This window comes from Myxocyprinus asiaticus, chromosome 35 (assembly GCF_019703515.2).
Source record: "Myxocyprinus asiaticus isolate MX2 ecotype Aquarium Trade chromosome 35, UBuf_Myxa_2, whole genome shotgun sequence".
NCBI classification, from domain to species: Eukaryota; Metazoa; Chordata; class Actinopteri; order Cypriniformes; family Catostomidae; genus Myxocyprinus; species Myxocyprinus asiaticus.
The window spans coordinates 11767772-11881964 of record NC_059378.1 but is presented as its reverse complement, the minus strand read 5'-3'; the positions used below and the strand labels follow the sequence as shown (position 1 = coordinate 11881964).

Below are 114193 nucleotides of genomic sequence, written 5' to 3'. Positions count from 1 at the left end.
TGAGGAGCACCAGTGCTGATAGTGAGGGTCGCGGATGTGAGTTTCCCCAATCTCACTAGCTGCTGCCTATCTGTCAGAAAGCTGGTGATCCATCGACAGATTGGGGTGGGCATGGAGAGCTGGGTCAGTTTGGTTGAGAGAAGATCAGGCATGATGGTATTGAAGGCTGAACTGAAGTCCACAAATAGGATCCTTGCGTAAGTCCCAGGTCTGTTGAGGTGTTGCAGGATATAATGCAGTCCCATATTGACAGCATCATCCACAGACCTGTTTGCTCGGTAAGAAAACTGAAGGGGGTCCAGCAGGGGTCCAGTGATGTCCTTCAGGTAGGCCAAAACCAGTCTCTCAAATGACTTCATGACCACAGACTTGAGAGTGACAGGTCTGTAGTCATTAAGTCCTGTAATTTTGGGTTTTTTGGGGACCAGAATGATGGTGGAATGTTTGAAGCAGAAGGTAACTTTACACTGCTCCAATGATCTATTGAAGATATGTGTGAAGATGGGGGCCAGTTGGTCAGCGTAGACTTTCAGATGCAGGTGAAACACCGTCTGGGCCTGAAGCTTTCCTAGTCTTTCATTTCCAAAAGACCCGGCACACATCCTCCTCACAGATCATAAGTGCAGATTGAGTAGCAGGAGGGGGGAGGAGGGGGGTTCCAGGAGATGTTGGTGTGTGTGGGGGAGGGGTGTGAGACTGGGCTTTTCAAACCTGCAGTAAAAAATATTTAGTTCATCAGCCATTAGTTGACTGTCTACAGAGTGAGGGGGAGGTGTCTTGTACTTGGTGATGCTTTTCAGGCCTTTCCACACAGATTCAGGATTGTTGGCTGAAAACTGTTTTTTCAGCTTTTCAGAGCAGCTTCTATTAGCCACTCTGATTTCTGTGTTACTGGCTTGGTTGTACAATATTTTATCCCCACTTCTGTAAGCATCCTCTTTGGCAAGACAAAGCTGTCTGAGTTTTCCTGTAAACCATGGTTTATCATTATTGAATGATAAAAATGTCCTAGTAGGGATGTACATACTGTATCCTCACAGAAACTGATTTATGATGTCACAGTATCTGTGAGCTCGTCCAAGTCTGTGGCTGCAGCTTCAAAAACACTCCACTCAGTGCAGTCAAAGCAGGCTTGTAGTTCCAGCTCTGCTTCATTAGTCCATCTCTTTACAGTCCTTACTACTGGCTTAGCTGATTTAAGTTTCTGCTTGTAGGTCGGGAGAAGATGAACCAGACAGTGATCATAGAGTCCTAAATGCAAGTAAGATGAGTAAAGAGCTCTGTTGGATAATTATTTGCACATATATTTTGTTACAAGTAGGTCTATATTCCAGACTCCCGAACACAGCTTCTCTTTTTATAATGTCTGGATAATATAACACAAGGTACAGTGATATAAATACTATTTACTCTCTCGCACAGAAAACACTGCTCCTGAACTCCCTGAAATGCCTGGTTTGCAGTCCAGCAATTACTTCCGTGACATAGCTACATCACTATGTAACACATTTGCATAATGCCCACCTCGGGAATGCGCAGCTCAGGAAGCCTCGGGAGCTGAAACTCGGTAATGGTAAGGGGCGTTACATTTTCGACAAGCTCTAAGCAATTGACCAATCACAACAGACTGGGCCAGCTGACCAATCAGAGCAGACTAGGCTTTTCGGAAAGGAGGGCTGTAAAGAGACAGGAGCTACAACGGAGTGTTTCAGACAAAGAGGTGCTGCAGCAATGTACAGTATGATAAAAATATTTGTTTTTTGAACATTAAAGCATGTAAACCCATTCTAGTAGACCCCCAAAATAAAATTATGGACCTGTAAATGAGCATAATTTGGGCTCTTTAAAAATAATATTTAAAAAAACACTTTTCTTTATTTAAATTATTGCAATGCTTAAATATATTGTCCTTGCTATAAAAATAGCAATAGTGTGGTTCTGCATTTCATTTGTCTAAAACATTGCATATAACAAATCTTTTTATGGGATATTTTATTATGAGCTTAGTTCAAACAAATTTCAAAAACAGACCGGGTTTGTGTTTTCAATACAAAGGGTTCATGAACTGAAACTATTTATATTTAAGTATAAAATTTTAAGTATTTTCAGTGGTGTGTGCATCAGCTGCATGTCCAATGCCTGTGTTTGCTAGTTGATTAGTGCCACCAACTTGCTGAATTGAGCAACTGCAACAACTGACAAAATAATAGCAACGTTGCATTTTCGTTTCGGCACCCATATTAACAGATGACACCATTTACACTGCAAACATGAGTCGTGAGTGGATAGTTTCGGTGTTGAGCCTATTTTTTTATATATGGCTCATGCTGAGCTCAGCGGATCTGGGTGCAATACAACACTAAAATAATCAGGAGATTATAGGAAAACACAAAAGCAAATCAAAATTATTCAAACCAAACCTATATTACACTACAATTGATATGTCTGCATGCAAGTAAACTCAATAAAATAAATGAATAAAGGAAAGAATTAATAAACTAAACCATAGGTGTACAGTAGACACAACATTAACCAATCACAACCAAGTGTGCTGATAAAGATGAAGTGCACGTGACTGCCGATGTTGTTCTTGAAGCAGCAATAACCTCAGCTTATTATGACCTTATTAAAGAAAAATTTGGCATATGACACCATAAATAATTGTAATTTCTGCACAGAGGCGCTGCTGTTTCTCGCGGAAGAGACGCGGCCAATGTGAACGTCCAAAATGCGACCGCCCCGACAAAAAGCTCTTTTCTCATTGGTCAGTCATTTTTCATCACAGTCCGAAGACCACTTTTCATAAAAAAAAAACCTTTGGAAAGTCAGCAGAAAAGTTTTGGACCGCTGCGAATAGTGCCATCGGAATCAATTGTTACTGTTCAAAAGCTCATTCGGAACGATTAATCGCACTGAAAAAAACAGAACAGGCCTTTACTGAACAGGTCTTTACTGTGCTGAGATTTTTTTCTTTCTTTTTTTATATAAACAAGGGACAGTTGAAATATTAAAAAAGAAAAAAAAAATCCTTGGTTACAGTAAGACACAAAGGAAGTGAATAGTGCCAGTCCATAAACATCAAACACTGTTTCAAAAGTAAAGTCACAAGACATAAATATTATACATGTTAACATGATTTTAGTGTGATAAAATCAGGGATTTACCAACGTTACAGCATTTACCAGATATGTAAGCGCAGCGTAGCTCTAGCGGGAAGACTCACAACTGTAAATCATAGCACCATTAGCTAGGTCAGTGTTTTCCAAGCCTGTTCCTGGAGGCCTCCGAACGCTTCACATTTTGTATATCTCCCTTTTCTGACACACCCAATTCAGGTCTTGGAGTCACCACTAACGAGCTGATGAGTTGAGTCTGGTGTGTTTGATTAGGGAGATACCCAAAATGCGTAATGCTGGGGGCCTCCAGGAACAGGGTTTGGAACCACTGAGCTAGGTTACCCCTAAGCCTGCTCACAATTTATCAGTGTGCCAACATGGCAGAATCATTCTATAGCTCACTACTGCTGACCTTGAGTCAGATTAGCTCCCCGATGAGCTAACATCCAGCTCTGGACATGTATTAGTCACTGCTCCTTACCTTTTACCCAGGATAAGCAGCTCCTTGCCATAACACACTTCTGCAATTTCCGGATTGTCAGTGGGAGCGTCCCTCTTGGAATGATAATAGACCTGTTAACGGCATCTCTGTCAACTCCGATCTCTCCAGGCCACAGGTGATAGTGATGTCCAGTTCGTGAACGAATCGTTCTTTTGAACCAGTTCTTTTTAGTGAACGAGTTGAACTAGTTCACCAAATCAGACTGAATCGTTTGAAACAGTTCACGTCTCGAGTCAACACTGGTCCACAAGTTAATCTGTCTCTCGGATGTGCCTGACACTCTGAATCAAAATGAGCCGATAACCGGGAGTAATATGATCCTAGAACTGGTGATATCTGCTTTTGCTAACTCTTCTTTGCAATTAACCACTCCAACAAGTTCACAAATTGGACTGAACGCTCGGGACGCAACAGCTCTCATGTCAACAGCACACTGAAATGAGAATCGCCTCTTTCGGAGGTGTCCGACATCCCGAGAACCGATGAGCTGCTGGCATTGGGCATGTGTGTGATTCAAGGGGCAAAATGTATGTTTCAGGTGTATTTTGCTGAACAACAGAGACTGTAACAAATAAAACATATTGTAAATATGTTTATGACTTGATTGTATTACCGTTTTATCAACGTATGAAGATGATCCAGTCTCTCGAGTCAAAAGTACACTGATCCGAGGACAGCAGCTCTTGATTCAACAGTACACTGATCCAATCGCAGCAGTTCTCGAGTCAACAGTACACTGATCCGAGGACAGCAGTTCTTGATTCAACAGTACACTGATCTAATCACAGCAGTTCTCGAGTCAACAGTACACTGATCCGAGTACAGCAGCTCTTGATTCAACAGTACACTGATCCGAGGACAACAGCTCTCGAGTCAACAGTACACTGATCCGAGGACAACAGCTCTTGATTCAACAGTACACTGATCCGAGGACAGCAGCTCTCGAGTCAACAGTACACTGATTTGAGGATAACAGCTCTTGATTCAACAGTACACTGATTTGAGGATAACAGCTCTTGATTCAACAGTACACTGATCCGAGGACAGCAGCGCTTGATTCAACAGTACACTGATCCGATCACAGCAGTTCTCGAGTCACCAGTACACTGAACTGAGAATCGCCTGTTTCGGACATAATACTGAGAACTGCTGATCAGTGAGCAGCTAATGAGCATGCGTGAACCGAGGACTTGAATGAGGGGGTGAAACTTTTCAGTGGAGAGATGTAAACAAATTTTATTGAGTATTGTGCATGCAGATTATATCTGAAGTGGTGATGAGCTGGATCATGGATTCTGTATAAAAGGTGAGTTGATTAAGACTAGTTTAATCACTTTATGCTTTAAACATGTGTAGAACATCCACGTTTGTATATCAGTGTCAGTATTGGGTGCTTTAGGTGCAAAACTTTAATGTAGGATATATTGTAAGATCACTGAATGAAACACTGATGACAATAAACACCCTTATTATAAATTAAATAAAATGTTAAAATCAGCAATATGCCCTTACATAGGCTATGGCTTTATTGAATGTGTTTGTGCATGTATTCTATGACGCCGGCATTATATATATATATATATATATATATATATATATATATATATATATATATATATATATATATATGTGTGTGTGTGTGTGTGTGTGTGTGTATGTGTGTGTGTGTGTGTGTGTGTGTGTGTGTGTGTGTGAGACGTCATTATGTGATGATGTAAATGAACTGGTGAATCGGTTTTATAGGAATAATTGAATCTGTATAAAAAGTACTGAACGTGTACTCCCAAAAACAAGTCTTGTGCTATATGAAGAATAATATTCGGAGTGTTTTATAGTTGGTTTCATGTCTCTAGGTCAAACGGTCATTGAGTTATATTACAAACATTTACACTATAATTATATGAAAACATATAGAATGTAAATTCCACATACAGAGCCTTGTGTCATGAAAGGGATATTTTTAAGAAAATGTCATATTTGTTGCGATGTCATAATATCAAAAGGTTAAATTGTTTAATTGATTTATAGGGCTAATAAATTTGATATGGAAAAAAAAACCTATTCATGCATTTCCAAGTTTGTTTGGCTTGAAAATGTTGAAAATGGGTAGTGTCGTGAATGTCAAACGAATGTCAAATATAAAACTAACTTTACCGCACTGAAGTAGGCTCCACCATTACATACCTTATTTCATCAGATAATTTCATTACCAGTGTAATGCATTTTGCTGCCTTATATGATCAAATCATACAGGGGTGTGATTCCTATTTCACAGTATATTTACGTTTCATTACTCATTCAGGCATCATTACAGTGCAGAAATTTGTATTATGTCTCTCTGTAGGCCTAAATCATTTATTCTTTTATCACTGTTCGGACCATGTTTCAATCAATGGGGAATTTCAAGCATTGGGGCTTTATCAATGTTCCAAATTTCAAAGTTTATCACAAGCTTAACAACTATGTCAGCCTAACTACATTTTAATTTAAGTATCAATGCATTTCATGCAGTTTTTGCTCCGTTCACTTTTAATGCGCTCGTGGTCGGGATGTTTACATTTAGTAGCAGGTAAGTAAGGTTTTGTTTAATCATTGGATAAAACCTGTGATGGATTAGTTTTCACAGCGTTCAAAATTTCAAAAGCTAATTTTCTTTTTCGCTACTGTTAATTTTCTGTTCCTGCTGGTCATAAGCTCTCTCTTAATGCTTTCTACATTATTTTTACAACCTAAACACATTTATTGATTTTAAATTTACCAGTGTTTTTGCTTTTCACTCCATTCACTGTAAATATATTTGCGGTCAGTGCAGCTTACATTTAGCAGCAGGTAAGATTAGTTAACTTTTTGATAAAACTGTGCCTGATTAGCATTCTTGTGAAGCAGATACCGAATATTCAGTCGACTGAAGCTTTACATGTCATGCAACATGCGTCATGCTGCTGGTTTTACGGGCTTTATCAGGAGATAAGCTTCAGTCATCACATCTTTTGCATCTACATACTTCAACCCCATTCAAGGCTGGGCACGGTGCCCTCCTCACCAAAGCATACATCAAAACGCTTCCAAAAGTCGTACTCATTCACCCTGCTGCTCATTTTGGCATCATGTAGCAAATTGTACTGTACTATCTGGCTCACAAATGACTGTAGTAGTAGTCTGCACATTTAAATCAACGTCTGAAGGCTCATGCCGGATCATTCCAATATTTTAAGCTCCTGCCCATATGCACCTGCTCCTATTCTCTGATCCTCTATTCCTGTGCCACACTCAGCTCCACCTGGATGTTTGAAAAAATTCTCACAAACTGGGCATACCCTCTCCAGTGGAAACACCATAGCCCTTCTACATTTCTCAATTTTTGGCATCGTGCTCCCTATTAATTAGATCGATGATTGGTTCACATTTTCGATCATTAGTTCACATTTCCTCCCTCCCCGTGCAGTTTAAGTTTCTATATTCAATCCCCTAACCCTTTGGGTCATGTCATTTCGCAATGTGCATCATCAAGGCCGCTCCATCTCTCTCCACCTCACGCTAGCCATTTCATCGATAACACTCTGACAATGTATCTATTGACGACCGCTGCCGATCGGACCTCAAAATTGGTCCCCGTTACTAATCACCGGAACTGATTTTCCCTTTTCCATAACAAAACCCTCAGATGGCATGTCCTTTTTCATGGACACGCACCCTTTGAAGGTCTTGAGGTTACTGTATAGGAACATGATTTGCAGGGAAATGGCCAGACTAATTTTTCACTCGCACCAGCTCCCCTTCATCCGCATCTTCGAAATTCACCCCATCGTCATCGCCATTGTTTGCGTTTTTTTTTTTTCCGACACCACCACCGCCGTGATCAAAGGCAGGTCCTCCTCTAGGCCCTTAGCCCCTACTGAGACATTTGACATGGCAGAGCACCAACTGAACCCCATTTTCTCAGCCGAGCACATTCCTGTGTTTTTTTTTAGCTTTTCAATAGCTACTCTACATCTTGTTTCAGGAGTTCCATCGACTATGTCCCTCCACCAGCATACTTCTCAACACCTGCCCACACCTTTCAAACCTCTACCAGACTAAGCTCCTCATTCCTTCCCTTTAGATTCCGCTAAAACTCATGCAGAAAGGACTCGCCCAGTCCATGCTCATTTCACCCTTTTTTTTTTTTTTTTTTCAAAACACTCAACCAGACCATGTGTGGTTATAGCATAACAATATCTATAATCTCCAGCTCCTCCTGCCTCGAGACCTCCACTGCATATATCTGCAAACTAGTTCACAATCCGCATCTGACCCCTCAAATATTGTGATTTCCCCATCCCTAGTCTTGGGGCACTCATTCAGAATTGATGCGGCCACAACGGCTGCTCATCAAGGACTATCAGAAACACACAATCAGATGCTTGGCCGCTGGTCTTCATCCTACCAGAAATGTATTCAACCCAAACCTCATATCATCACACATGCTCAACTCTCCATCAGCCATAAGTTTTCATACCTATCTGGTGGGTTAGGCTTTCACTTCTCATCCACATCTTTTCCCACACTATTATCAAATTCAAGCATGTCTGTTGTCCTGCAAGGACACCGCATAACCATATCCATCCTCCTCACCAGGGCTTCCACAATCCAAAGTATGGTTTTCCTTTGCATAGGTACTGCACAAGCCTAGCTCGCCCTCGTCGGAGGGCTCATAATCAACATGGGATATCTTTCAACAAAGGGTATTGCACGACATGTCTCCATTATCGTATGGCTTTCCGCTGCGTTGTTCATCTTTTGGCAAAGATGACCATTAAACAAAGGCTGCCTTTGTTTGAGGGCTCAAGCCTCATGGGATATCTTTCAACGAAGGGTATTGCACGCAACGTTGCCATTATCGTATGGCTCTACGCTACGTTGTTCATCTTTCTGCAAATATATTTCAAACAATGCTGCCCTCGTCGGAGGGTTCATAATCAAACGTTGTTCTCTTTCAACAAAGATACTGCACAACAACGCTGGCCTCATATCACATTGTTCATCTTTGGCAAAGATTCTCCATAACCATGAACTCTAACTCGAGGACTAGGAAAAAATCCAACTCGAGGAAAAAACAGAAATCACACTCAAATAAATGTCATCTTAAATTTTGCTCAAGTCTACGAGTCTTCTTGATATAATTACTTACACCGATATGGTTAGTTAGTGATTTTATCACACTGAAATTGTGTTAACACATGTGGGAATACTTTTGAAATGGTGTGCATTTTAATGTTTATGAACTGGCCCCATAAATGTCATGGTTACTGGTGTAACCTCCGTTCCCTGATGGAGGGAACGAGACGTTGGTGTCGATGTAGTGACACTAGGGGTCACTCTTGGGAGCCCGAGACACCTCTGGTCTTTGATAAAAGGCCAATGAAAATTGGCGAGTGGTATTTGCATGCCACTCCCCCGAACATATGGGTATAAAAGGAGCTGGTATGCAACCACTCATTCAGGTTTTACGCTGAGGAGCCGATATAAGGTCCGGCCATTTCAGCAGGTAGTTCAGCGTTGTGGCAGGAGGGACCAACGTCTCGTTCCCTCCATCAGGGAACGGAGGTTACACCAGTAACCATGACGTTCCCTATCTGTCACTCACTCGACGTTGGTGTCGATGTAGTGACACTAGGGGTCCCTATACAAAACGCCACAAGGCTGAACTGTGTTACGTGAACTGGCAGTGTGTGGTGGGCAGACTTGCTGTGTGCCTCATAGCCAGCACACCAGGTCAACACGTAACCTCCCCCAACACAGTTATGAGTGTCAAACGGCCCTTTTTGGGGACAAGTCGACTACCCAGAGATAGAGACAGGCTTAACCCAGTCGTGGCCTCTTTCCCCTTCTCTTTTTCCACTCCCTAAAAAAGAAGGGGGATTATCCGACTGGGCCGCCAGGTCTAGTCGGGGGGTGTCCCTCCCAAGGGGAGGACACCGCGGAGACCACACCTCGCCCCAAGAGAGGGGGGGGATATTTAAGTGGAAGAATACATCACATGGTCTTTCCAACCATGTGGAGAGCCTTCAAGGTAGTTCCTGCCCAATGGGGGAGGAGTTACTACAACATGGAGACTGGGGCAGAGGGGCTCTGCCCAAGGAAGATGCAGTTTGCCAGCAGGGAAATGAATTAGCGGAAGATATAGATCGCATGGGGTTAGCCTTACAGGGAACCGCCACATGCGGAGCACCTACCCCAGAACCGGGCTCTTAGCGCGTGTACTGGGCCGGCAGCGAGTCTCTCCGAACACTCGACTGCCACAGGGCTCGGAGGAAGTCAACCAGGGAACAACTCTTGTGAACACTACTGGGAATTAACAGCGCACGTCTTCAGCTCAAAAGGAGGTGGAAGGCGCTATGTGCAAGCGATACACCCGGCTGGCTATCCCGGTCTTATCCGCTTGTTGCGTGCCACTACCTGGGATGAAACCGGTTCCACCCAGAGGTTGTAGAACCTTGCAAAGGTGTTGGGTGTTGCCCAGCCCGCTGCTCTGCAAATGTCTGTTAGAGAGGCACCTCTGGCCAGGGCCCAAGAAGCCGCTACACCACGGGTAGAATGGGCTCGTAGCCCTACCGGGGGCGGCATGTTTTGGGTGAGATATGCCATAGTTATGGTGTCAATGAGCCAGTGGGCAATCCTCTGCTTGGAGACAGCGCTTCCTTTCCGCTGTGCACCAAAGCAGACAAAGAGCTGCTCAGAGACTCTAAAGTTCTGCGTGCAATCCAAATAGATGCGTAAAGCGTGCACCGGATACAGCAATGACAGGGCTGGGTCTGCCTCCTGGGGCAGCGCTTGCAGGTTCACCACCTGGTCCCTAAAAGGAGTGGTGGGAACCTTGGGCACATAGCCCGGTTGGGGTCTCAGAATCACGTGAGAATAGCCCGGACCGAACTCCAGGCACGTTTCGCTGACAGAGAATGCTTGCAGGTCACCTACCCTCTTGATGGAAGTGAGCGCAGTCAGGAGGGCAGTCTTCAAGGAGAGTGCCTTAAGCTCGGCTGACTGCAAAGCTCAAAGGGGGCTCTCAAGGAGACTGAGTCCAACTCCAAACCGAGAAAAGAGATGCTCTGAACCGGGAGGAGCTTGTTCTTTTCCCAGTTGACCCGAAGCCCTAGTCGGCTGAGGTGTGAGAGCACCAGGTCCCTGTGTGCGCATAACACGTCTCGAGAGTGAGCTAAGATTAGCCAGTCGTCGAGATAGCTGAGAATGCGAATGCCCACCTCCCTTAACGGGGCAAGGGCAGCCTCTGTGATCTTTGTAAAGACGTGAGGAGACAGGGACAGGCCGAAAGGGAGGACTTTGTACTGATACGCCTGACCCTCGAACGCGAACCGCAGGAAGGGTCTGTGTCGAGGAAGGATCGAGACGTGAAAGTACGTATGCTTCGGGACTACCACCGCGAACCAATCTTGATGCTGGACGCTCGCTAGAATGCGTCTTTGCATCAGCATCTTGAACGGGAGTCTGTGTAAAGTCCGGTTCAGTACTTGCAGGTCCAAGATTGGCCGCAACCCACCGCCTTTTTTCGGTAAAACCCTTTCTTCATCTCGGCTGGAGGGACAGGTTCTATCGCGTCCTTCCATAGGAGGGTATCGATCTCCGCGCAAGGTAGCAGCATTTTCGTCTTTCACCAAGGTGAAGTGGACACCGCTGAACCTGGGCGGATGCCCGGCGAAGTGAATCGTGCAGCCGAGTCGGACGGTCCGGACCAGCCCTCGTGACGGACTGGAAGGCGAAAGCCATGCGTCCATGTTCCGCGCAAGGGGGACCAAAGGGACAACGTCATCGGATGTACCGGCAGGTGGGGCCTCGCGGTGGGGCAGAGCTCGAGGTGCCACACCACGTCGTGGCCGTGCTGAGTCTGAGGACATCGAAGCACTTACCTGGCTCCTTGTGACCACCCCCGGAACAGCCTGGGACGGGGGAGGAAGAGGCCTGTCCTCGTGACCCATGGAGACTGTCACATCAGGGGCAGATTTGTGCCACAGCTGGGCGCTCAGGGCGGGAGACCGCCGCTGGAGCGCCAACCTGCCAAATGAAGTGGTGGACGGTGGTCGTGATGCCAGCCGTACACACCGGATACGTGACCCAGGGAACAAGGAAACCACTCTTGTTGAGCTCTTGAGTACTGCAGCCACTTGGGCATGCAGTGCAATTAAATGCAAAAGGTAACAAAAAGATGAAGATCTGCTTACCAGCTCCAGAGCAGAGGGTTTCGTTGTCCCTGGGTCGCCCGTCTCAAGGGCGCTTTGAAGCCTTTCACGGGTTCTGGGCGGCCGTGAGACGGGTGGCGTCTGCTTCCTGCAGTGGGCTCCACGCCGGGGCCTGGCCAACGGGGCGGGCTGCGGTGGAGCCGGTGCAGTCACCGCAGGGGGACGCTCTTGGCGATGAATAGATGGGGTGCGGGATCTTGAGCCGCGCCGGGGCAGGATATGCCGGCTAGCATCCATCTACTGCTCTACCATCGAGAACTGCTGGGCAAAGTCCTCGACGGTGTCGCCAAATAGGCCCGCCTGGGAAATGGGGGCAGCAAGGAATTGTGTCTTGTCGGCCTCACTCATCTCGACCAGGTTAGGCCAAAGGTGGCGCTCCTGGACCACTAGTGTGGCCATCGTCCGCCCGAGAGACCGCGCCGTGACCTCCGTCGCTCGGAGAGTGAGGTTGGTCGCCGAGTGCAGTTCCTGCATCAATCCCGGGGCGGAACTACCCTCGTGCAGTTCTTTTAGCGCCTTGGCGGACTTGCAGGAGAGTCATGGCGTGCAGGGCGGAGGCGGCTTGTCCAGCGGCACCGTAGGCCTTGGCCGTCAGAGACGACGTAAACCTACAGGCCTTGGACGGGGGCTTTGGGCACCCGCGCCAGGTGGCGGCGCTCTGCGGGCATAGGTGCACCACAAGCGCCTTTATCCACTGGGGGATTGCTGAATAACCCTTGGCCGCCCCACCATCGAGGGTAGTGAGAGCGGGGAAGCTTAAAAGATCGGGATCGGGCAGTAAAAAGTGCCTCCCGCGACCTTGTCAGCTCTTCATGCACTTCCGGGAAGAAAGGAACGGGGCGGGGCGTGACTTTGAGCGGCGCCGCGAGCCCAGGAACCAATCACCGAGCCGCGAGGGTTCAGGGAAGAGCGGTGAAATCCACTCTAACCGACGCTCGCAGCTGCCCGGGAAAGCATGTCATCATCTCCGCGTCAGCCTGTGACTGGGCGATCGACCCGAAGGGAGGAGCCCAGTTGAGGCTTCCGACTGGACGAGCCCGCTCTCCGATGCTGCGCTCCAGAGCTCATCACTTTCGCGGGCTCCAAATAAGAGGTCGAACTCGACGTGAGACGAGCCGGCGGACTCACCCGGAAGCCCGATCGGGGCAGACGAGCGTGCTGGGGAATGGGAGGTCCGCGGGGGGATACCCGACGGAGGCGGTCCCATTGGGGTCCCCAAATCGCCCCCAGTGCTAGCCACGCTGGCCTCAAACCCGTGGGTAAAAGGACCGAGTCGGGAGCCTCTGGGGTGGCTCGCTTTCTTACGAAGGCAAGCCGCGACCGCAACGTTGCCACGGACATACAGGTGCATCTCAATAAATTAGAATGTCGTGGAAAAGTTCATTTATTTCAGCAATTCAACTCAAATTGTGAAACTCGTGTATTAAATAAATTCAATGCACACAGACTGAAGTAGTTTAAGTCTTTGGTTCTTTTAATTGTGATGATTTTGGCTCACATTTAACAAAAACCCACCAATTCACTATCTCAAAAAATTAGAATACATCATAAGACCAATAAAAAAAAAAATGTTAGTGAATTGTTGGCCTTCTGGAAAGTATGTTCATTTACTGTATATGTACTCAATACTTGGTAGGGGCTCATTTTGCTTTAATTACTGCCTCAATTCGGCGTGGCAGGGAGGTGATCAGTTTGTGGCACTGCTGAGGTGGTATGGAAGCCCAGGTTTCTTTGACAGTGGCCTTCAGCTCATCTGCATTTTTTGGTCTCTTGTTTCTCATTTTCCTCTTGACAATACCCCATAGATTCTCTATGGGGTTCAGCTCTGGTGAGTTTGCTGGCCAGTCAAGCACACCAACACCATGGTCATTTAACCAACTTTTGGTGCTTTTGGCAGTGTGGGCAGGTGCCAAATCCTGCTGGAAAATGAAATCAGCATCTTTAAAAAGCTGGTCAGCAGAAAGAAGCATGAAGTGCTCCAAAGTTTCTTGGTAAACGGGTGCAGTGACTTTGGTTTTCAAAAAACACAATGGACCAACACCAGCAGATGACATTGCACCCCAAATCATCACAGACTGTGGAAACTTAACACTGGACTTCAAGCAACTTGGGCTATGAGCTTCTCCACCCTTCCTCCAGACTCTAGGACCTTGGTTTCCAAATGAAATACAAAACTTGCTCTCATCTGAAAAGAGGACTTTGGAACACTGGGCAACAGTCCAGTTCTTCTTCTCCTTAGCCCAGGTAAGACGCCTCTGACATTGTCTGTGGTTCAGGAGTGGCTTAACAAGAGGAATACGACAACTGTAGCCAAATTCCTTGACATGTCTGTGTGTGGTGGCTCTTGATACCTTGACCCCAGCCTCAGTCCATTCCTTGTGAAGTTCACCCAAATTCTTGAATCGATTTTGCTTGACAATCATAAGGCTGCGGTTCTCTCGGTTGGTTGTGCATCTTTTTCTTCCACACTTTTTCCTTCCACTCAACTTTCTGTTAACATGCTGGGATACAGCACTCTGTGAACAGCCAGGTTCTTTGGCAATGAATGTTTGTGGCTTACCCTCCTTGTGAAGGGTGTCAGTGATTGTCTTCTGGACAACTGTCAGATCAGCAGTCTTCCCCATGATTGTGTAGCCTAGTGAACCAAACTGAGAGACCATTTTGAAGGCTCAGGAAACCTTTGCAGGTGTTTTGAGTTGATTAGCTGATTGGCATGTCACCATATTCTAATTTTTTGAGATAGTGAATTGGTGGGTTTTTGTTAAATGTGAGCCAAAATCATCACAATTAAAAGAACCAAAGACTTAAACTACTTCAGTCTGTGTGCACTGAATTTATTTAATACACGAGTTTCACAATTTGAGTTGAATTACTGAAATAAATGAACTTTTCCACGACATTCTAATTTATTGAGATGCACCTGTATTCTCGCAATGAGAACATGACCATCCACGAACGCTGTCTCCGCGTGAGCAGTGCCCAGACACGAAAGACAGTGATCGTGACCGTTAGAAGGCGAGAGATAACGAGCACAACCAGGAATAACACACAATCGGAAAAGCATCTTTAAAAAGACGTTCCGTGTGTGCGCTCTTTTAAAGAAATATATACTTTTTTTAGAGGGGAAAAATGCTCTTTTAGAAAATATACTCTCTAGTTTTTCTGCCGGAGCGCCCAGGGGCATTCTCTGCAGTGCACCAGTGCAGAGGAGGGAGAAGCCGCTGAAATGCGCCGTCAGATCCAGCAGAGGTGAATGAACAGTAGTATTCAGCTCAGTGAGCATGACCGTTCGGCTCTGAAGAGAAAATCTGAATGAGTGGTTGCATACCAGCTCCTTTTATACCCATATGTTCGGGGGAGTGGCATGCAAATACAACTCGCCAATTTTCATTGGCCTTTTATCAAAGACCAGAGGTGTCTCGGGCTCCCAAGAGTGACCCGTAGTGTCACTACATCGACACTGACGTCGAATGAGTGACAGATAGGGAACTTCCATTTGTATATACCTTACTGTCACCATAATTATTGCTTTTGTTTTTATAAATAAACCAGGGACGAGTCTAAATTATTTGTTGTAGTAATCAACATTATGCCACAAATGCTGTCGATTGAGCTTAACTTCTATTGAACCCAACATTCCTTTAAAAGATCGACTAGTGAATTTTAACATCTGGATTTATATATAGATACATTTGGTGGATGAAATACACAACAATATTTGCTGGGGGAAAAAAGTACAGTGGACACGCTCCCACATATTTAACGCCCATGATGTGTGCAGTGGGATAGTTCAGAATTAAATTCATTCAAATTCATTTTAAAGCCTTGTGTCTACATGACAGATTCAATGTCAAACCAGTTGTGAAGTCATAATCGCCGTATACTGTATGTATCCAGTATCAAGTTAATCACTAAAATCATGTTTCAAGTTATGCAACTGAGCAACCAGGAAATGTCTTATATTCTGTTATAATAAATAATTACAGTGTTTTAGTTCCTGCTCACTGACTGCAAATGTTGCGTTTCAACATCTTCATATTTTAAAAGACAACAATAACTGAACTTTTAAACAATGTCATAATTTGTTTCCTTGCTGAGCAAATTTATCGTAAAGTTATTTACAAGAAGTCTTACCACACCGCTGCTGTACTAGTTTGCTTAGAAAACATTCAGAGCAACCACTGTTCTTTTATTCAGAAGGACAGAAAGGGAAATAAATTGCCTGCAGTTTTAGGAAACTGAGCCAGGGAGGGGTGGCATTCTTCTACAAACACCAGTAGCAGAAATTAAGCAAAGCAAATAATTTTTTTGTACATTGGTATGCATTTTCAAGAGTCTTTCAATCTTTTATTTGATAATGTAATTTCCAGTAAAAAAAAAAACATTGTATCACATAACACAATAACCAAGTCATTAGAGTCTGGTAGAAAATAGCTGTCCTGTTCAGAAATCTATACAAATTAGGTAATCATCAAATACGACAGCAATTTTGGACATTAGAGGAACTCACAGACAGGAAATTTGGTTTACGTAAATCTTTATGTAACTTGCATTGAAACATGAAAAAATGACACTATTGACAAGAAAACTCCAACCCTTTAGTCTTTTTATATATATATATATATATATATATATATATATATATATATATATATATATATATATATATATATATAAAATGAATGAACACATGTAGAGTGGTGGTTAAAGGTTAAAGTCGGGCTGGTAAACCAGTGTTTCCTATATTCAGACTCTGGAAGGTGATGAATTGGAAAGTTATCACAACCGATGATCTTAACCCAAGATTGCCTCAGGGGGACTATCCCCGTGACAAGAGGACAGTAAGTTTTCTGAGATAAAGCACATCTGCTAAATAAAGAATAATCAAATTATGTTCAAAAGTAGTGTACAATCTTTCTTTCCCAATGCTGTGGTTAAACCCAATTATTAATTACATATAGGCTTTTTTTAATTAAATTAATTCAAAATAAGATCAACAAAATAAAAATCAATTATTCATTAAAGGAATAGTTCACCCAAAAAATAAAAATTCTGTAAAATTTTTGCTCCAAGTCCATATGAATATGAAATAGATGTTTAGCAGAATGCTCATGCAGCTCTTTCTCATACAATGAAAGTACATGGTGACCCGGGTCCCTCAAGGTACAAAACTAATAAAAAGTCCAAACAACTCGTAAGCTATATTCCAAAATTTCTGAAGCCATATGATAGCTTTGTGTGATGAACAGAGTGAAATTTAAGATGTGATTAGCTTAACTGTTTTCAAAGATTACTTTAATTTAAAAATGATGAGGTGAAAGATGCCAGCACAGGTATTTTACCATAATTGAGGTCATTAATTCATTGATCGGAATTCCTGTATCCTTTAAATATTGCATGCAAGACATACAGTGCAACTTCCTCTTACTGTAATGGGAGGTAGAAGAAAATACCTGTCTAAATTCCCCTGCTGTCCCACTATAAGAACAACTGCGATCAACATGCAGAGGTGCACATCATTCTACGGCGAAAACTCGCATTGGACCTCGATAGGTATTAACAAGGTCTGTCTTGAGTTAATGCATGTTGTTTACATTATGACAGGTTTATAAAGCTCATATCTTGTATAGGTAGCACATGCTACTTATCCTAACGTTTGAGTGTCTATTCTTTCTTCAGGTTGAATATTTGGAAGTATGATGAAGAATTCATTGATCCTATACAGCTTGCTTTTATGTACTCTGTTGGGTTGTCTATGGGGCACAGCTCAGGGTCGGAAGCTTCACCTAGGCAACTGTGTTGTTAACATTCACACTCATGAGCTCAGGCATCACTTCCAGCACATACGTCAAGGCATGGTGAGCACACTTACAATCTAGCCTCTGTCATCTAGGAATCTCGCTATTTCCTTCTGTTAAAATAGCTGGTGGCAGATTGACGCAAGCTATAAACAGCACTAAGTCAATTTCCCACTATAACAATAGCGTCATTGGTGATGTCAAAGGGATTTCTTGCCATGTGTGAAATCTCAACAAACAGGTTTTTGGTTTTTAAGTTGTCTCCGCTCAGCATACATAGCTCAAAAGACCAGCATGTGGCAAGACATGCTTTTTCGTGTTTCATTTTTGAGTTATAACATACCACTGACATTCAAAACTTACTATGAAAATGCATAAGTGAATTCATGGAAAGTGAGCAATTAAGTGAGCAATTAAGAAACAGCCTGTTGAAAAAAATGTGTTTGTGCTTTGTCAGAATGATACATCATGTCCTTACAATTTCCCTAGCTAATACAGGCCAGAAAGTTCACATGAAAGGAGCATCAAACACAACAATGTTTTAGAGTAACCTTTTTTATCTCCTTAGTCTTGTGGTTTGAGGTGACAAGTATGCAGAGACTACAACAGTAATCCAATCTGATTAAATCTTGTGTTGTAACAGATTGCAGGAGATAACAACAAGGGTATCAGATTACTTGGAAAAGAAGTGATGAACAGTTTACAAGTAAGATTACTACTACACCAGAAAATCAGTATAAGTACACTGTTGCTTTTTGCTATTACTTTAGCATCTAACCTATGTAGAATCAGCTACATCAATTAAAATGTATTGCATCCTCAATGATCTGTATATCTTACCCATTATTAGGGTACAGAAAGCTGTTGCTTCCTAAGGCAGCTACTTCACTTCTACATGGATAAGGTTTTTATCAACTACACCACCAGCCATTCCCTACATCGCAGGATCACCAGTGTCCTAGCAAACTCCTTCCTCAGTATCACCAAGGACCTACGAGTCTGTGTATGTACAATAAGACACAAGAGCTTTCAGACTCTAAATTTAAATAGGATTTCAAAATTATAGCCCTTGTAAGACTGAAATAAGCCGTTTCTAGATAATAGGGAGAGGAACACAGTAGGGGCATCTGTAAGCACAGGAATAAAGATATAGAGATTTGTTTTTGGAAGGGTCATCACACAAAAATGAAACTTCTTTAAGCTTTTAGCAGATTAAATTAACCATGACATTGTTTCTGTCTATTCAAAAGCATGCTAATGCAAACTGTGAGTGCAGTGAAGGTGCCACTCAAAAACTCGCAGACATTAAAACCAAGTACAACAAGGTAAGAGACATAATGCACTGACAGCTACTCTTGTAGGTAATAACTAGGCCTATTAAATATTTTGCCTAATCTGATTTTACTTTCAGTTACGAATATAGTATAAAACTCTCTGTTTAACACATTTAAATCCATTCCTAAGAATTTTGCTAATTTGTTCTACTTTGTCCCTCTTTCAGCTTGATCAAACAGCAGGAACAGTGAAGGCTATTGGAGAGCTGGACTCGTTATTTGAATGGCTTGAAAGTTTTCAACACCACTGATACAAAGGAATAAGAACTAAACTGAATAAGCTTGATAAGCACAGTCTCAGCTGAGTTTAGTACTGTACTGTTAATGTGGGAATCATATATTTAAATAATTAACTACATTTTGTGAGTCATATTTATATGCATATTTGCATGACGTATAAATGTCATGCTGCAAAGTAGACCTTTGAGGTCAGTTTGTAATTTAAATGTATTTTATTTAAGTTTTGAATTGATATTTGATTTTCTTATAGTTAAAATATATATATATATATATATATATATATATATATATATATATATATATACGTAATATATATGACAATATATAATAATATATTAAAAAAGGATAACATAGTTGAACTATTGCGTGTGTCTTGTTTTAACACTAAATCTCTTTAGATTTATTGAGATTTATAGGAAATCTCACAAGAACTGATGCTTCTTATGAGTAATTTCACTTCATCAGAGTAAACAGATGTAATCTTATGTTTGTCATGTTTATGCTAATCGAACCACCATCATGCCAAAGAGCTGCAACTTGCAGTTTTCAGCACGTCATTGTGATCTCTATGCGCTTTCTGTCATGCCTATTTCTCTGTAAACTATCAGTAAACTATCAGTATCGGGATACTTTCGAATACAGAGAACAAACAGAGCTGGATAAAGTGGATATTTACCTACAATCAGCTGAAACAAAAAGGCTACAAATGGATGCTACACATACTCAAAAGTTAAAAAAAAAAAAAAAAAAAATGCTTCTTTCAAAGTCACAAGAATAGCACTGGTGATGTGCCAAAATCTGACTCCCCGGCAGATTCGTACTTCATGCTACCTGATTGGTCCTTATCACTAAAGCCCACCGCTAACCCTAACCCATAGTAGGGAGTCATTGGACACTATCCCTAAACCTAACCCTAACCCTAACCTAACCCTCCCTAAAGCCCACCCCTACACTTACCCTTAAACATTAGGATACTGAGTCAGAAATTGACATGACACTGGGGTTTCTGTATGTACCCCTAGATGAGTTCCTGCAGGCACCCCTGGTATGTAATACGAGTGAAACTGCATGTACTGTACAGATACAATACAGTATGCAGTTGTTGAGCAGTATGTTGCATATAATATAACATCTTAATACTTCCAACAAGCATATTTAAAGACCTCTGGTGGCCAACACTGGTAGTAGAGGTTGTAAAAACTATTCAAAAAATAGTTTCATTGCACTGGAACTCTATTATGCAAACTGTTAGGGATAATAATTTCCCCCTAACTCTAAATCAAATAGTCATAAATTCTGTTTCAAAATAAATGCTAAATAAAGTATTTTGTAGTTATTATTTTTTTGTAATTAATATTTCATTTTTTTTTAAAGTCCCAATAAGCTATGTTGACATTTTTGTCACAAGTGATCTTCATTTAAAAAATATACTTGTCTAATTGTCAACAAGAAGGAAAAAAAGGATAAAGAGGCTTTGTTGCTTTAAAAAAATAAAATAAATAAAAAGCCTTTTAACTTGTGCAGCATACCATTCACAGGGAAAACATTAAAAATACTTGGTTTAACCATAACTAATGTCAATAGTGCAGATTTCTTTATTCAATCTTATTAACATTAACACTAAAATATTAAAACTATAATTCTAAGAGAATTCACTTTTGCTTTGTTCGAAAGGAGACATCCTAACCTCATGGAGAAAAATTTGTACATGCACAACATTCAAATCTTCCAGTTACATAGACTGTGAAACATGAACATTTCCATTTACAATTGCTGATGACTGTAGTAGAAACATGCGATACATAGCTGACTTGGCACAGATTTTATGATTCACTAAGTTGTTCTCAGAACAGTTTTATAAAAAAAAAAAAAAAAAAGACCATTAGTGAATTCAGTGAAACCACTTCAGCAAAACAGGAAATTTCCTGCCTTATAGTTCTTGCTGATCGTTTGGCACTCAAAATTATGCAAAAAAAAAAAAATAAAAAAATAAAAAAATAAAAATATTTGGGCAAGGAAAGCATTCTAAGCAAAGTACTTCTCATAATATTGACCAATATGTCATTCATTATGCACAAAGCCATAAAAAAAAAGACTTACAACTCACTTGGGCGGACCCCGCTCACGAGATGGTGCGCAAAGGCTTAACCCATCCGTGTCACGCATGGTCCATAACAACATTCCACCCGTGTCTGGGAGGACACCGCGTTCCACCTCAAAAAAATCCTAGACACGCCCCTGTTTTAAGGGTCACCAAAAAACTAAATCTATCTAAAAAAATAAATAAATATGTAACATGCTTTAAATATTTCAGTAATATAAAACTGCAAAATATTTCAGTTAATCAATAACTGTTTTGCATGGTCAGAACTAAATGTAAAGTGGGTCACTCCTAACCAACTGGGAAAGAACATTTAATACACAGCACATGTAATACACTTCCTCTAAAACTTCCCAAGACTATGACAAAAGTTGCAGACTAAGCAACTGGCTCAATATTGAATTGTAGTGCTGAATCAATTGACCCAGAATAGTACCCAATGCTATTTGTATTCTCAGAATTATGTTATGCTTTATCACAGCATTACATGACAGCCTCCATAACTACAAAATGACATGAGCCTCTGATCCATGATATCACTGCCTTGAGGGTGAGCTGGGACAGAGAAGTTTTGCTAAATGTAATCAGCACAAACTAGTAAAGTAAGCTGTTGAGTCATTCGCTGTATTACACATCGGCTTGGAAATGTACAGGGTGCATACGTGTTGTTGAGGCAGGTTGGTAACCTCCTGAAACCAGAGCATGACTGCTGTGTGCATTTTCCATCCCCTTTTTGATTTGTAAATAGTAGCCTCTAAGAAAAATGCAAAAATAAAATATATAAATAAATGTTTAGACCAAACTTTAATTGAGGGGTCAAAAGCCCACTCCCCCAAACCCCCCTGTCATTTGCACCATGACCCCTTGATAAACCTGAGGTCTATTATAGGATGATTTCATGATGTTGTCCCTTAAAAACAAACCATGCAAATTGTGTTCCGCAAGATCATGTAGATTTACACTCTACAATATCAGGAAGATAAGACCCTTCCTCTCTGAACAAGCCACACAACTTCTTGTTCAGTCACTTGTCATAACTAGACTGGACTACTGTAATGCTCTCATCGCAGGCCTCCCTGCATGTGCAATTAGACTCCTGCAAATGATCCAGAATACAGCAGCACGTCTGGTCTTTAATGAACCAAAGAGAGCACATGTTACACCACTCCTTGTCTCTCTCCACTGGCTGCCGGTTGATGCACGTATCAAATTCAAGGCTCTGATGCTGGTATACTGAACAGTCACTGGGTCTGCTCCAGCATACCTAAAATAATTTCTGCAGAGCTACGCGCCCACTAGAAGCCTGCAGTCGGCTAAGGAACGTTGCCTTGTTGTACCAACACAAAGAGACACCAAAACACTTTCCCGGACTTTTGGCTTCATCATACCACGTTGGTGGAATGACCTTCCCAAATCCATCCATGAAGCTGACTCACTTTCTGTCTTCAAAAAACTACTAAAAACACATCTTTTCCATGAGCACTTAACCAGTCACTTGTTGCACTTTAATCTGTTTTGAATACTATTCTGATGCTAGTGAAACTTTGTAATATGGCACTTTTTTGTACCACTGTCTCCTTAAGATGATTTGTTTATGTTTTCCTCTTTTGTAAGTCGCTTTGGATAAAAGCATCTGCCAAATGAATAAATGTAAATGTAAATGTAAATGTGTTCCAGTGACAGGAAAGGAGCTTGTAAGTTGCAAAACATACATTGGTACAATTCAGCGGATGCATGCTGTTTTGTTTTGGAATGCAGTCTCAGTCATGTGGGCACAAGCACCGCAAAGGCACGAGCCATAACAGCTTCATCCCCCATACTGGTTAACGGGCCTTGTAAAAAATGCTCTCACCTGTGTCACTGCAGAACGCCCATGAGAACAGCGGGTATAACACCTTAACTTAAAAAAATTTAATAAAATGAACTAAAACCACGGCAGGATGGTGTGGTGAGCCTTACTGTTTGAGAAATAGGATTTCCTTTAAAGACAAGATGCTTTAGTTGATCTTAGTGGGGGCAAGGGCCTGGCAGTACTACGTCACAATGTCTTCCACTTGCGACATTTCAGACATGTCTCAAAAATGGAGGAAAACTTGGTCCAAGCATAGATGAGTGTATTAAAATTCTGTAAAGTCTTTTTTTTCCTCCTGCTCGCATGATGGCTGATTAATAAGGGAGTATGTGCGACTCAGACGGTGAGAGTTGGATTCAGTGCATGCAACACAATCTTATGATTACATTCATTTAGGTAAACAGAAGTGATGTGCCTTCCATTAATAGGTTTTATAACTTCTTAATATTATAGGGCCATGACATGGTCAATGAGTCGATAAAGCCTGATTTTACCCTACTTTAACTCAGTCATCAACCACAAATGAAACTATTGCTTAACAGAAACTATTCTCTCTTTGCAGGCAATTTGGGACTTCACATCAATGCATTTATGTAAATTATACAGGGGGAGACAGAATAAGGATTCAATAATGCTTGTACTTGTAAGTATTAAAGGAATATTTCAGGTTCAGTACAAGTTAAGCTCAATCAGCAGCATTTGTGGCATAATGATGATAACCACAAAAAAAAAAAAAAAAAAAAAATCAACTTGTCCCTCTATTTCTCTGAAAAACAAAACAAAAATATGGGTAAAAGTGAGGCACTTACAATGGAACAGAATGGGACCGATCCAATTTTCACCCATTCACTTCCATTGTAAGTGCCTCACTGTAATCTCGACTTTTACTTTTTTACAAACTAAAAGGTGGGACGTTTATTTTTTGGGTAATCAATGACCTGCCACAAATCCTTTTGATTTAGCTTAACTTGTATTGAACCAGGAATATTTCTTTAACCTAGGTTATAGAATATCTGTTTCCATTGCATAAATAAAATAAAACAGAAATTTTGAAAATACAATGTAATGAGAAATAGTTATCCACATGTAATATTGAGAGAAGACTATAAATGCTTTTGCAAAACAATTTATTTCATTGGAAACAATAACACAGTAGTAGTACCCAGTAACGTAGCCCAGAGCTCAAAATATTACATTGTTAGAACCTTTAAATGGGTGATGTGTAACTTAACTTCATAAGACATGTTCACATTCATTAGCCAGTTTCATATCTTCTGATATATAGCAGTTTCATGTTTAATGTCTTAGAACAGTATCTAAATGCAAATATTCTCAACCATCAAAAAGAAAGAAAAAACACCTGGATGACACATATCATTTACTAATGATGTAGGATATCAATGAAGGGCCAGGGTGTTTACCTAAAAGGTCCTTTTTTGGCTTTCCCCTCAAAGCCCCCAAACTCATGCGTCCAATTCATTAGTTGTGGAGGCGCCCTATACCGAATCCAGCCAGTGTCATATGCAGATCCGTTTCCCCCATCTCACCACTCGCCTCCAACTTTGTGTCTCTCTTGACTTTCCTGTATGTTAAAAAAGCAAAATGACAATGAATATTTTTTTTAATGTACTGTACGGCTTCAATTTAACAGTCCCAATCAGTGTTGGGTGTAATTTACAGTAATTACAAAGCAATTAATTACTGTAATCGAATTATTACGACTGTTTATTACAAAAAGTAGTGTAGCACATTACATTTCAAATTCTTGTAAACAGATTACAGTTACTGTCAATTAAAAATACTTAAAGCAGATGTATGTAACTTTTTCAGTGTTTAAATACTTTCTTCAATCCAAGCTTAATATGCAGAAAACTGTAAACACTGTCTCTGTGGCACTATAAAAACTGTGTTTGTTTTGAGTGACCTGCTTTGACGCACTACAACAACATTATTTAACAAATGACATGAGTTGGGGGCGGGGCTATCTGACGGTTTCAAGGGGCATATTCGGAAAGCTTTTTTCAAAACATTGTTTATTTTTGCAATTCTGTTTGGTGGCGCTAGTGTCGCAGAAATTACATACTTTAGCTTTAACTTGGGTTATAGTATTTCTAAAATAATATAATATATATAGAATACATTTAAAACATGAATTAAGTAAATATTTAGATCTGTTTGCGTTTTGTGACAACTGAAGGATGTGCGTTCCCTGTAAGCAGTCAATGAACAAAGAGGAAATGACATGTAATCAGTACATGATGTAACGTAATCAGTAAAGTAATCTGGTTACAATATTAGAGTAGTAATCAGTAATTTGTTTAAAAAAAAAAAGTTTTTTGAGTAACTTACCCAGCACTGGTCCCAACAGATCCAACAAACACATTATCAACTGTGATGGTGTTATTAAGTGTCTTGTAAGCGATTTTAGGCGTTCTAAAACTTCCACCTTCTGTTAAATTAGTCGTGCCACCTCTTTCCAAAACCCCGCACACCAAACACACGTGCACACAGATTGACCTGAAGCACCTTGGGGCAGATGGAGGGGAGTACGTCCCCTGAGCGTTTCACGAAAGCAGCCCCGCCACTTTTAGAACCATATATGGGCTACCCTGTGAACGCGCACAATGACTGACAAGCAGAAACAAAGGACCTGATCATGACGTGGACCGCAGACATATTTTTTTCTGCTGTTTACGGAGCGCTGTTTCAGAGACAGCTGTGATATTTCATAGCACCTACTTCATGAATTTCTGAAAGGTAATGGGGCATTTTCTGCATGACATTCAATAAAAATAAAAAAATCACTTACAGCACCTTTAATTTACTTACATGGGATTCATAGATATAGTCGCACGCCTGCTCTTCATAAGTGCCAGTTCTTCATATACTCTATATTTGTATAACAAACACACACAAATCCATAAAGATCTAAGTGATCTGAGGGCATAATGGTGGGTCTCTCAAATCTGAAATGTAGCATTGTCACCCCCAGCTTTCCACTGGATGAATGTTTTAGTTCCCAAATGCATACAAGCAGCACTAAATTCCTTTGTATTTTTTAAGCAAAGAGCCTCCATTACATTTGCTAACTTTCAGTAACCTGTGCCTATCTCTGAGGTTAGTGTAGATCGGCTTCTCGCCTCAGTGTGTTGGAGCGAGAAAAAAAAACCTGTTTTGCATCATGGGTTGGACTTGCCCTCCTACTCTTCTCTCTCAAGCATCATGTGAGGCATCATGTGAGGTTCACCCATATTTGTATGCATGATGTTATAGTAAGTCATGGAACACGTTAGCTCATTCATGCTTATGTTACTTGATTAATGACAACTAATGCAATTCTGTAGCTCTTACCTGTTTCTGGTAATAGCCTGCACTGAAAAGAATTCAGTTAAATCAATGTAAAGAAGCAGGAGCAGTTCTCTTGATTAGAATTACTGTAGCATTTAATATATTACTATTGCCTTGCATGAGCAATTATGAGTCCAGCTGCAGTGGTCCAAACTGGGTTTAGCTATGCAATATTACTGATTACAGCGATGGGCAAATAGATTCATCCCCATGATGATAACTGACAACTTTATTTCACACTCAAAATATGTACTGAGTCCTTTATCTGTGCCTAATACTTAATAACACACTAAACAATCATACAAATGGTAGCATCCTATATAAAATTTGTTATTGATTTGGTAACACAAATGATGTCTTTGTATTGTCGGTTGCTATTCATAACATTTCTCAAAGGGAAATCCTTTTTCATTCAAACATTTTACAAATGTCAAATATTTTTTAGTGATTGTGCAATGTTCATCTATGAGACATCAAGCTTCCAATGTTGTTTCACTGGTTGTGGGTGTTTTTAATATTTTCAACTTAAATATAACCAGTCTGAGGTCAACTGTAGGACAGTTTCTATATCATGCAATGTCTTCTCCTTCAGGAAAGAAGTTTGGTCTTAAAATAGCACTCTACTTTTCTGCAAATAATAACCTAGTTATTTTAGCAAATACACTGCATGGTACATGTTTCAATATTCACAATAACAAAGTGCCCAGTTGACTGATCGAATACTTGCCTTGTCATTTTGATTTTGTTTTATAATACTGTATATTACTTAAGCGGAACATAAAAAGAGATATATGTAGCACAATGTTTACACTGCTCATTTTGTTTCAATGAAAGATGGTGACCACAGTTGTCAAGCTCCAAAAAAAAAGAGTACCATAAAAGTACCATAAAATAGTCCATATGAGTCATGTAGTAAATTCAAAGTCTCCTGATCCATACAAGAGCCTTAGTGGTATTTACATTTTGTCACTTAGTGTGTTTCAACTGATCAGTAATTTTAGAGGGATATCAATTTGATCCACTTTCATTGTATGGAAACAGCTGACATTCTTCTAAATTCCTCCTGTTGTGTTCCACAGAAAAGAGAAAATCATACTGATTTGGAACTATTGTCTGTTTAAAAGCTGTTTGTCAAGACAATATGTTGTTGTTAAATTCTTGTATTTCACACACAACAGGTGCTGGAATACTGAGGTAAGATTAACAGTGGGTTAGAAAACAAACATTACAATGTGTTATTGATTTCTAGATCTTACGGCTATAGGGTTGGAAGCAGAAGCAAGACAATCCAAGTACAGAGCTGGCTGAACAAAAAAGCTACAACATGCGTAAGAGGACAGAAACATGCAAGGTGCAGGGGAAGGGAGGCATTCATAATTTTACAATCAACACTGCCAGGGGTAAATGTAAAAGATCTCTGTGGTTTAGAACACCAGTTAATTGTCACCTAAAACCACACTGGACCCCTTACAGTCATCACTGTATGTGTGAGTTTACACTCACCTGTGAGAGTTGGCCTTATATACATAAAGAGCTTCCAGAATCTGCGTAAAATGAAAAGTCTATCCAGTTCACTGCTTTTGTCTGAGAAGTTTTCTTAAGATTCCAGCAACTGCTGAAAAAAAATAATTATTAAAAAATATTAAAGGTTAACAAATAAAACACACACACACACACACACACACACACACACATATACAGAGAGAGAGAGAGAGAGAGAGAGAGAGAGAGAGTTAATTGAAGGCCACAAATTATAATCAATACATATTAGTGCTGTCAGTCGATTAAAATTTTTAACCACGATTAATCTCATGATTTTTTCATAGTTAATTGAGATTAATCGCAGATTTCGAAAGTGCTTAAATTTTACTATATATACTTATTTGCCTGTCAAAATGCATTTAGTAAAGAAAACAATACCTAGCAATCATACTTCATCAACATTTTCCAAAGTATTCCACAGTAAAAAGACAGAAATGCATTAAAATATCATTAAAAGTTTTCTAAAGTCTAACTGGGAGGTTGATCAATTGAAAGAACCATTTGCATTGCAATGGGCTTTAAATCTCTTAAACCCTCATCTTCCACAGCAATCATGAAGCCACATTCACGATTTGCACCATTTTGAACTCCACATGAAAAGCGCTTGCAGAGAACGTCTTGTTTTATATTAAGCGCTGGCACTGTCCGCGTAATGATACTTTATCCAAATTGTCCGGTAAGACGAAAGCGCAACACAGCGCCGGGGAGACACTGATACTTCACTTCAGCTAGTCATGTGAATGCAGCTTTTCACAAGTGCCATCTGGGTTTGTTTTGTACAAAAAAATATGGTTAAGAGGTCCTTTCTTCATCATTTGATCATTGACATGGAATCACTATTGTGTGTGTGTTGTGGTGTGTGTGTCAGTGTAATGACCCCAGAGGCCCAGACACATTGCAAAGGTTCTGCTCTATTCCAAACAGTGTTCAGAACTCAATCATAGCTGAATGAAATGTCACAATCTAATGTCAAATCAGTAAATACGTTAATCGCATTAAGAACAATTAAAGCGTTAAACGTTTTCAATTAATCACACGGGTTAATTTTGACAATATATATGTATATAATAGTTGAAATATTTTTTTAATAATATCATACAGTATTATCCATGATAGATAGATAGATAGATAGATAGATAGATAGATAGATAGATAGATACAGTGGTGTGAAAAACTGTTTGCCCCCTTCCTGATTTTTTTGCATGTTTGTCACACTTAAATGTTTCAGATCATCAAACAAGTTTAAATATTAGTCAAAGATAACACAAGTAAACACAAAATGCAGATTTTAAATGAAGGTTGTTATTATTAAGGGAAAACAAAATCCAAACCTACATGGCCCTGTGTGAAAAAGTGTTTGCCCCACCTGTTAAAACATAACTTAACTGTGGTTCATCACACCTGAGTTCAATTTCTCTAGCCACACCCAGGCCTGATTACTGCCACACCTGTTCTCAATCAAGAAATCACTTAAATAGGACTTGCCTGACAAAGTGAAGTAGACCAAAAGATCTTCAAAAGCTAGACATCATGCCGAGATCCAAAGAAATTCAGGAACAAATGAGAAAGAAAGTAATTGAGATCTGTCAGTCTGGAAAAGGTTATAAAGCCATTTCTAAAGCTTTGGGACTCCAGAGAACCACAGTGAGAGCCATTATCCACAAATGGCGAAAACATGGAACAGTGGTGAACCTTCCCAGGAGTGGCCGGCCGACCAAAATTACCCCAAGAGCGCAGCGACGACTCATCCAAGAGGTCACAAAAGACCCCACAACATCATCCAAAGAACTGCAGGCCTCACTTGCCTCAGTTAAGGTCAGTGTTCATGACTCCACCATAAGAAAGAGACTGGGCAAAAATGGCCTGCATGGCAGAGTTCCAAGACGAAAACCACTGCTGAGCAAAAAGAACATTAAGGCTCATCTCATTTTTGCCAGAAAACATCTTGATGATCCCCAAGACTTTTGGGAAAATACTCTGTGGACTGACGAGACAAAAGTTGAACATTTTGGAAGGTGTGTGTCCCATTACATCTGGCGTAAAAGTAACACCGCATTTCAGAAAAAGAACATCATACCAACAGTAAAATATGGTGGTGGTAGTGTGATGGTCTGGGGCTGTTTTGCTGCTTCAGGACCTGGAAGACTTGCTGTGATAAATGGAACCATGAATTCTGCTGTCTACCAAAAAATCCTGAAGGAGAATGTCCGGCCATCTGTTCGTGACCTCAAGCTGAAGCGAACTTGGGTTCTGCAGCAGGACAATGATCCAAAACTCACCAGCAAGTCCACCTCTGAATGGCTGAAGAAAAACAAAATGAAGACTTTGGAGTGGCCTAGTCAAAGTCCTGACCTGAATCCTATTGAGATGCTGTGGCATGACCTTAAAAAGACAGCTCATGCTCGAAAACCCTCCAATGTGGCTGAATTACAACAATTCTGCAAAGATGAGTGGGCCAAAATTCCTCCACAGCGCTGTAAAAGACTCATTGCAAGTTATCGCAAACGCTTGATTGCAGTTGTTGCTGCTAAGGGTGGCCCAACCAGTTATTAGGTTTAGGGGGCAATCACTTTTTCACACAGGGCCATGTAGGTTTGGATTTTGTTTTCCCTTAATAATAACAACCTTCATTTAAAAACTGCATTTTGTGTTTACTTGTGTTATCTTTGACTAATATTTAAACTTGTTTGATGATCTGAAACATTTAAGTGTGACAACACTTTTTCACACCAATGTAGATAGATAGATAGATGCTTACATCATCTACATTTAAATTAACAGAATCCCATCAAAGTTCATTCATAAATTTTCCTGTACCACTTCTGCATTCCAAAATGTAGAAAAAAATGACAATGACATAAGTCCATATGATTGCCAGTAAGTCAACCCACCACAGGAAACAGGTAGGGATCTCTATAAAATAAGGACACCCCAAAGCTCATCTGTACATCTCCTCTCCTGTGGGGTCAGTTGAATATCAAGAAAGGGTTATCAACAAAGAAGAGGACTAAAGAATGATTTTCTCTGGAGTCATGTTTTCTCTTATGTTTCTGCTTTCTGACAATGCTCAGTGCAGAAAAGTCGACGGCAAATCTGAGTGCTGCTCTTTGGTGGAGGGCTTTCCTGTGAGGCTGAAGGAGCTCCGTTCGTCATATAAAGAAATACAGAGTTTTTATGTAAGTATACTGAGACTACTCTCTAGCTCAGGTATATAGCATGAAGTCTGAGCTTTGCAAATCCCAATTTTTGCCTCATTACGTGCTATAATTAAGTTTAAGGTACTCTCTAATCGATTTGTATTTTCATTTGTTCTTTTCAGGAGTCAAATGACGACTTGGATGCGTTATTAGACGATACTGTGCAACACAACATAAATGTAAGCGACACGTTCCGCTCATTTACTCCCACTGCACTACATCAGAAATGGTTCCAATTTAAATAAGTAACAGCAGAAGTAATCATACCGAAACTGGAGGTTGCAGCCGACATGTATGCAAACCATATTAAAATATCACCAAACATCTCGCGCTACACAGCGCCGCGGAAGTGGCCAAAATAAAGTGCTTTTACTGTGGGTGGTTGCAACAGTTTATGGATAAACCTTATGTCTATAATCCACAGAGTCCTTACGGGTGTCATGTCATTAACGAGATCCTGCGCTTCTACTTGGAGAGCGTTCTGCCTAAAGCTGTCAAGAAGATCCACTTCAAAACACCCATCGACTCCATTGGAAATATATTCCAGGAGCTCAAGAGGGATATGCTGAAATGCGTAAGTCAGCCTCTCTCTATCGCTCTCTCTTTATATATATATATAAGGCAATGTTGTATTGCTAGGCTTACCAGCACACAAATGCCCCTCTCAGGGGCCGTTCACACCGAACACGTCCTAGACGCAGATGAAAGCATTTTTAAAAGTTTAAGTTCTTCATAGAACAGCAGTTTAAGCGGTTTATTATTAATATTATTATTATTTTGTTCTTCTCAGCAGGGGTGCTCATATTGCTTTTTCATATTGTAATATAAAAATGTCAATAAAGTACGAAAAAATGGCTCCAGACCATATGATAATTAGTGTTGCTTATGCAATTACATGGCTCAGGTCAGGGTCTGTTATAATGGTAGTATTACTTTTTAAAAATGTAGTTTAGGCCTCTTCGGAATGTCGTAATTAAGACACTGTGTAAAAAAAAAACCCATGTGGCTTTGGTTAGCAAGAATGGTTGAGTCTAGCAAGATTCCTTGTTGTGTAATGCTATGGTGAGGCAAAGTAGGTGTCTTTAATATTGCAAACTACATGGAATAACACACATCTTTCTGTGTTACAGAGGAATTACTTTTCTTGTCAAAAGCCTTTTGAGATCTCCAACATAAAGAACTCGTATGAAAAAGTAAGCACATTAACATGTCTTAAACATCAAGTTTTGTTATTTGTCTTTTATTAACTCTATCTTCCACTTAATTCCATCAAACTGTTTACAAATAATACACAATGGACACAATGTTTTTTTCTTTCTTTCTTTCTTGTCTGAAAGCTATTCCAAAGTTTGACATTGTCCTATTCTTTACTTTATAGTTAGACGGAAACGGTGTTAACAAAGCCATTGGAGAGCTTGATTTGCTGTTCAATTACATTGAACAATATCTGGCATCAAAGAGAGTCAAGCACTAATAGGATGGACTCTGGATTGGTCTGAATACTCTGATTATGAAGAATGCACAATGAAAAACAAACCACATAGGATACAGACACAGATAGCCATATGCAAAATGACTTTAACTTATTTAATGCCTACACCTCACCATCACACTACTTTATGATGTGCTGCAATGCCTCTTTGAGTCTTCCGTTTCGGAAGTTCTGGAAAGTGTCACCATGGCAATGTTTTAGATGAAACTAAAACTATAATTTTTTATATATAAGTCACATTGACCAGGGTGATTCTGAAAATGAGTTGCATTTTGCCAGCTTAATGAAACGACTTGAAAACTGCGTATTTATACAAATGATTTTGTGAACTTAATTTATTTTTTATATTTCTTGAAATACTTCAACTTGAATGTTAATGTTACTGTACTTTTACTGATGGCTTTTTACTGATTACTGATGGTTATATCAAATTCTTTAAAGAAAAGTCAATAAATTATTGCAACAATGTAGCAAACAGTTCCTTTTTTTGGTTAATGTGGTTTATTTGTCTTCCTCCTGTTGAGATGAGTTAATTTCTCTTGTTTACATCCTATGCTATATTTCAAGAATTTGGGGCAAACAGACATGCTAAACCCATGCTCTAAAATGGAAAATCTTTAAAAATGATGCACATGCTGACATATCATTTAACATTATAATAAATAGGGTGTGTCAAAATGAGTGAGCGACGGTTTTTAAAACATGACTGTACTTACATCAAAACTGACCTAAATAGAGCAGTTACCAGCAGTTCTGCAGTCAACCCTTTACTGTAATAACAGCGACGCACGTTTCACCCGAATGAGATTACCTATGTAACAGCGATGTAATACGGGCCAAGAAACTTCAAACCTGCTGCCGTGGTGTGAGCTTCCGAGTCAGCAAAACAGTTGTATGGGAACAAGAAGCTAGTTTCAGTTGCGATAGAATGCTAAGCAAGGCTTGGAGTGGTAACTGGTTAGTGTAGCAGTTTTTGCACAACAATAGACTGGAGCATGTCATATCTTTGAACATTTACCAACACCAAATTGTCAGGCTATGTCCGAAACTGAAGGCAGCTGCCTTGCTGCTCAGTCAGTCACTGACTTAACATCGTTTTTGTATGAAGAAACCTATTTAAATGGATAGTTCACCCCAAAATGAAAATTGTGTCATCATTTACTCACCCTCATGTTGTCCGCAATCTATATGGCTTTCTTCTTTTTTTTCTCAATGGAACAGAGAAGATGCAAGGAAGAATGACAGCCACAGTCACCATTCACTTTTATTGCATCTTAAAAGGGACAGTTGAGTTGTTGGGCCTTTTTTAATAATGTGGAGGTTTTCAGGTGCCAGTCGAAGTCTGATGTGGACCTCAGGAACCTGAAGCTGTTGACTACTTCCACTTCAGTACCACTGACACACAAGAGACATTAGGCCACAAAAGATTACATAAAACAACTTGCTGAAGGCTCTGGTGTTCAGGATGAAAGAGTGTACACTTACTGAGCACTTTATTAGGAACACTATGGTCCTAATAAAGTGCCAGACCATCTCAAGGTTCGAAGTGTCTTGCATTCTGAGATGCTATTCTGCTCACTACAATTGTACAGAGTGGTTATCTGAGTTACTGTAGCCTTTCTGTCAGCTCGAACCAGTCTGGCCATTTTCCGTTGACCTCTCTCATCAGAATGAAAATCCCAGGAGATCAGCAGTTACAGAAATACTCAAACCAGCCTGTCTGGCACCAACATTCATGCCACGGTCGTTACATTTCCTCATTCTGATGGTATATGTGAACATTATCTGAAGCTCCTTACCCATATCTGCATGATTTTATGCATTCCACTGCTGCCACACGATTGGCTGATTAGATAATCGCATGAATAAGTAGGTGTACAGGTATTCCTAATAAAGTGCTCAGTGAGTGTATATGGGCAGTACACCCAAATCTTTTGCATTACGTTAAAGCCTTTCCCATCTCTCTCAGTTCGATTTCTGAGTTCATGCAAATAAGGCTGGGCATAGAAATGCATCTCTTCTATTACTTTAAACTCTTCAGATATTATTTGTACATTTGGTTTACTGGTTTGCTTGCAGCTGTATGGTTTCCCTGTTTTTCTTTGAATTTCGTTGTGGTGCTCCGGTTTTAACAACAACAACAGCCAATCTCATGAGCGGGGGCTGCTGAGTTGCTGCTCTCGTGCACTCTAATGAACAGGAGAGCTACGGCCGGTCAAGATTTTTACTAAATAATACATTACATATTGGTTTGTGTCTTGTCAAACCTTATCGTATGCCTTCAGAACAAGGCACGGGTCGCATGTAATTATTTATTAGACTTTTGAATTATACTTTTGCGTACTTTTGAAGCTGGAAGAGATGGTCACTATCCACTGCCATTGTATGGACAACAGTGAATAGGAGATTTCCCAAATTTCTCCCTATGTGTTCCGGAAAAATAATTTAGGCCATACAGTTTAGAACAACATGAGGCTGACTAAATAAAGACTGAATTTTCATTTTTGGTGAACTTGGGTGAACTGTTCAGTTCTAATAAACTTGTCTTGCCTTGCTTTACCCATTTAACAGAAAAGCAGAAACAAAGTCAAAATTCTAAAAAAGGAAACATGGGTTTTTTTCTGTAGTGTCTCTAGTGATTTTTTTTTTTTTTTTTTCAAATTCTCAGATTCTGTATTCCACTGTTGTAATTAAAAGCTAGATAGGAACCAAAACAGTCAAAACTTTATATGAAAATCATCATTCAGTACCCATGTAATTTGTGTTGATGCTCTAACTTGATGTGATATGATACTGATATAAAATGATCTACAACGGTTTGTGAATATGATGGCAGTCACATGTGTGAGACTTCTGAAACAGTGGCATGTCTTGCTACAGTTTCTATTTGGCAGTCATTTCCTCTCAATAGGCATTATGTTATCAGCAAGGCAGTTTGACGTAGATGAAAGTCCATTTCAAATTTGTTAACCAACATTGAAACTACACTTGTTTAGAAACAAAATGGTTTTAAATGCACTTTGAAACAGGACTAAAATATCTCACACATCTTGAGTGTTGACAAGTATGTCCACTCTATATTTGAAAATAAGATTTTAAGAAGCAAGATACTTGGAAAGTACTGTAAGATGTTCCTGTTGCTCTACAGGTAGAGCATGTAACTAGCAATATGAAGGTAGTGGGTTCAATTCCCAGGAATCAAAATCACTTCAAGCTTGAATCACAACTAAATTTGCTTTGGAAATAAACATCTGCCAAATGTGTAAATTTAAAAGCTTTTACTCAGTACTAACTGGAAGCATTAATATGCTTAAAATGTCATCTACACTAAGTGCACAGAAAATGAGACTGATCTTACAGTGAATTTGGACATGGTAGGTTGACTTTTTTGGACTTTTTTTGGTCTACCCCCAGTGTCCAAAGGGGGAAGTGTTTTTAAATGTAAGGACACGTGTTGGCTCCAGTCTCCGGGTGAAATGTCCACTGGGGGGAGCCAAAAGTGAGTTGAAAAGATAGTCCTTTTTAGTTGTAATGGATGTATGACAGTAAACAGGAATGCATATTTTATTAACTCTACCCCCAAACCTTAAACCTAACCATCAATGGAGTAAAAAATGTAATCTTAGAAGGAAAATGGAACCTCTTAATTGCACTCATCACTTATTATGCAAATGCGATGACTTGAGAACTTAGGTCTCCCACACTCAGGGCCATAACCACAATATACATTTATATATCCCCCCAATAATTTATATTCTTGTTTCTGTTCTGTTGCAGTTCATTATGCACCGCTGTTTAATTGTCATTAAGTTGTTGCAGGAATAACATAATGGTTTAAAATGTCATTTGAGATAGCCAATCATATCGACGAAGGTGGGACTCAAATTTAAGAAGCTGACCTCGTGGATTATAGTCCTTTATCACAGTTCACGTGTCATCACATCCGGCTCCGAATAGTAGCGTAACCATACATCTGCCCATCAATCTGTCTATGAACAATCACAGTTTTTCTAAATAAATTAAGCCAACTTGGATGCACTTGGCAGTAAACATTAACCATTTAATCGTTTCTTTGGAGTAACTCAGCACTTCACCATGTGTTATCTAGCACTTTAATGTGTAATAGTATCTGAGCAAGGCGATTATCAGCGCAAATTTTTCCCAGTTCACGAGGAGCTGCGCTGTTCAGCTCACTCCCAGATGATTATTATGCTCAACTCAAGTCTGAAGAGACAGTGTTTAAGTGTTTTAATGTCATTGTTTTCATTATTGCAGCATGCTCATCTCCCGTTTGTGAATATAATACAGTTGTAGACACTGGGACAGTTTCATCTCTATGTTTTATTTACATTGCATTCGGTCGTGACTCGCGATTTGACGCTTCAATCATCGTACTTAAACCACGAGGATATAACCCCACTTATACCACAGGTCTGTTGAATGCTTGATTCTGATTGGTTGATAGATGTTCTAAGGTGTGCAATTATTTTTCAAGTAAATGCACGGCTATGAAGTATTTCCAGGTCTTGACCGCATAACAATTCCATATCACTTCACCAAATTATTTCAGTTATTTCAAAGAGCCCTACAGGCTACCACAACAAAATAACCAATTAAAACAAAGACACTGGTTAAGTACATCAGATAAAAATTACAAACAATGTCTATATATCCTAAATTTATTTCAGTTTTGATTGAAAAACGTCCTTGGGCTCCCTCGTTTTTCTCTCTTTCTCTCTTTCGCTCTCGTCTCACCCACACACACACTGTCCCAGCCAACATGTCCAAGTGGGCCCCACATGGGATTTAAGTGGGTTATATGGGTGTCATCTGGGCATGGGGTAAGAGTGGGCACTTTGATGGGCTGAATGTGGGCCCCAGCTTGGTTAAGGTTGTGGGCCCCAGTTAGGCTGCCCAATATTGTTTTTTTTTTTTTTTTTTTTTTTAGGGTTCTGTTTGGGCCCCATTTGGGCTATCGCCTTAATAAAAATTATTTCATTGCTGTTTGCAGTTGATTTAATTTAATAGTTAACAACCATGACTGTTTAAAATAAAAAAATATTGATTCAATTGATTCATTTTAAATTAATTGGTTATGGTACTGTGTGTGTGTGTATACAGTACATATACTGTGTGTATACGTGTGTTCATGTTTTAATTTGTTTATTGATATCTTATATTTTTCTTATTTAAATAAATCACACAGCACTTGATCAATCAAAGCACTTGCATAATGCAGTCCCTCCTCCGAAAGTTTTGATGACTGGCGTGTGTCAGTGCCTCCTTCTGCCTTTATGTTTGAAAATAAAAGGTCACCACCTGAACACCATCACCTCCTGTGTGTCTAGGAATATAAAATATCTATCAAGGTAGGATACATAGCCTGCATTTAACCCAGTTTTACACCTGCTTTTGTATGATGGGAGATTTTGGAATTCAGGGAAGTTAAAGGAACAATATGTAGTATATTTACTGTACTAAAGCATAAAATTATCATAAGTTATCAGAGATTTAGGAAACATGCTGAGCTGAAATACTGGCTTCTCCGAAAACAATGCTACAGCCAGTATATTCTACTTTGAAATGTCTGGGGAGGAGGGGGCGGGAGAGACAACTCTCTCCAATATTTTGAATTTGGACTGCAAGTACCCATTTTAAACACCTGATATCAATGTTACATATTAATCCTTTAACAAAAACCTGACGTAATCTAGTAATCGAAAGATTAAAAATTATAACAATTGCAGTTAGCTAGCAAACTGTCCTGTAAAATGTGGGGGTTACAAATAAAAATCTCTTTTGACTCTCTTTAGCGGTGTCAGAGGATTTTTATTTATTTATTTAAACACTAAACCTTTAAATAGAGAAACAGACTGGTTTACTGTGCTTTTTTTAACTAAATTTTCACTCATCACTACTGTATAATGATTTTTTTTTTTCTTTTTTTTAATTACTGTTTTATCCAACTAATACTATTTTGCACATTTGTCAAGCAAATATTATAAATCAGCCTTTATGTTCAGGTATTTGTGACCTTGCCTGTGATGGTTACCTTTACTGATGTGAATGGTGTGCAGTTGAAGCTGTGAGTCTGACTTCCAGAGAATTGTGTTGTGTTGTGTTGTGTTGTGAGTGTTCTCACTTAAGCAAGTGGTACAGAGTTCTAGATGCAGGGGTTGGTTTAGTGTACCCACTGGCTTCACTTACCCCACTTGCCCCTACTGCACTGTAACCATTACGAAAATATATTTTTGTTGTACATATATTTTCTACTATACTTATTTACATCTCAACTTTAGATCTCAGTCCTTGGGGACATTTGAGGCAGGAGCTACAACTGTGTCTGAAGAATTATCTGTATTACTTTTTTTTTCTTTTTTTAAGACAAATGACCTTGCCCGTCAATTCAACCTCACAGGGTGCCATGGCAAACATTAATTTAGAAACCCACGTCTCTTTGATACTTTGCATGGTATAAAGACATTTCAACATCCTTTTTGGTAAATGGAGCTTACAAGTATAAGTATTATGTTTGTTTTTTTAGTTCTAATTGGCCTATGCTCATGTAACTTGCTTGCTTCATAACTAAACACTTTTGTTCTCTGTGGCAAATTGAATTGTTTATGGGTTTGATGAGCTGTGCCCTTGTTGCAGCAGTAATAACCTCAACTTAAGCAGAACATTTTGCTGCAAACTGTCAGTAAGAATGAGGTGGATCCGGCCTTCAGTAAACCATTTAGAAAATGCAAGAGATGGCAACTGTGCCTTGAGAGCCCAGCAGGACTTTGAATGGAGGGCAGCATAGTCAGATTTTTTGTAATTTATAAATAATTAGTAATTTATTCAGTTTAATTTTTAACATCTTAGAACACGTCAGCCAATCAGAATCAAGCATTAAACGGCACCACGATTTAAGGAATATTAATTCATATTAATTCATTTATACAGAAAGAGTAGATCTGTATTTTTGAAAAATATGCTTAAAAAGATGTACACTTACATTAGATGATGACTCTAGTCATATCTTAAAGGAATAGTTCACCAAAAAATAAAAGTTCTCATCATTTACTCACCCTCATGCCATCTCAGATGTGTATGACTTTCTTTCTTCTGCTGAACACAAATGAAGATTTTTAGAAGAATATCTCAACTCTGTAGGTCCAAAACTTTGAAGCTCCAAAAATCACATAAAGGCAGTATAAAAGTAATCCATAAGACTCTGGTGGTTAAATCTATGTGTTCAGACATGATATGATAGATGTGGGTGAGAAACAGATCAATATTTAAGTCTTTTATTCACTATAAATTTCCACTTTCAAAACGCCCTCCTAAATGCCTAAGAGTTCTTTTGTTTTTGGCAATACGCATTCTTCATGCATTGCATGGGCCTACAGAGCGGAGATATTCTTCTAAAAATCTTAATTTGTGCTCAGCAGAAGAAAGAAAGCCATACACATCTGGGATGGCATGAGGGTGTCACACTATCCCTTTAAGTGACAATTTTTTTCAGTTGTGTAGAGATAAAATTCATTTGCATGGCCTTTTTTATCATGAATGCCTTAAAGTGACGCTCCTGTGAATTTTCTGCAGTTCTGGTAGTAATGGACTAAATTGCCTTTTTTATGTCTTGTCTTTCTGCGCTCTTCTTTAGGTGTGAAGCTGAGGAGTTTGTTCAGGCCCAGGAATGAGTCCTTTTTGTCCAGATTTATTTCAGAGGTTTATCCTGTCATTTTGTCTTGATGTAATCAACTTTAATAAAAACATGATTTACACATCCTGATGATTTGAAGTCATTTTCATCATAGTTCAAATATTATGTTATGTAATTTCTTGGACATTAAAATATTAGAGCTATAGACAAACTCAAGTGACTTTAGGCATTCTTGGTTTGGTCAGGCACAGGTTTACAAAAACAATGTAACAGAGTTGGAGTGGTTCAAAAGTGCAGAATAGCACATTAACTTGACCCACAGCAATAAGGTTTATTCAATAAAAGAGGGGCCCACTTTTAGCCCACTCTGGCTAAAATAATAAGGGGCCATTGTGGGTCCAGCGTGATCACTCATATGGGCCCCAAAATGGTGCTATTTGTAGCCCACCTTGGCCCCATTGTTGGCACCCATTTGGGACCCAAGTGGGCCCATATAATGAACATCCACATGGGCCCCCCTTAGTGCCCACAATGTCCCCATCTTTTGCTAACACACATGGGGCCCATGTGGAGCAGATGAACAAATTTTTCTGGGCCCCATTTGGGTTGCCCATGCAGAGCCCAACTGACAGCCCATCAAAAACCCACAAGGGGCCCACATGGAAATGTTGGCTGAGGTACATGCTACCACAGCAAAATAACCTTATAAACAAAGACATTGGTTAAAGTAAATCAGTTAAGAACGTCAAACAATGTCTATAATATCCTACATTTATTTCAATTTCGGTTGAAAAGCTCCCTCATCTCCACTGCACTTACACACGCTCACACACATACATACACGTGTACAGTGGCATGGGCGACATGGGCAGTTGCCCAGGGCGGCATCTTGTGGGGGGGCGGCACGAGGCACGAGGGAGTGGCACCACACCACCCCCCCCGGTCAACAATTTCAGGGGCGTTCTCATTTACAATCACCCCCCCACCCCCCCACTCCTGTCAACAACTTTGGGGGTGTGTTGAAGCGGGTTTCACCCAGGGCGCCATACAAGCTAGAACCGCTGCTGCACATGTATACACACACACACACACACACACACACATTGAGACTCATGTCACGACCAATAAATAGAGCCGCACCCCCCGCGACTTGATCAGTACAACAGTTTTTATTATCTGAAATAACTTTTTAAATGTGAAACTTTTTGTTTCAATATATTTCGCCCTAATCAGCCTCACATAGCTATAATGGTAAGCACCGCACTACCCCTCCCTTTCTCTCTCGCTCACGCTCACTTACACACACACACACACACAACCTTGTTACTCCAATGCCGAAAAAGCAGCGCAACCACGGTTGCTAGTTCTAAAGTGACGTCTGCACACCTGCACATCTCAGTAGGGTTGAAAACTGTTGTTAAGGTTTACAATGGAAAAAACTGTCGCTGCTGCTGAGAAATGCCTAAACTTCATGCCGATTTTGAAGCGATGTTACTTCTGACGAGAGCTGCAACAAAAAATGGTAATCCCACAGGGATCTCTATAGGTTTCTGAGCTTCTCACACAAAAACTCTCACACAAACGAACTAACTTCTTACTCCAGTAAGTGCTCCAGTAAAGCCCTGCTATCCTTCATTGCTAGTTCTAAAGTGACGTTTTCGAACTAGCAATGAAGGTTTGAGCTGTCTCAGAGCAAGACGCTGAATCTGTGGCAGAAGAAAGTAGATTCATTCACAAGAGTGGAGTGGTGGTGGCGTAGTGGACTAAAGCACTGAACTAGTAAGCAAAAGGTTGTTGATTCAATCCCCACCAACCAGCACCACCAATGTGTCCTTGAGCAAGGCACTTAAATCCAGGTTGCTCCAGGGGGATTGTCCCTGTAATAAGGGCACTGTAAGTCACTTTGGATAAAAGCATCTGCCAAATGCATAAATGTAAAGAGCATTTTAGGGACAAAACCTGAAAATGTTTTGAAATAAAACCCTGATCGATGTCTTAAGGTGTGGTAACCGTGGTATAAGCAGAATAACTGACTCCGGCCCATTGACCGCAAACTACTGAACTATTGCAAACTTTTGAGAAATAATGCACACCTGTGATGTAACAGTCACTCCACTGCACATCCTGACCGCGTTACCACCTCAGGTGTGCATTATTTTTCAATAATTCAACAGTCCGTTGTCAATATTCCTTACGTTTACAACAAATTAACCAGTTAATTTCTGTAATCGGACTCTGGGATGGATACGTTTCTTTATTTGAACATTTTTAAATGGATCTTATATCATACATGGAGATTATATAAAGTAAGTACATGAAAGCAATGTGATCATTATCATCACAAATTCTCTGTAGAATCTTTTCTCGGAATATACTTTTTTTTTTTTTTTTTTTTTTGTGACTTATTGTATACCCTTGTCTTGTTCTAATGCTCTTTAATGTGTAAATGTACTCTTGTTTGTATTATATTCTTGCATTCTTCTGATAAAAATGTACTCTGTGAAGTGGTCCCTGCTCACATACATCCTGTTTAAAATAATAAAACAACATGACATCGTTTTTCTATACTTCATTATCCCTGAGTAATGATTGTAAAATGAGGTAGGTCTGTTTAGATTAAGCATTTGAGATGAAGTGCTGTCCGATTCTTGAACGAATCGTTCTTTTGAGCCGATTCTCAGCAAGTAATCAGTCGAGCCGGTTCACAAAATCAAACTTTAGTCCCGGGTTGATGACATGTCTGAATTGCTGCAGTAAATATACTGGCTATGCAGCACGTTGAACTGTCTAACTCAAAAAGAACCGAATGAGCCGGTCCATGAACTGTTTGCCGAGGATTACGGAGGAGTCTGATGAGAGAGCTGCATGCATGCGTGTACCGAGCACATGAACGAGCATGGAGCGAACTGTTCCTTTAATGACAACCAAAACGTACTAGAAATGTTTTTATGACTAGTTTAAATAAATAAAATGTAAGACACGTAGAACCTATCCACGTTTGTATTGGGTGCTTTAGCTGCTAAACTTTAATGTGGGAAACTTATCCAAGATGTAATCAATCAATCAATCAATCAATCAATCAGTAGTATTCGACATGCAGGATCACAGAAACACTGATGACAATAAACGCCATTATTATTATAAATTAATTGAATAAAAGGTCATAATCAGCAATGTGCGTTCACATATAGCTTTATTTAAATGTTTGAGCGTGAAAACCATGATTCCGGGATGTTAGAATTACATGCTAGAGACGTCATAACATGGTGATGAAAAGGAACTGCTAAATCGGTTTTTGAACCGGTTCATGGAAAAGAACTGTTTCGCAGAAATGAATCGGACTTCCCATGACTATAAAATAGGCTATAAATAATAAGGGTGTTAGTGTCATGTAAGATGTCAGTGTATAACTAAACATGCAATATTTGCCCACTATTTTATGACTGAAATATTGTACAGACTGAAAGTAATTTCAAATGTTGCAAACTATTCACCATTTGGCGAAATTCGCCGATTTGAATTAAAAATATGTCATGTCCAGTATGTGATTCGTATGTCATTCATAATTTTGAATGTGAAAACTTTTAATGGAGCCGTTTTCAGCATATCAGGCTTAAGACAAAGAGAGAATGTTTGTATATTGTAAAGGAATTGAATGAATGTGGTTATCTGGCAAGCTTCTGAAGTAGCTTTTTAGAAAATTCACTTGATATTGATTTAGAAAATGATTAATAACAAAATGTAGAGCATTATCACCCTCAGATTAGAACTAGAACATGGTAAGACCCGTGACTTGTGGCTTCAATTGAGTTCTTAGGTTGTGGCAAGGACACCGTCATATATTTTTAATGCAAATATTATTAAGTAATAATTAAAAATCAATTTAAGATTTTCTAAATAATTTCTTTGTCTTTAATTCTGAATTTTGTACAGCATCTCCTGAGAGTTCTTTTAAAAGAGACCATCGTTATTTTGAGGATGAGCCACCAGTTAAAGGAGTAGTTCACCTAAAAATGGAAAATGTACTTTTACTCACTCATTTACTCACCCTTATGTTGTTCAGAACCCATATGCTGTTACTTTTTCTTGGGACATAAAAATAGATATTTTAAGCAGCTGTTTTCCATAAAATAACAGTTTATAGTGAGCAGGAGCTGTCAAGCTTCATAAAGGACAAATACTATAAATCATCATTAAAGGTTCAGTATGAAGACATCGTAACAGTAGTCCATATGACTTGTGCACTATATTCCAAGCTTTCTGGGGCCACACAACAGCTTTTTTTTTTTTTTTTTCTTTGGACCTTGACAGTAGTGGTCAATATGAACTGTTTTTGTATGGAAAAGAGCAGCATTCAGGTTCTTGAAGAAAAGATTGTGTTAAGATTCTACTGGGGAAAAAAACATGAAGGACAACTTGAGGGCAGTAAATCGTTTTGTGTATTTTTATTTATTATTATTATTTTTGCTATTCAGCTGACACAGTCATATCGTTTTACAGATACATCAGTGATGAAAAGAAATTCAAATTATATTCATCTTTTCTTGATACAGCACAAAAAACAAAACAAAAAAAGATGACTAAAACAGACACAGTGGAAGTCTTGTACTGTATGAAAAAAAAATGTATCTTTTAAAACAATATTGTTTTGTATTTATTTATTTATTTTACCATTTTGGGGCTTTATCGCATTTAAAGCCTTTATTCGGAAAATTATTGCATTCAGAGCCTTTGCTGTTTTGAAGTACCAAAGAGGACAATTATATCTGTGACCTCAACACCTACAATTTTCAAGACGTGTTTACGGCCTTGCCAACACTGCTGACACATATGGCTTCCGGTCGCACAACAAGAAGCGAAATGTGTTTGAAATGATGCAAAAATGTCTGATGGGAGATGGATCTTGTCAGTAACTCAGCATGATGGGCCCAATGCCAAAGCGACACGCAAACTTCCCGCAATCATGTTGCAAACTGTTTTTTTTTTTTATTATTATTATTTTTAGAAAATGAGCATGTGTAAATTTTCTGGTGTTAAATATTTTTTTGTCATGGTTTTCTCTTGTCCATGATCCATTTTCATGTCATCGGTGACCCACCCCATCATTCACAATCGTAATAAGTAGATTACATCTTTAAAAATTATAATTAATAATGAATTTGATTTCAGAGTTATATGGTAAATGACTGGTACCCAATGCATGGTTACTTGTCAGTAACTCAGCATGATGGGGCCAATGCCAAAGCAACACACAAACTTCCCGCAATCATGTTGCAAACTGGTTTTTATTATTTTTTAGAAAATATGCTTTCCTATACTGTAAGAAACAGGAAGACATTTAGAGAAGATGTACTACATTTACAAAATCCTTATGTACCTCCTTTTTTAATTATTATTATTATTTTTTTTTTTTTTGCCTTTCCGCATGATGTTTATAATTAGGATATCAGATATTTGCACAAATTCTATTTAATCTCAAGTTAGTGAAACCAGAGGCCCACTTTATTATTTTTGTTCTCTGGATAAAATCTGATCACTTTGTAAAACGCGAATGCGGGCAGTTATTACCTTGAGGAGCTATATCTAACCCTTAAAAATGACTTTTGTAACTGTAATCGAATTAAGTCAGCTTGATTTAATCATATTAAATATTTTTGACTTGAACAAAAACAGTTAAGATTAGATGTTACTTGATGAATCACATTTGTTTAGGTTATGTGACAAAATATGTTTTACACTGCTTATAAATCTATATAATGTTAGGGAATTGCATTAACCATGTATTTTTTCCACTTCAATTTCATGCCTCTGTTTAAGGGGTAAAGAGGGGAAGACCTGGGTGTGTAAGTAAGAAGGGACAGGAAGAATGACATCCTTTTGGAGTGTGGTATACTAAGAACATGAAGAAGAATAATTTCTTAGACTGGCATGACTCGCCTTGCTAGAATCCAAGGGGGCTGATCACATTTACTGAGAATGATTGTAGGGACAATAATGGCATGACCATTCAGAATGTCAGTGGTACATATACAGTTGCGAAATTCAGAGATTCTTCTGCTCTGTTAGGGCACTAGTTTCACATGTTCAAAAAATTATTAAGAGGAAACTTTGAGAACTCGTTATTAAAGCTGAAACGCGTAACTTTTCTGGTGTTAAATTTTTTTTGTCATGGTTTTCTCTTGTCCAAGATCCACTTTTCATGGCATCCCTGAACCACCCCATCATTTACAATCATAATGAGTAGATTATATCTTTAAAAATTATGATTAATAATGAATTTGATTTCAGAGTTATATGGTAAATGACTTGTACCCAATGCAGCTGACGGATTATGGCAGTGATGTGATCCATTTCATTTTATTTTTTACTGTAAGGACTATCAGCAAGACAGAGAAGCATTATTCAAGTGGTCACAAAAATGAGTGAAAACCGAGGCCATGTTTTCACATTATTTGCCTAAGGAAGATGTAAACAGCAAAGAGGAGAGAGTCTAAAAATGGTTCCTGGGGGACACCAAGTCAAACTGAGGTAGTGGATAATTTGAGGATAAGATAAACTGCCGTCTGTCCTTCAGAAAAGGTGTGCACTAAAGGAAAGCAGCTAAAGCAGTGCCAGCGATACCTACAGCTAAAAGGGTATTGAGAAGACCATTATGGCACAGTGTTGAAATTAATATATTATCACTATCTTGTTCATTTCATACAGAGCCAGTCTAAATCTACACATTTAAAATGAGACAGAGACGGGTGCGTTTTTAGGTGTTTTAATCCAAAGTTGAAGCAGACCAAGACATAAGTACAGCAGTTAAATACTAAAAAAGGGGCACATTTCTGATTCTCCCTGTTAGTATGAAATTCTGTGGGAGTTTGTCTGTTTTTCCACTCGGCCAATAATGTAGTCTTCGCTTTGAGAAATGGTGGAATGGAGGGAAAAACTCCTACAAAGTGACAATATCAAAGAAATTGCAAAAATAAATCTTGAAGTTTCCCAACTGACTAAAAAGATGTATTATTTGCAAGGAGGCACAGAAAGAGTTTGGGTAATATCTGCTGTTTGGGAGTAACAAACTGAAAGCTCAACACTTTGGGCATTAAATCATGTCCTTAAAAACAGCATCAATCACACAACAAATATGAATATACAGATAAAAAAAAAAAAAAAAAAAAAAAAGACTATATAGAAAAAAAAAAAAAAAGATATGACCTTTGAGCATAGGTCCATCAGTGCAGCTAAAACCAATTAGCTGGATGTGTAGAATTCCCTGTAACCCCTAAACATTAACAAAAGGCAAGGGGGTGTCTCTTTGCTACTTTATCAAACACCTGTTTTTTTTCTAAACTGCTCTCAACAGGTGTATTCAAACAGTCACTGCATGTTAGGTATGGATTATAGACACATGAAAAAATGAACTGCCGTAATGAGTACAGTCGACTCCAACCAAAATGGTGGACATTCCATGTATTCATTCCGCAGACAAAAGCACAGTCATCACCTTCACAAAGATCCCATTTCATACTGATTCATTATACACTTAAATTAAAATAGGCTTTGCTGTTCATGGTGGTGGGTTAAAACAGTAGAGTGTGTCTACTGATTTTTAGAAGGTATTTTAAAAATAAAATGCCAGAGCATAGGTTAACATTCTTCACAAATATCAAAGAAAAAAAAAATAGCTGGAAATAATTATGCATAGAACTGATACAAAGCAAATAATCATGCACCCAAATATTGTGCAATAAGCGTAGCGCTAAGCATGTTGGAGAGGGCAGAAACAATTATCTGGATTGGCTTTCCTTGATACAGTATAATCCTATTTCTTGAAAGCAGGGTGATCAATATGCTTTGTCTCTGTATCTGAATGACCAACATAAGGCTAACTGAATCTAAAGCTAAAAAAAAAATCTTGTATTTTACTTGACAGGACCCTGTGCAATACTGACAGACATTTTCACAATAAAGAACAGAGTACGTCTACATTCAAAGAGTCATTTCAAAAATACATTTTCTCTATCTAGACACCAGTACTAACTGCATCAGTCTTTTGGAACTAAAAAGATCATTCAAGTGCAGAAATGAATTTGACATGCAAGAAAGAACAGGAACATAAGGAAAGCTAGCATTATGCATAGGCTCCACAGAACATGAACTGAAGGAAACGAAATGGTCATTCCGTTACAGGGCAACTCATTTTAAGAGCCATCCCATAATTAAGAATGGAACATAATTATAATAAAAAATAAAAACAGTGGCGAGTGTGTATAAATCATGAACTCGTGTACCAATGGCTTTTTGATTTAAAAAGAGAAAAGCAAAAAAAATAAAAAGTAACTAAGCCTTCTGATTACCCCATTAAACACCATGTGAAAAACTGCACTCATGACAAATTTAAGGAGCAAATTAGTGAATATCGGCTACTTAACATTCCAAATTTTGAGTCTCGCATAATAGTTATACAGCCCCTTTCTTTTGGTAGCAAAGTGGCTTATTAGTAACTGATGCTTACTGATTTAAAAACCTTTTTTTTTTTTAAATTGCACTGAGTTATTGCTTCCTTAAATTTAACTTTTTTTTAATGTATGAGTGATTAATTATGTGTGTACATGTGCAACAAAAATACTGAGTGAATATGTCCTTAGCATGCAGGCGTCTCATTTTCAGGAGCCATATTGTTGGCTTTCTTTCTCCTCTTCATCAGCAGTGGATTGGAAGAGTCTTCAATCGTCTTGATTTTGATCTGCTCGTAGTCGACTCTCATTGTTGCCAAAGCACTAGTCATTTCCTCCTGTGGCACACAAATTATCATTAAAGAGAATGAAGATAAGGATTGGTTGCAAGAAACCCCTTACGTTAAGAAAACCTCAGTGATAATAGATAGTATTTGATTATATCAAACACGCTTTATGATATGTTTATTCGATTATAAAATGTTGGATAATATTTCACGAAAATGCTATGAGAAGATTAATTGAAGATAAACTTAAGTGGTCAATTGTAAGAAAATATGTAGATCTTAAAGATGAAGATAAACTTTATATATGCAAATTATGCAATTAATTTATAACATTTAACGCGTTATTTTTTCTTAAATCGTGATTAACGCATTACCGCTAATACAGCATAAACCAGCATAAACACTGGTTGGATGGGCAGAACCTTTGCGATGTGTCCGCCCGGAATCATTACCCTGACGCACACACCACAAACACACACAGCAGTGATTCAGTGTCAGTGACAAAGAGATGGGGAAAGGAGCTCTTAACGCTATTTGTTGTACAAAACAAGCCTAAATGGAACTTGTGACAGAAATAAAGTATTTTTCAAGGCACATTTTAATTAACACAGAAGCACACCAAGCCTCAACTAATCACCAAAAAACTGAATGAGAAGTTTTTGTCTGCAAGCACTTTTCAAATGGAGTTCAAAGCAGCCCTTGATGCTGACACTCCGACGCGAATCATGAATGTGACTTCACAATTGCTGTAACAAAGCAGATAGCCACGGTCTGCTGGCTGATTAACATTGTGGAGGATGAGAGTTTAAGAGAATTAATGCCCATTGCAATGAATATGCAACCTATGTGGGGACTTGTTCTTTATATTAGTCAAACTCCCACTTAGACTTTAGTAAATGTTTAATGTTACCTGAATTGGTGCTATTTTATTGCATTTCTATCTTTATACTGTGGAAGGCTTTGTTTGGAAAATATTAATAAGCATTATATTGTTACATATTGTTTTATTTTATTTACTCAGAAGGAAATAAATGCATTTTGATAGGTAATGAAGAATATTTAGAGTCAAATTTCAGCACTTTCAAAATCTGCAATTAATCGTGAATAACTATTAAAAGTAATGTGATCAATCGACTGACAGCACTAACGCAAATGCTACTCTGTACAAATAAAGACATAAAAGATGTTATTGTGTCTGGACTATGTATTTGTAAACCATAAGTCACTGAACTAGAATATTTATCTGAAATATTGCTTTTATCTGTTTCTCAGGTTCTATGCCTGCTATGTGATTCCCCTCCATTTAAAATGTTTTATTATAGATTTTGTTCTGTTGTTTGCTGTCTTAGCTCACTTCATTAACAGTGTTTAGAGAATGATAAACAAAACAAATTACAGTTAAAAAGGCTTCTTGTTTAATTATTACTTTTATATTTGTCATTTTATGCATGCATACCGTATCATATTCATAAATCAAGAAGCGTCTCTGCCCATTATTCATAATCTCTCTGTTAGTCTCGGTGTTACCTGCTGTGCTGTATTAACAATGACTTGTGTTTATTCCAGACTTTAGAAATGAGACCCCGGCAAGTTTCGTATTACCTTAAATGTGACATTGTCTATTTGAAAATACATGTAATATATAAGACACAGTCAAACAGTTAATAATACTGGAGTATTCAATAAATAACAAACATATAAGATATGAAAACAAGATTAAATACATGCCGATGCTAACTTTCCCCAAGTCCTGACTGCGTTATGTAAACAAAAGTACAGAATGCTACTTTGCAAGTTCAAGATTTATTGTCATTCAGCATTTACACAGGTGTACAAGAGATAAAACACTTTACCGAAGGGCCAAAATTGAACAGAAGAACACTTACAAATGCTATAAGAAGCACAGAGTCAGCAGTCGTCATGAGTAAACAACCTGTACCTGCTAGCCTGCTATTCAGAGGACTGCGCTAATAAAGTTGAAGTCTCACCTTGACATCTTCCCAAGTGTCCTTCTCTTCTTTCAGAACACGGCTGGTGTGTAGGGGGGTCTGTGGTACCTCCATTGATTGCTAAAATCACACCATAAAACAGATTAACAATAGGAAGGTAAATATTACTTTAATATACACAGGAATTATACCCATCAAAACTGTGGGCAAATGTCCATAGAGTAGGGATGTGTGCTACGACTAATTTGACTGTCGTTTAAACGGATGTTTTGTAACCAACTAGTCGACAAGTCTAAAGAGAAACTAACCTTCAGAAAACAGTTAAAAAAAAAAATTAAAAAAAAAAAATACATTTTATGCGACCCATTTAAAATACTTAATCTATTCCAAATCCGATGCTAAATTCTACTGAAAAGGGGCATTTATCTGCGACGTTCTCACCTTGAATTATGATTGTACTTTAAATACAGAACATGGCAAGCGTTCACTGAATCAATGTTTGCAAATATTTAACAGACATATTTATTGAAAACAATTGAATGAACAGTGCAGGATCAATGGAACAACCATTAAAAGCCTGTTCTAAATGGAAATCACCAAGTAAATGTTACTTAACATATTAAAACAGTCAGGACATTGTTGAAAATAATTAACAGGTAGACTAACCCAAATCTATGAGAGAGAACAAAAACGCGCTGAAAAGTTGCATGTATTTCAGGACGTGCAGTCGTGCATTAACCGTTGATCTAATATGACAGCAGTTAGGTAAAGAACGTTAACCAATAACAGTTAGATGTATATTTTAAAAAAAATAACAAATTAGCTATAGGATATAAAAAAATGGGCCTGTGATGTAGTCTGTAATAAACCTAAATGTACTCTAAACATGATGTGCACACAGAATCAAAGATAGTTTAACCCGTTAAGCAGTCGGCACCTCGTTGAAAATAGCCTTCTTAATCAGCAGATTTAAAAAAATGCATACCTAGTCTAAAACAGTTATTTTCTAGGCTACTTACTCAAAAGCATACATTTTTTTGATGAGTAAAATTAACACGCTGACATGGTCCGGTGAAAGATGGGACTTGACTCATCTGAGGCGATTATCCTGCACTTGAAAAAGCCTGCTCAGCGGAAAAATAACATCCAAGCATGCACAGATGTAAAGAAGACTCAAATGTGAAAACATCCGAAGTGATTTTATAACTACTTTGCTGAGTTTGCTTGTCTAGCGAAAGGATATTTTCCTGCGCGCGTGAGAGAGGGAAGCAGCACGCGCAGCCTGAGGTGAAATTAAACTCTGTATCTGCTCCAGATATCCTCTTTTTAAAATAATATTTGCATTATTAATTCTATTTAAATTATGTTACATTAATATGACAGTAATTTAAGTGCAGCCTCTGTAAAAATATAAAGCCAAACGTAAATCTGAAAAAATTATCATCAGTTTAATGGGGGGAAATATTAACCGACTAGTAATTCCAGTGTCGACTAGCAGCATCAGAACCGTTTAGTCGACTAGTCTCGCACATCCCTACCATAGAGTAATGAAAATGTGCACTTACATTGATCCAGGGGTGGTTCATGAATTCTGTGATGCTCATCCTCTGTGTCGGCTCAGTTTTCAGTAATGTTCTGATAAGTTGCTTGGCTAAAAATACAAAGTAACTCAAATCTATAATAATTCTTAGAAATGTGCAAAGCTGTAGCCTCGAAGATAACAGCATTCTAAATTTCTCAAGTTAAACAAAACAGGAAATTGATACCTTCCTCTGACACTTCAGACCACTCAGGATTTGGAAACTCGTACTGTCCCATACGGATCCGTTTCTTCATGCCAGGGGATATAGCCAGACCATGGTTGGAATAAAAAGGTGGGTAACCACAGAGCCTGCCAGTTGAAAAAAATCAAACATTGGTATTTAGCTATATATAGTATATTAAAAGATGATCAGTGACACGACATGGTCATGTCATCTACTGTAAGTGTAGGAGACATAAATGTTATATGAACAACATATGAGACAGATTCACTTACAGTATATACATGATAACACCCAAAGACCACATGTCACAGGACTTATCATACTTTTCTGGACCAAGAACCTCTGGGGCTATAACATGAAAAAGATGAAAAAACATTAAAACGGAGGAATGGAACGGGAAATGGAAAAATAAATACATTTTGGATCTCAAATGATTGTTGATGATTACCAACATAATATTCGTACCAACATAATAAGGAGTATAGCAAGGGGTGGCCAGAGAGTTGTGTGTGGTCGTCTCCTTTGCAAACCCAAAGTCTGTCAGTTTGAGAAGGGCATTGGGCCTTTTCGAGGTATATAACAGGTTCTCTGGCTGCAAAGTGGATTTTCAAAATTATTCAGTCGATTAGAAATTGCAGCAAGAAAATCAAAGGCAAATACTATGCTTCTCATAAGATAATCAATCAATGGAAAGTTTGCCATCATACGATCCTTACCTTGACGTCTCTGTGTGCAATGTTTATAGCATGCAAATACTGAATGGCGTCTCCAATACTCTTCATGATATCAGAAGCCTCTAAAAGATAATGAAAGAGAACGAGAAATTGGACAAATTTAATCTCGCAGCAAAAGGGCATTTTTTTTTTGTTGTTTTTTTTGTAAGCCTTATTCATATACATAAAACTACTAACGGTATGTTTCTGAAATTGCAATTGTACTCTACATGTGTATATGGGCCTTTAATGGATGCTGATCTGTAACAGATGGACAAGTACTGCACCTCTCTCAGTGAATGCCTGGTCCCCTCTGTCCTGAATCCGACTGAACAGCTCACCTCCATCCATGCTTCAATATGCAAACAACAATAAAAACAATAATCAGCGGACATGTCACAAAATACATTTAAAAAAAAAACTTGAGATTGCTGAAAAAATAAAATACACTTTTGTCACCTTAAAGGGATAGTTCAACCAAAAATGAAAATTCTCTCATAATGTCCTAACACTCATGCCATTCCACATGTGCATGACTTTCTTCTGCTGAACACAAATGAAGATTTTTAGAAAAATATTTCAGCTCTGTGGGTCCTCTCAAAGCAAGTGAATGGGAATAAAACTTTTGAGGCTACAAAAAGCATATAAAGGCAGCATAAAATTAATCCATACAACTCGTGTTTAAATCCATATCTTCAGCGATATGATAGACATGGGTGAGAAAACAGATCAATATTTAAGTCCCATTTTTACTATAAATTCTCTTCTCTGCCCAGTAGGTGCCAATATGCACCAAGAATGCAAACTGCCAAAAACAAAAGAATGTGAAATGAAAGAGGAGATTGATGGTAAAAAAGGGCTTAAATATTTATCTTTTTCTCACCCACACCTATCATACTGCTTCTGACAACATGGATTTAACCACTGGAGTCTTATGGTTTATTTGTATGCTGCATTTATAGGCTTTTTGGAGCTTCAAAATGTTGGTACCCATTCACTTGTATTGTGAGGAACTACAGAGCTGAAATATTCTTCTAAAAATCTGTGTTCAGCAGGAGGAGGAGAAAAAAAAAAAAAGGAATTCATGCACATTTGGGATGGAATAAAGGTGAATAAATGAGAGAATTAACATTTTTGGGTGAACTATTCCTTTAAACTGTAATTACATAAAAGACTAAGTATATTGTAAAAATCTTTAATAGAAGTACTACACTCAAAATGTGCCATTAGAAATCAAATTAATCAAAGAGCTAGGGCTGCCCCCGCAGTCGACCAAACGTTAGTCGATGAGGAGTCTTGGTCGGCCAAGTTTTAATTGGTCGGTTGGTTGCAGAAAAAAAAAGGAAATTGACGAACACCGGTATTAGCGCTGGTTGGATGCTAGGTGGTACTATGGGGTAATTTTAATTAAGCAGGGTTAGGGTTAAGCCTATACAATAAAGCAAGACACCTTGATTTTAAACTTAGAGCTTTATTTTTTATTTCAATAAATAAATATTATTTAATTCAAATGAAACTGGAAAAAAAATAAGTGCAATTAAAATTTGAAAGATGGCTTTACAACAGTTGTGAAGGGAAACATCTCTCTGGCAAAGAACCTACTTCATCCGTGCATTCTCTACTGGTCGGGTAGAAAATTAATAAAAAATAATAAAAAAAAATAAATCAAATGCATTACTAAATTCAAATTGCACTCCAAACGAAATGAAAAAAAAAATAAAATAACGAAGTGATAAAAGAATTATATATATATATATATATATATCTCTCTCTATCTCACACACATACACCTTTCCATTTACCGTCAGGCAAGAATCCGTCTTAACATCATGGCAGAAAATTACTTTTTTTTTTATTTATAAATGTAAAAATAATCATTATAATGATGATAATGAGACTGCACGCCTCCGTATCAGCATGTCATACATGCGTATAGACGGCTTTTCTGTCATCTGTTCTTAAAAATATAATAAAAGTGTGTTTCTTCAAGCGTGTGTCTGTGTCTCTAAGGGCAGATTATTTGTAATATTAATTTGATAATAGTCTAATAATAATAATAATTTAATACATTAATGGGAAAACAAGCCAAATATCGCCTTGACATCGTCAAAGGCATCAGGTATTGGCGATCACTCTGACCATCGTCGATCCCCGAGATCATCGTCTGTCAGCACAACCCTAACGTGCATTTCTCTCTGTAACTTAACAGAATATTCAGATAGTCTCCTTGCTGGTTTTTCCAACACATTCAGGATCATTACTGCTTTTGCCGGTGTCACTGCTACTCGCTTCATGCGTGCGCTTGTAAAATTTATATTTTAAAGGCTCATTATTACGGTTTAGTATTTCTCTGTAATGTAGAACAGTGTTAGCAATGTTACTTATTCTTTCTCAGCCCTGGAACCCAAACCATTTTCTGATGCCCCCCAGCCAAAAAAAAAAAAAAAAAAAAAAAAAAAATATTCAAGTAATTAAATTAATATCATAAACGTGTGACTAGTTGACTACTGGCTTAAATTAACTCCTACTAGTTGACTAGGAATATCTTTGGTCGGGGGCAGCCCTACAAAGAGCACTATATTTTAAAGAGAAACAAGTAGCTGCAACATATAGGCTATTTGCTGATATGTTTTCTGATTGCAGACAGTCAATGTGCTAGTCTAACACTGAAACTGACAAAAACTGCTCAGTTCGAATACATATAAAACCACATGAAGGGGGGATCTTTTCACTTTTGCCCCCATGTAATCACTGTGGTTATGATTTCCAATTATACACAAACCACTGCAAAGTGTGCATGTCAGGTGAGAATGATTTCTTGAAAACTTGCCAGTAGCGAGAAACTGGGTCACTGGGCTTAGAAAAACTGTATCTCTCATCAGAAGAGAGAGGAAGAGGATTAAGTTCCCATCACAGTACAGAGACTGCACTTATCAGAGTTACAAATGACTTGCTCTTATCAGATCGCAGCAGCATTTCTCTTCTAGTGCTTTTAGATCTTAGTGCTGCCTTCGATACCATAGATCACGACATTCTCTTGAATAGGCTTGAGAATTATGTTGGCATTTGTGGACTTGCATTAGCATGGTTTAGGTCCTATTTAGCAGACCGCTACTAGTTTGTCTGTGTAAACGAGGAATGGTCAAATCAGATAAAAGTTAATTATGGACTGCCAAAGGGATCAGTTTTAGTGCCCCTGTTTTTCTCCATATACATGCTTCACCTGGGAGATATTATCAGGAATCGTGGAATAAGTTTCCTCTGTTATGCCAATGATACCCAACTTTATATTTCTTTGAAACCCGACAAAATATCAATTCTCCAAATTAGCAGTGTGTTTCAATGAAATCAAAAGATAGGATGGCCAGAAATTTCTTTATATTCAATTTTGACAAAACAGAGGTACTAATTATTGGACCAAAAACCTCTAAAAATAAGCCGCTAAAATATAATTTGACTCTCGTTGGATGTACTGTTAAATTGCCTTCCACAGTGAAGAACATGTTATATTTGATACCAATCTGTCCTTTGAAAATCAAATTTCCAATGTTTGTAGAACAGCATTCTTCCACCTTAGAAATATTGCTAAGTTACGACACATGCTCTCTGTTGCTGATGCTGAAAAACTAAATGCGTTCATGACCTCAAGACTAGATTATTGTAATGCATTACTGGGAGGATGTCCAGCAAGTTCAATAAACTTCAATTACGATCGCAAAATTCTGGTCTGTTAATAGTTCCTAGAATATCAAAATCCACAATCCACAAAATCATTTTCCTGTTTGGCTACTAAATTATGGAATAGTCTCCCTAACACTGTTCGGGATGCAGACACACTCAGTTTAAGTCTAGACTAAAGACTCATCTATTTAGCCAGGCATACACCTAATTTATCCAACTCACAATTAGATTGCTTTAGTCAGGTCTACCAGAACCAGAAACATTTATCATGTTCTATAACTCTGCAAAAAATTGAATGGAATCTACACTAATATTTTTCTATTTGTTTCCCTGTTTCATCCTCGGGATTCATATCCCGAGGCTACCAGAGCGGGCCAGATCCACCTTGGGTCGGACTCCACTGCTACGTGTCTAAGTGATGATGACTAAACGCAGCCGGTGCCAGCCAGACATCACTTCTGTCTATTACAATGGACTTCAGGGGATGAACTGATGCCAACTACAACCATAAGACATGGGATACTTCATATGCCACTGCCTGAACCTTGGACTTAGGGACTTAGGATAGACCTCACTGAAATGACCAGCCGGTTGAACTGTGATGCACCACACTGATCTTTGCTTGCATCACCTTGGTCTAATGATGGACTACACTCTTAAAATGGAATACATAGACTTTCAATTATTTGCCAACAAAAGCCTTCATTGGCCAACTAACAAAGGACAGTGCATCAATGTGAACATCTGCAGTTAATCCAGGCTGAATTTCAAAGACATTAGTCATTAATCTTACAGTTCATACAAAATCTTTCCAGCCAGTCAGCAACAGGGGGTGGTTCTTGCACGTGCACAGGATGGGGGGTGGGGGGCGGGGGGCAGAGCGAGAGGGAATTTCATTAGAAGAGCGACGGCAAATCTTGCTGATGCGAACTTTCTAAACTCCAAGAAGGACAAATGGCTGAGAAACAGACCAAGAGAAAAAGGTCAGACGAATATCAACTAAAAAAAGAAGGTCAAGGGTTATAAGTCAAGGGCTAGGAGCCACGTCAACATCGGCGAGGCTTTTCATCGGTGGAAAGACCTCCAAGACGTAAAAGGAATGAATTTGTGTGCATGAATTTGTGTGCGGAGCTTCCAAAAGGACTGGGGGGGGGGGGTGTTTTGGCAGTGGAGATCGAATAGTGTTTCGCAGGAATCACCGAGTGCGCCTTTAACACTTACTTAGTTTACTAATTTTAAACCATGACTTGCACTGCACATAAATAACTATAATTGGCATTATATTCACGCTGTCCAGAGGGGAACTAGGCCCCCACAGTGAGCCTGGTTTCTCCCAAGGTTATTTTTCTCCATTAACCAACATCTTATGGAGTTTTGTGTTCCTTGCCACAGTCGCCTTCGGCTTGCTCACTGGGGTTCTAAATACAATAATGATTTATTTTTAAACACAATTTACAATAATATTTAATCAAACTACATAATGATGACTAAGACTTTATAGATATTACAGTTTTCATTTTCTGTTAATGCATGATTTTCTGTAAAGCTGCTTTGAAACTATGCGTGTTGTGAAAAGCGCTATACAACTAAAAATACTTGAAAGAGTGAAAAAGGGTATGTCTTAGAGAACTCATATTAGTTTACATGGTTATGATTTTGATAATGGGCCTGACTAAAAAGCATACTTGACGTAGTGCTCAAACACCCTTTTTTATATTATTAAGGCATGGTGACAAATTGCATAGGGAAAGTAAACTTTGCTATTGGCCTCACAAATAACTGTGTACATCTATGACGCAAATGTATAGAAATATGCTGTTCTCACATCTTCAACTTTGGGCCAAACTGTGCAAGGTAAGTTTCATTTCTACACTTCACCTAAATCTGCAGTCAGTTTCAAATGAAATCAAACGCATGACAGAAACAGGAAAATACACTGAGTTTGACTGAGAAAGCCTAACTCGCTCTGAACACAAATAACGGGGCTCTGAACTACCGCAACACGTGTCACCACTTTCATTCTCACTAAACCCCAGAGGTTTTGTGTCCCATCTCATAGCCAACAAATACTACAACTGAATACGAAAGACAAGAACGCTAAGAATATTTGGAGGCATGTAATTTATGGTACAAACCGCCAACTAGCAGGTGTTATTATCCAACTAGCAGGTGTATATTATCCACTACCGATGGGAGGGTCAGGTTCGTTTTGCGCCCGTCTCTTCATTTCTGTGTTAGTAATTTTTTTTAGAAAAACTATACTTCAAGCTAAACATCAGCACTGGCATTTTCCATTTCAGTTCTGATGCCCTGTAGATTCTGTTTCCTTAGTGCTGAGTAGCTGGATGCCTCTGGCCTGTTTGACTGCTTGATCATCTGCGGTCTGTGAAATACCTTCAGCCACCTTATTCTAATATTTTCACTATGATTAACAGCAGTGATATATGGATGATTTGATAAGGTAATTAGAGCCACAGACACCAGATCATTATAATGTCTGGATGTATGTTATAAAGCACATATCAATTAGAGAAAGAATAAACAGTTTCTAAAGAATTACTATACTTCCCCAAGAATTTCTAACTTCAAAACGATGAAAAACATTTAGCATTTTTCAAAAACAATACTGCAGTTAAAATGAAGTTAAACTGAGCCACTATATACTGTCATTGTAAAGAGACAACAGGACATTCATTAAATTATTTCCTTTTGTGTTCCGCAGAAGATAGTCATGGGTTTGGAATGACGCCAAACTATAGCAGCAAAATACAGTGTAATCTGCATATTGTATTCCAGGTGGGCACTTCCAGTGTAGAGAGCTGCATTGATTATAATGGAAGTGATTTAGTTTTGGCACACTGCACCACACACGTCCGATTTAACATGATAGCATTTAGGAAATCTAAATACGTTTTCATTCTGTGGAAATGTACAAGAAAACGAAATTCTGTTGAAAACAGGGAGTGATCTGATATGCGTTCTGCTAAAATGATAACTCATCTCATTGGCATCTCAATTTTTTGATGATTGTGTGCATGATTTCTGATCCACAGTAAAACTATATAAAAATTAGGGCTGCAACTAACGATTATTTTGATAAACGACTAATCTAATAATTAGTAAAACGATTATTCAACTATTCGTACGATTATTGCAACGATTAATCATTAGCTCTTAAACGACTATTCAGCTTGTGCCTCGAGTTAGAAGTATGCATTAAACGTGCTTACAATAAAGAGGACAAAACCATCTTTTAAAAATACCTCTAAATGACATTCACTGAAAGAAAAAAAAAAAAACGTTTAATTCAGTGCAAAAAAATCCTATTATCAAGTGTTTTTGTCTTGTTTTCTATTTCAAAAAGTCTAAATTCTTAAAACAAGATAAATTTACTTTAGAAGCAACATAAGAAATTAAGAATTACTTTCAGAGAATGTATCTTGAATATATGTTTATTAGGTATACAAGTGTATTTTTCCACTTGTTTATACTTCTGCCAGTGCAGTTATGACAAAAATATATATTCTCTAAGCAAGTCTAAATATCTTATATGCTGCTTCTCAGGTAAATGCATTCTTTTTTTAGGATGTTTGGATATTTTAAAATATTGATTTTTTTTTTTTAATATTATATTCAACATTCTCAGATAACATTTTTCTTCTGCAGTATAGCTCCAAAAGTAAATGTATGTTGTTTAAGGAGTTTTAGATACTTGCAGTTGAAGTCAGAAGTTTACATACACTTAGGTTGAAGTCATTAAAACTCATTTTTTAACCACTCCACAGATTTCATATTAGCAAACTATAGTTTTGGCAAGTCGTTTAGGACATCTACTTTGTGCATGCCATGAGTAATTTTTCCATCAATTGTTTACAGACAGATTGTTTCACTTTCAATTGACTATCTCACAATTCCAGTGGGTCAGAAGTTTACATACACTAAGTTAACTGTGCCTTTAAGCAGATTGGAAAATTCCAGAAAATGATGTCAAGCCTTTAGACTGGGGGTCGGCAACCTTTTAGACATGGAGTGCCATTTTATATTTTCCTGGTCAATGGCTGTGCTAAAATTAAATGGATTTAATTTTAAAAATGATTGTGATTATAGAATAATAACCTATGATAAGATACACACACACACACAACACATATGCATTATGACTCACTATGTTGAAAGCCATCACATAATAATCTAGCTGCAGCAAGCGCGCAATGTGCATGAGCTGGAATACAGTTTCAATCTCTCCTCTCCCCCTTAAATCTGGTCACTTCTCGCAACTCATAGAAGCGGCGCTGGCAGCACACAGAAATGCCAGATTCGGAGCTTGTACTTATTTACATGACCTGCTTCCTTATTATTTGAACTTTAATAAAGGATGCATTAAAGATATAACTGCGGGGTGTTTCCTTCAAAGACAGGAGCATGCAAGTTTTGCCTAAGCGGAACGGCAGCTCCGGCTCCGCTTTATTTCACAACGAGAGTGCTTCTGTATTTACTCCTGAAGCTGTTCAGAAAGTTTGGAGTGTGTCTGGATTGTGAGCTGTGTTTTCTTCCTCAATCAGATGCGAGCTGCAGTTCTCCTCTCGCGCACCATCATTAGCTTCTTATGATCCCACGTTAGTTTAAATGAGATCAAACAACTATTCGACAATGGAAATTCTTGTCGACAATTTATTTTTGACATTGTCGATGACGTCGACTTATCGTTTTAGCCCTAATAAAAAAAATTATATTTAATTAAATATAAACCCTAAGTGATGATCTCCAACCTAATTACCCCAAAACACAAAAAAACATAAAAATAATAATAAAAAAAACCTAAAAGAACTAAATCTTCAACTCACTGATCTGTCTATTTCAACAGTGGTGACAACCATAATTATTGTCTTTCTACAAAAACAAGCAGTGATGAAAATGAGCACGTCACCGCATACGTGACACCAAGAGGCCCTGTAAATAAAAAAAAAATAAAAAATGGAAACAGGGAGGTGTGCTTTCATAGAGAGAATAAAGATGTTTGTGTTCAAGATCACATACTTGTGAGAATGTCACAAGCGTAACACTTTGATTTCCTCAGTGAAAGCGAGCATTTCAGCTAACCAAATCATGCTGAAACCAGACAGGAGATGGTGTCATGAATTGATATACGAGAAGAGCATGATCACCATAAATGATATATAACACTCTCCCATACAGATATTAGGTATGTAGTGGATGTAATATAACACAACATAACCTCTTTTGTTTTTCTGTACGATACTTTCCCAAAAGACCACAAGGCCAAATCAATAAGTACAAAATGTTATTTCAGAACTTTCTATGAGTGAAATAATTGGCATGACTAACTACCACCCCTTAAACAGGCTGGAAATTCCGTATAAGGAATTGTACCATCCAATTGAGCAGTCATAAAAATATATTAGACCTGTTGAAATTAACGCATTAACACAGGGGTTTAATTTAAAATGTTTGATGTGTTAATTTTACTTAAATGCTATTAACGCATTTACCAATATGACATTGGAAGCTGACATTTTGTTTAGCTGCCTATGAGTTGTAAACATTGGTTGGAATAGGGCAGAACTAGGCCCATCACGATTATTAAACAACCGTCTGATCACGGTTATTTGACGTAACCATGGTTATCTGAGACAACCACGATTATTGGGCATTTAAATTCCAATCACACTTTAATGCCCATAAGAGAATTTTAAGTGAATATACTGTATAAATGCCATGAACGGCACGTTTGTGTGTCAGTCAGTTGAACTCAGAGTCCAAGCGTCACTAAGCCACACTGCGGAGGTCAACCAGCTCCTGTCCTGAAGAGCGTGTGAAGCGCCCTAATGTGAGCCAAAGTCTTTCAAGCAAGTCAGTCCACTGCCGGCCATCTTTGGAATGCTCTCGGGAGGCTATTTCCAGTGATGCCAGTGCAGCTCATATCTACTTAAATGGGGGAACGCCGAAATCTCAAAAACGGTTGGTCAAGATTACGAACATATTTCAAATCAGCAATAAATTCTGACAATACTAGAAATCACAAACTGTGATTCTTTACCTCATTTAAAAAAAAAAAAAAAAAAATTTCCCCAGCTTGAATAGCTAATAAGCATGTGCGTTCTTAAGTTGATTGATAGGTGATGTTTGTATCTTTTAACTGTCAGGCGGGACTTCCTTTCTACATCTGTTGACCGTTGGGCACACAGAGCTCCTTGGTTGAGCAATTCCTCCCATTCATTTTAATAGAAGTGTCCCATCTCTGCTAAATAATCTCTGTGTGTGCACTGTCAGCAGAGGCTCGTGCCAAACTCTCGTGAAAATATAAACAAACAAGTATAAACTGTGATAGTGAAGGCAAAGCGCTCACTTTTCACTTTAAATGATCGTGTAATGGCAAATGTTCCTCTTTCTTTCACGCTGTGTTAATGACACACAGTGACAAAGAGGGGATGCACGCTTACTCCATTTCTGTGGAGTGATAAAATGAAATGAAATCTCAAAAGTTTTGCTTCATGACAAGTAAGGGCTGTGGGTTTAATCAGAACATTAACATATGTGAAAGTGAAGAAATGTTTTACTATTGCATAATATAATTAAAATATTACATAAATATAATAAAATCTATATAAAACATTTTATTAAAAAAATTATAAAATAAATAAGTTAAAAAAAAACAAGTGTAAATGTAAAATTGACCAAAAAGAAAGTTGACCAAAAAGAGATTTTTTAAATTTAGAAATAATTTGATATTTAAAACATTATTTTTTGTCATTCATAAGTTTTTACAGCCTTAAAAAGGAAATCACAGTTTATTCCTATTTTATTTTTTGATTTATATATTTGAAGTTAAATATGTAAAAATGACTACTTTAAGGTGTATGAAGCACACATGCAGAAAAAAAGCACAACTTAATGACAATTTATCGTTACAGCCCTTAACGAGACAATTAATCGTCATAATTGCAATTATCTGTTTGACAATTAATTGTCAGCCAAATTTCATAATCGTGACAGCCCTAGGCAGAACCTTTGCAATAAGTTGGGGGACACTGCACTGATATATACCGCAAAAACACACACGCAACAGTGATTCCGTGTAGGTGGTCAAGTGATGGAGAAATGTTTTGTACAAAACAAACCTAAATGGGAATTGTGATAAGTCGCATTCACATGATCCGCTGGAATGAAGCATCAGCATTTCCCCACCATCACATTGCACTTACATCTTACGGACGATTTTGATAAAGTAACATTACATGGACAGTGCTAGCACTACAAGGCAAACAAGACATTCTCTGCAAGCATTTTTTTTAATAGTCTAAAGCGAATCATGTAAATGTGGTTTCATGATTGCTGTAGCAAAGTGGATAGCTACAATTTATATTCTTGTAAACCCTTTCTCTAATATTGTAGAGGATAAGGATTTAAGAGATTTAATGCCCACTACAATGAATACACAAAATATGGGGACTAGTTCTTTTAAATATTCAACCTTACACTTATACTTTTAATGAAATGTTTAAAGTTACTTGAATTTGTGCTATTTTAGTGTATGTCTGTCTTTATACCATGTAATGTTTTGTCTGGAAAATGTTAATAAAACATTGTTTTATTGTTTTGAACTAAATGTTTTTTATATGTTCATATAATATATATATATATATATATATATATATATATATATATATATATATATATATATATATATATACATACATACACACACACACACACACACACACCTTTCTTAGCAAATATTGATATATGCACTTAAATCATCGGCATCTCTTGTAATTTATTAAAAATTTTTAATCAACTGACAGCCCTAACTAAAACACTCTGCACATTCATAGCAGTACTATATTTATTCTCATAACCGTTCTAAATAATCAAATCAGTAGTTTTCAGTTTAAACATTTTTATTGCATCCATGCAACTTGCATTTTGATTACTGCAGGGAACGTCCCCCTGAACCACTTGGGGTTGCACTGGCTTGCTAAGAATCCCAACAGTGGTGAGGAGGATGGTATTAGCTAACGTATAGTTGCAGTGAAGTGTGGGAAACGACGGTGTTTATTTAACTACAATTAGTCTTAATGGAGGAGAGGTCCCCACCTCAGGAGGAATGTAGTCACACATCTGATGCGGACAAGGGACTTTTCAATTCACTCTAACGTGAAAGGGGTGCATAGGTGTTTGAGTGATTACTGTAAGTAATGCCCAAACATCTGCCGGTAATCCATTTACACAGATGAAGCTATGAAACCTCACAAAAATACTACAAATGAGTTAAGAGTCTGTGGTTAACAAGTAACCAAATGAATCAAGAATCTAATGACTGTTATACAAATTAAGACAAACACAATGCATAGTGCGGTGAAATTACTAAATGTCTAGTCATGATACTGCACATGAAACGTTTACTCAAATTGTAATTGGCCAAATGTTAATACTGAAACATAGCAAAATAAACCTGACATCCTCTTACCATTAAAAATGGTTTTGAATTATATAAGCACTTTCTTTGATCAGTAAGCCAACACTTACTATTAATTCTATTTTCAAATGTAACCTCTCCAATCAAATCCTTTACTAAACTAGCTTATATATCTGCTAGAACAGTTTCACATTGCCTGATGAGTTGAAGCTAATGGCGTAGTAAAGGACCAGGGCAGCAAAAACAAAGATTTCAATACCAGGTCAGGATGATACAGGACAGAGAGAGATACAGGAAACTTCAAGTGGAGTCATAAATATTGTAATTACGAGTTACTAGGGTTGCTCCAATACCCAAATTTTGGCTTTGGTGTGATACCAGCCCTGGTGTTAAATTACACAAAAGTAGTTCTGACACCCCTGCCTTTGAACATGTGTATCATGCCTTAGAACATTGTGTATCAGCCATACAGGCTATCTGCAAATGTAAAATACTCAACGTTTTCCCACTCACAGTTTTTCACTAACTGAGTTCATGAACAATTTATTTGTAATATATACACATCAATCAGCCACAACATTAAAACCACCTGCCTAATATTGTGTAGGTCCCCATCATGCCGCCAAAACAGAGCCAACCCGCATCTCAGAATAGCATTCCGAGATAATGTTCTTCTCACCAAAATTGTACAAAACGGTTATCCGAGTTACCGTAGACTCTGTCAGTTCGAACCAGTCTGGCTATTCTAGAATTTACTCAGAATGGTGCCAAAAACATCCAGTGAGGGGCAGTTCTGTGGATGGAAATGCCTTGTTGATGAGAGAGGTCAACGCGAATGGCCAGACTGGTTCGAACAGGATAAGCGCCCTGTACAACTATGGTGAGAACAGCATCTCATACGGGTTGGCGCTGTTTTGGCAGCACAAGGGAAACCTACACAATATTAGGCAGGTGGTTTTAATGTTGTGACTGATATATATATATATATATATATATATATATATATATATATATATAAATAAAATGATTATTTACTTTTTTCTCCCTGATTTGGAATGCAGTTCCCAATGTGCTCTAAGCCCTCATGGTGGCGTACTGACTCGCCTCAATCTGGGTGGCGGAGGACAAATCTCAGTTGCCGCCGCGTCTGAGACAGTCAATCCGCGCATCTTATCACGTGGCTTGTTGAGCGCGTTACTGCGGAGACGTAGCACGTGGAGGCTTAATGCTATTCTCCGAGGCATCCGCGCACAAATCACCACGTGCCCCACCGAGAATAGCAACCACGAGGTGGTTACCCCATGTCCCTCCCTAGCAACCGGGCCAATTTGGTTGCTTAGGACACCTGGCTGGAGTCACTCAGCACACCCTGGATTCATGACTCCAGGGGTGGTAGTCAGCATCTTTACTTGCTGAGCTACCCAGGCCCTATATATATCTATATATATATATATATATATATCTATATATCTATCTCTATATATATATCTATCTCTATATATATATATATATTACAATCATTTACAACATATTACAATACAAACACTAAAGTAAACACTGTTATACAACAAATATGGGCAGTTATTCATCAACAGTAGAACATCTAATATCGCTTCTGATAAATGTGCAGAACTCTGTGATTGTAAACCTCTCAGAAACTGCTTAAATTTTAGTGGAAACTGAACATTTTAAGACTTTAAGGACCCTCAGAAACCCTGCCTGTGGCACAAAGCTGCTATGGCTGAATCACAGCATGTTGATATTCAGTACACTCTCATGAAATAATTAATAATTTACCAAGTATACCATGCAACCCTGCGAGTTTCTAACACATAATTATCCAGGCAAAGTCGTATTTACCAATGGGAAATTCTAGATGATGCCGAAGTTGGAAGGGGAGTGTCAACAATTGAGAAATAATAATTTTTGTATTTCAATAATATTCATTTCTTATATAATCACAGCTCATATAGTCAACTAATTTAAAGCTAATACCTCACCCGTCACAGCTTGATTTATGCAAATTATTGAATAATTTGTTAGATACCATACATTAATAAATCATATAGGTTCTGTAAAACTGATGCAGGTGTATTCAATTGTGCTTATTCGCGGGTAAAACAGAGGAAAAGAAAAAAAACTTTTGCCACTGCTCATCGTGTCTTTTAGTTTGGCTTTTTTCGTATTTTGTTTCCGACTTTAATGTGTGACGTCATTATAAAGAATGCCCAACTCTGATGTAGGAGCTTCCCATGTGCACTTAAAGGCAGCCATAATCCTGATCATCATTTACCATAGAGCAAAGGACCGAATCTCCCGGTTGCTCAAGGTGAACTTTTTGTGAATTTAATATTCACAAAAGTATTGTAAACTGCTCATGAATTAAAAGTACATTCTAAATGAAAAGTTGTCCAAAAAAGGAAGTAAAATACAGAAATGATCATAAAAATCCAGGGCATTTCAATCTCAGGACTCCAGTGAAGACAGCAGATGATGACTCACCACTCCATTACAATAAGAAGGCACTTCCTGTTTTGGTAGAGGTTCTCGTAGACGTCAACAATTCTGACGATATGGGTACAGGAGGACGCTCGCCAGTGCAACTCCACCTCCCGTCTTGCTTTGGGACAGTCATGAAGCATCTACAAGAGAGGATAGAGAGGAGACCAAGTTACTTTATTGCAAGAAAACAATTGTTTGCATGAAAACAATTATTAATAGTTACATAAGAACACACATTTATATCAACTATCCTTATCTATTAAATATTACAACTTTAATAATCTTACATATACACTAGGGGGCAAAAGTTAGGAATAAATGTACAGATTTTGCTCGTATGGAAAGAAATTGGTACTTTTATTTACCAAAGTAGCATTCAACTGGTCACAATGCGTAGTCAGGACATTAATAACGTGAAAAATGACTATTACAATATTCTTTTTTTTTTTTTTTTTTTTTTTTTTTAGAACTTCTTAAACTACTTCAAAGAGTTCATCAAAAAATCTTGCACATGCAGTAATGACAGCTTTGCAGATCCTTGGCATTCTAGCTGTCAGTTTGTCTAGATACTCAGGTGACATTTCACACCACGCTTCCTGTAGCACTTGCCATAGATGTGGCTGTCCTGTCGGGTGCTTCTCACGCACCTTACAGTCTAGCTGAGCCCACAAAAGATCAATGGGGTTAAGATCTATAACACTCTTTTCCAATTATTTGTTGTTCCATGTCTGTGTTTCTTTGCCCACTCTAACCTTTTCTTTTTGTTTTTCTGTTTCAAAAGTGGCTTTTTCTTTGCAATTCTTCCCATAAGGCCTGCACCGCTGAGTCTTCTCTCTACTGTTGTACATGAAACTGGTGTTGAGCAGATAGAAATCAATGAAGCTGTCAGCTGATGTGAGGCGTGTATTTCTTAAACTAGAGACTCCGATGTACTTATCCTCTCGTTTAGTCGTACATCTGGGCTTTCCACATCTCTTTATGTCTTTGTTAGAGCCAGTTGTCCTTTGTCTTTGAAGACTGTAGTGTACACCTTTGTACGAAATCTTCAGTTTTTTTAGCAATTTCATGCATTGTATAGCTTTCATTCCTCAAAACAATCATGAAACTATAATTTAGGTATTATAAAGTAATTTAGGACATCTACTTTGTGCATGACACGAGTAATTTTTCCAACAATTGTACAGACAGACTGTTTTACTTTTAATTGACTATATCACAATTCCAGTGAGTCAGAAGTTTACATTCAATAAGTTAACTGTGCCTTTAAGCAGCTTGGAAAATTCCAGAAAATTATGTAAAGCATTTAGGCAATTAGCTTCTGATAGGCTAATTGGCATCCTGCCAACCTTCAAACTCAGTGCCTCTTTGCTTGATTATAGGAAAATCAAATGAAATCAAAGACCCCAGAGAGAGAAAAAAAAAAAAAGAATTGTGCACCTCCACAAGTCTGTTTCATCCTTGGGAGCAATTTCCAAATGCCTGAAGGTACCACGTTCATCTGTACAAGCAATAGTATGCAAGTATAAACACCATGGGACCATGCAGCCATCATACCGCTTAGGAAGGAGACACATTCTGTCTCCAAGAGATGAATGCAGTTTGGTGCAAAAAGTGCAAATCAATCACAGAACAACGGCGAAGGACCTTGTGAAGATGCTGGAGGAAACAGGTAGACAAGTATCTATATCCACAGTAAAACGAGTTCTATATCGATATAATCTAAAAGGCTGCTCAGTAAGGAAGAAGCAAATACTCCAAAACCGCCATAAAAATGCCAGACTACAGTTTGCAAGTGCACATGGGGACAAAGATCTTCTATGGTCTGATGAAACAGAAATTGAATTTGAGTGCAGAGCGCGTAAAGAGACTGTACAGGTTACGGCAGGAGGACAAGTCTGTGTGGGGGTACGCCTTAGAGTTTTTGCCGTTATGCTCAGGTCTGGGATACAATCAAGCCTGCCTTATTGAGCTTAAGGCAGGTCTGAATGAGCCTAATAGATTGTGTCCCAGATCAGGGTGAGTGTGGAGGTTCTCTCGACGCAGTCAGGCTAGCCATGAAATGGAAGGAGTTTATTACAGCCCGTGTCTCGGGAGACTTCCAATCCTCATGCAAATCTGAGGAAGAGGGCACCCCCTACACGGAAGTGCACGCCTCGGCCACTGCCTCCACACATCAGAATAGGAAAAGAAAGGAGTCCAGCCAATCGGCTGAGCTGACAGCATGGAGGCGTTGGCTCCCACTACTGACCGCCAGGAGGAGCCCGCTGCTGACTGCCAGGAGGTGGCGGCCATTACCGCAGCAGTGATTCTTACTGCCCGGAAGGGGAGGAGAAGGGCCTCTACTTTTCAGTCGCTGCCAGCATTCACGGCCACGGAGTCAGTTCCCCTGCCCGTCAGCGTTCACGGCCATGGAGGCCATTCCCCTGCCCCTGTCAGCGTTCACGGCCACGGAGGCCTTCCCAAGGCGCTGCCAGCATTACAGACCACTGCTGCCGTCAACGAGCCTGTCCCCTTTGGTCATTGAGTCTGTCCAGTTCCCTGATGCCATCAACGAGCCTGCCCAGTTCCCTACGGTCATTCGATTCAGTCCAGTCCCCAGTGGCCGCCGCTCAGTCCTGTCGCACAGGTGTCCTGTATCGTTTTGTTGCCTGTTGCGTGCATCACGATGAACACACAGGCTTTGTCTAGTGCGAGGATACATGCCATTGCTTTGTTAGCGTTGCTGTGCATTCTCTCGTCTTATCTGTCGGTTGGCATGAGTGCATGTTGCCTATTGTCTTGGTGATATTCGCCATTCGGGTGTCTTGTGAGAGCACGTGGCTTTTTGTTTCCATTTTGCCTCGTATCTCTCTGTCTTGCATCATACTCTGCCTCCTTGTTTGCCTATTATTAGTTCATTTGCCTCACATGTCCCACCTGTTGATTTCTCTCCCTATTTTTGTTTCCTCGTGTGTGCTGTCCAGTGCCAATTTGTCTTGTTTCGCATCTCATGTTGGTCCTGTTTCCTGTGCCTTATCTGTTCTGTCAGTTCCGGTCGGTCCCGTTTATGCTCATCTGCCCCCATCCCACCTCAGAGGGTTGCCTGTGTTGGACTGTGTCGTTTCCCCTTCGGAGTAGTTTGTTTTTTCCCGTTGTTTATTTTTGTATTAAATAAATCTTCTATTTTTCTCTATGCATTTGGGTCCTGCCTCTGTTACTGCCTGCAAAGCCTGACAATAAACTTCCATCCCTTCAGTTTCCAAATAAAAGCTTCCACCAAAATAAAGGCTTGAGGGTTTACTGGGACTGCATAGAAGGTTAAGAAATTATTAAAAAAAAAAAAAATACTATTAAATAATAATTATAATAATAATAAATTATTATAGTAATAATGGCAATTAATATACAATAATATATTTCTATAATAACTTATTATTATTATTGCAATGTTATACAGTTCAAGTTGACTAGGTTTAAAAAAAAAAGTGATTGTGAAGCACATTAGAGTGATTTCTTAAGGATTAGTTGACACTTTTTTCCCCCTAGTAGACTGGAGTACTGACTGCTGAAAATAGGGCTTTGCAATTTAAAAATGTAAAAATAAATACAAATTTAACACTTATTTCAATAAAAAAAAAATTGTATTCAATAAATATAAAGATAATAATTCACTGCATGTATCACACGTCTATTTTGAAAGATCTGTCAAGTTAGCCTCACAAAGGACATGCACAAATGAAAAGGTGCCGTTGAGAGATGCCGTTGAGAGATTACAGATTGCTGGAGTTATGCCTCCCCCTACAGGTGGCAACCCCTCATTACGTTGAGATCTTGTCTTGCTGTTTGTGCTGGGGGTTAAAATAGTAAACTATAATAGCATGTTTCCTTAATGTCAGCTGCATGCTATTTCACATTGCACACATTGTATTTTCACATTTTGTTTAAGCCATATGACTACACCATTTTAAAAGGGTGACATTCATGAGGAATCAGTTTTTTTCTTTCATGAAAACATGCTTTATCATTCAGCACTCAAAACAATTATTGTTGCCACGGACAGAAAGTCATCATGGACACACAGATTTAATGCAAATTGCTATCTAATAGGTTGAAAATTACATTGAAATTATTCAAATAAAAAATTAGGCCCCCTTTTTAGTAAAGTTGTGTGTAGCTGTTACTGGATTCTGATCAGTGTGAAATGGTTTGAAGTTGAAAAATAAGACAAGTCACAAAATTACTGCATTTTCATTAGAGCTGGATAAATAAATTCAAATAAATTCAGATTAGTCTTGATCAGAGATGCCCAAACCAGGGCATGCAGGCCTGTGATGAACTTTGATTTGGCCCGCCTTGCCGTAAATGACAAGAGGGGAATTTTTTTTACAAATATATGTATGCTATTGACGTAGCTTTTCATTTCATGACTTTAGCAGATTGCAGAGTAGTGTTTTTTATATAATGAAATCATAAAAGGAGGTGAACCAGGGCAACATTAATACTTTAATATAATACAGTTTGCAGGGCCTGAAATTCAGTGTGGGATTGTGGACAATCCCCTCCCAGTGGAACTGTAATCCACTTTTTTTAAAGGTACATTCATTTTTTCTTGCAAGTCTAACTCCTAAAGACATGAATTGTAATTTTGCAATATATGTAGGAAATCATGACCACTCACATTAAAATGAAGACTCCAAGCATATCAGTAACCTTATAAAAACTGTTTTATTCTACATGGAGAGGGTCCGCAAATGGGGGCTGTCATGTTAGAATCATATGACCAGATGAAAACTGCTCGCTTAATCTCAGTAACCATCCTGTTATTTGACATTTTTACTCATTGATTAAAGTAATCATGGCTGACTGTGAATACAACATTTCTACAATGGCATCTGAAACTGAAAACTATTGATTTTAAATTATGCTGCATCCAAGCTGCTAGGTGTCAGTTACAAATATTACTGAGTGCACCTTTAATTTTTGAATGTTTCCTCAGATACTGAACAGCTCTGAAAACTAAAAGCACTTTTCTTAATTTGTATCTTTGTTCTATTGTGTTTAGCTTGTAATTAGTATTTTTGTTCTTTATTTTGAATAATTACTTGATAACTTAGTTAGAATTCTGTTGTGGTGCTGAAATCGGTAGAGGATTTAAAAATTGCTAAATGAACATTATAAAATGAAACGTACCCACACAAATTAATCTGAATCGGGTCCCACTTAATATTAGGTGTCTTGTGCTAACTATGTACTAACATTAAAATGTATTTATTGTGTAACTACATATTGTTAAGTACACAATAGTTAAATACACCTAATATAAAGTGGGTCCCGGAATTGAACGGTCTATATTGATATTTGCCATTTTATCATTAGAAAAGACAGTTAAAAGTTACAGGGGACTGTTGAGGAGAGAGAGGGAGAATGAAACAGGCGAGCACTTTAAATTATGAGCTCAAATGCATCTGCCAAGGCTCTGATATGTGGACCGTTTAAATGAGACATTTGATGTTGCACACCAGTCTATTACTGTAGTAGCACGATGGCACGTAACAACAAATCGAACTCTGACTGGTCGTTTACATGTCTCGGTCACTTCACATGCAAGCAGGAGATTTTCGGCACCCTCAAAAAACAAAATCGGCCAAACGGGGAAATTTAGCGACCGATGCGATAAAAAATGTCAGAACTGGCGATATATCGGTCAACCACTAATTAGCATCCAAATATACTTAACAATTCCCAGCGCTATGTAGTATGCATAATATGCATACGATTTTTTCCAAGGTCCACAATGCATGTAATTTCTTGCCTTTAAACTAGGCCATGGTTTTCTCAAGAACAACTTGTGCACAATGTAATGCATCAGCGAGCACAGATAATGGCCTTCATTAAAGATGGTCTTTTAAGACTAATAACCTAACTGTTCAGTCAAATGAGAACAACAACTTTCACTTCCAGAACCATGGAAACTGAGCAGTGCTTTTTGAGAACTAAGGATGAACAGGTCACTCAACCGAAATATGCAGTAGCACGTGTCCCCACTCACATAAAACAACTTGAAAGTGCTGTAAGCGATTTTCTTCATGGAAAGGTATGCAAAAAGTTTCCTTTTAATATAAAATATAAATATAAAAGGTATTAATATAAAGAAAAAAAAAATGCAGTCTCTGTGATAGCACAAGACTGCATAAACAGCAAAAAAAATGTGTCCACATGCCGAGATCTGACGCTTTCTGCCTGTCAATCATTTTGTATGTTCTCATAGTATTGTAGTTGAAGCGAATTATTAAGGCTTAATGCCATTTTTATGCCATGTTGCTCATAACAGTTGTCAGTTGAGGACACTTTCTGCTGTCGTTTTTGACAACTGCTTCTGGTTGGGCACTTAGTTGCAATCAAAATTATTCAACCCCCGACCAGCAATACATTCTGGTGATGTGCATTAAAACACATCAACTATAACCTCAGTAAACAGTCAAAGTAAGTTTTTAATACACATTTGAGTGATTTTGAGAACAAAGAGATCAGTTTACCCACATTTTAAAATAAAAATACCTAATTCTCTCCACAGATGTCATGTCAAAAATATTCAACCCTTGAAGTCAATCATTTGTGGAGCATCCTTTATCCTTAATAACAGCAAATAAATGTTTCAGGTAAGTGTTCTTACCATCTCTATTAGGATTTTTAGATATTTCTCATGAGCAAAAGCTTCCAGCTCATTGACATTCTTTGGTTTCTGTGCTGCCACTGCTTCCTTGAAATCCCAACAAAGGTTTGCAATGGATTTTAATGATGGACTGAAAGGACCATTTAAGGACATTCCACGACCAATCCCTGAACCAGATTTTGGACAACTTGTATGTATTCCTGGTGTTATTGTCTTGCTGGAAAGTCCAGTGATCACCGAGCAATTTACACACTGAAGGCATCAAATTTTTCATGCCAAAATGGCCTGATACCTGAAAGAATCCATGGTGTTAGTCACGTAGTCAGGATAGCCGTTTCCTGCAGCCGCAGAACACCCCCATAACAGGACTGACCCACCTCCATGCTTGACTGTGGGGATGGTGTCGTTCTTGTCATCACCTTGTCATCTTACTCCAGACATACTGCTGACCCATGGGTCTAAACCTCATTTTCAGCTTAGTGTCATACGTCTATAAAACCTTCTTACAGGACTCCACAGGTCTTTCCTACTTTGCTATTACTTCTTGAATATTCAAGTCAACATTTCCGTTGGTGAAGTTTTGCTTTCTTCCACACCCCAAGAAGGTTGCTGTTGTACCATATTTAAAACAATTTATGAATGGTGCAGCCAACTTTGTCTACTGAAAATTTAAGTGCCTTGGAAATGTACTTTTAGCCATGACCTTTCTTGTGTAATGAAATAATCTCCTCTATTAGCTTTTGAGACAGCTTATATTTAATATAATTTTTTGCACAGAAATACATTTTTGCTTACAACGCTAAACTTACATTTAAAAACTTAAATAAGTGCCACTGCAGATTGATTGTTAATTTTGTTTTAAAACAATTACTTGTGTAGCCTTACATATTTAAGAAACAGCTACATGCAATAGGGGTTGAATAATTATGGCATGGCTGTATTTTTAAAAAATCCTGCTATTTTCAAATATTAGGTTATATATTCACACTATGACTTTGAATGTGTCACTCAACTGATATAGATGTAAAGTTTACAAATTCTGGGTCATCAGAAAAGCTTACCTTTGTAAATCCTTACTGTCTTGTGGGGACTGAATTTCGATTGCAAATGTACAGCACCTTTAATCCAATAACATCATATCATGCACGAAAAACACAAGACAAACTTTTTGTGTAACCCTGGGATTGCTAAACTATATTCACCCATCAGACAAGTATTGCATTAACAGAATGCTCCGTGACTAGAAAATGCATTAGGCTATGTTTTTTTTTTTTGTAAATGTGTTCTTTTTGTCTTCATTCAAATTTGAGGCACAAATTGAGGTTAACAGCTCATCTGGCTTTATGTGACCTACCTAAGAGGACAAAAAGACAACAACCTAAGGTTCAAAATCTTTTTTTCTTTCTCTCTTTTTTTTTACTGTGTCATGAATACCCAAAACTAGTTACACACTCCTAAGGCATGTTGTATCGTGCACTACACAGTTATGTATGACAAGCAATGGAAAGAATCCCTCTGGGGGTGTGGCCTCAATAGGCAGTCATTCCCTCTTGTCCAGAGAGCAGGATTAGAGGTCTCAGGATTCCTTTCTTTGCCCACGACCCACATCAATTCTGTGAAACCTCACATACTCAAACCAGCCTACAGGGAGCTAAAAGAGCTTATCAGGCTGAACTAAACCAGGAATCTTCGTTCACTTCCAGGAAACTGAGCATTCAGATGTGATTCAACTACTACTTTTATGTAAGAAGATGCTGAAGATTGCAGATGTAAACAAAGATGGTGACATATTAAAGTGACGGGTCATGGAAAGCTAAACTATTAAAGTGTGCAGTGTTTCCCATTAATTACCTAGACCAGGGGTCGGGAACCTATGGCTCGCGAGCCACAAGTGGCTCTGTTAAAAATCAAGTGGCTCGCCGGGTGTCTCACCATTCATCACCAACACATGATCGTTTAAAACTTTCTAGAGATAAATGAACACCTGCCAAATGCGAATTTTTCATGCGGAGTATTTTGCTGATGTACCAGCCACTGTGGAAGGCAACCTGTAAGACTTCTCGGTGTGATATTACAAGAAATTAGAAACAAAGACGCGCATTCGACGAAACGTGATTATATTTTGAAGAACAGATGAAAAAAAAGCCGCCGATGCACGTCTGGTTTGATATGTGCACAGTGAGCTCCGCTTCTATAAGACACACACATTCATAGAGTTCTGAGCCTTGTTTCCCAATAAATATTGATCTTAGATATTAAGAGCATTTTCTACGAGCGATTTTATGAATTCTCGTTATTTTTTGTGTATGCCCAAGGGTGTGAAATAGCACTCCAAATGCGACGAGGCTCAATCCAGTTTGCGAGCTCCTCGTTCAAATGCAGGTATTTCATGTGGGAGTAATTTTGCCCATCTACCCGCAACAGATGGGCAACCTATAAGACATCTTGGAGTGACACATGACATGAAATGCTGTTAGTCGGGGCCTGGGTAGCTCAGTGGTAAAGACGCTGGCTACCACCCCTGGAGTTCGCTAGTACACTAGTTCGAATCCCAGGGTGTGCTGAGTGACTCCAGCCAGGTCTCCTAAGCAACCAAATTGGCCTGGTTGCTAGGGAGGGTAGTCACATGGGGTAACCTCCTCGTGGTCCGTTCTCGGGAGGGGCGCGTGGTGAGTTGAGCGTGGTGGATGGTGTGAAGCCTCAACACGCGCTATGTCTCCGTGGCAACGTGCTCAACAAGCCACGTGATAAGCTGCGCGGGTTGACGGTCTCAGTCACGGAGGCAACCCGGACTGAGGCGAATCACTACGCGACCACGAGGACTTAAAAAAAGCACATTGGGAACTGGGCATTCCAAATTGGGAGAAAAAAGTAATAATTCTGTTAGTCAAAAAGACACACGCTTGAAGAAACACTTTATTATATTTTTAAGAACAGACAAAGACAGCAGTTAATGCTCGCGTCCGATTCGCTTTGTTCAGAGGTGTGCAATGGGACCCTGTCTCGTGGAACAGGCGCATGTAAAGAGTTACTCATTTTTCTGCTCATTCGATTGAAAACTGTTTGCAAGAATAATGTAGTCTATGAGAATGCTGCAAATTATCTCCGATCATCTCGTGAGGTGCTGCGTGTTTAGTTTGCTTTATTTCCATGGAGCAGTTAGCTCTTACACATTGTGAACACAACTCTGCAGTTTCAGTAATATATACAGGTATCTTTGCATTAAAGAAACAAAGACAAAAGTGATTAAATCATAAACTCATACAAGACACATTCACCTTGAACCTAAAATTGAGATCTATTTAATTTTCTTTAGGCAGCATTAACTGTATTACCAAAACGCAATACAAACACATTCAATAAGAACACATTTGGCAGCATTTTTTTGGGAACACAAGGGAATTTATTAGGCTTATTTATTATGATTATTATAATTATCTTTACATTTATAATTGTCTTTAGTTCTTAATTTGTAGGCTGTAAGTAATTTTTCACCTGTTGTGATACATGCATGATGGCAAATGTGGGAGGTGGTTAAAGAGCGCATATATATATGTGCGTGAAAATCCCAGGAGATCAGCAGTTACATAAATACTCAAACAAGCCCGTCTGGCACCAACAATCATGCAAAAATCATTGAGATCACTGTATTCCCCCCCCATTCTGATGGTTGATTTGAAAATTAACTTTAGCTCCTTACCCGTATCTGCATGACTTTATTCAATGCAATGCTGCCACACGATTGGCTGAATCACATGAACAATTAGGTGTACAGGTGTTCCGAATAAAGTTCTAAGTGAGAGTATATATCGTTACCAAATAGTTTCTGAATATAGAAATGATAAACAGACTGGAACCAAGGAACGTTAATCCTAGATGTAAATTTTATTTTTTTACTGACACTGACATGCCTATGCTCTGTGATACTTCTATGGAACATAGGGGTGGACGATATGACCAAAATCTTATATCATGATATGAGTCATTTTAAATCATGATAAGGATTTTTTTAAGCAATATCACACTTGAAATCGTGGTATATGGCCCTAAATCAGCACAGCAGTTACCTACGGCACTCGGCCTGTGGCCGAATCACAGCAGTGCTGATTTAGGTCCATATACCACAATTGTGAGTGTGATATTGCTTATATACAACAGTTCAATGAACAAGTAAAATGTAAAAAATTAGGAAAAACTGAGGTCACGGTCACAAAAAACGCATTTGTGCATGGAACTACTTACGCGACGGATCAGAATCTGATGTTGCTGGTTCAAACCAAACGATGTGTCCAAGCCTCTCAAAAACATCACTTCAGAACTACTAGTATCACAGCTTGGGCTGTTTCTAACATGTTATTGGAGAAACGGGGGGGTGAGAGAGAGAGAAAATGGAGCGTGTGCGATAATGTCATTATGGTGAAATGCATCCTATTTTCTCAGTGGAAAAATAGCCGTCCAAGCAGGGGTATTCCTCCCTATTTCGTGGTAGTGCAAGAGTCTTTCACTATAGAAACCGTAATCTCCTACGCCATTTTGTCCTCTCCAATGTGGAAACTCCGGTAAGGGGTAAGCGCCTTGAGTTTGTGTAATTAATCAGTCTGATGTGTCTCTCAGCTGTGATGAGCCTTAATGCTGAAGTTGTTAGTTTAAAGCCATTTAAAGCTATTTCCTAGATTTAGTAGTGTAGTCGTAATACAAGTGCTCATGGATTGCTGTTGAATGTAAACACTGAGTGAAGCTGACTCACTTCATCACCAACTGGCTCATATTACACACAAAAATGGTCTTTTGCCTCCACCTGCTGGCTAAAATATGTAATGTCACAATATTAAATGTAAAGAGATGGATGGCTCTTAACACATCTGCACTGCTTTTACACTTTAGTTTAGAACAGCACGAACACAAGTGGAGTGATAAACACAATGAAGCGTCGGAGTGCTGATGGTCAGACCATCAGTACTCATGGACCGTCTCTCGTCCAATCAGATTCGAGGACCAGAACTAACTGTTGTATATATCGCCATATAGTAAACGTTTTCTGGAAAATCAATAAAAATTGGTTTTTATATTCAATAACCATATTGTAATGCCTAATTAAGGAACTCCAGTCAGTGAATTAAATACTTTTTAAATGAAAACTACTTCCTCTTTATTTGGAACAAGACAAACAACGTCAAAGTAAATAAACTTGTTCATGAACGCTCATGAGAGGGATGACGTAAGCTCGTTGGTAAGGTCACACGTCACGTGGAGGAGTCAGGAAGCGCATCATTGTTTACATTGTTTTTTATTATTATTATTTGGAAATTATTTTTTATTTTATATAGTTTTGAAATTGTTTTGGACTGTTTTGGTTTGTGAACGGCACAAGTTCCTCTTGTAAACAATGACGCGCTTCCTGACTCCTCCTCCACGTGATGCGTGACCTTACCAATGAGCTTACGTCATCCCTCTAATGAGCGCACGTCACAGAGATGTACGGAAGCTAACAACTGTAGTTAAAAAGTAAAGTATATAAGTATTGTTTTGTTTCTAAAAATAATCAACCGTTTAGGTTCAGAAGACCTTTATTTGTCGACTGGAGTAGTGTGGATTATTTTGATGCACCCTAAATATGCATTTTGCACCGTCAAAAAATGGAGGACATTCACTTGCATTGTTTAGAGGGAGGAGGCCTGAAATGAAATCATAAGTCTTAAATTCTGTTTTGATGAAGAAACTCATATACATTTTGGATGGCCTGAGGTTGAGTAAATGATCAGTAAATTATCATCCTTTAATACAGCCATACTTACCTACTAGGTCTTTAAGATCTGCTGACAAACTATTATTGCATATTCCCTGGTCACGTTTTATACGTAAGGGTGATAGAGTCTTTGCTGCCCCTTGGCTATGGAATCAGCTACCACTTGACATTAGACAAGTGTCATCACTGTCTATTTTTAAATGCAGGCTTAATACGTACTTGTATTCTCTAGCATTTTGCAGTATCAATTGAGATTTTCTTGTCACATTTTATTGTATGTATTTTAATGCATTTGTTTTATTTTGCTGTATTGTAGATTTTTCTGTTCAGCACTTCGGTCAGCTTTGCTGTGTTTGAGTGTGCTTTAGAAATAAATTTTACTTACACTTTAACAAAAAAAAAAAAAAAGAGAATTAATGTTTGGCTTTCATAATATTCTTTTGCGTGCTTCATTTTGAGGTGATAAAACAGATTGCTTGTATTACGAGTGATTATTGTTGTGCGAAACAGTTTGTAGTAGGACTGGACGATATGGCAAAAAAAATTTATCTAAATTTTTATCAAACTTATGGATGATTTATGATTCACGATTCAATTTTCTCAACTTTTAAAATGTACTTCAACATGATTAAAATCGTATGTTCTTTATCAGAATGCAAGGCAACCTGGTTAGAGAAATTCAAGTTCTTTTCATTATAGGAAACAAAGGTGTGCAAGAAAAACTTACAAATGCACCACAGGGGGAAGCTGTCAGAGTGTAAATGTAAAATACATTTTAATCTAATAAACCCAGATGTTCAGAAATAATAGAATAAGAAAACTGCAAAGTAATTCTTAGCCAGTGTAGGTATTCATTTTATCTAAACCAAGTCTATCTAGAATGTTATCCAGAAATCAATATCTATAAATTATCAAGTTTATCTAGAAAGTACTCATTGTATACCAAACAATGTGTATATTCAAAAACCACTGCAGATACAGACACGCCCTCTAGCAGTTCATGCTGAGCAGCACAGCAATATGAAATAATTTATTATTACAATTCAACCCGCAAAGTTTGTCAAAATGATTACTTGCCAAATGTTAGCTACAGATGCAGTACACTTGAAACACGTCACAAAGCAATAATTAGCGCTTTATCTAAATCATCATGGCAAAAGGAGCAGCTAATGTTTGATTCTCCCATATATAGCCTCTCCATTATTTGAAATGAAGCACCCATAACTGTCACGTAACTAACGCATTTTTATGGGTAAAAAGAAAGGAGACCGTTCATCAACATGCGCACACCGAGTCCAGTTATGGTCTTAAGCCGGTGTATACCAGCATGATGGATGAAACTGAACTACAATTACACTGTGTACAATCATACTGGGAATATTACCGCTGTCTTTTATATCAGTCTCCGTGTTGTTTTTTTGTTTTTTGGATTTTTCCCCTTTTTCTCCCAATTTGGAATGCCCAATTCCCAATGTGCTTTTAAGTCCTCGTGGTCACGTAGTGATTCCCCTCAGTCCGGGTGGCGGAGGATGAATCCCAGTTGCCTCCGCATCCGAGACCGGCAACCTGTGCATCTCATCATTGAGCACGTTTCCATGGAGACATAGCATGGGTGGAGGCTTCACGCAATCCACCGCGGCAACCACGCTCAACTCACCACACACCCCTCCGAGAACGAACCACATTATAGTGACCACGAGGAGTTTACCCCATGTGACTCTTCCTCCTTAGCAACCGGGCCAATTTGGTTGCTTAGGAGACCTGGCTGGAGTCATTCAGCACGCCCTGGGATTCGAACTAGCGAGCTAGCGAACTCCAGAGGTGGTAGCCAGTGTATTTTACCACCGAGCTACCCAGGCCCCCAGTCTCCGTGTTGTTAACCTGTCACGTTCATTTTGAGCGCACTACACACGTGCAGCTGATCAGATCGGGAGCGGCATTAAGACAAGTGCTATGAATTCTTTTTCTGTTCCTTATACAGCCTTTGATGGATTTACAACATATCTAACTATAGCATTTGCACTTCGGAGAGACAGCGCGCGCCAGTCACGTGAAACATTCACATGTCAGATGAGAATATTTAGCACTTTTGAACCGCCAAACGCAAAGTGACTGTCATTAAATTTGCTTGGGTGGCTGCAGAAAACTGTTCAATGCTGGAAAAATCCAGTCCATGTTTCTTCAATTCTCTGTCTCACGTGAAGCCCTGCCCACTGATAGATAAGCCCACACTGTGCACATGGATCTTTACATATCGCAATATACACGATATAGCAAAATCTCTATCGATTGACACTTTATATCGTCGCCACGATATTAGGGCTGCCCCCTAATAGTCGACCAAACGCTAGTCGATGAGAAGAGTCTAGGTCGACCAAGGAAATTGACGAACACCGTTATTACCACTGGTTGGACGCTAGGTGGTACTACGGGGTAATTTTCATTAAGCAGGGTTAGGGTTAAGCCTATACAATAAAGCAAGACACCTTGATTTTAAACTTTGAACTTTATTTTTTATTTATTTTAACTAAAATTTCAAATGAAACTGGAAAAAAAATTAAGTGCAATTAAAATGTGAAAGATGGCTTTACAACAGTTGTGAAGGACAACATCTCTGTGGCAAAGAACCTACTTCATCCGTGCATTCACTACCGGTCGGGTATTTCGTTATCTGGGAAAATACATCATGTGTGAATAAATTCGTTTTGTTCCCTCCTTCACGATATATATATATATATATATATTGCAATATCCAATTACATCGGCAACCCCCAGGCTGAGGGATCGGTGAATATTCTTGCTTTAGTGATTTTGCATTGAAAATTAATTTAAAAAACAAAAAACTTAAATCAAATGCTTTTCTAAATTCAAATTGCACTCCTAACGAAACAAAAAAGCAATTAAAATAATGAAGTGATCAAATAGCCACCTTACTATTTACCGTCAGGCAAGTCTCCATCTAAACATGAAGGCGGAAAATTACTTGCACAATTGAAGACATAGAAACAATAATAAAAAATGTAAAAAATAATCATTATAATGATGATAATAATAATCACTGAAATATAAATCATGGTTCGAGGTGAACGTATTTTTGTATTATTTTATGTTTTAATCACAGATGTATAGGCTGCAGAGTTGTGGTCACAATGAACTGCTCTGTGGAAATAAAGTGAACTGAACTCAAAGCACCTCCTGATCTGAGATGTCTGAGGTCATCTGCAGCACTCATAGATGATACTGTTCTTGCAAAAAAAAAAAAAAAAAAAATTCAGAAAGAGTGAGAATCCTTTACATGCGTGTGTTCCACGAGACCTCCGAACATACAGCACGTCAGACATGCACATAGACGGCTTTTCTGTCATCTGTTCTTAAAAATATAATTGTGTTTCTTCAAACGCACGTCTGTGTCTCTACGGGCAAATTATTTGATAATAATAATAGCCTAATAATAACTGAATACATTAATGGGAAAACAAGCTAAATATCGCCTTGACATCGTCCAAGGCATCAGCTATTGGCGATCACTCTGTCCATCGTCGATCCCCGAGATCATCGTCTGTTGGCACAACCCTAACGTGCATTTCTCTCTATAAATTAACAAAATATTCAGACAGTCTCCTTGCTGGTTTTTCCGACATATTCAGAATCATTACTGCTTTTGCCAGTGTCACTGCAGCTTGCTTCGTGCGTGCTCTTGAAAAATTTATATTTTAAAAGGCTCATTATTACGGTCTAGTATTTCTCTAATGTAGAACAGTGTTAGCAATGTTACTTGTAACATTCTTTCTCAGCCCTGGAACTCAAACCATTTTCTGATGCCCCCCCAAAAATATCTTAAGTAATTAAATAAATATAATAAACGTGCAACAACTAGTCGACTAATGGCTTAAACTAAGGCCTACTAGTCGACTAGGAAAATCTTTGGTTGGGTGCAGCCCTACATGATACATACCATCATATCGCCCAGCCCTAAAGGAACCACATTAAAACAGTGTCTTCGATTTTATTATAATATTGTATCGCCAGGTCCCTGCTGCTTCTAACTCCTAGTAGTTTCATGTCAATCACTCCTTGGTCTTTTTTAGCTCACATATAATTTCATATAATTTTAAAACTCATCAATATTTCATGTCCTTGTATATTTATTTGGCAAGCAGCCATGTAAAAGAGGAATAATGTGCAGTTAGCTGGTCATTATCGCAAATTAAATCCCTCCAGTGTGAAAGTGTCAAACAAACCATACCAACATTATTTCCTGTGTGAGAAGGCGGCCATGCTATCTGGGAAAACACATAGTATCTAGACCTAAAATAAAGCCCAGATTGGTGAGACACCTCATTGTTCAAGGATCACATGTAATTATATGCAGAGCTTACAAATTGAAAGTGCTGCCAAGCCAACAGAGATCAATTTTCGTCACTGGTCTAATACCTGCTTTTGTGAAGACCACAGAAAAAGGCTTGAAATCAGAAATTCAATATAGGGTTTAATCTCTTTTTTTCTGTCACCATGATTTTTTTTTTTGGAGTTGAAGTTGTTGGAGGCTATTTGGCAAGCAGATGTAAAAGCACATCAAAATTAAGAAATTTCTTGACCAAAACGAAACACTACTAATTTAATTGCCACTTTCTTTGCAAAAAACATTTAACAAATCAAATGGCTTATAAAGGGATATAATTCTGTTATACTAAAATGAATGGAAAGAACCCCTTTTCCTGTCAAAAACCTTTGACACTTTTATTCTCTGCAGTAAAAGTGATCAAATGTAATAAAGTGGTGACAGCGGAAACTTTTATCAGCCGACTGAATGTCAGCTCAACATTTTTCTGTTACATCACCACTACTGGCCTCTTTAAATTGCACCGTCATTCTGAGTAAGGTCAAAGAGCCGGCATGCCATGACTGTGTAAATAAGGGAAAACAAAAAGAAACTGCGTCATACAAGGTCTATGGGTGCAACTACAATTGAAGTCAGAAGTTTACATACACTTAGGTTGAAGTCATTAAAAAAAATGTTTAACCACACCACAGATTTAAGATTAGCAAACCATAGTTTTGGCAAGTTGTTTAGTACGTCTACTTTGTGCATGACACGAGTCATTTTTCCAACAATTGTTTACAGACAGGGTGAGGCTTGCAAGCCGAAGAACACCATCCCAACCATGAAGCACGGGGGTGGCAGCATCATGTTGTGGGGGTGCTTTGCTGCAGGAGGGACTGGTGCACTTCCCAAAACAGATGGCATCATGAGGAAGGAAAATTATGTGGATATACTGAAGCAACATCTCAAGACATCAGCCAGGAAGTTAAAGCTCAGTCGCAAATGGGTCTTCCAAATGGACAATGACCCCAAGCATACCTCCAAAGTTGTGGCAAAATGGCTTAAGGACAACAAAATCATGGTATTGGAGTGGCCATCACAAAGCCCTGACCTCAATCCGATAGACAATTTGTCGGCAGAACTGAAAAGGTGTGTGCGAGCAAGGAGGCCTACAAACCTGACTCAGTTACACCAGTTCTGTCTGGAGGAATGGGCCAAAATTCCAGCAACTTATTGTGAGAAGCTTGTGGAAGGCTACCCAAAATGTTTGACCCAAGTTAAACAATTTAAAGGCAATGCTACCAAATACTAACAAAGTGTATGTAAACTTCTGACCCACTGGGTATGTGATGAAAGAAATAAAAGCTGAAATAAATAATTCTCTCTACTATTATTCTGACATTTCACATTCTTAAAATATAGTAGTGATCCTAACTGACCTAAGACAGGGAAAGTTTTCTAAGATTAAATGTCAGGAATTGTGAAAAACTGAGTTTAAATGTATTTGGCTAAGGTGCATGTAAACTTTTGACTTCAACTGCAGGTGTATTTAGCTTGCATGACAGCTACAAGGCTTTGAAGGGAAGCCACCTGTCTGCCTAGAAACCTAATTGTCAGTAAATGTAATTGGAACATCTATATTGGACTTGAGCGGCTTCAAGATATTAAATTACATTAACAAATCTTGCATGGGCCATTGTGAGTGACAGGGAGGAAAGGACATATGGCAGGTGGCATGAACTTTGTTTTTCATGTGAAGGGGGGTATGAAAGAAGGGGTGGCGTCACATGTTGTGTCATGTGAGAGGGGGAGGGTGCTAGTTTTCTCCTATGAAACGTGTGGTGGGGCTGACTGTTCTCCAATTTCAATGCCAAACCCAAAGCACTCTTAATATCCTGACAACAAACAACAACCTGCTAAGACTTCTACACAAACATGACACCCACAGTAATATACATGCACAATATTTAATAAAACAAATATCATAGGATTTTTTTTAACAATAGCATCAAAGATTTTCAACTGCTTCTGTTTAAAGCCATTCAAGTTTATTCTTGTTTCACTTGCATGTCTACAGCAATCTATCTGTTGGCGTGTTGGTAATGGTCGTTACGGTAAAAAAAAAAAACAACAACAAAAAAATTATATATATATATATATATATATATATATATATATATATATATATATATATATATATATATATATATATATATATATATTACATAACCCCTAGAGTTTGCTAGTTCGTATCCCAGGGCGTGCTGAGTGACTCCAGCCAGGTCTCCCAAGCAACCAAATTGGCCCAGTTGCTAGGGAGGGTAGAGTCACATGGGGTAACCTCCTCATGGTCGCTATAATGCGGTTCGCTCTCCGTGGGTCGCGTGGTGAGTTGAGCGTGGATGCCGCGGTGGATGGCGTGAAGCCCCCTTATGTGCTATATCTCCGTGGCAACATGCTAAAGCCACATGATAAGATGTTGACAGTCTCAGACGTGGAGGCAGCTGGGATTCGTCCTCTGCCACCCGGATTGAGGCAAGTCATTACTTGACCACGAGGACTTAAAAGCGCATTGGGCATTCCAAATTGGGTGAGAAAAAAACAAACAAAAAAAAAAAACTATAAAATCACCAAAGTAATCCATATGACTAGTGAATTTTATTCAAAGTCTCTTGAAGACATACGACAGTTTTGTGAAAGACATAAGGAACAATTGACCATGGACCGTTGAATTGTTGAAAAATAATGCACAGTCACAACGCGCAGCGGAGTGACCGCTGCACCTCGGGTGTGCATTATTTTTCAACAATTCAACGGGCCAGAGTCAATTATTCCGCATATACCACAGTTACCACACCTTAAGACATCGTTCAGGGTTTTATCTCAAGACATTCTCTGGTTTTCGTCCCTAAAACCCTTGCTTTAATACAGTCGCAGCCTTCGTTGCTAATTCGAAAACGTCACATTAGAACTAGCAACGGAGGATTGCGCTGCTTTACTGGACTTACTGGAGTAACAAGTTAGTGCGTTTGTGCATGTGTGGGAGAGTTTGTATTTGAGTGATCGAAAGAGAGAGACTCAGAAAATGAGAGAGATCACTTCTGAGATCTTCTTCTTTGTTGCGACTCTTGTCAGAAGTAACATCGCTTCAAAATCGCCATATTCCCGTTATAAACCTTAACAACTCTTTTTCATCCCCACTGAGATGCAAGAGTGCGCTGACATGACGACTCCGTTTTTCTCTCACGAGTATGTTTGGGTCTTAAGTGTGTGCGTTAAGCACTTAATGTGTGTCCACGAGTGTGGGAGTGTGTGTGTATGTGGGTGAGAAAGAGAAAGGGAGCTCAAGGGTTTTTCCCACAGATTTCTCAGATAATATAGAAACTGTTGTATTGACCAAGTGTATCTAGCTTTAATACAGCTCAAGCCTTCGTAGTCAATTCGAAAACGTCATGTTAGAACCAGCAACGGAGGCTTGCGCTGCTTTTCTCTCTCTCTCTCTGTGTGTGCATGTGTGCGAAACGGGGGGCAGGGGGTAGCACGGTGCTTTCCACTACAGCTATGTGAGGCTGATTAGGGCGAAATATATTGAAACATTAAAAGTTATTTCGGATAATAGAAATTGTTGTATTGATCAAGTAGCAAGGGTGCGGCTCTATTTGTCAGTTGACTGGAGTCTCAGTGTGTGTGCGTGTGTGAGCATGTGTAAGTGCGGGGGAGACGAGGGTGCGCGAGGGCTCTTTTTAACCGAAATTGAAATATATGTAGGATATTTTAGACATTGTTTGACGTTCTAAACTGATTTACTTTAACCAATGACTTGGTTATTTTGTTGTGGTAGCCTGTAGGGCTCTTTGAAATAACTGAAATAATTTGGCGAAGTGATATGGAACCGTTATGCTGTCAAGACCTGGAACTACTTTATAGCCGTGTGTTTCCTTGAAAAATAATTGAACACCTTAGAATGTCTGTGAACCAATCAGAATCAAGCATTCAACAGACCTGTGGTATAAGATTTAATAAATGTGTGTTAAATAAATAAATACGCTTCACTAAATGGGCACTGCTCTGTTGACAAACACCAATAACACGCACGTGGCTCGTGATGTGATGCCTTTTTTTAGCTTTCAGAGTGGTGCACAATATGCGAGTGCTAAACAAAAATTCCATCTCAGATGTAGATGCTCGATAGTTCAGTTTGCTTATAACATCCATTGAGAACGACACCGGAGGAGCATTTGGCCAGATTTTGAATGAAACTTTAAAGTCCTGCTAAAGTGTTCCGCCAAAAAAAAAAAAATGAAATTAGGACTGAAATATTTTAGTTTTGTGTAATAAAATTCTAATATTTAGTACTAATAATAATAATAATAATAATTATTATAAGCTTATTATTTTACAAATTACAATAATATCTAAGTTGACTCTGTTCCAAAAAAATAACTGATTAAAATGTGGACTAATATCATATTACAAGTAAAGTGATCCATTTAGATCCAGATACAAGCTGCAAAATGTTGGATTCTACGATCTACTTAGGCTTACGATGATTTTGGGAAATGAGGCCCTGACTGTTTTACCTTCACCCACTCAGTAGGAGAATGGCAGATGTGGCCCCTTCACCTTCCTGTGGCCCAGCACAAAGCAGCCCCACCACACTCACACAAGAGTTGGGTGAGGGTTTTTTTGAGGATGGGGAGGGGTGGAGTTGGGGGGGCCACCATCATCCACCTGCTTCTGTTTAGAGACAACAGCATGTAAGCTACTTAACATCTTGATATGGTATAAGGGTTAAATTGTTCTCTCCGATGATGTGTTTGCGAATGTGCATATGTGATGAGAGACTATTGCTCATTGTGATGACTGGCCATCCACATGGCAGGGTAAACATGTTTGTTTCCAAGTGTCTTGATCTGATTAAAGACATCTGCCAGTGAGCCCCCCCCCCCGCCACAGCCCTTTTAATTCACTGTTATCAAGCATTTCATTTCAAGAACAAAAGGGGATCTGGCCATGAAATAGAATAACAGCACATTTTAGATCCTCCCCTACATCCAGAACTGACTACTTCATATCATGATTCAACATTGTCATCCCAGTCCAAAACAACCAACAGCTTACTGTCACAACAGTACTTTAGTGCCATTTTGGATTGCGGGCCAGTCATTCTGGCAGGTTAACACAATGCCTTGTATTCATGAGAAAAGTGGTGGAAAGCGAATGCAGGCCCTTTCTCACCTACAGTCCTGGTACTTTTCCTTTTGTAACTTTCTAGATGAGAACTCTTACGAGGTACGGGACACCCAAGGAGACTTTTCCCGTTTCATTCGCATTCCAAAAAGTTACCACCATAGTGAAGTCATCTAGTAATCAACCATTTTTCTTCCGACGTGGTTGGAACGCACGATTCAGAAGCAACAACACTGAAATAAACAACACTGACGGTGGACACCAGGATCAGATTTACACTTTTGTTAGGGCTGTTTTACATGAGCTTTGACTGCATCTGAAAACATAGGCCATTGCTTAATCAGTTAATGGTCCAAAACAGGGGTCGGCAACCTTTTTGACATGAAGTGCCACTTTTTATTTTCCTGGCCAATGGCCATTTGTATTTATGATGTTTTTTGCACCTGCATTCCAATCTACATCTTGATGTAATCCTTCCTCATGTTAAAGCAGCGTGTTTTCATCAGCTGAATGGGAGGCTAAACAGTATTAAAGTGTGGCGAATCTTGCGCTGTGCGTGAAAGCCATTCGCGCATAACAAGCCGATCAACTATTTAGCCCATTTCGGTGAATCACACAAGCAAAATCCTAAAACTTTATTTCCAGGTTTAATTTATATTTTGAATAGACTCTGATTTTTGAACCCCACGATGTGGGTTTGTTTTCTCTTTTAATCGTTTAATGTAATTGAGTGTGACCCTGGTTTAAGGAGGGTGTACCTGTATGCTGGGTTGAAAATCTCAAGGATTAATAGTGGTGTTTTCCTTATTACATCACATGTTGTTCTGAAAGCAAAAAGAAACAAATGAAACACGGAATGTAGGCTGTCATTCGTGCAGCCTGACCGAAGCAAAGCGGATGCGTTCACTCGTGTGATTAACTGAAAGTGAAGCGCTGCCAGCTCATGATGCGCGAATGGCTTGCAAGTGTTGCACGAGTCTGTTGGGTATACTGCAGTCTCGTCACATTTTAACTTTTTGTTTAGCCTCACATTCAGCTCATTAAAACACGCTGCGTGATAAGGAAGGATTACATCAAGATGTAGATTGGTATGCAGGTGTGGAATTTATATACATAAAACAGTCTCCTCTCTCACCGTTGCTGGCATGCCAGTGATTACCCCTCCTCGTGCCAATGCTGGCACGCATGCCATAGGTTGCCGACCCCTGGTTTAAACGATAGCGTTTTTGGATGAATGGAACTCTAAAGCTGCGTTTTCACTGCCGTGGAAGTGATCCGCTCAAAGCCACTCACAATGCTAGGGAACAGCTTGCTCCACACCGCTGTCAATCCCAAAAATCACCTCACGAGCATGCCGCTCAGCTTCTATAGGAATGCATTGAAAACGCTCGCTCACAATGCACCAGTGGAAATGGTATGGTCAAGGAAATTGGTCTCTGAACCAAAAGCACCTTATTTCATCCTACCTCCTTATACAGCCCCCAAAGGCACCATTTTTGCGTTTTCGGACGTAGTCTTTGTCTTCAGGTTACAGTTTAAACTGGGCACGAGAGCTGTGTGTGGAGCTCCGTGCTGCAGCCTCTCCCACAGTCCCTATACACCCCCAAAGTTCCTTCTCCGGAGTAGGTGCTAAAAATCCCCCTAAAATGGTTCTGAGCGACGAAAGCGATGAAAAGTACTAGTCCACAATCACTGGAATCACAAGGTACTAGTGACAAATGAGCTTCTTCATTTACTCAAGAACTGACAAGATGTTAAGCTGATCTAAAAGTTTTCATTGCACTTAGCTGCATATCATCACAAATGCAGATAACTCCATAGTGATTCTGTCACACTAAGCATATTTGGTACGAAATTAATGTATAAATGCACAATTAATCAAATTAAAATCGTTATATGTTCTAGTGTGATGATTAACCCACAAAAAGGCATAGATTTACATTTACGGTCTGCATGAGCTGCATGCTTCAACAGTAAATGGAATTAACATCATTAACATTAACGTCACGTGAGCTCTGTGTGTGACAGAGAGCAGATCACTTTATTCACTTTGAAGCACTTGGAACATGCAGACCATATATTTATATAATTAAATCATAGCCTTTTGCAGTTTAGAATCAAATTAGCCCTTCTGGCGCAACTGCTTTTCCGGAGGTGAGCAGTGAAGCCATTAAAATCATACAGTTTTCTACCAAAATAAAGGCTAGATGCGTGAAATTGAAGAAATGTGACAATTATTTTACTTTTGTATAGTAAAATTTTATATTCAATGTAGTAGTAGTAATAGTAATAATTATGATAATAATGCTATATCAATAATAATTTCATTATATTTAAGCAATATCTCAAGAAAGAGTTCCATCACTGCTTTCATTAATACTGTAATGCAGCACTTTTTTGACAAAAAAAATAATTATACAAAAACTCACATTTTGGGTCTTGGATTGTGCATTGAGGATCAGTATAGACGCTCTTCATTTAATACAAAATAATGTAATGTTATGTTGAAAATGAATCATACTGTTTTCATTTTATTCAAATTCTATTAATTTGATTAGGCAGTTTTTTTATGATAAAATGTTATTAAACTTTAAATCCAGTATTCAGAGAAAATACAACTGAAAACACAGAATTTGCAAAAAAATTATATTTCAAATACTACATTTTTAATATATAATAATTTCAAATATTTTAGTATTACACATTTTGTTCATATTATTTGTTATTATTACTTGTTAGCAGTGCGAGTAGCATAGATCTAAACATACTGTATTCAGACTACAAAACAAAATTCATCCACCAGGCGTCCTTGCATGAAAACAAATGCATGCAAGACAAAATGACAGTTAGAGGTTTCACTTCTACAAGTCCACCATATAGCCAGCCTTCACTTCCTACTTTGGAATGTGCAGTTGTGTGTTGAGACATAGAAAATGGCTACGCTGACCCATTAAGTTGTGCGTGTGATCTGAAATACTCCTACTAAACTCTGCGGATGTAATTTCCCTATGTTATCAGATGTCATTTCTGATCACATCAGCACCACTGAGCAAAATCAAGTTAAAGATAAGGATCCATTCAACAGTCATGCTTCCCTTGGCCAAGTCATCTGTTTTCCCTTATAGGGGTTTTCCACCTGTCTCACTTTTCAAGAAAAACTCCTTGGTGGGGAAACTCCTTAGTGGGAGTGGTCAATTAATTTACATTCATTAAAGGGATACTACAACCAAAAAATAAAAATTCAGTCATCATTTACTCACCCTCATATTTTTCCAAACCCATATAACTTTCTTCTGAGGAAGACAAAATTATTTTATTTGAAAGAATATACATTATTTTGTTTAGATGAAAAACTTTCCAAACAACAGCAGTTGATAATGACTCATTTTATAAGCCTAAAAAAGGAACCCAAGTTTTAGTTAAGGGACAGTTCACCCAAAAATTATAATTCTCTGATAATTTACTCACCCTCACGGCATCTGAGATGTGTATGATTTTCTACTGCAAAACACTTTTGAAGATTTGTAGAAAAAGATCCAAGCTCAGCAGGTCCTTAGATTGAGAGAGGATGGTGATTAGATATTTGTAGGTCCAAAAAGCACAGATAGTCAGCATAAAAGAAATCCATCCTATCTCCAGCGGTGACATTAATGTCTTCTAAAGTTATTCAATCATTTTGTGTGTGAAAGAATGATATTTAAAGCACTTTTTAACTATAAAAGATTGCTTCCAGTCAGGTGTTGACGAATGGCCAAATTTACCTGAGTGGACCTGTGACGCAAGAGCGTTAGCACGTTCCTTCGACTCATTGGTTGTGTGTCTGTCACGCGTCAGTTCACGTGCCATCGTGCTTATGTCACGGGAGCACTCAGGTAAATTCGGCCATTCGTCAACACCTGACTGGAAGCAATCTTTTATAGTTAAAGTGCTTAAATATCATTCTTTTTCGCACACAAAGTGATCGAATCACTTTAGAAGACATTGTCACTGCTGGAGGCAGATGGATTTCTTTTATGCTGACTATCTGTGCTTTTTGGACCTACAAATATCTAAATCGCAATCCTCTCCCATTTTAAGGACCTGCTGAGCCTGGATCTTTTTCTACAAATCTTCAAAAGTGTTTTGCAGAAGAAAGAAAGTCATACACATTTTAGATGGCATGAAGGTGAGTAAATTATCAGAGAACTTTCATTTTTGGGTGAACTATCCCTTTAAAGTAGCCCATGTGTCTTGTGCGTCATTTACCAAGTCTTCTGAAGGCGATCACCTTGTATGGTGAAAAGACCAGATTTTATTCACTCAAATCAAATATTTCATCAACTCATGAATGCAGACCCCAAATCAAATAGTAAAAAACATCAATAAGATCAAACCCACATTGGTTCTTTTATCATGACATTTGGTCATGTGAATAATGACTGCCTGTTCATAATATACCTTTAGAAGACATTGAATATGACACGACACATTTTGGGTTGTTATCAACTGCTATTTCAAAAACCTTTAAAATATCTCTTTTTGTTCAGCAGAAGAAAGTTAAAAGGGTTTGCAATGACATGAGTGAGAAAATAATGCCAGAATTCTCATTTTGGGGTTTACGATCTCTTTCAGCTAAGCTATGTGCTCCCAGTTTGAGTGAAAACCCTCTATCTTTACTGCTAAAATAAGCAGAAGGCTTCAATGTACCATCAAGCTGGTTTAATCCGTGTGGCATGTAAGATCATGTGGGTGGATAAGTGTGATCTTGCGATCTAAAAAGCAACTTAAAGTGTAACTTTTAGGCCTAAATCATACAGTAACTAACCACTAATATGAGCAAACAGGCCTGTTTGCATTGACTAGAAAAACTAGGCCATATAGTAGAAAAAAAAAATTCTGGTTCACTTCATTAAATCAAGCCCAAAATTATTACCAGGGACTGAAAACGGTTCAAGGAACGAAAACAGAAATGTTTTTTTTTTTTTTTTTTTTTGCAGAATGTAACCGAAAACGGGTCATTTTCAATTGTTCCAGAGTGAAAACTTTATTTTTAAATGCTGGTAACTGGTTATAAATGGTTAATTTCATTCCAATAATTTTTTCATGAAACCAAAGGTTTTGGAATTACACAACTTGTGTTGCCCGAAAAACATGTTTGATCCTAAAAAAAAAGCTGCTGCATCACATTTCTTTGCCTAATTGCCTGTTGTGAATGCTACATTCTGTGAATGAAGACTTTTTTTTTAAATCTATGTACTGTACAACTGTTGTCATGGTACCAAAATTTCAGTAGTCAATACCGATGCCAGTGAAATTTCACGGATCTCGATACCAATTTCAAAACCACAGCAAAAATATGCTAATATGATAATGTGCTATTGAACACATAAGTTTATTTATTTTTAATAATTATTTTAATAATAATAATTCTCCAGAACATGTTTTAAAGTTATATATAATCTTCAAAATGGTGTCTAATCAATTAATTCTTAAGTTTTAAGTGAAAATAGAACTTAACATGTCATAGCTGTTGAATAAAAGTTTGGCAAACAAAAATGCAGTCTTGCTTGATATATTGATTACTGTATTATTATTACAGTGAATATTAGATTTTACTATACAGTTGTAATATATTTGTATCCAATTCTTTATTTAATTTCAAGCAACTAGCTTTTATTTTGAATCGTGCTTTTATGACGTGTGTTTTTTGCTGTATGCTTCACATTTCCGGATAAACAGTTTGTGGCCCAGAGTGATCATTGAAGACTTTCAAGTCACGTCTAAAATCTCATCTCTTTACACTGGCCACTGAGTCTGAGAAATGAAATGCAGGACACAGTTTTGGAGTGTTTGCATTTAGACTACTGTGTATGTGGTAATTTTAAAATGTTACATTTTAAATGTTATTACTGTAAAGCACTTAGGTCAACTCTGTTGTTTTAAATGCTATATAAATAAAGATAAGTGTAAAGCGCAAGTGCTGTGATTTAATTGTATTAATATATAGTTTACATGTGCTGCATGGTTCACAATAGATTGGTGCCCTCCTCTGTCATCCGATACATTGTGAATGATTCTCAATGTCTGTGGAGTTTCCAGAGTATGAGCAGTCAGATTTATACATTCATTTAAAGTACACATCTCTTCCATGCTAAGATTGCAGCCTTCAGCGGTTTAATAAATACACTAGGACATGCCACTTGTCATACTGCGTGCTGGTAGAGCTGGGCGATATATCGAATTTTAACGATATAATCGAGATAATTTTGCTGATGATGTAAAACTGACCAATATCATCAATATCGCGATGATTTTAATGCGCTATTAATGGCCAAATTAAAGCACATCAGTACACTAATTTCACTATCCTTCAGGGCTGCACATTTAAACAATAATATAAAAATGGCAAGTTGGTCATATGCAATTATTAAATCCACAAAAGGTTGTGATTTAAAGACAGATAAACACAGTCTGTGTGTGATTCAGAACAAACCGGTTAATCGCTGATCTGTGTGCACGGCGGCGCTCTCAGATCAGTTCACGTGCATTGTGAAATCAAAGTAAAGCATATTCAAGCATTAGCGCAATTCCAAACATTAGTAAACGCAACAAGATATTATATAAATCTACAAACGCGGCACAGAATAACAGAAAAGGAGATTACAGCGTTTCAGGAAATGCAGAACATTGTAAACTGTCACACAGACATTGATGACGCGTTTCCGCCTTTAGCAGCGTAAATTTTGAAAACTTTTTTATATGATCTTTTTTTTTTTAAATATTGAGTGCAAGTTTATAACATTATGCTTTGTGTTATATTACCCTGGAATTAGTTTTAAAAAATGAATTACCACAGCTGTAAGGAGCTTTCGATTACAGCTGCTGAGACTGTGACAGTAAATTTGTTATCTTCTCCCATCTGACTGTCTTAATCCACCACTATATTTTTATTCTTCTGGAAAGTCATTCAAATGTAAGTGGATTTTTTCTTTTGTTCTTGGAGCAAATGGGTAAGTGAAAATAATATTTGCTGTGGTGTCCCATTCACTGCTGTTGAAGTTTACCCTGCAATAGTTTACTTCTGCATTCCAAAACCCGGAGTGTGAAAAAGGTCTATTGCTTTATAGAAGCTACTTGTGAAATTGAAATAAATACTGTAGCACTTTCGGTGTCAAAATAAAGGAATGAATTTCATTCTCCCTTGTGTTTATTTAATGAAAAACGAATTATTAGATTTTTATTTAACGTCTTTAAAATATTTAATCTATTTGGCTACAATGGCTGTTTGGATTAAATTATGGTTCCTCTGATATAAATTAAAAATAAATAAAAAATAAAAAATAAAAACGAGCCATTTTAGAGAAAATACACAATTATCGAGATATATATATATCGAATACAGTCAATAGGCTGAAAAATAGAGAGATACAATATTTTAAGACATATTGCCCAGCCCTACGCGCTGGTACCGGATAGAGTCAGTGCTCAGTACTACCAGTACTGCAGAAACAATGGTATTGTTACATCTTTTTTATTTTAGCAGCGAAATGATACCAAAGTACTGGTACTTTTGACAACACTATACTGTATAATTACTAAATATACAGTACATGTATGGCTAATCCAGATGCAAGGAAAACATTGAGGTAAAAAGTTCATTTCTCAGTTCTTCACTGAATTATTGTTAGATATGACGGAATTATATTTAGGTACAGATTTGATGCTGCCGGGATTTGACTGAGAAGTAGATCTGTAATAAAACTACTGCATGCTTGTTATTTCTATGCTGATAAATTCACCACACTAGAAAACAATGTAATGGCTTATTTTGACTTAGTGGCTTATGTTGGGCTTGTTTTTCCAGACCACATTGCTTGTTTCTCTTGCGAGATCTGGCAATCCAGCAACTGGTTTTTCACCCACCCTTAGCTCAGATTACTGTGATTTTAAAAAGAATGTTATTAACCATTCTTTTCTAACCGGTTACCATTTGGAAGGGAGGCTGTGGAACTTCTGAACCGGAACAAAAAAATACCGTTTTTGCTCTGAATGAACAGAAATGAAAAATGTTTGCTTTTAGTCCCTGAATTGTCCTACCATTATGCATATGTCAGCAGAAAGCATAAAATACTATGATATAAGCAAGATCCACCCACACATTAGGAACACACAGTAAAGTACATTTCAAGTGTAAGCCATTCACTAAATTCACCCACAGTTGTAACTCAGAAGTTTGGTCAAGAAAATAACCTCTGACAATCAGTGACCATATCACTTAAAGAGAAAGAGGAAGTACAGCCACTGCCATCAGGATGAATACAAAAAGAGTTCCCTTTTTCACATACATAAATGTCAAGCACAGAGTTTCATACAAAGAGGCCAAACGTTAAAATACCAGGCATCATTTGTACTAATTACTTTAAGCCAAAGTGTGCCATAGAAACGACTCACCAGCTAGGCTATAAATAGTTAAGTCACACCACTGATGTGTGACTGGGTGGATTAATGTGACATCCCTTTTTCCCCCACGTGTCCAGGGTGTAAAAGCAGTAAGCTGTTTTATAATGTAGGCTATGCTTATATTGCTTTAATGCAAATTATGTATTGGTAAAATATACTGTAATTTTAAAGAGATTGAAAATGGTGTAATCATAAAAATGATGTGACTGTCAGAGAGCTCAATAAAATATTCAAATTATATTTTAGTTGCATTTGAGGGCAAAAAAATTGTAATTCATTTGTGTAAAATAAGCACATAATATCGGAATATCAATCGCAGGGCCCTGAATCGAATCAAAACGAAATCGTATCGTGGCAGACTTTGAAGTAACAGCAAATATCGGCTCGCAGGCCAAGAGAATTGATATAAGATCGTATCATGATGAAACGTCCAATTTACACCCCTAGCTATAATGATGACATATAATTCAATTAGGTCACAGACTGACCTTTAATGACCTGTATGAAACATAATATGGTGTGTAATTACATCATATGGTGAGAAAATACTTTGCATGACACCTTATCATATTCAAGTCTTTATATAAATCGGTAAGGGATGCACCGATATGGAATTTCCGGGGCCGATACAATAATTCACTAAAACATTTACATTTTTAATCTTTAAACCTGGAACTGCTATCTTATTATTATAAGCTACTTCATTTTGGAAATTGCTTGAAAACTTGAAAAAAGCTATTTTTCAGAAGTCAGATGGACAAACTTGGCGAGGAATGATACAAAATTAAGTAAAAATTAAGAGATTAATTAGTCAAATGCAACCTGATATTATTTGATTTTGTATTTAATAGCGATACTTTGTATTAGAAAATATGGATTGAGTATCTGGAGCAAGTGCAGGACACTGCCTGCAATGATGGATGCAGTAAAAGAAAATAAATGAATAAAAACTGCTGACAGACACATTAAAGGAATAGTTCACCCAAAAAAGAAAATTTGCTGATAATTTACTCACCCTCAGGCCATCCAAGATGAATCTGAGTTTCTTTCTTCATCAAAACAGAATTTAAGACTTTTAGGATTTCATTTCAAGCCACCTCTAAACAATGCAAGTGAATGTACTCCATTTTTTGATGGTCCAAAATGCATATTTAGGGTGCATCAAAATAATCCACACGACTTCAGTAGACAAATAAAGTTCTTCTGAACCCAAACGATTGATTATGTTTAGAAACAAAACAATACTTAACATACTTTTTAACTACAAATGTTCACTTCCGTACATCTGTGACGTGCGCTCATGAGAGGGATGATGTAAGCTCGTTGGTAAGGTCACGCGTCACGTGGAGGAGGAGTCAGGAAGCTTCAGTTTATGTTCAGCCAATCGTGTGGCAGCAGTGTAATCTATAATATCATGCAGATATGGTTCAGAAGCTTCAGTAAATCGTCCACAGAACTGCTGCTCGTTGAGTTTTTTGTTTTTCGCACCAATCTCTTTACACACTAGAGACTGTGATGCGTGAAAATCCCAGGAGATCAGCAGTTACAGAAATACTCAAACCAGTGCATCTGGCACCAACAATCATGCCATGGTCTAAATCACTGAGATCACATTTTTTCCCCCATTCTGATGGTTGATGTGAACATTAACAGTTAGCATTAAGAACATTAGCTTCTGACCCATATCTTCATGATTTTATACACTACACTGCTGCCACACAATTGGCTGATTAGGTAATTGAATAAATAAGCAGATGTACAGGTGTAACCTAATAAAGTGGCCGGTGACTGTAGATTGTATAAGGGAAACCAATTTGTGACAAACTTCGATAGATCACGTGACTTCCTCATTTAAGAAGTGAAAAGGACATACATTTCATTGAGCCATGTATCACAAGCTTCTTTGCCTATGTCAGCATAGCTTTAACAGTCTAAAGAAGCTAAGGAGTTTGTGGCTTCCTGATGGTTTTGTGCCTGTCTGGCCCAGATCATGTATAGTTTTAGAATCAAATATAGCCATGTTCATTTTAACACAGCTAGAATACAGTATTTACCTATTTGAATACATGACCTAAACTACTTATTTAAGAATGATCATTCCAAACTACTTTGAACAGCTTTGTGTTGGAGTATCTGATTTGATAAAATTTAAAATGAATCACAACTCATTTGTCAAGGATAACACAATCAATTTAAAAATGTATTTCCATTGTGGTCCTTGATATAACCCCTATAACACCACAGCTTTGTGTTTGAGTACATATAACTCTTGATGTGCACATTCGGTTTTGTAGGACCTAATTAAACGCTGACCAAACTAAAATGTGAATTGTGGTTATTGTACAGTAAACAGGAAATGTGAAGCTAGATTAAAGAAAAAAAGTACTGAAAGTTTGGCTGATGACTGACATTTTAACAACGTCAAAGGGCAAAATTGAAAATACGTATAAGAAATTACGCTCAAGAGGGAATTAATCACTAGCTTAATTTAAACTGAAAATGTTACATTACTGCAAGATATGATAACTTTACAGCCGCTAGCCTTTATTTTTGAACTACTTAAAATAAAATGTCCCCTGCTTGATCACTTTTAGAAGTAAGATTCAGTACATTCTGAAGTAACAGAAGACTTGTGTCCCATCTATTAGGGGCATGTCCTTGACAAAGAAAAGGAATAAGGGTAAAAACAAAGACCCATATTACAAGACCATACTCTAAATAGATTCAAAATCATAACAAACTAAGGACAAACTCTATTGATGACGGGTCAAAACAGAGCAGGGTTACAAATAGGGCTATGCCGATACAATCACATATCAATCAATATATTGGGTTTCTTTTTCTTACCATATTATATTTAGATCTCTTTTTAAAGTGTGCATGCATTAAATTTCCTAAAGTTTTATTAATGAAGAACCAGGTCCTCTAAATAAGTGCACCAACATTTCTCAGTGTGTATAGAGCCATAACTGTGAGGCAATGTAATGGACAAAAGCAAATCGAGAGAGGTTGAAACTGATCCCGCAGTCTCTCGCATGTTGGGCAGTTTCAATGGCAATTCAATTATAATATTGTGATGCACAGCGATATATAGAATTGTGTATTGCGAAGATGTTGCTGATATAATTTTACAAATAATTTTCATTATTTTGTTCACATTTTAGATTTAAAAAAAAAATACAAATACATGTACTCCATCATTAATTAATGATTGTAGTCCAAGCACTCAGTGACTTAAGGTGGATTTGATATTGCTCTGTTGAAGATCTTATTTGATACAAGTCTGTGCTTCAGACCAGATTACTCATTGCCATCTACAACTAAGTCAAGGGCTTGATTTGGATTTGGAACACAAGGGCTGTTTAAGGGCCATCCACCACCAGTTTGGTGGTTAGGAGGCGGGGGAGGGGGTACGCGCAAATTGCATGTTTATTGTGGATCAAACTTTAAAAAGTGTGTCATGGAACATGGACTAGAAATTAAACACTTTGTAAAATGTCACAAAATACCCAAAATACCATGATACAAATCCAAAAAATAAATTTAGTTGGTTTTAAAATTTCTGTCTGTTATTGCACCAACAGCTTATCTTATACAATGTTAACATGTAAACATCAATGGCTAAAAATATTCTAGAACGTCAATATCTGTTACTATAGCTCAGAGGTGCCCAAACTAGGGCCCGTGGGCCAAAGTTGGCCCGTGATGACCTTTGATTTGGCCAGCCTTGCCATAGATGACAAGAGGGGGAAAATATGCCATTGATGCAGCGCTTCATTTTTTAATCTTTTTCTTTTAACATTTTTATTTTTGCATTACAAAAACTATAGCTTATTTTAAAAGCAGAGAGTATAAGTGATATAATTTTTTTAAATGTATATGCGTACTTCAATGACTTTTAAATAAGTGCAGTCTGAGAGTTCGCTCCATTGGCCATCCCGGGTACAACGCCAAAACCTTCACTATGATTGGCCAGCTCCAAAGTCAGAGGTGTGCCTTCAATACCGCCAGACAGAACCTAGTTGGTTTAAAACGGAGCGGGAACTGAAACAGTGTCAAAAATGACAGGTAATTAGGTGGACTCATGGAACAGTGCGTACAGTCATCTGAAATTAAATATGGCTTGAACGCGTACTATATATTGTGCAGCATTTCATATCCGCATGAACGCGACCACTGAAGCGCACCTGTGAAGCGGGCTTGATAAAGTCAGGTGAGGGAGCATTTCAATATAAACAACAATTCCATTCACTCTAAACACCGCACATTATGACAAGCACTATAAATGAACAGACCAATACTGCCCTGCCAGCTAGACAAAAACAGTAATGCAGTAAACTAATTCTTCATATAACTAAAACCAATTTTGGGGTGTGTACAACATCTGTGTGCATCATACTGTAATTCGTTTGTCAAACGTGAGGATCTCATTTACTTGCAACTATCTGCCTAAAAAGACAGCTGCAAGTTTTTAATAACCATAAGATACAATGCCATATTTCGGCAGATTCTTAATCATAATCATATTTTGGAATCAAATTAATAGGCCTCTCAACTTTTTAATTTGCAGAAATGTGTTTTGTAGCTTTTATTTCCTTTCATAAAGTAATGCATTCAGCCTTAATCCATCGCCTCTTAAGAAGCAAAAGTACAATTCAAGTTTTTGATATCACAACAGGAAAATAAAAGGAAGTAGGCTAAATGCATTAACTACGCAAAAACATTTTACAGCAATGTTTAATTAAATAATTCTATTACATTTGGCAGTCCCAATAAATGGTAATACTGAGTGAAATCCAGGACAATGTGTAGCTTTGGTCTATGATAAGAAATATCTTCTTTGTCACAAAACAAAACAATATACTACTTGGTAGTATTATGTCATGCCATTGTATCTTCATCTCTCCAAAACTCAGCAAAACTGCACAGAACTGTGTGTTCAATGTGAAGATATGCGCTGTTCTTAAGAGACAGTAGCCATGTTTTAAGAGACGCTTAAATTTTTATCAGACGTTTTATTCAAATGAGACTCATGAGAAAGAGACACAACATCCATAAAAATCTATACTGAAATCAATTATGTGCATTGTGCAAGTATAGAACACTTGATGATTTTAGAGTTCTGTGTAATAAAATCTGCTTCTTACTTTACCAAGAGCATGACGATGCAGTATTTTCATGTCTTCATGTAAGCCTCCATTCGTATGTACCTGCAAAACCTCAGATGATGCCTTTATTTTCAAAGGTGATATTTCATAAGCCATGCTGAATGTGAGATCTGCGTATCTGTTTACTATACACTGCTAAGTGTATACAGGAGAGAATAATGTGTTTATTATTTTGCCAAGATGAAACAAGATGCAGTTTTGGTGCAAAGAAAGTTGAAGCAGCATTTTCCCAGCAGCTTTCTGCTCTATTTCTCCTTCTCTCTCCCAGCTGTGTAAAGTTTGTGGTAGGGATGCACCGATACCACTTTTTCTCTTCCGATCCGATACCAGAAATCTCAGTATCGGCCGATACCGATCCCAAGCTGATACCAGTGTTGTTTTTTTGCCAACTGTTTAGAATATCTTTACATTATTGTGTGGAACTAATTGGGAGTACTCTTTAATATGTAAAGAAACACAAACCTCTAACTACACATTACTTCAATATAAACGTATAGCTAATTAAGAAACACTTTATTATTAACTAGTATACTGGATAATGTAGCAGTAAAATTAACAGTAATTCCAGTCTTCAAGTCTTCAGTAGAAAGTAGTTTTATTTTTGCCTTTTTTTTTCAAAAATGTTTCAACTTGCATCTGGACTTTAAAGGATTCAGATCTCTTTTTTGTTCAATTTAGTTGTAAGAAATCAGTCCACTTTTCATTCGCACTAGGGATGTGTGCTACGACTAATTTGACTGTCGTTTAAACGGAAGTTTTGTAACCGACTAGTCAACTAGTCTAAAGAGAAACCAACCTTCAGAAAACAGTAAAAAAAAAAAAAAAAAGTGTGTTTGTGACCCATTTAAAATACTTAATCTATTCCAAATCCGATGCTAAATTCTACTGAAAAGGGGCATTTATCTGTGACGTCCTCACCTTGAATTACGATCATTGTACTTTAAATATAGAACATGGCAAGCGTTCACTGAATCAACGTTTGCAAATATTTAACAGACACATTTATTGAAAACAATTGAATGAACAGTGCAGGATCAATGGAACAACCATTAAAAGCCTGTTCTAAACGGAAATCACCAAGTAAATGTTACTTAACATTTACATTAAAACAGTCAGGACATTGTTGAAAATAATTAACAGGTAGACTAACCCAAATCTATGAGAGAGAAAAAAAATGCGCTGAAAAGTTGCACATATTTCACGACATGCAGTCGTGCATTAACCATTGATCTAATATGACAGCAGTTCGGTAAAGAACGTTAACCAATAACAGTCACGATGTAAAAAAAAAAAATAAGTAAGTAGCTATAGGATAGAAAAAAAATAGGCCTGTGGTGTAGCCTACAATAAACCTAATGACTTGTATACAGAATAAAATATAGTTTAACCCATTCAGCAGCTGGCACCTTGTTGAAAATAGCCTTCTTAATCAGCAGATTAAAAAATGCATACCTAGCCTAAAACAGTTATTTTCTAGGCTACTTAAAAGCATAATTTTTTGGATGGGGTCCGGTGAAAGACGCGACTTGACCCACCTGAGGCGTCTATCCTGCGCTTGAAAAAGCCCACTCAGTGGAAAAATAACGTACAAGCATGCACAGATTTAAAGAAGACTCAAATGTGAAAACATCCATAGGGACTTTCAAACGTTTGGAAAGCCGATTCCCGCACCACCGAAGTAATTTCATTACTACTTTGCTGAGTTTTCTTGTCTAGTGAGAGGATATTTTCCTGCGCGTGCCGCGCGTGAGAGAGGGAAGCAGCACGCGCAGCCTGAGGTGAAATTAAACTCTGTATCTGCTCCAGATATCCGCTTTTTAAAATAATATGTATTATTAATTTTATTTAAATTATGTAACATTAATATGGCAGTAATTTAAGTGCAGCCTCTGTAAAAAATATAAAGCCAAACGTAAATGTGTAAAAATTATGATCAGTTTAATGGGGGGAAAAAATTAACTGTCTAGTAATTCCAGTATCGACTAGCAGCATCAGAACCGTTTAGTCGACTAGTCTCACACATCCCTAATTCTCTGTTATTTTTTGGAACCCATTCAACTTAAATTTTGTTATAAATTGTAAACAAATACTAATGATGACAATTATAATAATAAATTGTTATTAATATTGACTTTTAATTTGAAATACAACAGTAATATATTTAAATCGTTTACTTTTTAAACCCTCACGCTTTTATTTTGTCATTCTAAACTCTCCAGGAAGTCCTGTATGTGTCTGTTTGTAGGCAAGTTCACAGTAGTTTAATTTGATTCTTATTCAAATTCTGGTAAAAATGCACCTCCGGTGCCGTTCTAAATCCATATTATAAGTGAACCGAACTATTGAGCATCTACATCTGAGATGCTGTTCTTGAGTAGCGCTCAAATATTGCGCACCGCTGTGAAGGCTAAAATTAGCAGCGAGTGCATCACCAGCCTGTGCGTGAGTTTGTGTCAACAGAGCAGCACCATTCACTAACACGATGGAGCTGCGCATACTATATATTTACTTATTAAACACAGCCTTTTGTAGCTATCGCACGTCTTCAAGTGGCTTTGAATAAAATGCACGAGTCATATGATCTACTTTGTGTTTTTATGGTTCTTTTGTGTCATTTTTGGAGCTTGACAGTAACGAACAATACTAACACACAGTAACGGATTTGGCTCGGGCTCGTCGGACCGATAACCGATCCGTCTAAAAGCTTCAGTATCGGAGCCGATACCGATCCAGGTATCGGATCAGTGCATCCCTAGTTTGTGGTAGTCGTGACAGATGGAGCATTTCAGCGCCTGATCTCTCATTCACTGATGCAGTCCTCTGCCTTTGCAACTGCGTGTGATATACCAACTATATGCACTCCAAACTAAAGTTTATGAAAATAATAATAAATTAAAATAATACAATCACATGTATTGCCAGCCTGCAATATAAAGCAGTATAAATTAGTATTTATTAATCTCTGAAATTGCTGGAGGTGGCTTATACTGGAAGAGGTCCACATTCAAGGTTGATAATGGCGGAGCCCTACTTACAATGAAAAATAAGGTGGATAAGTTGATGCCTTTAGGTTCCTCGTGCACACCTAGTAGCCCTATGGCACCATAAGAAAAAAAAAGGAAAAAAAAAAAACACTTTACAATCGAGTTTCCCTCTGGATTTTTCTATGGGTTTTTATAATGGGGTTTTTCAACTTTCAAGTAAAATAATGTCCACATAACATCAAGTAATGTTTACCACAGACCTTATTTTACTCAGAAGTTGAAAACCCCCATTATAAAAACCCATAGAAAAATCCAGAGGGAACCCATGGCAAATTCTCTTCCAAGTTTGTGGACTTCAACCTGAACAGCTCTATAGGGCTGGGTTAAAATAATGATTTTCCGATGCATCACGATCTTTATTTGAACAATCTCAATAAAGCTTCTTAAACCCCAAGATCGATCTTTATGCAACTCATTTAAATGAGCGACCACATTTCATGTTATGGGACTAAAAAAATACTGTGTAGCCACTAGCTGGTAAATGGTAAGATTTCACTCACCAGTGATTGAGCAGTATAGTGTCAAGAAGCCAAGCACTGAGATATTTCACTGCGCGATGAAAGTAAAAGATTGGTTTTGACTCGCCCGGTGTAATGCGTGTCCAAAGACAAGATCCACACAATCAATGTCATCAGGGTCCAAAATTAACTTTTTAGCCCACCAGCCAAGGTGGCTGGTAGATGAAAAGAATTACCAGCCAGTCAGATTTCGTACTGGTTAATGTATTTCTTTTATTTATTTAATTGCACTTTATACAAGTGGATTTTATACGAGAGAAAAATAAACAATACTGTTAGCATGTTTAAAAGGGAACTGTTTTAAATAATTATTTATGAAATATTTATTTGCCAGATAGTCCATTTTCTTTTTCAGATTATTTACTTATTACAAAATTAAATGTGTATTTTAAACTAAATGTTGTCATATGAACAACCAGTTTGTAACTCATGAGTCTAATGAGCTTTAAGTACACATAACACAGTAACAGTTCTTGGTTTATTTGGAGTGAGTCAATTAATTCTGTCAGCCCCAACTGATTCATAAGTCTTTTTAATTCACTAAAGAGAGCCGCTCATAGATTTACTGCCAACTAGGTATGACCCAATACCAGATACTTCCTTTTCAGTACTCGCCGATACCCGTTTATTTGTTTTTATTTTTTATGAAATCCATGTCAACAGTTTATTTCCGTTTTATCATCAAAATGGTGTCTATATAAATGATTAAATTACAACTTTAATCAAATGAAAACAGAACAATTAATTCTCAATATTGTATTATTTTTTTCAAAATGAGATGGTTTTATTCAGAACCTCACAGCACAATCCAAAATACAACATTGGAGTTATTTTTGTCAAATAAAGTGCTGCACAACAGAGCATCATAAGTGAGAGATACTGCTTAAATATTATACAATTACTACTGATTTATTGTTAGTAGTAGTAGTACTACAGTGAAAGCCCTTTCTGTTTCAGTTTGTTTTAACTGAAGTTTTCACCTCCAGAAAAGCTGGTCGTTACGTGACTCAAAGTGATTAATAAACTGAAAATGTCTGTTATTTAATTAAATATGTAGTCTGTATGAACTGAATTAGCACTGCCTGCGGTAATCTGCTACAAAGAGAGCGCGCGAGTGTGAGCCAAGGAGCTCGTAAGAGCACCTGGCGTCAGCACAACACCGGCTCCACACATAAGCGCGTGCATTAGCGCGGTATCCCTACTGCTAACCAAGACGTTCGATGAGCAAATGGACTAGCTAATGAGAGCAGTTCCATGTAACCACCTGCAACCTTACTGACTGCAGGCATTCAGAGCCCCCTTGAGGACAAAACTGGTACATTATTTTCAAACCTGAAACAAACTGATCTAGAAAGACACCGCGAAATTCACCAGTCAAACAGAAAATGTATCCGCATTTGTGTTAATTTTGTACCCTGTAGTAAGAGCATAGAATCCATGTTACACTAGTTTATATTCTACTCTAATGTGAGGTTGTGGTGATCAATTCACTGGATTCGAAAATTCGTGTTTTTCGTGAATAATACAGACAAGTCATATTTTCATCTAAACACAGGAGAAATATATATCCACTACCCAATCCAAATAATCTTAAACCAAGTGAATTAATTGTAAAATTGTGTGACTTTTATGGTGGAACCTCATAAATAGTAGTAGGGGTGGGTGATATGACAAAAATCTTATATCACGATACGAGTAATTTTATATCACGTTAACGATATACATCACAAAACAGTTCAAGTTTTCTGAAAAATCTATAAAAATTGGTTTATTTTATATATTAAATAACCATACTGTAATATCTATTTTTGGAACTCCAGTCAGTGAATTAAATACTTCATAAATCAAAACTACTTCCTCTTTATCTGGAACAAGACAATGTCAAAATCAGTAAATAAATAAAAATCAACTTAAATGTTAAATATAACAGTATGCCACATTTCAGGTTTAAAATGTTGTTCACCAATATTATTATTATTATAAACTTTGCTCAAGAAACTTAAGATCTTCTCAAAGCAATGCAACAAGGACATAAGTAAAAAAATATATATCGCCAAAGAAAATAAACAAATCTTGCAAAATAAATAAATGACCAAATTAATGTGGAGTTCTTCATTTTGAGGAGGTGAAACAGATTGCTTGTATTACAAGTGATTATCGATGGCAAACCACAGATGTTGCACCCGTTTTGATAACAAGCTTCTCTTTATTTTCTTGTCTTGTTTGGGAGTCGTCCCATTCTGTGGAGATTTCGTTCTTCATTTGGGGTTTTCCTAGGTCAAAATGATTGCGTAGCGTGAGTGATCCTGCTCTGAGCTCTCCTGTCTCTGGAGCATAAATATCGGAAAGTCTGCCGAATTCGCGTGAACTTCGGAGCTCCAAAAACAGTGCGCGCCACTGTCACGTGAAACATTCGCGTGTCAAATGAGAAGAATATTTAGTGCTTTTAAAGCGCCAAACACGCGATAAAGGACATTCAATTTGCTTGGGCGTCCGCAAAAAAATGTCAATGCTGAAAAGACCCTGTCCATGTTTCTTCAATTCTCTCAGTCTCACGTGAAGCCCTGCCCACTGATTGATAAGCCCACACTGCACATATTGATATTTACATTTCACGATATACATGATATAGCAAAATCTCTATCGGTTGACACTTTATATTATCGCCACGATATATATATCGTCATTTCGCCCAGGCCTTAAATGGTAGGACAGTAAATTCCAAACAGCTCAACCAAAAATTGGCCTGGTGTGACTGTGTGAACTCAAAAGAAGCTAGACTAGACAATAAGATCTTCTGCTTGTCCCTGTTCCCATTACTGTAAGTCAACCAACATTATATGCCAACACACCAGCCACTAGTTCACCCAAAAATGACAATTCACTCACCCTTATACCATCACAGATGTGTATGACTTTCTTTCATCTGCTGAACACAAACAATGATTTTTTTGAAGAATATCTCAGGTAGGTCCTTACAATGCAAATGAATGGTGGCCAGAACTTCAAAAAGGTCAAAAAAGCAAATAAAGGCTGCATAAAAAGTAATCAACACGACTCCAGTGGTTAAATCCATATCTTCAGAAGCGATATGATAGCTGTGAGTGAGAAACATATCATTTTTTAAGTCTTTTTCTTACTATAAATTCTCCTCCCTGCCCAGTAGGTAGCAATATGCACAAAGAATGCTATTTGTTAAAAAAAGAAAAAAAAAAGAAGAAAAGAACAAGGTGTGAAGGTGAAAGCTTCTGAAGATATGGATTTAACCAGTGGAGTCATATGGATTACTTTATGCTGCCTTTGTGTGCTTTTAGGGCCTTCAAAGTTCTGGCCACCATTCACTTGCATTGTATGGACCTACAGAGCTGAGATATTCTTCTAAAAATCTTTGTGTTCTGCAGAAAAAAGAAAGTCATACACATCTTCTGGGATGGCGAGTAAATGATAATGAGGGTAAGTAAATTATATGAGAATTTTCATTTTTTGGACTATCCCTTTAATCAACTGAACTGTCACACCCTTTCCAAAATCACCTGATCAAAACTAGATTGCTTTCCTGTTTTGCGTAATTGTGAGTAGAGGTGGATCGAGGTGGGGACATATTATGTCAAGCTCTGCCTTCTCCAATCCATTCTTTTTAATACACTCATTAATATCAAAGACCAGCTGGAACATGGACCTGCTCTGCCACCTGGTCCTTAAAAAAACAGATGGCTTTCCAATTTCCATTGAGCTCCTAAAATGAATGATTAACTCAGTCTTAAATCACTGTTCTTCACTGTGTATCCTAAAAGAACACAAGCAGAACGACACCTCTGCTTAATACCTGATACCTGTAAACCCCTTAGACATAGTTCACACAGACAAATATACTTAATATGAAGCATTTACATGTTACTTAGATGAGAAAGTTGATCGCAAAGCTGAGGTGTTCTGATTATTATTAAATATAAAAACAAAACTCTATCTTCGTCTCAAACATGGTCATTAGCCACCCACTTACCTTTAAAGCATACTTCTCTCCACTTCTCTTGTGGAAGATCTCCAGAACCCTTCCATTGATGCCCAAACCCAGGACCTGACTAGTGACCTTGTACTCGTCGGTTATGGCATTTTTCTTGATCTGGAGTGAGGCTTTCCCCAGCGTAAACTGAGCTGGATTCTGCTGCTGCTGGTTCGGAAACTTCGGCGGACTGTTGGCGTTAGTCAACATCTCCCACCTCTTTTCTTCCCTCGGTTAACCAACTAGCTACTTCTGCCGAACTTCAGTCCGTCTTTGGCAACACCCAAGGCGAATATTAGCCTCAGAGAGCTCGACTTTACGCACATAAACTGCGTTTAAAGCGATAAAACTTTGACACAAACCCTTTAACGCGCCTCTATTTCGGTTTCTTGGTGACTAGCTTAGCTAGCTAATATCCATGTCGAGGGTCAACCCACCAAATTTGGGCTCAGAGAGTTAAAAAGGCGAACTATATAACAACACTTCAAGGTTAAAATGGCTTCGAATTGTCACAGAGTATTCGAAAGAGAAGCTGAGCGAGTTAAAACACAAATAATTAGTTTAAAAAGTCGAAAACGACATGTGCTCAAACGCCAGCCCTTTGAGAGACTCGCTCTGGCCCTTAGCGAGTCGCGACTTTCGTCTAGCGTCTTGCTTCTCTGACGTCATGGCAGGGTTTGGAATGCCTGCGCTCTTAAAGGAGCCGACAGCTACTGAGTCGTTCGGAAACTACGGAACGAACGCTACTAAATGGGTTTAACGTGTGACATTTAAACGGGTGAAACTGTTCCAACGTGGAAACTTCAGTCAGGTTTACGTTCGGCCCGGATAAGGTTGCTTTGTGGATTTACAGAAGAACTGAGTTTAAAAAGAGAGTAATAAGATGTCGTGTCGCGAAACGGTTCGGTGTGAACGGTCCCTTTAGTCGTTGTGTTAATGATACCAAGCTTCTAACCTGAAATAAGGAGCAAAAAGATTATAATAAATAAATTCGTTCAAATAGCCCGGTTTATTTATTTTTTATTTTATACATTTAAACTGGCTGCAAATATCGACAACAGGTGTCGCTGTTTTATATCTTTTTTTATTTTTAAATAAATAAAGTGTCAGCAAAGTATAGCCACAAGAGGGCTCAGTCTGCACGTGTTTCAGGGTGGCTTGTACAGATGAGACTGTATAACCAGAACCCTTCTACAAATTTAGCCTACAAGCTTAGCATAAAACAGCATAACGCGGCGGTCCCATAGACGGCGGTCCCATATGGGCGGTACACTGGCGAGGAGACAATATAAACATTTTTTGAATGGATGTCTATGGAGGAGATGCTTTAGTTTGCTGAGTAAACTGCTTTTGTGATGATACGGCGTATCACTTAATGAATTGTCCGATGATATCCAATATGTTTTACACTAAACAAGCCTTTTGTAATGAACTATGTTTGAAGTTTACTACAATAAAATTGCTGTTTTATAAGAAAGGTCACGGAGAATATTGCGACAGATTGGTGTTGGTTTACGGCTCTCCCCATTCATTTGTATGGTATCCACAAACGGTGACTTACTGTCGTAACAAGCTAGTTGACCGTTACGCTCTCGGCTATGGTAAAAGCGCAGAGCGTGTTATGTCAGTAAATAATGGAATCTCTGCTATAACCATCTTTTGGAAATCTTTGCTCTGTATTTACATCTATCATAATAAAACATTGGTATAACAAATGTTTTAATTTACAATTAACAACATATGATAGTGCACAACCTTTCTCAACTCATAAGGAGACGTAAGTAAAAGGTTAATTTGCTTTTTGTACTGTCATGATCTTAAAAGGCATAAGGGGGCGCTTTAGTTTGCTAAACCACCCCCTCAATGCAACATTTTTTTTGAGAAATGACTGAAATCCCCATTATGTCACTTCTGGCTGCAGAGTGTTTGTTGTGCATGAGCTCCATTAGCAAAAACAATTACTCAGACATGGAAATTATTTAAAAATCAAAGTGTTGCATTCTGATAGCATATGTCAATGATTTTATGACGTTTTAGGAAAAATGCAATTTTAACAAGTGTGTCAAGTCTTATCACATGTATATCGTCGACACGTGAATAAACCTTTGCCACTCTCCAGTACGATCAAAAGTCAAACTGCAAACAACCCAAGCTGAAGAGACCATGTTGGGTTGATATATATATATATATATATATATATATATATATATATATATATATATATATATATATATATATATAGTAAAAATATTCTGCTTTTGGTTCCCATTAAGTGTAAAAAGCAACAAAAAGTATCTTCTTTGCCCTAAGTGCAAATATCGTTAGATGCTATTTGCACTCTAGAGCAAATAGTGGCAGATACTCTTACACCCCTGCTTAAATACTAACATGCAGTATAGTGGCATCACTGCAGCATTTTTATTGTGTTTATTTGGAGTCCCACAGACACCCTACACCAACCCCTACCCCTAACCCTACCTTACAAAAATTAACCATAGCTTTACTACAGTAACCATTAAATCACCATGGTATTTTTCTAGTAAAATCATAGTAACCACAAAATTAAACATGGTTACTATTAACTACTTTTAACAGCATGTTAACACCATGGTTAGTACATCAGAACTATATGGTTTCCACCAAAAAACATGGTTACTACAATATTACTACAGTAAAACCAATTTTATCCGGAGCAAATCCTTCTCTCAACTCCCGACCTTCACTGTGACCAAATCACTGTGAGGAATCTCTTTTATTTATTACTATAAGTAGTATTATAGGAAATATTAAGAGTAGAGACATGGGAAAAAAATGTCAAGGGGTGGGATTTAAACCCAGATCTCTAGCGTGACAACACATACACATCCCATTTTTACACCCAGAGCTACTACAGCTTGGGGTGCAGTATGCTGTAAAATCCTGT

General features: G+C 38.1%; 3 protein-coding genes across 5 annotated transcripts; 2 read left to right on the top strand and 1 right to left on the bottom strand.

Moving 5' to 3' along the window:
• Positions 1-16573: 16573 nt before the first annotated feature.
• Positions 16574-19419, top strand: il19l (interleukin 19 like). Of its 3 annotated transcripts, none has more exons than XM_051672752.1 (6): positions 16574-17416; positions 17532-17710; positions 18294-18356; positions 18501-18653; positions 18901-18975; positions 19152-19419. In XM_051672752.1, the coding sequence occupies exons 2-6, from the start codon at positions 17549-17551 to the stop codon at positions 19233-19235; spliced, it is 537 nt and encodes a 178-aa protein (XP_051528712.1). In that variant the 5' UTR covers positions 16574-17416; positions 17532-17548; the 3' UTR covers positions 19236-19419. The 3 variants fall into 3 exon arrangements, with proteins under 3 accessions (XP_051528712.1, XP_051528710.1, XP_051528713.1); XM_051672753.1 differs by having other exon boundaries at positions 17378-17405; XM_051672750.1 differs by having other exon boundaries at positions 16575-17710.
• An 11561-nt stretch (positions 19420-30980) lies between these two features.
• LOC127426161 (interleukin-10-like) lies at positions 30981-33218 on the top strand. Its single transcript, XM_051672754.1, has 5 exons — positions 30981-31243; positions 31387-31443; positions 31689-31838; positions 32395-32457; positions 32643-33218. The coding sequence occupies exons 1-5, from the start codon at positions 31082-31084 to the stop codon at positions 32736-32738; spliced, it is 528 nt and encodes a 175-aa protein (XP_051528714.1). The 5' UTR covers positions 30981-31081; the 3' UTR covers positions 32739-33218.
• A 13936-nt stretch (positions 33219-47154) lies between these two features.
• On the bottom strand, positions 47155-111927 carry mapkapk2a (MAPK activated protein kinase 2a). The gene is made up of 10 exons (XM_051672729.1): positions 111271-111927; positions 68187-68326; positions 53854-53918; positions 53570-53649; positions 53319-53445; positions 53126-53201; positions 52854-52978; positions 52653-52738; positions 51127-51207; positions 47155-49189 (listed from the first exon to the last, which is right to left on the bottom strand). The coding sequence occupies exons 1-10, from the start codon at positions 111478-111480 to the stop codon at positions 49040-49042; spliced, it is 1140 nt and encodes a 379-aa protein (XP_051528689.1). The 5' UTR covers positions 111481-111927; the 3' UTR covers positions 47155-49039.
• Between the last annotated feature and the right edge of the window lie 2266 nt (positions 111928-114193).

Excerpts from the sequence above, each read along its gene's own strand:
- il19l (XM_051672752.1), top strand. The coding sequence starts at position 17,549 with ATGATGAAGAATTCATTGATCCTATACAGCTTGCTTTTATGTACTCTG. Across the intron at positions 17,711-18,293 it reads AGCACATACGTCAAGGCATG|ATTGCAGGAGATAACAACAA; the intron begins GTGAGCACACTT and ends GTGTTGTAACAG. Across the intron at positions 18,357-18,500 it reads AAGTGATGAACAGTTTACAA|GGTACAGAAAGCTGTTGCTT; the intron begins GTAAGATTACTA and ends ACCCATTATTAG.
- LOC127426161 (XM_051672754.1), top strand. The coding sequence starts at position 31,082 with ATGATTTTCTCTGGAGTCATGTTTTCTCTTATGTTTCTGCTTTCTGAC. Across the intron at positions 31,444-31,688 it reads CTGTGCAACACAACATAAAT|AGTCCTTACGGGTGTCATGT; the intron begins GTAAGCGACACG and ends TATAATCCACAG. Across the intron at positions 32,458-32,642 it reads TAAAGAACTCGTATGAAAAA|TTAGACGGAAACGGTGTTAA; the intron begins GTAAGCACATTA and ends TTTACTTTATAG.
- mapkapk2a (XM_051672729.1), bottom strand. The coding sequence starts at position 111,480 with ATGTTGACTAACGCCAACAGTCCGCCGAAGTTTCCGAACCAGCAGCAG. Across the intron at positions 53,202-53,318 it reads CTATACTCCTTATTATGTTG|CCCCAGAGGTTCTTGGTCCA; the intron begins GTACGAATATTA and ends TTCATGTTATAG. Across the intron at positions 52,739-52,853 it reads GTCTGAAGTGTCAGAGGAAG|CCAAGCAACTTATCAGAACA; the intron begins GTATCAATTTCC and ends TTGTATTTTTAG.